The sequence below is a fragment of the Phocoena phocoena genome, chromosome 6 (genome assembly GCF_963924675.1).
Source record: "Phocoena phocoena chromosome 6, mPhoPho1.1, whole genome shotgun sequence".
In the NCBI taxonomy this organism is placed as follows: Eukaryota; Metazoa; Chordata; class Mammalia; order Artiodactyla; family Phocoenidae; genus Phocoena; species Phocoena phocoena.
The window spans coordinates 6306382-6450560 of NC_089224.1; the positions used below are offsets into that span (position 1 = coordinate 6306382).

Here is a 144179-nt window from a genome sequence, read left to right on the forward strand (position 1 = left end):
TGGAAGGAGAAGCTCCAGGTACGGAGGACCAGCAGTTGATATAGTCCTGGCGTTTCTTCTAAGTTTCATCTTCTGTTTATATTCTCAATCCAATTATTCATTATTTCACCAAAAAATATTTATTGAACCCTTTCTACAAACGGGATACAAGGATGAACTGGACAGACAGGGCTCCGTCCTCACATACCTTATGTAATTATCAGGGAGGGAGAGGTAGAGCACCCAGCAGGGTACTGGTCCCAGTGTGTTGGTGGGGAGGGCCCTGGGGGATGGGAGGGATTCGGGAGGAAGCATGGGAAAGCTTTTGTGTCACTTCAGGCAAAAAGAATCCCCCCCCCCACCCCACCGCCCGGAAGCAAAGGGAGTTCAAGACACACTTAGCAACTCAGACGTTCAGCTGGGCTGCACGATAAAGAAGGAAGGAAGGAGTGGTTAGACTCCCGGAGCGGGCATCTCACCTCTAAACAGCAGCCCCGGCAAGGGCGCAGCTCCTCATGGTGGGTTCCCCTCGGACAGAGCAGGCAGGGGAAGAATTTAAAAGCAACAAATCTTGAGGCCCTGACCTTTTGCATCCTAAGAACACATTTATATTCTGGGCCCAGAAGGCTAGCTCAGCTTGGCAAAGGAGTATGGACGCAGCCACACGAATTCTGAGACTAGAAATCTAATCTCTAAAAATCTGATTTCTCTAGAAATCTAGTCTGCTTTGAATCCCAGCTTGAGAACAATGGTGACGCCAGCCCCACTCAAGTGGCGTAAAGACTGAATGCAGTAACACATGTGAAGCATCCTGCAAACACCAGGCCTTCAAAAGAATTATCTTTCCCCCATTACTGTGGAGCCCCCAGCTGAAGACACCACGTCACCACCTGCCACATGAGCCACCATAACCTGACAGAGGACAAGGCTCTCTTGGCCGTCCCGTGTCCCACCAATTAAGTTCTGGTCTCAACCCTCTTTCCCAGCGAACGCCGGGTTAGACAAACCATAAGTATTCCCCTACAACAATCCCTGTCATATGGTAACTGTAGTATACATTAAGAAAAAACGAATTACACCCAGACACACTGAGACTTGCCCCATTATTCTATCTGTACTTTATATTTGCATATGTACATGACCTCCATTATTCCTTTTGATGATATTGTGAGGTGAGTATTGCAATCACTGTCCGGCAGACAAGAGCCCAAGGTTCAGAGAGGTTAAGTGACTTACCATGAACTAAGCTTTGGATGCGTGTAGCTCCTCATTTTCTAAAGAGTTGGGTCAACTCTGCTGAGGCTGCCTCCTTGCAAATGCTGCAACAGGCTTATATTTTATACTTTGAGTTTCTTTTAAACATTGCTAGGGGCTTCCCTGGTGGTTGAGAGTCCGCCTGCAGATGCAGGGGACACGGGTTCGTACCCCGGTCCGGGAAGATCCCACATGCCGCGGAGCGGCTGGGCCCATGAGCCATGGCCGCTGAGCCTGCGCGTCCGGAGCCTGTGCTCCGCAATGGGAGAGGCCACAGCAGTGAGAGGCCTGCGTACCGCAAAAAAAAAAAAAAAAAAAAAAAACACATTGCTAGGACTCAGAGGAGCCTGGACTTTTACAACCATATACCCACTGGTCAATTTCTTATTTGTGTCCTTTCACACGTATTTTAAGTTCTCTGTGCAAAACTTAAAGGGGGTGGCAGGGTCATCTCTGAATACCATTTCTGCCCAAGAATCCTTCCGATTGCTTTAGGGAGTGATAAGGACCACTTTCAATTTGCACACCTGCCCGACTATGCTCATAAGAGTAAAAATAAAGCTTCCTATTTTCTTAATAATCAAAAGCTGTCTCCTCTGACTGCGCAAATGAGAGCACGAACAGAAGGTTTCATTACTCCTGGAGGACTTCAGCTGCTGACTTCAAATGGAATTATCCCCTCATGTGATAGGAGTAAGATCCCTTGAAGGTCACCTCCTCCAAGCCCAGTCTCTAAGGACGTCTGCTTTGCAAAGGAGCCCTCCCCACTGTGAACAGCCCAAGTTGGGTCCACAGATGATCTTGTTCCTGCTTTCCACAGTTATCTAAATAAACCTTTCCCCAAGCACCCCTTCCTTTCACTGTTTCGCTGAAGGTGGTGCACAGATGAGCTGGGTCAGAATCACCTGGGTACAGGTGATGCCTGGGTCCCCACATAGACCTGAATTGACCCAGGAGTGGGGCAGTAGCTTTCTACATTACCCAGCCGGTTCATACTTTATCAATCAAATTAAAGTCCAGGTCTTTTTCATCAAAAAAAAAAAAAAGGTCTTCAGCAGTCTCCCTCGTCCTATATGAAAAGCAACTGGTTTTGATTCAAGTAGTTGATAAAAATGCTGAGTCAGACAGTGACTTGTATTCAACCCATGACAGCCCTCCAGGTGCTGTATGTATTGGGCTTACATGCATTACTCTGCACAATTATCCAGCCAAGAACAGACCTGACCATATCGTCAGCCATTCTACATTTCCCCCTATTGTTCACTGCAAATATTTCGTGGGAATTCTGAAATGATTGGCATCTACAGAAATCCCCAATATCCTAGGTAGTGTAACCCAAACCATTAAGCACATGGAGTTGGTCTGGTACAATTCTTTATCTATCCTGAATGAAATTCTCCATTAGATTCTAGAAATTTAAATAACCGGGTTTCACTTGTTTTAAAGTACCTGCAGATAGGAGACAATATTAAGGAAGAAGGATCAACTTTTACCATCCTAAAACTTAGGAGAAGATATTAAACATTCTGTTCAACTTGAATTAGATACGAGGTCACACTGATAACATAATCACGTGCATCTGGCAAGAGAGGCGACTGATATCTTTGTTGGGAGATACAGGCACAAAAATTATTTCCTCCGGCCGGGGCATGTGGCTAAACATTTGTCAATACCCTTTCCTGTGTAATGTAGGTCTCAGGCTTCTGAAAGGCTTTTGAAAAACAGAAATCAAGGAACCTCCATCAAGCGGCAAAAATCGGGTCTGAAGGAGACGACGAGGGTGGAGTATTTTTTTTTTTTTAGTATTGTTTTACAAACCCCGAAATCCTCGGTCCTAGGAATAGAAACTTAGCCCTTGAACAAGATTGGTATTGCTTATTCCCACTAGGTTGGCTTTCTTCTAATTAGCTCAAGAGACAGCGACGTACTACCCGCTTTCCAAGTAGAGCTCCTGGGGTCCGGTGATATTTGCACATCACACCTGGGCCTTTCTGATACAAATCCGGCTCCTTAAGGAGCCGTGTGAAGAAGCGAGCACAATCAATAAGGAAAAATCCTCCCAGCTATAAATCAGCCACGTGGAGCTGCGGCAACGGCCGCCGCGACTTCCTGGTTTCCTTCCCGCCCGCCCCGCGGCGGGGGCCGGGGGGCCGGCGTTAAGGCCGGAGTTACAGCCCGAAAGGACAATAAAAGTTGGGGACCCGGGCAGCTTTTAGGGCTGAGCGGTGGGGCCGAGGCTGAGGACAGACCTGGGGAGAGTGTAAGTTAGTCGCATGGTAGCAGGACCTGGGGGGGTCGGGTGGACAGCAGCGGTGAAGGGGCTGCGGACCGGCCGGGGGCCGCCCAGCGAGGGCGGGGGGGCGGGAGCGGCCGGGGGAGGGAGGGGAGAGCGGGGGTGGGGCGGCCCGCCAGGCGAGGGGAGTTCCGGATCGGAGGCGGGGAGGCGGCCGCCGGGCGGCGGGGGCGGGGGCGGGAGGAGGAGGCGGCGAGCGCGGAGGGGGAAGGAGGGAGGGGAGCGCGGTGGCGGCGGCTGCGCCCGGCTGTGCGCCTCTCGCCGCCGGAGGAAGATGAGGCTGAAGATCGGGCTCCTCTTACGCAGTTTGCTGGTGGTGGGCAGCTTCCTGGTGCTGGTGGTCCTCTGGTCCTCCCTATCCCCGCGGCCGGACGAGCCGAGCCCGCTGAGCAGGATGAGGGTGAGTGACCCGCCCGCCCCCTCCGGCGGCGGCGACCTGCAACTTGTTTTGTTCGCGCGCCTGGCGGGAGCGGGGTCGGCGGGTCGAGCGCGGGCTCCGCAGGTGGCGCGACGGGCGGGTGGGGGCCCCGAACCCCGCGTCCGGTCCCAGCCCCCACCGCATCTCCCCGCGCCACCCCGCCCCGCGCTGCGGGGGGGGGCTCGGCGGCCGCCCTCCGCACCTGGAACGCGGGCTGGAGGAGAGAAGGGCCGGGCCAGGACCGCCGCGGCAGCGGCCGGGGACGCGGGGCTGGTCCGGGCTGCGGCCTGTGGCGCGCGCATGCCTGACGGAGGCGAGGGGCCGCGGCCGCCGCCACCGCCAGTGCGGACCAGGCCCCTGGGTCCGGCCGCCCCCGCGCGTCCGGGGCGCCCCCCTCCCGGTCTCCGGCGCCCCCGGCTGCCAGCCCGGGTGGGAACGCGCGGCCCCGCCTCCGGCTCCGCGGAGAGCGCCGCCCCCTCGGCTTCGGCGCCGAGACTGGCGATGCGCGGCCGAGGCCTCGCCCAGGACCGGCCTCCCTCCGCCTCCCGCTCCCCCGCTCCCCCCCTCCCCTCCCGGCGGCCGCTCTCGCCCGCCTGCGGACCCCCGCCCCGGAGCCCCCTCCACCGGCCGCCCCGTCGGGCCGAAGCCCGCCTCTCCTCCCCTCTCCCCTCCCCCGGTTGCGGCCGGGCCGCGGGGCCGCCAAACTAACTTGTGCGGTTGCCGCCCGCGCCGAGGGCTCCTCCGGACGCGCTGTCCGCCGCCCGACTCTCCCGGTCTGTGGGGCTCCGTCGGCGCCCCGGGACGTGGGTGACCGGACCCCGGGCTGCGGCCCCGCTGACCCGGCCGCGCCCCCGGCCCGACCTGCCCGCCTTTACGGCCGCGCCCCTCCTTCCCCTGGGACGCGGGAGGCGGGAGCCGGGGGCTCGGGGGCTGGGCAGCTGTGCTGCTTCCAGCGCCTTGTGCAGACAGCGTCTGCATTGCATCCGAGGGGTCGCCTTTATTAACTTTGCTTTTGGAAAGTTAGCGTCTGGAAGTAGAGGGAGAAGGCGTCCTTTCAACACTAAGAATCGTAGGAAGAGATTTCCTTATCTGCTCCTGCCCCTGTGATAAGGGAAGGTTTACTCTTTGAGATTTACTCTTAAGTTTTAGTGTGTATTTGAAGACACAACGGCACTGGAATCGCTTTATAACGTCTGGGGTGGATTCCCTTCTAAGTCATCTAAGTTAATGGTAATAAAAAGTACCCAGTTTTCCTTTTGAATGTGTTTGTGGTTTTAAGTCCCTCAGCTCTCACGGAGTGATGGTGACCTCTTTATGATTTTGCTTCAAAGTGACTTATTGAGAAAGGACGACTGAATATTGCAGTTGTTTGAAAGCATTTGTGATCAAATGGCCTTTTACCGAGAGCTAATAAAGACGTAAAGATGCCATTTCCTGGGGGAAGAAATTGAGGAAAGAGTGACAGAACTAGCCATATTCAGAATGTTCTGCAGTTCAGATAACAAGTCTTCTAAAGGGGTGATGGAGCGTCAGCCCCAATGCCTATTTCCTCTGAAATATTATATTAGTGCTGGTACAAGTACTGAGCCATGAGCTCATTTACTAGCTGTAGGAGGTGGTTATAACTTGATTTTTGGTCCAATTTATTGGATAAAGTTTGTCGGTGGGTCCAGGGTAATTTCTGTCATTTGCCAAAGACTGAAGCTAGCTTTTTAAGACCTTCAGACAATTAACATTAAGAAGAATGCTTTATGTATGTGAAGAGCCAAACGCTTTTATTAAGTTTGCGGGTAAATATTAACTAAGCAAGTTAAGGTATAGCTTATAAATCATAAAAGCATAAATAAGGGACTATTGCCTCCCTTTAATAAAAGCTAACCTAAATGTTTCTGAAATACAACAGTAGAAGGACATCTCCTTTCGGGAAAATTCTGACTCTGATTATGATTACACATACTCCACTCACTGTGAAACACCTGCCTCTCCTTAACACTAATCCATGTATAGGGCTTTTTTGGATTCTGGTAAATGGCCTGAGATAGTCTAGGACAATCCCATTTACCAAATACAGGTTATGCTTCTATTCGAGCAAGCTGGTCCTGGTGGGTCCACCCTGTGCAGGTTTTTGCTTCATACTTTCAGTGTTCCAGGCACAAAAGTCTGCCGTAGCCTGGTGCTTTTTTTTTCCCCTGGACTACTTCCTCCTTTAGATCTGCCCAGCAAAATGCGTCACCTGTGGTCAAGACAAGAGGAACACATTTATTTTCGCTTTCCCAGCTCCAGGCCTCTTGCTGTTTCTCTGATGTGAATGATGTGAAAAGTGATCTTACCGTTCAAATTGTACTCTGTTGTATACGATTTGATTTATTCAACAAACATTTTTGAGTACCTCCCATGTCCTGGTGCTAGTTGTTAAGAAAGTACTCCTTGCTCCTAAACTCATGGATCTTGAAGGCTAGTGGGTCAAAAATCACATTAATCAAGATTTCACAAATCTGTAAATAAAAATTGTGCCACCACATGCTATGAAAAAAAAAAAAAACCCACAGGCGGTAAGAAAATGGAGGAACTTGGTCATATAAAACCTTACCTGAAGAAATGGCTTTTGAGTTGAAATCTGCAGATTTGAAGAAGAGTCATTGTTGATCTGGGTATGCGAGGGGGACACCCCTGAGAGGGAGAAGTATGTGCAAAGGTCCTGAGGTAGGAGGTAGCATGGTGAGCTGAGGAAATGGAAGAAGGCCAGCGTAATTACAAGATGGAGGGCGAAGGTTCAGAGAGACCATGCCAGGAATCAGGTCTTTAGAGCAGCCATTAACTCCAAGGATGGAGCTCGTCGAAGGATTTTTAAATAGGGGAGAGGTGGGCTGAGATTTGTGCTTTGAAAAGACCACTCTAGCTGAATTTGTTTAGAGCAGATAGGAATCCTGTTGGAGGTTATGAGAGCCCAGGTGAAACGTGATGTTGATGGCATTGGCAGGGTGACGGTGGAAGGAGAGAAAAGTCAGTTGATTCAAGAGCTATTAAACGAAGCTGAAGAGGCACCAGGACTAGGTGTCTGCATGTGGGAGTGAAGGAGAAGGAAGGTGTCCAGAGGCACCCGATAGGCGGTAGAAGGATGACAGATTGTTTATTACATGGATGGTTCTGAAGACAAAATCCATACGTTCTGATGTTTTGTTTTATGGTTATAATGGGAAGGCTTATCATCTTAGGCTTTGTCCTCTGAATATTTTAAGGTCAGCGTTTATTAAAACCATCTGTTTAGCACTTGCAAAGCGTAGACAGTACCTTTAATTAATAAATTATAGTATCTCCCAGACCATTTCTCCCGGGTTTCGGCGCTGAGTGTTTAACGTTGAGTCATTAGTCTCTGAAAATAAAGGTCTGGAATGGAGATGTTGAAAGACCTTCAGTGGCTCTTTAACAGCAAATTCAGTACTTGTGAGAAGCTGCATGTAAACCGGCAGCTCTCTGTATGTGCAAATGTTACTTGACTCAAACTATTAATGCCACGTAGGCACAGAGCATCCATAGTGGGACTAATTCAAGAACCATTGCTAGATGGAGAGGTTTTATGTGATAAGCTAAGACCAGTGGGAAGGAACATTGCTTAATGAGGCTGTGACTGAATTGATCACCCAGTCAGGTTGTACCTTAACAAAGCCTTTTATCTCAGCGATGATGATCCGTTGCAACCAGAAAAGCTCTGCCCTTGACCATGAGATTTCTGTTTCAAGTGGAAGCTTGCTTATTAGGGATAGAGCTATCACTTAGAAGAAATGTAGTGTCTTAAGAGGTCACTGTTGTTTCACTTCCCCAAGTGAAATGCCCTGGGATTAGTTTTCATTTCATTTTGCTGTCCTCCCCCACCCTTGCAGTTAAAAACTCCCTGATTACCAAGTCTAAGAAATTTAGGCTCCATAGGCCTCCTGAAATTAATGCTGAGTTTTGCATACACGTGCGTTCTTCTGGGCGGCTGAGAATCAGAAGCTTTCAGGTTTCTTAAAGGTACCTGCAAAGCACTGAGTCCTTGGGAGGCGGAATGCCTGTTTCCTGCCCATGGAATTTCTCCCTCATCTTCCACCGTGCTGAAGCACTCATTACACCCTGGAAATGCAAACATTCCTGAGAATTGCTGTATCTGCAGATTCTGTGGAAGTGTTTCCCATCCAGTGCTGGAAGGTCAGGCATCAATCCTGTTACTACCACCCCCCTTCCCCCACTGAGAATACCAAGACAGTCTCAAGGAAAAGCCCCTGTTCTAAAGGGATCATATCCTAGTTGAAAAAAAGGATGCAGCACCCACATGGCCTGGGCTCCTTCTCCATCCTTACTCTGGTAGCTGGGTAAGGAAACCTCGCTATGGGAACTGTCACAGGACGTTTCCTTAGCGGGTGGTGAAGGCTTAGAATAGCCATTCGGGGAGTGCACGGTTATTAGTAAAAAAAAAAAAGAATGGAAACTGTTGAGCTGCTGAATTTGGGTAACTATTTTGTGATGGGGCCGGCTGCATGGAATGGGAGATAAGGTGTGGGCTTCGATTTGTTAATAGTGAATTAGAGGCGGGGAGAAAGAAAGGAATGCGTCATGAACGAACATCACAATTCTGAGCTTGGGCCATTTGTAAACAGAATATTTGTAACTTCTAACTTGATTTGTTAAAAAGAGGTTGGTCAGGAAGACTTGAACAGCTGGTGAATATTGGAACATGGTTGTGATTATTCAGCTCCAACCTCGACTGTTGCCTTTGTTCATATTTTATTTTTATTTATTTTTTTTCATATTTTAGATTCTAATTTTCATCCCTGAAGAATGAATGTACAATCTGACAGAAGAAGAAAAGCAGTGAAATCAAGAATTTAAAATTTCTAGAGTAGAACGGACACAGCCTGAGGCTATGAAAGGAATGATTTTATGGTTGGAGTTTGTGTGGTGGAAGAGGGAAGGGTGAGAACGTAGAATATGTGTTAACAATGTGGACAGAATTCTTTGAGAATTGGGAGATGTGTTTGCACTGTAAACATGGCCGTCATTCGCTCAACAGACATTTGGAATATCCGTTGAGTGTTTACTAAGCACCATCCATGGCTCTAGGCCTCGGAGAGGCTATGCAATAGAGGAAGTAGAAAGCTTTGGCGTAAGGAAGATGCTACTCAGGTCATGACCTACTAACCACACAGAAGGTGTGGGTCCATAAGAACAGTCATTCTCTTTCCATTCAGGAATCAGGCCTTGTTACCACACCTCCCAGCCTCCAGCCTTCCACCTGCTCTAAACAGTGAATTGAGGAAACTGGAGGTACCGGGCTGGCGCCGGGGATGCAGGGGTGTTGAGGACACAGGCTCCGTCTCCTCTCACACGCGAGGGTGTCACCGCCACCCAGAGGTTCCTCCCCAGCTGCAGGAGGTGGATGCTCGGAGGCCAGAGCCCGACATTCAGCTCCACCTGGAGCGTCGGTAGGGTTCCGACAGGGTTCCAGGCGGTAGGAATATGGTGAGACCAGAGGGAAGGCCGACAAGTGGTGGAACTGGAGGTTGGAAAGGTAAGTTGAGGCCCTGTTTTGAAGGTATTGAATGGCAGGCTGAGGAACTGGGTTGGGGTTTTACTGATTCAGCAGTAAGAGCAGCTTTTGGGAAGCTTTTGAAATGGAGTTGGGGAGTGGCGACGTTCAGCTGCTGATTCCCTGAGTCAAGGATTCAAACACCTGTTGTCTATGCAGTACCATCTACTGCTCTAGACATTGGAGGTACTACAAAGTAGTAAAAAAACGCTGTCATAACAGATCACATCTGTGAGTCCTTTGTGCCAGGTCAGCATTCTGCGTGTGTGGTGTTAATTGTAGCAGTAACCCTCCCATGCAGTCTGACGTAATCCTCACTGAGTTACAGAGCCTTGAACCCTGCCCAAGGTCATTTACACAGTCAATCTCAGCACAGTCCTGACTTCTGCTGTGCCCTCTGACCTCCCGCAGATTTTAACAACACAGATGAGCTCCTGTGGACACCATTGAAGGGGCCCGCAGAGATGCTGTCGAGGTCATCTCCCACGGAGAGAAGCATGTGAGGCGCTCCGGGATGAGCGGAGGGGAAGGGCCCAGGACCCCGCGGGGGAGGCGGGGAAGGAGATGGCTGAGCTGAGTCCCGGATGTAGCTCTCCGGAAAGAGCCTCTCCAGCCGAGGGGACAGGCGGGGCTGCCCTGAGGGTGGAGGAGGCCGGAATGCAGGAGAAGTAGAAAGAAGGCCAGCGCAGCGGTGGGTGGTGGGAGCTGGGTGCTGGTGGGAGCTGGGTGCGTCGATGTTCTGGGCTGGGTGATGAATTACGTGGTCATCGCACCAGGCATTGTCCTAGATAAACAACACGAGTAATTACCTTTCTGCCACAGGTCTGTGGGCCAGACGCACGAATAACATTTGCAGGGGGTGAGAGGAGGGCTGTACTAGCTACTGGGTCCCCGGGTCACAGGGAAAGCAGCATCCGGCCACGGGGTGGGGTGCAGTCAGAGCGGTCCCCGGGAGGGCAGGTCGGACGGTGAGCGCGGGGACAGGGCCTGGGCACGCAGAAGCAGGAAAGATCGCGGCAGACCCTGGGGAATGGTGGCTAGAAGAGTGGGTCGGGGCCCGGAGGGATGGAAGAGAGCTTGGCGAGAGAAACGGAGTCTGAGCCCTGAAACACTGAGTACTGTGAATGGTTCCGGCTGGCTCCGAGGAGTGATCTGGGAGCAGTGCCTAGGCCAGATTTCCGTGAGGAGAGAAATGTCCCTGTAGCTCATGCTGAGCCTAAACCGGGAGGGGGACCAAGGAAATGAATATGTGGGGAGAGAGATGATGATGACGGTAGAGTTAGCGGTGTGGCTGGTGGGAGGAGGGCCTGTGCTGGCGGAACGGGCAGGGAGGATGCTGATGCCTCAGAAGGAACAGAACCGACTGAAGCGGCAGTTCTCAACCTTGAGCAGGAATCAGAGTCGCCCAGAGAGTGTCTTAAAACCCGGGTCATCTGGCGTCCTGCCCGCGCTTTCTGATTCAGGAGGTCTGGGGCGGGGCAGAGAATTTGCGCTGCTAACTGTTCCCAGGTGATGCTGCTGCTGGCCCAGGGACCAGACTTGGCGAAGTGCTGGTCTAGAGCACAAGTAGAGTTGGGGGTCCGTAAGACAGAACATTTGTGCGGTTTGGGCATAAAGTGCTTACAGGCCACAGGTCAGTGGTGTGGAAGTGTCTGCTGGGTAGATGGAGCCCAGAACGGGCATCAGAGCTGGATGCAAAGTGTGAGCTCCTGGGTAGGAGCTCAGCTCCAGTCTGGGGCCTGGGTACTGGAGTGGTAGCTTAGGGCGTGGACGGAGGAGAAAAACGTGGGCATGAAAGAGGAACGGGGGAAATGCCGGGAGCAGGAAAGATGCAAGAGGGCTCAGGCAGAAGTCAGATGACTTGGAGAGTCTTGCCCGACCACCAGCAATTCCAAGTGCCGCAGCATTTGACCAAGAACTGACGAGAACGAAGGATGTAGTGAGCGGCAGTGGAAGCAGGAACACCTGCCGCTGCGCCCCCCCCTCCCCCCGGCACCTGGGGTAGAGGAGGGCCTGCAGCGCATCTCGGTAAATGCGATGCCCAGGAACATTGGCTCAGGTAAAAAAAGAAGTTCAAGTGGTGAACACTCATCTTCCCTAGGGGAAAACTACAAATCGAGAAAGGGTTTTACTAGAGAGCCGTGGGTACCGAAGAGGACTTCCCCCACATTTGGGGTTATCTCTGTTCTGCCTTAATTAGGCCTCTCACCCCCACCTCGTGTGTGTATAGAGACACAGGTGTCCATATGTTTTAAGCTGAACCACAGTCACGTAATTTTGATAACGTAGACTATATATACACATTGTATTAAAATATGATAATACATAATAGGCATTTGGGGCATTCTTTTAGTCTGAAATCCAGGTAACTTGGAAAGCTGTGATTAGAACAACATTTTAATATTTGAAGTTGGGAAAGGAATTTTATCCTGAGAATATTAGGCAATTTTTAGTTTGTAATGATACATTAATTTGGCTGATGTGTAACTAAAGGAAGAAACAATAGCAAAACTGGAGGCTCAGCATTTCAGTGATGTTAGTTTTTTGAAATGAGGTCTACGGTTTAATTCTGGTTCAGTGCTATGATCCCAAAAGCAACCCTGAGACAAGTTGAACTGCATTTACCCAGGGCCTCGGTCTTCTTTGGAGAGGGGAGAAGTAACTTGCAGTTGCTTCATTTGGTAAAAATCCTGAATATTTTCAAAATGAGAAATGTTCTCATTTTTGCTCCATTATAAATTCCCTTCTGGGCTCCCCGGCCTTTGTAGTGTTTTAAAGTGTGGCTCCCGAGAAGCATTTAAACATGCCAGTAGGGATGCCTGATCCAGCTCACTGAGTGTAAGAACGGCTCCAGTGAAACTTGAGGAAAACCTTAACTTTGCATTATCTAATTAGGTTTGTAGAATTGCTGTAGAACAGCCTGGTTTCCGAAGTTTAGAAGGTACAGTTAGCTGCAGTATTATATCAATACCAACGAGCCTGCCAAGAGGCTTCCATGCCAAGCAATTGGAATATGTTATTACCAAGGATGTTTTAAACTGGGTGAATTAAATTTAAATCACATACTATTGGGAGCAGTTCTGTATGAGACTAGAATAGCTGCGATGACCTCATCTCTTTTTTCTTCCCAAACCCAGGACTTTTATTGAGTCCCTGGGTTTAAGAATACATTTGGGCCTCAGGAGAATGCTGGTCTCCTCAGTAGTAAACTACATGTTCAGTGATTATCCGGCTTAATTTTAGCATCTGTAGTTCTTATCTTTATAAACTATTTCATAAGGTGCTTTAAGATTGAGGTATTCACTGGTCATGTGTACACCTTATAAAAAGAGTTGGTATTTAAAGAGTAAGTATGTCTTAAAGAAACATTAAGTGAGACATTGCCAAAACTTTTTTGTCACTCTTATGAGAGGGTGGGTGTGCCAGCACTTTTATTTCTGAGATTGTCTGTAATTATCCTTTGACTCTTGATTTTCCCTTTTGATAAAAATACCAGAAGGAGGAGAAAACCCTGTGAAAAGATGCTTTGATGAGTGTGAGCAAGGCTTGCAGGTAGCTTCACAAGCGTGTGAATGTCTGACTCTTCCAGCTGGAACCCTTCATTGCGAACCAGCCCAGCTACTGAGTCCAGCTACTGAAGTGAAACAGTAGACTCAGGTTCTTAGTGCAGGATAAGATACGCTTCTGAACAGTTTTACAGAATTTTAAGAATTACACTTGTTGAGAAGTGATATCGTAACATGAACGCAATATCTTTATGCTTCTGTGAGAACTTTTTTGATAAATTCTTTAGAAAGGCTAAACAGAAAAAAAAAATAGAATAAGTTACAATAGTATGTTAACAGAGTCCCTGGTCATGCTATTTGAATGTGCTCTAGAGGTTCTTTACTTGTCAGCATTTACTATAGTACTTCAAATAATTTTATTCTGCTGAATTTAAAGTAAATATTTCATATACATACTATTAACGTCTCTTATAGGAAAAATAGTCCCCTTATAACCCCAGCAGAAACCAAAGTGATCCATATACTTCAGTGAGTCATGTGAGCCTCATTTTGCCAGAATATATCAAAGATACCTGGATAAAGATGTCCAGATACAGAAAATCAGAAGGGAGATTCTGCTGCTACTTAGATTTATAAATGGTTCATTAGGCACTTGTATAAACGTTTCAAAAATGACTTAGGAAAGTGGGGTTAAGTCAATTAAGATATTTTTGTTTGCTTGATTGTTTAATGCTGCTAAGAAAAATATGTTTGTGATGGGAAATATTTGCCTAGAAAAATTTACCCTGCAATATATTATACTGGACTGGAGTTGTTGGTCAGTAATGGCCCGTGTACCTGAGAAATCAAAGGTTGACTTTATACAGCCGTTTGAAAACTTGTCTTAGACATTTTCTACAATTCTTAGGTATAGGTTTTTTTTTTTTTTTTTGCAGTACGCGGGCCTCTCACCGCTATGGCCTCTCCCGTTGCGGAGCACAGGCTCCGGACGCGCAGGCTCAGCGGTCATGGCTCACAGGCCCAGCCGCTCCGCGGCACGTCGGATCCTCCCGGACCGGGGCACGAACCCGCGTCCCCTGCATCGGCAGGCGGCCTCCCAACCACTGCGCCACCAGGGAAGCCCCTGGGTATAGGTTTTAATTCTGCTTACTTGGGGTGATTTAAATCCAACCCCTTTCTCCCAGCATTTCATCATGCAATTTAATATTTTACCATGCAATTCTTATTAGACAATTTGATCATCACACTTCTTAATATTTAATCTGACAGAATTAGCCTTTTAGTCTCTAGTACAGCAAGGTGTCCCATGTAAGTCTTAGTATTTGTTACCTTGACAATGTGTAGGATTTTACATCCTTTCTTTTAAAAGAAAGTGTTTTAAACCCCCTATTCAAAAATCTGCTAACTCTTGCCAGGGTGTTTAAAATGAATTTAAAAATCCATTAGAGTTTTTGGCAAATAAGCTCTCAATTATATAGAACAAATGAGTACAAAGTGCTTTTCAGAGTAATGGAATGGAAATGACTGAAATCTCATTAAGTTACACATGCAGATTTTTCTACTCTGGTAGAGGGTTTAGTTTTTTAAGCTAAAAGATCACTGTCAAGATTGGAAGTTTTGATCACTTAAAATATATAATTACATTTTAGCATTTAAGCAAAGGATTGATAGAATGGGGAAATATAGGCATGCAGTTTCATTAACTTGCTCTGCGTGATGGACTCGGGGAAATTCGAAGTCCAGTATTTATAAAAGAATCCTGTGGGGGACTTCCCTGGTGGCGCAGTGGTTAAGAATCTGCCTGCTAATGCAGGGGACACAGGTTCGAGCCCTGGTCCGGGAAGATCCCACATGCTGCGGAGCAACTAAGCCCGTGTGCCACAACTACTGAGCCTGCGCTCTAGAGCCTGTGAGCCACAACAACTACTGAAACCCGCGTGCCGCAACTATTGAGCCCGCGTGCTGCAACTACTGAAGCCTACACACCTAGAGCCCGCAACGAGAGAAGCCACCGCAATGAAAAGCCCACGCACCGCAACGAAGAGTAGCCCCCGCTCGCCGCAACTAGAGAAAGCCTGCACACAGCAACGAAGACCCAGTGCATCCAAACAAAATAAAAGTTAAATTAAAAAAAAAAAAAAAGATTGCGGGAGAGCGTTTCCATTGTGGTGGCCAATTAAAATAAATTTGCTTATAGTCCAGGGAGATCTTAGTGGGTAGTCAAGAGAAAAATACTTTTAGCAAATAGTTTTCTAAAATTCTCTATTCTAAAAATGTGCTAAAAGAGGATGATTTCCAAGTACCTTGGTATTTTAAAGGAATACATTTTCTGTGTGAAATTGAGATAACTCTTACTCTTCTTTTTGTAATTAGCATTTAGACTCCAAACCATGGCACATATAACTTCTATTTTAAAATAAATGTAGAGCACACGTAAGCACAGTTGTTAACCTCGAAAACTTTGAAGAGCGACATCAAACCTGCAAAGATGATAGAGCCCCAAATGCCAGGCTTTCCCCAGGTTCTGCCTGCTTCCCAGCTTGAGTAAAGAGGCACTGGCGTGGCCTGAAGTATGTGTCAGAGGACGTGTGTTCTACATGGGTATTCTCAGATTCTCTCTCCAGCGTCCCCTTTGAAATCTGAGGAAGGCTTTAATGAACGTGGTTTCATTTTCCTTTCCATGAGTTACTGCCGCAGGAAGAGTGCCAGCCTGTACCTGTGACTGAATGGAAGAAAATTGCAGCCAGAGTCTAATAAATAGTTTCACAGTGTACAGTCCTGTTTCCTAAGAGGCAGTTGTCATCCTTGATCTCTGCTCAGTTAACTGGTAACACTAAGAGAAAAATAGACGCTAAAATCTTTGTTGTGTGTTGGCAAAAATCACTTCCTGAAGATAAAGTGAGTGGCTTGTAACCTGTGTTCTGATTTGCATCTCCTTTAACTTAAATAACAGGTACTTGTGTTTGAAAGCAAACATCTCTGTGTAGTGATTTATGGCTTAGAAGGATAGATACAATGCAGAAAGAGTAGCCCACAGGAAATTGTCGTGACAGTTAAGGAAGAGATGAGTTTTAATATTACAGAAAAGCAAACTTAAGGTAACAGCAAAGGTAATATATTTGTATTTGTTCAGCATTTTTGTTTCCTAGTGAAGTGCCATATCTTTTCTACAGTTTTTTCAGTTCTTCATGAAAACTGAAATCTGTTCAACTACTTTTTCCTCCCTTGGGACAGGGGATTTCCTTCTCTGGCTGTAAGACATTTACGGAGTGGTTGGTCCGTGTCTTTGGGTCCCAGTGGGTGCCAAATGTGAGAAGAATTCCTTCAGGGTTAAAAATGTCAGTCATATATTTTATTGACCACCGAGTAGCTAGAAAAATCCAGCCTGCCATTTGGGCACCCAGCATGTTGCCTCTGAATGGTGAGGCCAGCAGCTTACTCAGAATTTTTTTTTAACACACAGAGGTTGCATTTTCTGAAAATACCCAATTCTTTTAAATTAAAGATAACTGAACCTTCACGGTCATCTGTTCTACCCACAACTCTTGTGATGAGTCAGTGCTAATGATAAAATAAAATTTCATTTTTAAAATTACAGACAATGAAATGAACCTTTTCTCTCTTTTTTTTTAACCTTTTTGCTCTTTCTGTTATGGCTGTGCATCCTCTCCCCACAACTCTTACATGCCTCACTTTTTTTTTGTTTTTTTTTGCCTCACTTTTTTTAACAAGATGCTCTAAGAAGCTGTTTCATCTTGTGAACTATTGACTTGGAATGGAAGTAACATTAGAGATTTGCTTTTCTTGTAGGAGATTCCTTTCTGCCAAAGGACTGCAGATTTTCCTTGGTTGGCATGGGCTTAAATTTTTAAATTGCCTCATATATGCAGTGATGAAATTCGAATCAAATTTAAATTACTAAGTGGAGCATGCAACGTTACTTGATGACATTTTTGAAAAATTTTTAAACCATGCTATTGGTACTTTGACATGTTAATACCCTGCAAGTGGAAGTTTCAATCGACTTCTCTCCATTTCCACCATCTCTCATCAGGTGACAAAGTATCCACTTGTCAGAGTCTTTAGGTGGTAAAAAAAAAAAAAAAAAAAAAATCAGAAAATGTGCAGTGCCATATTAAGTCGGGTCCCTGATTTATTTCTCGTGCCTTCCATTTAGATGTATATTTGATTCACTTGCTTCCTAAATCCATGGGCCAGTGCTGCTACTCATAGCTGTTTTTATTTAGGATATCACAGGTGTACGTTTAAAAACATATTTGTAGGGCTTCCCTGGTGGCGCAGTGGTTGAGAGTCCGCCTGCCGATGCAGGGGACGCGGGTTCGTGCCCTGGTCCGGGAGGATCCCACGTGCCGCGGAGCGGCTGGGCCCGTGAGCCATGGCCGCTGAGCCTGCGTTGACTGGTTTGTGGTGAAGCAGAAAGCCAGAGAAATCTGCATTCCGATCTGCTCACCACCACTCGGAATCCCTTTTGCCTGCCCAGAGAATGTCCAGTGTGTTCGGGGAGTGGATGGCGGGTCCATTGGGGGCCCCTGGGGTATTGAAAGGACCCATCTCCTAGATGCCAGACCTACTGCTGCAGTGAAGGTTAGTGAGTCTCAGAAAGAAAGGTGGAAAAACTCAGTTTGGGGAGGGAAAGCTAGCGTCATTTGGGATTTATACGACTACAGTTACTTCTCTGAGAGACTTAACTGAGGTTCTAAGGATACTGGGCCTACATCTGTATGATTTATAAGGCTGCGTAAATGCTTCCTGTCCCGGGCGTTGTAAGGAATTAAAATGTATTGGATATTTGGCCCAAGCGGAAGAGACCTGAAGCCCAGGAATACTCGGCTTAGAATTTCGCCCTGTAGGCCAGTCACCAGGAGGTGGTGGAGGTCACGTCTGTGCTGCGGGGAAGTTTATTTCCTGGTGCAGCCTCAGAGCCTACCCGACTCCTGATCGTAACGTTTCTGTCGTGTAAACTGTGTGCCAGGCAAGTAAGAACAAGCCCTGTTTAGGGTCCAGACATTCGGCAGCCTCGTGGTTTTGAAATAATCTGATACTTCACTGGTGGTTTCTTCTGACTCTCTCACTGAGATTATGAAAAACCCAAATCAGTGCAGAATTAATGAGAAAAGATTCCTAGGGAAGGCGTACTGAAGTGGATTACAGCATTCCTTCCAGGGCTTGGGGCAGGGCAGAGAGGGTGAACCAGGAGAGGTGGGAAGACGCGCCACGGAAAGGGCTCGTTCTGTTGTGGCTCAGGGTCCTGGGGGGAGGGGAAGGATGGGGCCCTCACCCTACGACCGTGTTGATAACTATGGCTGTTAATCTCCGTGAATACTGAGTATCCTGGGGGAATTCTGCTGATGATTAATTTACCTCCTGGCTCGTAGAGCAGGAAGCTCCGCCAGACAAGCAGGAGATTAAAAGCGAAAGCTGACATCAGGCCGTCAATCACATGGTAAAAGTGGCACGTGGACCCTGGGTTGAAGGTGGTCTTGGCCTGGGGACGGCTTCTCCCAGCCTCCTTACCCTCGTCCGGGAAGTAGACCCAGGATCTGCCCCAGCGCTGCCCTTGGGCTTCCGTCAGGCCTCCCGTGTCGGAGCCCCCGGGGCCGGGTTAACCTGCAGTGTCGCACATTTCGTTTTCTCTTTCTACCGTCCCTTCCTCCTCCTCGGAAGAGCATAATAATTCCTGTGTCGTTGCGAGAGTGCTTAAAAGAATGATAACACTTACATTATGCATATTTGTTATGAATTCCTTATTTTGAATTATCAGTGAAAAGGGGATGAGTATCCTAGACTTTAGACTTCGCCTTAAAAGTTATGCCCTTTGGTGAACTCATATTCTAAAATGGGGAGAGAGGAAAACGCTCTCATTTATTTACTTCTGAGTCACACTTTTCTCCTGAAGTAAATGTATGTTCACATGCCCACATTTTCACCGTAAGCAGCTTCGCTGTAGGCTTCTTTGACACGTAACAAGTGGCCGTCAGGCAGTTTTACCGTGAATGATAAAATAACTGGTTGGCAGTTTTTGGTTTGACGGTTTGGTTTCAACTGGTCGAAATGTGGTAGCAGTTCTTCCCGTTAGGACCACGTTGGTGGCCTTAAGCCGACGATTTGCCCTGAGAGATGGTTTCTTAGTTTGATGCACACCACGGTTGACATGAGATACAACCAGTTATTTGAGCAGTATTGCCATGGTCTACACACATTTTTAATATACTCAAATATTTTGTATTTCACAATAAAGTCTTTTTAATTTAGTTATTCATTTGTCACGTTTCACTGTCTTTTTTCATGCCCCTCTTGGTTTTTTTTTGCTATTCTTGTTTTTTGTTATTTTATGTTCTACTGCAAAATGGCCAATTAGTTATGAGACAAAAATGTTTGCGGCAAAAGTACCTAGAACCATGCGTTCACTGTAGAAAATATAAAAATGTGAAAGAAAATAGGAAACTAAAAATCCCCTGTAATCCATCTTACTCAAAGCTAATTATTATGATCTGTCTGGTGTATTCCTTGCTCAAATTTAAGCATTTATAGACAAAGACCTTATATGTACTACTTTGTGGATTGCCTTTTTTATTTTACTGTAGAAATATTTTAATTTGTGTATTGTTTTTAGGATATATACTGTTTTGTAAGGTAATCTTTTAGCACTTGGTCATTTTAGTGTGGAGGTGATTTAAGGAAAGAGGACATGAGGGAAATATGCTGGAAATTGCAGACCCTACACTGTCGTGTGCATCACATTTGCAAAGTTGTTTTTCCACCTGCCCCTTCCAAAAAAAAAAAAAAGGCATCGATATGATTCTGAGTTGTGTTGGGTGGTTTATAAAAGTTGCTGTTTAAACTCATTTTGGGTGCGTCTTGGCTAAGCCAGCGGTTAAATGGAGCTGGACGAGCAGCTGGTCTGTGCAGGACGCTTATCCCAGTGTCTCTCATACTCTTCCCCAGCACCATCCACACTAGTTTTGAGTTATGGCTGCTAAACACTCTGAGCTTTCAAACCTCTACTTAGTGAATGAGTAGTAAGAAATCTAAGTCACTGCCCTGGGGTTAATTATGAGGCTTAGTAAAGACGTTGTTAGCTTTACTAACCCTGATCCTATTGTCTCTGAGCTGTGAAGACTAATTTTTCTTTTTACTGATTCAGCTCTGCCATTTCTGGATTTTTCTCAGATACTCTTCTCTATATTAGGAACATTTAAAAATGAGAATTATGCTCTTTTAATCCTTGCATAGTTGGACTACGCCTTTCACTGTGCAGTGATAAGGCTTTTCTTTCCTATGACCTTGAATCTTATTTTAAGCACACACATACATTTTGTTTATTTATTTGTGTGTGTGTGTGTGTGTGTGTGTGTGTGTGTGTACATATATATAAAATAATAGGTCAGCACTGTCTCTCCTCACCCAGAATTCTAGTCTGAAAATGGATTGGTGAGCATCAAATACTAATCAGGAACTTTTATTGAATTCTTACTATGCCCCCCTCTAGGCTTGTCCACATTCTCAATTTAATCTTCTGACATTTTACAGATGAGGAAAGTTGTGGCTTAGAGAAATTAAACGCCTTGCCCGAGGTCACTGGCCTCGTAAGTAGTGGAACCAGAGTTGAAACCCAGCCCACCCTCTCCGGTGGGATCCAGTACCACCCAGTGGCACTTCCTGAACTGTGTACTGTGAACCAAGATGTACTAGCAGGAGTTACTTCCAAGATTTCTTGGGCCAATAAGGCTGAGAACTGTTTCATGTTATATCAGCCCCTTAGAGGCTCACAGTGTACATTGGATTGTTAAAAGCTCTGAAGAGTCCCATAGGAAGTAAACTTAGAGATTTCATCTCGTCTTTCACAAAGGGACCTGGTCACTGACTCAGTCTCTAGAGAATGCTGGCATCCGGAGAGTACAGGCTGCTGGAGCTGGATCAAAGTGACAGAGCTCCCGGGGGACCAGAGGGCCAGTGCCCTTCCTCCAGGGAGGACCCTTCCTCCAGGGAGGACCCCTCCTCCAGGGGGCACTCGGCACCCGGGCTTGCCCCTGTGTTGCTTTCCAGCGGGACGCAACTCCCTGGTCTTGCTGCATTATTCATCCAACATGACTTCAGTTCTGTTGTAAATTCTCATACACAGCACGTATTTCACAATTACAGAAAAATCCTACCGATCAGTTCAAAGAGGTTTCTTAGAACAGCCATGCTTGGCCGTCACCGACGTCTTGCCCCATTGCCTGAGCAGCCCAATGAGTCTAAGTATTTATATTTAAGAATTTCTTTTATCCTGGGAATCCCAGCATAAGTGGTTCTTTGACTTGGGTTGTGAGACAAATGGTTTTAAGTATAACCCATATTAGATTGCTATTCATGTGGAATTAGATGTCCAGTGTATAAATTATGTTTCAGCTACTGGAAACTCATTTCATATCATGAAAATATCAAACCACGTCCCCTAAACCAAATAAACTGCTTTTACAGACATTTTACAGGCACAGAAAATCAAAGATGCATCATATTTGTTTTGTGGATAAATTTTTCTGCACAGGCAAGGTTGAGTGAAGCTTCTGATTTTAAAATATGAGTCTAATAAGGTTCACACTGAAAGTACTACCTTTTCTTTTGGAAACTGCCTGCAGTAATCATGGATAGTCTTCCTTTGCTCCAGGGAACTTCTGTGTACAAAATTACCATCATCTGTCTTGAGCGTTTTCACTGCGTATTCAGTGTGCGTAATGCCTCTGGATGTCTTTGAGACAGAGGATTCCTGCCACCATCTCAGCCTTCCCTGGGGAAATGGGGGAGGCAGATCAGAGGTTCAGGTGTCAGTGGGCCCCCCTGGTTCCACGTGAATGTGAAGGCATGGCGATTAGATATTTGGGGTCTGTATCAAAATACAGATTTGACTACTGTAACAGAAATCTAAAAATTTAGGGGTTCTCCTCCTACATAAATACCCAGACTGACCGGCCATCCTCCGCGGTCCTGTGTGACATCATCGGGATCTATGCCCCTTCTGCCTCGTCGCTCTGTCATTCCCTCGTGTCTAGAATGCATCCCTGCGGTGGGAAGGATGGAAGCAGAAAGGGGTTGCTGCTCCATCTGTAGTATCACCTTCAGCTACATTCCACTGGCCTAATATCCTCACTCTGAGGGATGTTGGAAATGTATCTTTATTCTGGGTGGCCACATGCATGGATAGAGCTCCGAGGTTAGGAGGTGGTTAATTCTGAGAGGGAAGAGGAGAAAGGAAATTGGAAATAGTGGTCTTTGCCACAGAGTAATAGCATGTAAGTTTTTTAAGGATAAAGTTGTAAATCGGGGGTCAAAAGCCCCTTGTCACTCAACCTTTGGCTTCTACCTAACTTCCCCTTCCCTGGAAAGATCACCTTGGTTTTGGTATCTGGTGTATGTTTGATCTTCTTACCCAAACTTAAAATCTGTGACTTTTTGTATCACTTGATTAACGGTTGGTTCTGAGACCCTCAGGCTTGTCTGCTAAGCTCACAGCAATAGGAGAAAGTTTTAAGTTCCTCTTATACACCTGTAACCACCAAGCAGCACTTTTAGCATAGTGTTATCACATTGAATTACTGTGGTAATTAATTTTATCACATTAAAATCCTGTTCTTTTGTTTGTTAGATTGTTAATACATTAAATGGTTTCTTGGTCTTTTTTTTCTGCTAACTGGATCAGTCCCTCCTCCCTGCATCGGGAGGGACACTTTATCCACTGTCAGAAACGTGGGGAGGATGAAAGGGAGAGGTGGGAGTATCAGAATTTAGCAGCTCACAGGAGGGGAGGGCCCAGCTAGTTGGGGTTCAGATCTCAGGGGTGGCCTGGTGAGGACCCTGGCCTGTTGTATCTCTAGAACGTCATGAGGCTGTTTTGGGGGTCAGGGCTGGGTGGGATAAATGCTGGAATCTGGAACCACAGCAGCTGCTGTGGTGAAGGGCTTTTACTTGGAGAGCAAGCAAAGTAGGGATCTCTTGTGCCAGCCTTCCTGCCGCCCTCGAGCGCTTCCTGTTGCCAAGGCCTAAAGGGAGAAGAGTTTGTAGAGGTCCTGATGCCAGGGTGGAATAGAGAAGGGAGGGTTGGGGCCGAGAAGACAGTGGTTTAATGACCAGCACGGTACTTCCTGAATATAAAGTCTTCCTTTGGGACCTTCCTCCTGGAAGGGTTTGGGCCAAACAGCACCGAGAGAGAAATCAGGGAGTAGGTCTGGACTGGCCCCGAGGTGGATCTGACTTCCCAGTGAGACAAGAATAGGCTTTCTTTTCCAGGTGCCCTACCTGCATGCACAGGTCTCGCGCTGTCTCACACCTGGACCCCGGTGTGTTCACGCAAGAGAGCTCACCTCCATCCTCACAGCCTCCGAGTTAAGGACGCAGCTTGGATTTTCCTTTTTTTCCTTTCGAAACCTGTTATGAAGCTACTATTTATACATCTCCTTGAGTCTTTCTTGAGTTTATTTCCAGGGTCTGTGGCTCATTTAAAAACGACTTAAACTTTGTCGGTGTCTTGCATTTTTTTTTTTTTTTTTTTTTTTTTTTTTTTTTTTTTTTTATGCGTTACGCGGGCCTCTCACTGTTGTGGCCTCTCCCGTTGCGGAGGACAGGCTCCGGACGCGCAGGCTCAGCGGCCATGGCCCACGGGCCCAGCCGCTCCGCGGCATGTGGGATCCTCCCAGACCGGGGCACGAACCCGCGTCCCCTGCATCGGCAGGCGGACTCTCAACCACTGCGCCACCAGGGAAGCCCGGTGTCTTGCGTTTTGATGGGCCTTGAAACAAAGATGGTGAGGCTGCACGCTCCGTCCCCGGGGAGGTAACAGCCTAGTTTGTGGACCAAGGTGAATGTGCAGAAACGAATATTACACATTCAGTATTAAAATAGAATGAACTGTGCCTGGAAAGTGGAAACGAGAGGCTCGTGGAGGAGAGTTGACTTTGGGGCTCATCCGCAGAGGTGGGACTTGGGTGGGGGTGGGGGGGGTGGGGAGGGGGGAAGGGCAGCAGGCAGAGACTCGGACTTGGGAGGAGAAGGAAGTAGTTACGAAGGTGGTGTGTGCCCTGTACGTACTTTATGTTACGGAGAAGCGTTACTCAGTTGTCCTAAAAACATCCTCATTTCGGCTTTAAGGGGATCTTCGTGTTTCAGAATTTTGAATTTGACGGGCCTCCTTCCCTCCCACCCTGTCCATTAAGATTTTCTGTCCTTCAGCCACATTCTTGCTGAGATGTTCACTTTTATAAGCAAAAGAGTCCTATTATTTTTTCCTTATCTTCAAGCTGAAGCTGTCTCATCCCTTTTTCATATTAGTTTCCCGCCCCTCCCCCAGAACAGTTTCTAGTTTCTGTATGTGGGACCTGTCTTGAGGGGTATCAGAATCGCCAGACACTGAAAGCTGCCCCAGCTGCCGTGCCTCGGGGGGAGGGGGCACTTCTGTAGGTGCAGGTGAGCTCCTGTGTTGTCGTCATTGCCTTGAAAGGCAACAGAATTAAATTGTGTGTGGGGGGGGAATCAAAGGGCATCTGCCTAAACCTTTCTCCCTCCGTGTTCCTCTTTGTGACGGTGTTGAATGTTATACTCTGCATAACATTCTGTTTCTAAGGGACCTGAAACCACATCCTGGTCTCTGTCCCTGTCCACGGTTTGGAAGGCGTAGCCCTGTCCCACGGACACAGCTGATAGGAACAGAGGTATCTAAGCTAGATCACTTACAGTCTTGGTCCTGGGACCTTTGAGTCACGTGGCATTGTCCACAAGAGGTGGTCTGTAGACACAGCACCACGGTCAGCTCCTTAAACATCAAACATACAGGGCAGAGTTTGGGGAGGAAAACCTGGAAGTCTTTCTGAGGAAACCAGTCATCAGAGAAAGGAATGGGGTGGACTTTCTCCCCAGAAGCAGAGGTGAAAGATGTTACAGAGAAGGACAAGCACAGGAGACAATTCTACTTCTGCCTGAGAACCTTCTGATTTCCCCGAGACCTACCTGTTCTTCCTGCAGATTCGGTTCTGTGACATTTGCCTGCATCCTTATAATAAATGCCGTCTTGCTTAAACTAACTTAAATGGGCTTCTGTGACTTATACACAAATTATACACAAAGAGTAACATGGCGCCCCGTACAGAAATAATCTTCTGCCTGAAGCCAAATGAATTACTGTCATGGCAATTATATATATAAAGCAGAGAAGGTTTCTGGGCAGGGCTCTCAAATCCCAGGCAGGAAGTTGCTTCTCAGCCCCCATGTCTTCTGTCGCTGCCTCTGACTTTTTCTCTCCCCAGACCTGACCTTTGGGTCTGAGGTGTGGCCATCAAGGAAGATGAAGCGTGTTTTTGTACAAGAGTATAATCTGTTTTTCTGTCATTTTTAAAAAGGCCTGTCTGGCTTTCTGTTGATATTTTTTCACAAAGAATCATTAATGGTATATAGTTTGACTGTATATAATATGAAATTTGTAGAGATTTCTATTTACGTGAGTGATAACCCAGAAGCCAACAAAGTAGAAAAAAGGAATTACCTCCCAAATTGTTGGCAGTTAGTTAATAGTGCTAATGAGTAGTGCATTTGCTTTAACTATAATCTCAAAAATTAAATTTTTTTTTCTGGTTAAGAAAAAGTGTCATATTTATTTGGTTTCTAAAGAATATGCACTTAATGAATTGGGAATAAATCTGTCATTTACTGGGGAGGTGTCCGAGTGGCTTATAAAATCAGATGATTGTACCAAAGCTGTAGACTATTAAGTTTTAAAGACAAGGCTAAACACGTTCAGTTGTTAACAGTATTCATCATTTATTGCTGTATTTACTCTGAGTTTTTGGCTAATGCATAAGTTTTGTTCACAGGCTATGTAGTTACGGAATTTTATAGTGAAAGCAGTTAGACTTAGTTTTCAGCTTTCTTATTCGTAAATGGATTTAAGGTCTTTTTGATAGTCTAGGAACCAATTAAATATTTTTTTTAACGGTTCAACTAATTGCTTCATGACTTTATTATTTATTTTACTGTATTTGTTTAGGGTACAGAGTATTAAAAGCCTTAAGAGCTAATAGAAGGTTAAGGAAGCTAATGATGTAAGCTAATTGGAGTCCTTATTGTCAGATTTAATATTATAACTTTCTTTTTTTTTTAGAAGACGTTGGGGGTAGGAGTTTATTAATTAATTAATTTATTTTTGCTGTGTTGGGTCTTCGTTTCTGTGCGGGGGCTTTCTCTAGTTGTGGCAAGCAGGGACACTCTTCATCGCGGTGCGCGGGCCTCTCACTATCGTGACCTGTCTTGTTGCGGAGCACAGGCTCCAGACGCGCAGACTCAGTAGTTGTGGCTCACCGGCCTAGTTGCTCCGCGGCATGTGGATCTTCCCAGACCAGGGCTCAAACCCGTGTCCCCTGCATTGGCAGGCAGATTCTTAATCACTGCGCCACCAGGGAAGCCCCTAATATAACTTTTTAATACACAGTATGTATAGAGACATGTTTTGTACGTGCCTTGAGTTTAGTTCACTTATCAAGTTGGAAAGTCTGTCTTACTACCCAGGGTTGGTAAATACCATACTGCAAGTTTTAGAAAATATTTGCAAAGTTTGGGGAACTTTTTGTTCTCAGTACTTTCATAATCACCGTAATCGTCTGTGGCTTTGAGTGTAAATTTAAGGATTCGTTATGGTTAGAAACAAGGGAGAGATGATGTTTGCTGACAATAAAATGAAACTAATACTAGGTTTTGAATCTAAGCACTTTTTTGGAGGTAGTTTCATGTGAGCCTTAGATTAGGATTTTATCTTATAAAAGATACATGTAATCTGGCTTTTAGCCATGGGTGCGTCCAGACCCAATCTTGACAATGTCCTCTCTATCTTTTGTTGCTGCTGACGAGACCAGTGAAAGGTTGTGTGAAACCGAGAACTTCCGACTTAGATTTCCTCGGCTAAATTTCAGCCCAGAATCGGTGGTTAAGGTGCAGGTGCGAATTTTCAGTGCCCATTTAATACTAAAAACTCAATTCATTCATAAGATTCAGTTTCACATACACATGAAGCATTTATAAAGCCCTTTCTTTAATTGCAAGACCAAAATACAAAGTGTGCCTCTGGGATTTGGCATTATGTGTTGGGCTTGATGAAGTGTCATTAAACAAGTCTGCCATACCTCTTATACTTTATTTTTACTTGTTCAGCCTCTTCCCTAAGTATTTGTGACCAACTTTAGTTATTTCTTAAAGGGCATTTAAAACCGTCTGTCAGACGGGCAAGCAGAACAGTCTTCCACGGATTGAAGGGGGTCTGAGTGACCGGCTCAAGTTCTGGGCTAACCTTGCAGTGAGTTTTGTATTTGGACCAGTTCTCTGGATCTAATGCAATTCCACTCACTGCAGAGTTTAAATTTACACGCTTGAGTCGGTTCTCCTTCTTAGGATCATTCTACAGAGGAACAGAAGTAGCGTAGAGTACCCCTCACTTCCCAGGGCCTCCAGCATCTATGAGTGTAAGCCAGAAACATATTTTCTTCTCTAGGGACACTGGGTCTGAAGGTAAATGATTTCTCAGTGTAGAAGCAGAGCTGTCCTTACCCCGATTAATCTCTGGACAGTCTGATCACCATTACCAAGTTTGTTCCATTCCGTGCCTACTATGAGTGTGGTTAGTGAGGTAGGGAAGGGGACTTGGGCTTGACGTACTCAGATGTATCTTAGACAGTAGACAGACACGAGATCTGGTGTGGAGTTCAAAGAAGCTTTCAGAAATGTCATGTGGTATTTAAGAATGTCATATGGAAAAAATACATATCACCATGTGGCTTCTATTGACATTTTAATTTAAACCTGAAAACTAAAATGTGCCTCTTATTGATGTTATACATTCAAAAGTGTAGCTGCCTTCAAGTTATATGGAAATGAGTAATCACCCTAACTGCTCACTTTACTTGCTTTCAGATATGAATGAATACTTACAGTTATTTGATAGTTCCCTAATTAATAAGAAAAAAATTAACCTTTGCACAATGCATGACATTAAGTTATATATAATTACATTGCAGTTTCCTAGTTCATATTTTAATAATGGAGGGAGCCTGGAGTTGGAATGTATTTAACTAAGGCATTTGAAGTATTCCACAAGATCTAAAAAGAGCTTGGAGTTTGGAGCAGGCCTAGACACTATTAGTTGATAATACGAGGATTGTTGTTTGGTTGTCATGAAAACAAATTAATTTAGCAGTTAGGGTGCTGTAGTGTAATAAACCTAACCTCAGAGCTGTTTCCATATTTGGACTTTGCTTTTTGAACATTATCTTCATTTCTATTGTTTAAATATCAGATTGGTGCATATCCAAGTTGGGTTCTTTGCCCAGCATCCAGAGGTAGAGGTAAATTTGAGAGGTATGCGTATTTCAGAGAAAGTGAAATTTTTAGATTCTCTTTTATTTATTTTTTGCAGGGAAACAGAAGGAACTATATCATTTGAGATTGTCAAGATATGGGTAGTAGGGATCTGATTCCACGACTTCCTTCTTTTTACAAGTTCTGTAAAGTAACCCCAGAGTCTCAGATTCTTATCACTGAAATCATATTCCTGTCTTAAACACAACAATTCTGCTATGCAGGATTTCTGTAACCTGAGCTTTTATAAATTTATACTGCCTCTGGAGCCTATCATAACATGCTGTCTTAGAACAGGAAAGAAATTTCATGCATATAGCAAGAGAAGGCGTTGGGATGGCTTTGATAAACCCTGGACCAGCTTCTATGAAAAAAGCAATTCATTTCCTAATCAACTTAATTCCAGAATGTGAAAAAGACCTTTCTCTTCTTTCTGAAATCTTATCCTTTCAAGGGATAGAAAATGGTACTACTTGTCAGCAGAGATATTCCTATTTTGTTTCAAGCTTAGATGCCATAGTACCTAATGTGATCTAATATTAAAAAAAAAAGAGTCTCGCCACCGTTCCTTTTCGTCCGGGGATTAATTGTGCCATCACAGTGTCCGCACACATGGGGGTGGTGGGAGCTGGGCTGTCCTCCCCCTCTGGGGCATCCTGGCCACCACACCTCACCAGGCACCCTGTGCCCAGACCCAGGAGCGCGGGGACGTGCAGTCGGAGTGGAGGGAGGACAGGAGACAGAGGGAGGGGCAGGGCTTTGGAGCCGCAGGTTCTGCCTGGGAGCCCTCAGCCACCCTCCCGGTTGCCAGGTAATTGGGGCAAATTACATAACCTTTCAGAGCCTCACCCTCCTGATCTGTGAGATGGGGATCCTACCACCCTCAGCAGGCTGCCCAGAGGGTTAACTGTCGCTTGATGCACGGTTACCCCTTACGATTCCTGCTTGGGGGAAGGAAGCCCAGGACTCTGTATGGGAGGGAGGAAAGGGGCACAGTAAGGCGTGGTCTCCAGGAATAAACCCTAATTTCCATACCAACAGGGGCCAGGTGACAAGTCCTGTGATGGAAGTAGCATGTTGTAGTGGTTGAGGCCAGAGCCAGGCTGCCTGGGTTCAAATGCCAGCTCTGCCGCTTACTTGCTTTAGAACTTCGGGCAAGTTGTTGGACCTCAGTGACTGAATATTCGGGACCCCGGTAGTGCCTCTTTCTGGGAATTGTTAGTATACGCAAGGTTCTTAGGACACTGCCTGGAACGTAGGGATCACCTGCTAAAATAGATGCTGCTGCTGACGATGGTGTGATATTCCTATCCCGTTCATCAGCACGGCCATTGTCCCCGCCATCAGAAGGTGATGGTGGCACCATGGTCATCTTCATCATAGACTCCACCTGGTGCCTTGCACAGCCCAGGTGCCCGATGCCCTTCAGCCCTGGTCGCCCACCACGTAGGCACTGTCGTACACAGGAGATTAAAACCTGCTTCATCTGTTTTCTACCCACGTTTACTTCTAACGAAAAAAAGAAGTTCTTGAGGATGTGTAAGTCTTAAGTTTGGTTGTCTTCCTTCTATTTTGGGCAAGTGGGGAGGTGGTGATAGGGTGGAGGGTAGGATGGAACAGATCAGAATCTGCAATGAGCCACTTGCTGAAAGGGGATGAGAATCATGGCTCTGTAATAATAGCGAATGATCATAAGTGACAGTAAGGCACTAAAAGAGGCATCATGTTGCTTCTGAATCAACAGAAGTTAAAATTTATCTGGAATAGTTTTGGCATTTTATCAAATTCTTGGAAGATTTAACAGTCCAGGTAGAGAATACAAACTGCATTGTATTCAGTTGCTGCAAACATTCATAACCCAAAGAACTCTTTCCCTAACAATTTAGATAAATGAGGGGTTTTTATGAAGCTAAGGAAATTATTCAAATTCTATTTGTACATGGAGGAAGTCATTAGCTAACCAGTTATATTTCTAACTTCTGTCGCAGCCCTTTGGAATTAATCATATCACGTTCCATTGAAAGGCACTCACCTTTTGCAACATGACAATTTTATGGCAAGGGAAAGAAAGTCTGGCCTTTCCCTTACAGAGAGCCACATTTCTCCTTGATTATTTAAGGCAGAAAGAAAGCCACTCAGATTAATTGTTTTCAAACCATTCTCAGTTATCTGCATGTGTCACCCGTGCTGCCCTGTTCTAAACCGCTTTGTTCTTGGATGCGCTTTCTAAAATCTATAGGTTTCTACACTTTAAGAAAGGGAAAATACGAGTATCTCACTTGACATACCATTGTTTTTTCCTGGGGAATCTTAATTACTACACTAATATCAGAGAGCTGACAACCTCCTACATGTTTTAAGATTCCAAGTGCAAGACCTAGTTATCTGAATAGCATTTATTCTCTTCTGCTCACTAACAGCAGTTTTAGTTCTTTTTAAATTAATGCTGTCTGGTCTGTAGAGGATGCTAACGGGTGAGAGGTGCATGTGTCCTCATTAAGGATCTTGCAGCAAATTTATTTTGTAGGATATAGTTATTTCCATGTTTTTAGTACAGAGATTCTATAATTCTGAAATTCTATATTATAGAGTGTGTTGAATGTTGCTCTTTATTTCAGTGAGACAAAAGTAATGTTCTCAATGAGAGAGGGATTAGAATAGCATTTCTCAAATATCGCTTTTGAACCTCAGCTTAAAATAGAGAGATGTATCACAAAAGCTTAAGAGGAAGAGAGAATATTTATGGGAACAGCAACTGTGTGCTAGGATTACACTAGGTGTTTCCATAGAGCATTTAATTCTCACGATAAACCTTCAAGATCTGTGATATTATCCATCTCAAATAAATTTGTTCAGATTAAGTATGTTGCCTAATGGCTTTGTAAATTATTGTTTTGACTTTGTTTTAATGTCTTTAAAGTTCAGAGCCAAATTATTTTACTTACGTTTAGCAACTGTATAATACCTTTTAGAATGAAGTTTGCGCTTTACCTTTTTCCCCCTTGATTTTACTGCCTTCATTTCTCTTTTCTGCCTGATATTTTAAGGCTTTTTATTTTATTTATTTTTAATTTGGCCGCACTGCACGGCACGTGGGATCTTAGTTCCCCAACCAAGGATCGAACCCAGGCCCTGGCAGTGAAAGCACCGAGTCCTAACCACTGGACTGCCAGGGGACCCCCGCTGCCTGATATTTTAAAAATTGTATTTTTCTGATATGTCTTTAGGTAGACCGCCTCATACCCTTTTCAGTAAAAAGTAGGATTATTAAATTAACTTATTCACTAATTACAAATTTGGCCAAAGTCACATAGGTAGGATATGGAAGAGCCTGGTATTAATATGATTAATTGCAAAATACTTGCTATTCTCGATGCACTTTGCTGCCTTGTGGAATCCAAAGAAAAATCCTTAAGTGCTTTGAATGCATTCACTGCTATTGTAGGACTAGGATACAATCTATTTTGAGCAAAGAGAACTGGGTTAAATTCTATCTCTGTATTGAGCCAAGCTGGGAAGTCATTTTCAGTCTATGGGATTCAGTTCAACATTGCACTAAGTTAATGGAAATGCTTGCTCCCATTCAGAGCAGACGACCAACCGATGGTATCAGAGAGGAAATCTTAGGAAGAGCACCCTTTTCCTTGGTAACTGCAGACTGTGTGCTACAGCCTTCCATGTGAATTGTCCTGCAGGGCCTAGGAATGCTCCAGCCAGGCTGTCGAGACCCCGCAAACATCTTTTCATCAACTCCCACTCTGATGCCGTTTTGCTACTTTACCTAACAGGAAGGCAGAGAACTGCCAGATCTCTCTTAGCGTTTTTTTTTTTTTTCTTTATTGAAGTATTTTATTTCCAAGTTGTTGTTGTTTGATGTTTTGTTTTGTTTTTAATTTTTATTGGAGCATAGCTGCTTTACAATGTTGTGTTAGTTCTACTGTACAGCAAAGTGAATCAGCTATATGTATACATATATCCGCTCTTTTTTTGAGTTTTGAGAAGAGTGACAGTCTGCCTGAGTTTATACTTCTGCAGAGAGAAAGAGAGGAGAGAGTCTAAGAGGAGACAGAGCAGATCCTATCGCGGTGAATTGTTAGGAAGTCTGTTTCTCAAGTTCATAATATCCATTGATTTTTCTTCTTTCTGACGATTATCGCTGTTCCGTAGCAACCTTGGTAATTGTATGATACCAGTTGTCTTTATTTTGCCAAAGGGCAACAACTCTTCCTTGTTTCTGAGAACCTGAGAAGCAGACTCTCTTTAAGGCTTTTTCCTGGTCTGTCCCCAGTGTGAGGCGTGGGGCTGGCGCTGAGCGGGCCTTGCAGACGTTCTCCAAAAGGCAAGCACAGGTGGGTGGGTGCAGCCCTGTGCCAGACGTTACACAAGGCACACCCACCGCACCTACTTCTCCCGGAGCTTGGTGGGATGCCGAGGAAGGAGAGCCTAGTGTGGGCCTGCACTTCCCGAGGGGCTGGGCCGCCCGCTTTGTGTCCCCCTCCTTCCTGCCCTTCTGCCCCTGGGGACTGAGCCTCCTCTCCTCTGTGGTCTGCACGGACTGGCGTCCATCTCCCCCACGGCCCTTGCAGGCCTCTCGCATCGGCCCCCTGCCTTCCAGAGAGATGCCCTGCCCTCTGCCTTTCTCTTCCCGGTTACGGTTTCCTCCTGGTACCTTGTCTTTGGTTTAAGTGGGTCCTCAGGAGGTGGAAAGGCGAATGTGTCCAGCCTTGCCATCTCAAGCCAAACCTTACTGTGGCTTTGGATGGATAGGATTTCACATTTTTTTCTGTAATCAGACCTACAGATGATTCCTTTTGACTGCTACCCCTCTGGTACCACGTTTAGAAACTTCTTCCGTTTAAGATCATGTTTTCTTTCAGTGCTTCCATGAATTCTTTCTTACATTTAAATCTTAGTTATTAATTTCCTTATTTATTAACTTATTAAAAATAAGTTATTAAGAACTTATTTTTGTGGGTGGAATAGTTTAGAGATCTACTCTTTGCCCAAATGGTTCACCAGTTGCTCCAGTATCATTTATTAAATACTCCAAAGTTTTGACATACCACCTTTATTAAGTACGAAATTCTTACATACATTTGAGTCTATGTCTGAACTTCGTTTCATTGATCTGTCTCTTGTCTACGCTGGTGCCAAACCTTTAGTTGTTGTGATTTCAGAGTTCATCTTAATATCTACGGGGCAAGCCTCTCCCCACCCAGCAGCATCATTGTTCTTCACAAACACTCTGAGCTGGGGCTGCCTTCCCTCTTCTCTGCTGTAGAATAAACGTTTGCGGCGTCGCACCTTTTGAGCGGGGTTGCCACAGGTCAGCCCATCTCTCAGCTCTTCTGGGTACCTTCCCAGGGGCAGGAGGGAGAGTGGGACTTCTGTGTCACACGCATCCCCTGTCCACCCAGGTTTTGTTCTCACTCACTCCCAGGACTAGGATTGAAAAACCCGAATCCTTTCCGATTCTGTGAACGTTTTTGCGTAGTTACTCGGAGCCAAAAGGAAAATGGTCCCTTAGGCGGACTCGGCACTGCAGGCCTTCCCACCCCCGGCCCGGCGGTCCTTCGTCGCATCCCACCGCCGTCCCATCTCTGGCAGCCTCGCCCTCCTTCACCACTGTGCCCCCCGGGAGGGTGCAGGCGGCCTGAGGCCGCTCGGGTTGGGTGCCTTTCCCACCCCAACCCAACCGCCCATCCTTGGCTTCCCTCCCGGGACGCAGCACAGAGAGTTCCTGACCGTGTGTGCCTCTGTGCTCAGGCAGGGTCAGGCACCTAGTGAGTCAAGAAGTACTTATTTAATTACACTTGTACAGAAACACCACAGCGTAAACATGCCTCATTCCAGCCAGAGGAATGAGTGCTTGCTTCCCGGCAGGAAGGATGCCAGGAAACCTCTGCTTTGGCGTCTCAGTGGGTTTAGCACCTGTGTACGAGGAGGTGGAATTTCAGCATCCAGAGAGCATCACGTTCATTGACGGTTTCGTGAACACACTTAGAGCAAAGTGAAACGTGGTCACCCCTGCACAAGTCTCTGTCAGGAGACAAGGAGAGCAGAAAATCACTTTTACTTTCTTTTTCCTCTTACGTCTGCTGTCTTAGTCCCATCCTTCTTTTTGATTCTTCAAAAAGCTAAAATGTTAAAGATGAACCGGTTTCTATGGAAGATACTTGACCGAAACTCTATTCTGGTACTGTCCACCAGAAAAATACATGCAGGTCTCATATATAATGTAGAATTTCTAGCAGCCACAGGAAAAAGTTTTAACCCAGGTGAAATTAATGTTAACGTAATTAACTCAGTATATCCAAAGTTATGTCTCAGCATGTAGTCAACATAAAAAAAATATTGAGCTTCTTTACTTTCTTCATTGCCTTTGAAATCTGGTGTGTAATTTATACTTAGAGCACGTCTCACTTTGGCCCAGCTGCGTTTCATGTGCTCAGTTGCCACGTGTGAGGTCATCGTCTAAATTTTGAATTATCTTACTTTGTCCTTCGTTTGAAAGTAACTGTTTCTAGGAGTTCTTAACTAGGGGTGCCTCTAGAACCACCTGGAAACTTTCTCAAAATGCGCCTTCCTGTCTGTACTCTCCTTAGGATCTGGTATGGTAAAAAACTGTGTGTGAGCCTGGGCATGTGTGTTTTGAAAAAAGGTACATAGGCGATTCTGACAAGCACCTTTAATTAAAAACCACTGAGCTAGCCCAGTTTCTTCATTTTACCTATGACTAAACACATCCAGCATGACCAGCTTTCCCAGAGAGAGTAAGGGTACACACCTGAGTCTTCCAGTAACAAACCTGGCATCCTTGCTGTACCATGCTTCTTGCTATTGCCAACATACATGTAAGGAAGGGTACTAATACTGTACGTAGATCTTTAGTAACAACAGAGGGACTGGCAGCAAAGGGGACCTTCAGATTATTCTTTCGGTTGCCAGGAAATTAAACGTACAATACCATAGTGGTATGTGTTCCAGTGCGCGCACACACACGCACACACACACACACACACACACACACACATACTGTCTTTGTGCTCTTGTTAATGGAAGTTTCATTGTGATGGACATGACTGGGTGGATTTTATATGAACTTCCATTCTCTTGATGTCTTTTAGACATTAGCATTAGTCTAGAGCATCGTGGCTTGCTGTTTTGAAACTGCTTTTAAAAATCTGTATCAAAATCGCCGTCAGTCTATCGAAATTATTTTAATGCATTTCTAGTCAGCGTGACCTAATATAAAAGTTCTTCAGCCTCTCCGTTTTCAAAGTGTGGAAAACGCTTTCAGCTCGAGTTTTCCAGGCTAAATTTCCGTGTCTTGAAACGAGTGACAGAACCGCCAGCTACCAGCAGAGACCGTATGGCCGCTGCCTGCTCTGTGATTTCATGGAATTCTCTACCAGGTGTGAGTCGCTGGCTTTCTTCTCTTTCTTTCACACACAACTGACAAGGGCAGCCCATGTACTCCACGGATAGATAATAAATCTCACGTCATCCAAAGGTAACGCCAGGATTATTTTAGATGAGTTGAAGATGAGGGAGCAAACTGTTTGCTAAAAAGCAAAATCAGTGTTAAAATAGCACTAGTTCTGTATGACATAACTAAACTTAAAGGATTATCCGACAGTTTTATTTAAGGCAAGTGAGTTTAAAAATTAACTATTTTCCTAGTTCTTTAATCGACATCCTTATTAAAAATCAGTATAAGTCAGTCTGCAGAAATTGCAAGTAATTAACAAGGCCTATGAAATAAAATAATGGTATTCTTGGTGCCCTGCAAGTTCCAGAGTGTTTAAGCAGCCTTTTAACAGTAATCAGGATGGTTCTATGGCTCCCAGCTGAAAGAGTCTTGAGTCTAGATTATCCAGACTATCTTTGTAAAAAAAGACTTTTTAAAGAGAGCTTTTGGGTTCACGGTAAAATTGAGAGGAAGGCACAGAGTTTTCTAGTAGACCCCCAGCACCCCTCACCCCACGCACAGCCGCCCCTGCCATCAGCATCCCCACCAGGCGGTACCTCTGCTGTATCCGATGAACCTACCCCGACAGGTCATCACCCCCCCGAGTCCGTAGTTCCCCTTGGGGTTCACTCTTGGTGTCGTACGTTCTGCAGGTTTGCACAAATGCATAATGAATGTCTCCATTGTTACGGTATCATGGGGTTGTTTTCACCGCCCTGAGAGTCCTCTCTGCTCCACTTGTTCAGTCCCTCAGCCTCCTGCCTGGCAACCACTGATCGTTTTACTGTCTCCATAGTTTTGCCTGTAACTTTTTTTTTTTAATTAATTTATTTTATTTTTGGCTGCGTTGGGTCTTTGTTGCTGCGCGCGGAGTTTCTCTAGTTGCGGCGAGCGGGGGCTGCTCTTCGTTGCGGTGCACGGGCTTCTCATTGCAGTGGCTTCTCTTGTTGTGGAGCACAGGCTCCAGGTGCACGGGCTTCAGTAGTTGTAGCACATGGGCTCACTAGCTGTGGCTCGCGGGCTCTAGAGCACAGGCTCAGTAGTTGTGGCGCACGGGCTTAGTTGCTCCGGGGCATGTGGGATCTTCCCAGACCGGGGATCAAACCCCTGTCTCCTGCATTGGCAGGCGGGTTCTTAATCACTGCGCCACCACGAGGGAAGCCCCGCCTGTAACTCTTTACAAGTGAAAAATTCAGACTGAGTCCTGAAGACATCAAGGGATTAACTCCATGTCGCCCAGGGACTCCTCGTCTGCCCCCGTCTTCTGACTCACCTCCCTTTTTCATGGGCTATGGTGGCCTTCTGTTGTTGGAATGCCGTAGTGATGAAGATGTGCTGATTCGCTCTAACGAAATGATTAAAAAAATTGTGAGATCTGACTACTGGACTCAACACACAATAGAGTAAAGATGAGCAGTGTGGCTTCAGTGTTTCAGAGTGCTGTCTGTATGTCCTCCTGTCTGCCTGTCTTTCTGTCTGTCTACTACTGGGCATTAGAGAGTGATTATTTCTTCTTATGACTGAGTACAATAACCAAATTTTAAAAATACCTTTTATGTAAAATACTAAGACCTGGGACCACAACCCTGTTTTCCCTTTTAACATACTTGGTCACTTCAGGAAAAATTCCACTTTGGCAAGTGAATGTAATATAATAAATAATGCACTGGGTTATATATGGGTAGAGTATGGGTTGCTCTTAATTGGCTTCTAATATATTAAATATCTGAGAAAAATGTACATGTTTGTTAATACTTTTAAGTTGACCAAACGATAACCAGAAGACTCCTTATTTGGAATGCTCTGATGTGTTTTTAGTATTCAAGATGTTTAAGTAAGAAGAAATATGATTTCTCTTTTTACATTCTCCACCTGTCTGGCGGCATTTTTCTTTTTATGCTGGGCAGTGTTTTTATTGCACAATTAAAACTACTACACCCGATCCTAAACTCCGTGTGCTGTTCGGGTGCCCCGAGTGAGGGACTGCTCCCCGTAAACTAGGGGTTTGTTAACCAGTGCCATTTAAGAATGTTAAGGAGAAGCGGGCTGAAAGCCAGCAAGAAAAAGCTACGGCGATGTTTGCAAAACTGATCAGATGGTGTTACAATTGAGCTGTGATGGACAAATAGGAATAATCACCATTGTCTGAGAAGTATCTCGGCTTGATATTTTTATTACACACTATACTTTGCCATCAAATAAAGGAGTCTGTTTGCACACATCCTTAAAACTATAATCTGATAGCGGTATGGCGATTATTTCTTAGTAATTTTTGAAGGTCCGCCAACCAAAAAACTTGTAATAAAACTCAGTCTTATGATATTAAAGATTAAATTAAAAAATACAACTGTCCCGATAAATATTACAGCACTGACGTGCATGCAGCACACCAAATCTAGTTGTTTTTATCAACTTTAGTTTTAAAAAGTCTTTCGTCTCCTTGAATGAATTACATGAACAGCCTTTCCTATTATTATTAAGAAGAATTCTTCATAATTCTTTATAGCAAGTTTGATTTTAGACTAAGGTTTTTAGATAAGCTTAAATGGATTCTTCCACTACGCATTTCTGAGATGTTGACCCCTGTGCTTTGCTAATGTTCTGTATTTCACTTCATAAAGTTAATACAGGGGCTTTTCTACCGCTCCAGGCAGATTTGGTAAACCTCAAACAATCTCTGGTTCGCAGAAACGATCAGGATGCCTCTGAAAATAACACACAACCCAACGTTGTTTATATTTTTTTGCAAGACACAGCTAAGATGCAATCATTAGACTGTCTCCTTTAACCTTGATGTTTTAAAAGAAGTTCAAGTGTTGTTCCTTTAAACAATAAAGTTCAGTTCACAAGACAGGATAAATACAAAGCTCTTGAAAACTCCGGAAGAGTCCACATCATGATAAGTATCACAGCCTTTGGATTTTGATAAGCTGAGATGCTTTATGCTGAGAAGTCATTAACTTGTGTTTTGACCCAGATCACTGTGTAAAGGGGGCAGTGGCTTCAGTCTTCTTATCTCTAAGCATCTTGCCCCTGGGACACAGAGTGTACTCCAGGGGAGAGAGCAGGATATCAGCTTGAGGGAGAGGAGTCTGCAGGGGACTGAGGGCCCTGAGAAAACAACCAGATTGTAAGAAACCTTCAAAGGGAAAAGGAACAGGCAGACACTGACCTCCCTAAGGCAGAGGAAAACGCCGGTTACTGCACACGTTTTGTGTGCTCTCCATAGAGTGTTTCCTTGCTCCCAAACTCGCAGCTCTGTGGACTTTTTTCATTCTGTTCTTCCAGCCCCGGTAGTTGTCCAGCATTTTACAGAATGCTACTCCACACCTCTGCCATACCAGAGGCCACACCGGCACATCCTGGCCCTCAGCCTGAGGCCGTACGTCGGCAACACTCACTGCCTCAGTCGTGGCCACGTGCCAGTGCCCGGAGCCAAGCTGTAGTTTGGACACTGCACCTGTTCCCTCTGTAACCAAATCGTCACTGCCTGCTGGCTTCTCCTCACCCCCAGACTCAGCTCCTTGAAGGCAGATGCTGTGACCCTGGTCTCTGTTCTCTGCTGGGAACACAGTGGACCCACAAAGAAAGTTAGTTGAAGTTGCAAATCCAGCTGTCCAAGAGGTTCTGAGTTAGCCCCCTCAAATTTCTGTTTCTCTCTTTTTAATCCACTTCAGTCCTAGGGGGACTGGTTAGGTAAGGATCAGAGCTGCTAGCTGGGCAGGGGCCCATCGCTCACCCCAACACCTGAGGACCTCCTGGGCATGGGGCGTCCCTTCCAGGAGCATTCTAACAGTCCCTGGGGCACTCGACCCCTGGACTCCTAGTGAAAGTTCTAGAGTTGGTCCAAGGGCTGGGATTACAGCTCCAGCAGCAGTGATATTGGTGTTTTTCTCTAGCTGTAAAAACTAATTTTATATTTAAAACGACAAGCAAAACAAACAAACCCCCCAAAATAAAATAAAATAAAGCCCGTGTGTGAATCTGTTTCTCTGGATGATCTTACAAAGGCATAAAATTAAAACATGCCAGAGTCTTCGTTGTATGAGAAGGATAAAAGTACGTGAAAATGAAGTTGATACGAAAAATTCAGTAAGTAAGGTCCTTTAATTATAGAAAATTTAATGGTCCTTTAGGTTTAGCTATTGTTGATAGGGTCTCAAGACTTCTCCAGGCATGAGATACTGTAAAACTACCTTTTTGAATTAACTAAGGAGCTCATTTCTGGTAAATGAAATGTTAGAATTATAGAACCATATAAAAACCACAATTCTCTTTGTCAGTTATTTTTGAAACTGTTATTTCGACTGCATCTTCACAAACATTCAGATCCTTGAAACTGGCTTTAATGATTACTGAGAATGATGTCCGTATGTTGTTTCCATGTCAGATGGTTCAGTAGGTTAACTCTTCCCTCCATTAATATTTTTTCAGCCACTGATTTACGTTAGCAAACACTTTCTTCATACAAAGTGCCAGGGTAAACTTAAATCTTGTAGCTGATCAACAATTCCAAGTCAGTACAATCTAAATGCACGAAATGTTTTATACCTCCTCCTTTCGTCAAAATATATTGTCTTTATTTCATGTGGCAATAGTCCATTAATTTGCCCTACTTAGAACTAGTAAATATCTGACATCTTTAAGAATGTAAGGTTGAAGTGAAAAGCATGTTTTACTTTGTGCATTTTAAAACAGTTTTCCACAAAAGAAAAAGCAAATCAAAATTTCTCTGTGCAGCCTTCTTATTTGAATTGGATTTAATATCTGCTTCACCCAGGGCTTCCCTGGTGGCGCAGTGATTGAGAATCTGACTGCTAATGCAGGGGACACAGGTTCGAGCCCCCTGGTCTGCGAGGATCCCACATGCCGAGGAGCAACTAGACCCGTGAGCCACAACTACTGAGCCTGCGCGTCTGGAGCCTGTGCTCCGCAACAAGAGAGGCCGCGATAGTGAGAGGCCCGCGCACCGCGATGAAGAGTGGCCCCCACTTGCCACAACTAGAGATAGCCCTCGCACAGAAACAAAGACCCAACACAGCAAAAATAACTAAATTAATTAATATCTGCTTCACCCAGAGACTTGAGTGTCAGAGTTATCTACATTTCTTCGCCCTAAGTGATAGGAGGTGGTGGTTTAGCTGTTTGTATTTTTCCTTAAACCTTCATACCCATATTTATCCATATGTTGTACTTAATGACACACAGTGAGGGTGGAATTTAATATGCCTCGTACTTCTGTGTAGATCTGGGGAGGCACGGGTATTCTGCAGCCTGACTTCACTCAGACACTCTTTAAGGACTGGGCTGATCAACTTGCCACCTTGCTTATGGAAGACAGTCCCTACTAATAGGTGCTCCATCTTAAGGGAAAAAAATACTAAGGGTGCCAACAGTTGTTTATAAAATACCATCGTAAAGCCATCAGACTCCAGAGAGCTGGCTGATAAAATTTCATAATAACCTTAATTTCTCTGACTGAGTCAATTCATTAAATTTTCTCCTGGCTTCTGGAGACATGTTAGGAAAACATTAAATTCCTATCCCTTATGCTATCCGTTGAGCTTGGCAGAGTTTCTTAAAAAGTTTCAATGCTAGTAAAGATAGATGGTTTATCCTCAAATCTTAGCATAGATGTTTTCTGTAGATTAGAAGTCATTTCATTTGTGAATGAAAAATGGCTTCTGATACTTTTTAAAGAATGAATCTTATTCAGCTGCTGCAGGCTTAGAAGAGATTGTTGGAATTCGGGGTTGGGTGAGTAGTTTTATTCCAAGTACTTTTCTAATTGAATAAATATGAGAAGTTTTTCTGAAAGCTAAAAAGCTTTATCTTAAAGTAAATTTGAGAGGATTTTTTAAATTATGGAGAACTATAATTACAGAATTATAGTATCACATTTACCTAAAATGCTCTGTGAATATTTTGTTTCCTTTGCTATAGAAACAGCACCCAGCAATAGCCGTTGTGAAGGGTGTGTGTGCGTGCGTGCGTGCGTGCGTGCGTGCACACACACGCATGCATGTTTTTTTAGTGGAGGGCTGTTTGAAGGAAATGCTGTAAGGTACTCTAAAGAGCAATTCTGGTCATTTTCTCAGCCACTTAGATGTCCTGTTTCCTTTCATTTTGAGCATTACTCTTCACATTGTGTTGGTTGTAGGATGGATAATGTACAGTGCAAATAGTAGTAAAATTTATGCTGAGAGTCAATTGTAAATATTAAAATGGTTTTAGTAGAGAGTGAAAAGCGTATGTGTTCTAAATTGTTCTAAGTTGCCCAATGCCCTGATCCCTCCATCCCTCCGTCCCTCCATCCCTCCATCCCTCCATCCCTCCACTCATTCATTCATTTAATTCGTGAGTTCATATTGATACTTCCAATTTAAATTTAACAAACTTTTTGAACATTTTTATGTCTTATTTTGAAAATCTTGCTTCTTACTAATATACTTGCTTCCTTCCTTCACATATACATGTTTAAAATTACAATGCCAATATTACTACTAAGAAATCAACCCCGAGGTTGAAGATTTCTTTGCAGTTCTCTCTGTACCTGAGGAGTTTTAGAAAATACAAGTTTCTATAGCCCCAGATTTTTTGAATCAGAGTCTTGGGGGGATATTAGTGTTAGCTGGTAGGTTTGTATTTTACAAGTAAATCCGTGCTCTCCTGCCCTGGTCAGTCTTGGGATTTCTGGAATGTGGGAGATCTGTTTGCTTTGGGTAATATTTTCCCCCCTTTTTATTCCTCCTGAGCCATTTTTATAATTGGATTACTGTATAATGTAATTGCTGGATAATTGGCACAGAGAGAGAAATGTAAAGACATGGGAAAGGGATTGCCTGGGAAACATAAGAAAGGTCAGGAATTTGGTGGGAGTTGTGTAGGGAGCTCAGGAGCAACTGCCTTGAACAGTAACTTTCCATATTTTTCAGAACCTGTTCTCTACAGCCTCTTCCCTACAGTTCTTTAGAGGTCTTTAAGCAGTAATCCATCTTGAGGAACATTTTAATATCTACTTAATAACAGCCTAACGTTTATTGCATATGCGGTGTTGCCCGGCCCTCGGTGTTTCTGTGCATTACCTCACGCCCCCCTTGCAGTGACCCTGTAGTTGCTTGTTATTATTCCAACTTTATAGGGGAGGAAACTGACTTAAATGCTGTGGTCTCTGCTTACTGAATGGCTTCTTCAGGAAAATAACCAGGTTTATCTTCTTGGAGGTTGGGTTCTTCAGGAAGCAGGCTCTGAGCTGGGAATCGGTGCAGGGCTCTGTTACCAGGGCTCTGGGGGCAGCCGCTTTGGGAGGGAGGGGCTGGCCCAGCTGCACCAGGGGGTTCTAGCAGTCCTGGCCCTCACACACACGGAGCCCCGGATCACAGGTGTCCATGCCATGGACAGAGGGAGGCTGGGCCTGGGACCTCTGCCTGGATGGTCACTCTGGGCCGCCTCGTCCCGCAAGGAGCCTTGGCCTTGGGTGAGGCAGTCTTGTGGTCGCCGCGGCAGCAGGGGTCCCCAAGGAGGTCTGGCTGCCTGGACCATCCTGCGCCCAGCCACCCGCAGCTGGGGTCAGGGGTCCTGGGGGTTCTCACAGCGCCTACCACATCGCTAGTAAATTTGCTGTGGTTTCTCCAAAACAAACCATTCTGGACAAAGACTTTGTTTTTTCTGTGACTATCCGTTTCTTATTTTTCCTACTGAAGATGTATGTTAAAAGAAGTCAAAAAAGATTGCTCTTGTGTCACTCATCATAACCCTAAAGGCTTTCTTTTAACCCAATTTTATCAGCCTTGAACCCTTGCCTTGTAGGATACTGACGGGGCCAAGTGTTTACATGCAGACAGCCTGTTACTGTTGTTTGCAAACCTCAGGTGTTTAGCTTCTCTAATCCAGTCCGCAAAAGTTTGTTCCCTCTATAACCATGCTTGAAAGTTTCTCGAAGAAGTCAGTGCCAGAGACAGCCTTATGCTGACGCAAGCTAGGGACCCTGGAATTCCGGACCCCTCTCTCATCCTTCATCCTGTGTCTTCCGATGAAGAAAGTGACTCGCTTTCGCTTCACAGAGACCCCCTTCCGGCTTTTTGCTTGGGCTGAAATAGGGTGTCACTGACCCTCTGGTGTTTCTCTCCCTGGTTTGGGGGACTCAGTGCTCTCAGCAAAGGACGGGCCTGATGGTTTCCTTTGAATTAGGTCAGGCTGCAGTGTTGTAAGTTCACTTGCTTTGAGGCTCTGTCTGTCTTTGTTTTTATTGGAGGATCTTCTTTTTTGAATTTTTTTAACATCTTTATTGGAGTATAATTGCTTTACAATGGTGTGTTAGTTTCTGCTTTATAACAAAGTGAATCAGCTATACATATACATATGTCCCCATATCCCTTCCCTCTTGTGTCTCCCTCCCACCCTCCCTATCCCACCCCTCTAGGTGGTCACAAAGCACCGAGCTGATCTCCCTGTGCTATGCGGCTGCTTCCCCTTAGCTATCTATTTTACGTTTAGTAGTATATATATGTCCATGCCACTCTCTCACTTCGTCCCAGCTTACCCTTCCCCCTCCCCATGTCCTCAAGTCCATTCTCTACATCTGCATCTTTATTCCTGCCCTGCCCCTAGGTTCATCAGTACCAGTTTTTTAGATTCCATATATATGTGTTAGCATACGGTATTTGTTTTTCTCTCTCCAACTTACTTCACTTTGTATGACAGACTCTAGATCCATCCACCTCACTACAAATAACTCAGTTTCGTTCCTTTTTATGGCCGAGTAATATTCCATTGTATAAATGTGCCACATTTTCTTTATCCATTCATCTGTCGATGGACACTTAGGTTGCTTCCATGTCCTGACTATTGTAAAAAGTGCTGCAGTGAACATTATGGTACATGACTCTTTCCGAATTACGGTTTTCTCAGGGTATATGCCCAGTAGTGGGATTGCTGGGTCATATGGTAGTTCTGTTCTTACTTTTTTAAGGAACCTCCATACTGTTCTCCATAGTGGCTGTATCAATTTACATTCCCACCAACAGTGCAGGAGGGCTCCCTTTATCTATTGGAGGATCTTGAAATACATACTTAGAGTATGTTTGTTCTAGAGTTTTAAAAACTTAATCTTATTTCTCAGTACACAAAATTTTGACACCCAGCAACATAATTTCTTTGCTTTATAATATTCTCTAAACTAGAAATGAAGTGTCTTAAAATTATATGTATGTCATATACTTCAGTATGCGGTTAAAAGACAATATAATAAAAAATGACATCAAAATTAATGTAAAATCCAACTACTTTTAATTCCTTATTTCTAATTTATCATGTGTGTCTACTGCTTTGGAGAGAAAGTAAGATAAAGACTCTTAACTTCTTTAATTTTTTTAATTTAAAATTTTAAATTTAACTCCCCTTTAAAGAAGTATCTTAAGATGATGTAACTGGGAGCAGGTATAAGTAGGAGAGATCAGTAGAGAACAAAGTGTAGTGAAGTATTTATTTGTTTTTATTTTTAAAAAAAGCATCTTCACATTAAGTGCTGTGCAGGACAGGACATGGGCTGCTACCTCATGACTGTCTCATTTTAGAAGGTATGACGTAATTCTCTCCTTTACTTTTAAGTGATTGATAATTGATGACTGACCGATTAATAACTGAGTTCACCACATTCTGGTTTTTGTGCTTTTTTAAAACATTTGCTAAAGCTGGGTTTTTTGTTTTTGTATTAATGCTGCCTAAAGTCTGGTCGTGTCCTCAGATGAAGAATATTCCTAGCTATGCCCTGTGTGTGAACTTTGAGCTTAATCCTTCTGTGGTTGTAGGTATTATTTCTCTGAGCCTTCTCTCAGCTCTGCTTGTTGTGTATTCTCTCTCAGTTTTATCACTAAATCATGTATGGCAACCTCTTTGGCAATCAACAAACTTTAGAGCTTACTGTGATATACAGCCTCCTTATAGAAAAGAAGTCTCAAGTTATTATATGAACTGTTTTCTAATGAGGCAGTTTTTGTCAGTAAATAATTTTTAAAACAAGTTTGAGGGCTTCCCTGGTGGCACAGTGGTTGAGAGTCCGCCTGCCGATGCAGGGGACACGGGTTCATGCCCCAGTCTGGGAAGATCCCACGTGCCGTGGAGCGGCTGGGCCCGTGAGCCATGGGCGCTGAGCCTGTGCGTCCGGAGCCTGTGCTCCGCAACGGGAGAGGCCACAGCAGGGAGAGGCCCACGTACCGCAAAAAAAAAAAAAAAAAAAAAAAAAACAAGTTTGAAAGGAAGCTTAACAATTTTTAAAAACTTTATACTAACATATGTTCAATATAGGAACTAAGGAAAACCAAGATATAAGAAGTATATCATCTACAATCTCACCACCAGAGGCAACTACTACTTTTAACTTTCTTTCCTTCTAGTCATTTCTGTGCTTTTCTTTTTGTAAAAAGAGATCATATGGTGTAAGCAGTATGCATAATCAATGTATGTCTCCTACTTTTAAAAAACTAACATTATATCATAAGGATTTTCCACAAGAATTATTTTTCTTAAACATTTTTATAGTTAAGTCCTATTCAGTTGTGTAAGTCCAGCATTAATTTTCTTGACTAGTCTTCATTATAGACATTCTGTTTGTTTCTAGTATATTTGCTGGTATATGTTGCACTGAACATTTATGCATAATATCCTTTCTGTAATTAGAGTTATGCCCCTAGAATACATCCCACTTCTGAAATTTTGTAGTCAGAAGGAGGGAATGTTTTTAAGGATTTTGATACATACAGCTTAGATGATTCTACACAAAGGTCTACCAAAGTCACACTGTTTGTACTTTTTTTTTTTTTTTTTTTTTTTTGCGGTATGTGGGCCTCTCACTGTTGTGGCCTCTCCCATTGCGGAGCACAGGCTCCGGACGCGCAGGCTCAGCGCCCATGGCTCACGGGCCCAGCCGCTCCGCGGCATGTGGGATCTTCCCGGACCGGGGCACGAACCCGTGCCCCCTGCATCGGCAGGCGGACTCCCAACCACTGCGCCACCAGGGAAGCCCCTGTTCGTACTTCTTTTTTTTTTTTCTCTCCTGAGGAGAGGGTGCGAGATCTTTGTGACCCTAAAAAGTTTAAGAACCACTGATGTATGTTTATAAAAAGAGATTTTATGTTTCTCAGGTTCATCACTGCCTTTTAGCTTTCTAGAAGGCTAGCAACACACATTGCCCAAAGTAGATGTGCAAGAAATTTGGTGAAAATAGGGTCTTGGTGAGACCTCCATGTGATCGAAACCGAGGCTCTGTTTCAGGAAAACAGGAGTAAGGTGACTCGGGCAGTGGAGATGCTGTAACTCTTTCTCAGTGTCAATTTGAAAACCTTATTGTATTGACTTCGCATTTGTCAGTGGCAGACAAATAGAAGATTTCTGAAAACCATTCTGTGTTTCTGTGAAATCAGAATAGGTCCTGTGTGCCACAGTGACCAGCTGACAATAATTTATATTTTTCTCTGTAGAAATAAAGTCACGTGAGATGAGTATATATTCCATTTGCTTACAGCCTGATAGTCACCTAGGCTAGTGGGCCCCATCACAAGTTACTACTACTTTTTGAAGTATTAATTGGATTTCTAGAAGATTACTTCTATGAAAACAGCCCTGTCTGAACTATTTATTAGTAATTCTAGTTAATAGCATTGTATTGGTTTGAAACTAAAGGAAATATTTTTTGTGTGGCCGTGCTGCGCGGCCCGCGGGATCTTAGTTCCCCGACCAGGAATGGAACTCGCACCCTTAGCAGTGAAAGCCTGGAGGCCTGACCCCTGGACTGCTGGGCAAGTCTGGACATTTTTGCTGAAATGAATTTACTGAAATTGACAGTGATTCTAAGGGCTGTATTTTACTTTTTGCATTTCAAAAATCTTGATATTTATCAATTTATATAGTTAAAAGGTATGAAAAACTTGTGGCTGCCTCCCTCCTGGGAGAGAGTAAGGTGGTCCAGAACGTGGGCTCTGGCGTCAGAGACCCTGGGTCTGTGTCCCACCCCTGCCACCCCCAGAGTGTGTGGCTTTCAGCAAGCCCCTCAGACCCTGTGCCTTGGTTTTCTCATCTGCAGAATGGGACAGTGGTGTTACCCAGCTCCAAGGGTGATGGCGAGGATGGCAGGAGACGGGCTCGTTACGTCACAGGGTCCTGCCCCCTCCTCACCCTGTGGTCAGCTTTGTGGTCATCACCTTGGAAATCAGCTTTCAATAAAGCACTTGGGTGAGAAATTGGTTTACCACTGTGGGTTCTTTTTAATTCCTTTTTTCACTCTAAGCCTCTGGAGGCTCTGTGTGAACTTTGCTGCCTTGGGCTGTGCTTTGTCTGACACTTGGCTGCTGTCTTCCTCTGGTACCTGCTTTCCTTCATTCGTAGATACCAAGATAAATGTCTTGCTCACCTTCGAAGTACCAAGTAAAGGAAGGAAACTTCCTTCTTTTAACCTGAATGACTTAGGGCCATCAGAAGATTTTGGCAAATAAAACCAAAGTATCTGGGGAGACTTGACTGTCCCAAGTACCACGCAGATTAATTTGCCAGCATTCTTCCGTTCCGTTCGTCGCGAAGGGCTGTCAGACTTGGTGGCGCTCGCGTGTGACCGGCCGAGGCTGGCTGGGGTGTGGCAGAGCAGCGTCCCTGACGGACCGGCTTCTCCCCGTGGTGACGAGGTGCTTCCCCTTCCTCACCAGCAGCTGTGGCCCTGCTTCCCACAGAGCTGAGAAGTCGCTCAAATGGCTTGTGCGGTGTTCTAGAAAGATGCACTGCGTACCTACCGTCTGCACACAGATAACCATCCCCCCCCCCGCTCTTTGTGCTGGAGCCACGTGAGTCTCTGGGGGGCTCTGCAGGACTCTCCCCTCCTCTCTCGACTTCTTGTCCTGCATAAGCCCTCCTTCGCAGGGAGCCTTCCCTAACTTCCCAGGCTGGACCAGCCCTCACATGGCACCTCACCTGTGTGATGACTTGATTGCCTGTCGCCCCCTGGACGGAGGGCTCCCCAGTAGCAGGGGTGCGTTTGCACCGCTGTGTCCCCGAGGCCGGGAGAGTAGGGGCTCAGCACGTACTCGACAGCCCGTCAGCCAGACGCTTCAGAGGAATGTGTAGGGCAGAACACGAGGACCACAGGGTAACCCTAGCACTGGGATGACGAAACAGTGGGCTCTCTGCATCTGCGTGTGGGGAGGAGATACCATGGGAGCCCCGAGGCCTCGGGACCCAGGCTCCTGGGCCTCGGCCGGTGTCACCGTGTGTCCTGAAGCCAGTGAGTGGGTCCTGCTGCAGAGCTGAGCCACCCCTCAGGCCTTGGGGTTCTCGTTAGTTTAACAACACGCCTAGTTTTGGGCCCTGTTGATGACTCCTTTCTTGAAATTCTCTCCTGCATAGCTTTTCCCAGCATTTTATTTCTAAACTGGTTTCTTACTACTCTGAAAACATCTGGGCCCCTCTCCGCGTTCATCTGCTCCATCAGAGTCCTCGCTCCAGATTTCAGCTCTGCGCCGGCCTGCTCCTCGCAAGGCGCCCGCGCTCCACAGGGTGCCGTCAGAACCTCTTGGCCTTTAAGAGGCACCGCCAGCATCTCTTCTCCTGCCACCTCCCCACTGGTCCTCTCCACTCCTTACACCAGGCCATTTGCATTCACTGAAGAGTCCCTGCGGGTTTTTTTTTGTTTGTTTGTTTGTTTTTTATTTATTTTTTTGTTGTACGCGGGCCTCTAACTGTTGTGGCCTCTCCCATTGCGGAGCACAGGCTCCAGACGCGCAGGCTCAGCGGCCATGGCTCACGGGCCCAGCCGCTCCGCGGCGTGTGGGATCTTCCCAGACCGGGGCACGAACCCGTGTGCCCTGCATCAGCAGGTGGACTCGCAACCACTGCGCCACCAGGGAAGCCCTCCCTGCGTTTTTTATGCTTTGGTGCCTTTGCCTCGGTCTAGAAAGGCTGCCAGGCCCCACTCTTCCTCCCATCTCGCAATCCTTCCCACCGCTTCTGGGATGGGGAGTGTTTGCAAACCCAGGTCATGCCGCTTCCGGCTTCCCTTCCCCTGCGAAGAAGCCTGGGCCACCTTCTAACATGTCAGAGAGCGCCTGGCGGGTAGCAGACCTATAATAAATATTTGAATAACTAGAAGGACAGTTCTTTTACCTTTCTTTTTTTTTAGTTCTTTTACCTTTTAATGACGTATATAAATATTAACCTGAATGCCAAATACCGCTCATGATAAACTAGAGGATCCCTGGATAAGCATTCCCTCTTGAGACCAGGCCTGTTGTAGATGAAAAGTAAAAGGTCAGAAAGTTTATTACATGAATAACCCTGATCTACTCTGAGGGTATTTTTCTTTCTCACATAGTTACAGTTCCTTGTCACCCCTCCCAAAATGGATTTCTTGTCCACAGGGCAGTAAATGTTACATGGTAGTAAATGTTACTCCACGCTTTAAAATGATACATCTGCCCTGAAAATCTTGAGGTATTTTCTTTCCTGAGGTGATTTTATTTTCATATTTGCAAGAGAAGATTATTTTATACCAATCACAGTGTATGTGTGGGTAAAGCCCCACATTGCCGTGCTGTTTTATGAGCTGTTTTATACGCTTTTATGCTGTTTTTATGTTCGGGGCAAAGCAAGGAAGCCCTGGAGGAGAGGCTGTTTGATGCATTTCCCTCTGCAAAGTAGCAGCACTTCACGTGGGAGTGCTGTGTTCATTCTAGAACTTCTCCCCTGGAGAGGTAATAGGACATTGCTTTCTCAGCTTTCAAAAGGGTTTTACAGTAGTTCTCTCTTGACACAGATACCACGTTTGACCTCGTTCTGCTCTCCCCTAGTAAAATGTTTTCCTTAACGTCCTAAGAATTATTGATGATCCTCGTGGTGACATAATTTCCAGGAAAGTTTTCAGGAAGATTTGGAAATCATTAGTGCTTTCACTGGGATCACCAGATGCGAAGGAGAATTAAGAGTTAAACTGTTTGGCGTTGACTGGTATTAGATTATGAAGTGTATTGTTATATTGGAAACAGGAATCAAAGGATAGGATTAAATAAGCATGTGCCTGGATTTAAAAAAGAAAAAAGAAGTTTTAACAGCATGGTCCCCAGGGACGGATGTAGGGCTCGCTCTTTTAAAATACTTTAAAGGTGATCTGGAAAAGAGAGTGGAGCACGTGTCAGCTCTTCTAGGTAAGAAAGTGGAGTTGATTGGCCCAGGCTGAGAGAAGGTCCCAAAGTATGTGGGTGGGCAGGTGGGCAGAGGAGGGCCAGGTGGGGCCTCATCTTCTGCCAGTTCAGCTCTCAGTGGGTCCTCCGGTCTCCACCTGACAGAATGCTGTGATGGTTCCTGCAAAGGGTCTGTTCAGCAGGGTTAATTTCTTGCATCTTATCCTCCTAAGCTGTTTGGCTTTTAAATGTGTATTACCACTCTCCATCATCACATACATAATATATATGCATACATAAATTATTCATGTGTTTAAAAATCTTCACAGATTTTAATTTACCATCTTTCTCTCTTTGCTTTACTTTCATCTTTTTCTCCTCACTCTTTCCCCAATACTTTTCTTATTTTTAGACAGGTCATTTTGTAGGAATAATGTGGTAGGATATTTATTATGAAATGTTGACAATTTAAAAAAAAATTTTAGAATGAAAATACCACTTAGGAACTTTCTTTTTAAAGTTCAGTAATTGCTTAGCTCCCAAACACAGAGAGTTACCCACTATATCCTTTTATGATTTCTAAGAGGTATTATAATCCACCTTTCATTACCTGTGGGAGATGGGGCTTTTAAGTGACATTGGTGTGCCTTGTTCTTACAGCCCTGTTTCGACATCTGTGCTGTTACCACTGAAATGATGGCAAATATAGCTTCCTCACCTTTTGAAATCTACTACAAAATGATTTATTGATTTTGGTTTTTTGTTTGTTTTGGCCGCGCCGTGCGGGATCTTAGTTCCCCAACCAGTGATCAAACCCATGCCCCCTGCATTGGGAGCACAGAGTCTTAACCACTGGACCACGTAGGAAGTCCCGATTTATTGATCAATTGTTTAGTATCTATGTTTGATTCTTAAAATTCAGTTCGAATCAGCTAGAGATTTAATACTAAATATTCACAATAATAAATATTGTTTTAAACCTGTGAAGTATATATATGACTCCGTTAATGAGCTAAGGCATGAAAAATAAAAGTTATCTGGATTTCGTCAAGGTGTTCACATTGTATGTTTCATAGACCTCTTGGTTAGTTGTCTATGATAATAACTTTGATCTGGGCCATTAAACAGTCTCAGAAATAAAAGTTTTGTTTTTTTTTTCGGTGCGTGGACCTCTCACTGTTGTGGCCTCTCCCGCTGCGGAGCACAGGCTCCAGACGCGCAGGCTCAGCGGCCATGGCTCACGGGCCCAGCGGCTCCGCGGCATGTGGGACCCTCCCAGACCGGGGCACGAACCCGTGTCCCCTACAACGGCAGGCGGACTCTCAACCGCTGCGCCACCAGGGAAGCCCGAAATAAAAGTTTTTTGTAAAAGGATAACCAGTTTGTTATTTTCCTATTTGTAGACATTAACCTATATTTTGGTCTTTTATCTGCCCATCTCTTCTTTTAATGTATTCCCTCTTGAGTACTATCTGGTCGTTTTCTGACCTGATTTAGAATCTCTAGCTTATTTCAGTTTTAAAAACAAGGACCAAATTTAGCAGGAGACCATTGGCAAGATAAATTGGACTAGAGGCTCAGACTAACACCAGCAGGTTTACTTTCTTGTGTTTAAATGAAGTACTCATTTTCCATGAAATAACAAATTTCACTTGCAGACATGATTTATTCAGATCTGAAGAAGAGAAACTAAAAAAAGGATTATTCAAATTTTAGATTTGTAGGGAAAGTAATGTTTTCAGTTATCTCATTTGGATTCTCAAAATGCTAACTTAAACCAGGTCCGGCAGTGGCATAAGGCAGTGGATTCAAAGCCAGTTTATATTCCAGCAGATAAATAGGTGATGTGACCCCCCCCCCCAGCTACATGTTCCCCATTTGCTCAGTCCATGAAGAAGCACGCATTGAGTACCTACTGTCTACACACAGATAACCGTCCTCCGAGAGCCCTCGTTTGACTGGGGAGAAACATGTGAACAGATCCTAAGGCAATTTGGGAAGAACAGTGTTAGAAATATTCGGGACCTGGGAGAATGGGGGTCCGGGGGGCATTCAAACCTGCTGGCTTGAACAGCTGGTGCTTAATGATAATTTCACATTTACAAAATAGAACATTAGAGATTATAGTGTTAATGCAGAGAAGGATCTTGTGTGAAATCTCCCTTTTTCCAGTTGTAATTTGAATTTATATGTTGAAAATGGAAAGTTTTTATTACTAAGGAATTTGCAGTTTACCCTGATACCTTTTTAAAAATGCTGTGCATTGACGTGGTTATTAAAAAGTAAATTTTATCATAATTTTAACCAATTTGATCACTTATTTTAGTTTGGTTAAACTAAGTTTTGTTTTAAAGTGTACCATATGCTTCTGAGGAAACGTGATGGATTTTATTACCCACGCTTACTAATATCACTGTCAACCGCTTTTAAACTATACCTAATCACTGGAGTTAATCTAGAGTTGAAAGAGATCAAACTTAAAAATTAGAATTTTTTTAATATTTCAGAAGTCTTTCTTTTTAGTATTGCTTCTCATCTGTGAAACAGTTTAAATAAATATATGTCCTATAATGAAATTCTTACTTGTCCATTAAGTTTGGGTTCTGGTGAGATAAAGGTAATATTTCTTGCCAGTTAAAGAGTGATGTTCCTAAACCCTGAATGAAGAGGTGCGCCCACAAACACAAGAAGAAAAGTGTACCCACATACAGTGTCCAATGGTATGAGTGATGTTAAATATTGGAAATGTACTGAAGTATTTACTCGAACCAGAGAAAGCATGGAAATTGGACACTGGCTAATTTATAACTTGGGATACCGTCAGTGCATAATTATTATCCAAAGGTGGAACATAATGAAACTGACGTGGCCATGTTTTTATACATAGTGGTGGGGAGAAAGCTGCTAAACTCTTGTTTTGTTTCTTGGATAATGTTAAAGGCTGGAAGGGGTCAGTGTTTCCCACTCTCAGCATCCAGATTTCATCATTGACCTGGAGGAAAAGCCTTGAGTGGATTAGAAACAGCTGGGATGAAGTGCTTGCCTTTGCCTTCTGCTTAAAAAGGGAACTTGCAGCCTCCAGAGGGAGTGGACTAAAGGATGCTAGACAGCATCAACTGACAGCCGGCTCCAGGCATCAGAAAATGTAGCTAATTTTAGATAACCTTCAGGAGGCTGTCTTCAATAACTCACATAGTTGGTTGCCCCAAAATAGTTGATACTTTTCTACTGACTATGTAGTATTTTACATACAACCTGAAAGTTTCTCATTATGTAAGTCAGGCAGATCGCAAATTTATCTTCAGAAAATCATGGTGCCGGTGCAGATGGACACTTCTTTTAAGAATACCATGTGATATGCACAAAAATACAAATCTACAAATCTCAACTAGCCGCACAACTATGAAATTTATCAGGAGGCTCTTTTACAATGGAAATCTCCCTTTATTAACATGAGTAAATGTTCAAAAATGTGATATAGCCACTTTTTAGGAGGACACCTATATTTTTAAGTATTTGTTTATTATTATTTTTGGCTGCATGGGGTCTTAGTTATGACAGGCGGGGCGGCTGTCTTCGTTGCAGCATGCAGGATCTTTAATTGCAGCATGCGGGCTCTTCATTGAGGTGCGTGGGCTTCTTTCCAGTTGCGGCCTGCGGGTTCTCTCTCTGTAGTTGTGTCACGCGGGCTCCAGGGCACGTGAGCTCTTCGCTGCGGCACCACGCGGGCTCTCTAGTTTTGGTGCGCAGGCTCGGTATTTGTGGTGCGCGGGCTTAGTTGCCCTGTGGCATGTGGGATCTTAGTTCCCCGACCAGGGATCCAACCCACGTCCCCCTGCATTGGAAGGTGAATTCTTCACCGCTGGACCACCAGGAAGTCCAGAGGACACCTATTAACTTCAGTCTTACAAACTACAGGACAGATCTGTATTATATACTGCATATCATATACCGCTCATTTGACTAAGGGGGAGGGACATTTAATTGACTCTGAACCTGGTAGGTGGTTAAAGTGCGGCACTGCCTTTCCCGTTGGTGACTGGCTGCCAATGTCAGCAGCTCTGATGTAACAGGAGCTCCAGACAGTCCAGGGATGCATTGTCCCTAGGGTAAGTCTCGGTCCCCCTGGCTTACTGTGTAGTGGCCTGTGACTGGTGGTTACTTGCCCAGGTCTAGCCTGTGCTGTTAGGGCTGCTGACCTGAGTTCCTCTTGGTGGAGCAGTTACTGTGATGTCAGCTGTGCTGCCTTCTCCATGCTGTTCCCTTTTGGTTTATATCCTGGCCTGGTGCTTGGCATCCCTGCTGAGTCAGTCCGTTTCTTAGGGCAGATAGTCATTCTGTCGGAATGTAATGCTTTTTCTCACTGATAAGCCAGACCCTCCTCCATTTCCAGTTCTGCCGTAACTGCTAACAGAGGCATTGCCATTGGTCTTCAAATGTACTTGAATAGGGTCCTTTTCCATAAGGGAGGACACCCTACGTATTCAAGGGTTGGTGACTCCTCTGTTTCATCTTGAGTGTATCCATTTCAAGCCCTGATGAAGCAGACAGATTACTTGACACTGCCCTCCCCCCACCCATCATGCCCCAGAAGGGCCACCGACACCCAGGGCAGTGCCGTCAACTCTCAGGCCTCTGAAAGGAGCCAGAGTGGGTGGTCTTCCTGAGCACAGGATGTCAGCAGGGGCTGGGCCAGCTCAGAATCCAGCTGTAGTAACCAGAGAGAAACCGGGTGCTGAGGCTGGAGCACCCCACCCATGCCTACATCCTGCCACACGCTGGGGAGAGTCTGGGGACACCCCGCCCACAGGCTCGCTCCGTTTCTTCTGAACTTCGTTGACTATTCTCATCCCTCCCTCCCTGCTGTCTTCTGCTCCTCCTAGGTGAGTGAGTGATTGAGTGCAGCTGGAGAAGGGATGCAGATCGGATTTTTCTAATTTATCAAGAGGGCTTTAAACTGTAGAATTAAATTTGACCTGTTATGTTGTAAACTGTGTGGCTCAGGCAGAATGACGGCCAAATCGTGAGCGGTTGTTAGTGGCGGCCACGTCCCAAAGCAAAGCTGATTTCTCAAGAGATCTGGTGGCTGCAGAAGCTCTTCATTATGAGCTTAGCTTTCTAGGCTCACCTCGAATTTCAGATCCAAGTCTGTATTACTTTCCTTTGCTCTAAATTCCCTTGTATTCATCATTTCTACCGAGGCATGACCATCTTGGAAAGATACCGTGCGTAAGGGTGATTCGGGGTCAAGGGGGAGCTTGGTGAATTGTAAGATGGAAAGTGAGTAGTCAGACCTGATTCCTGTTAACCCCGTATTTCCATCTGGTGATTAGTGATTCTGTTTTTCAGTACATTTCCACCTTTACAAACATACTGATCTTAGAAGATTATCTCCCGATTCTGTTTTCCATTTCCAATCGTCAATAGTGATCCATTGATTTTGACTGTTAAGGAAATCAGCTCGTGCTTATGAAGGTGTCTTAACACCAGCAAGTCACAAAGGCAACTGCTGACTCTCATTCCCTCCCAGGAAGAAGGAGCCTGTAGTTCTCCCTCTCCGGGGAGTTGAGTGTTGTACTACTTTACAGTCATCCTTTGAATCATATAACATGACGATTTGACGTGATTATTCTTAATTGACTTGGGGTTAGGCAGACAATTCTCGTATTTGGTTTTGCCTTCAGATTTAATGACATGGAGGCTTTGAGAAGTGAGCAAATTCAATTTTTCTGGTGTCTGTTATACAGCGTTATTAAGAATACAGCACTGTGCACAGAATATAAAGTTAGGTCCTCCTCTCTTCAGAGAATATAAAGTATCGCTAGGAAGCTTCTGTCTGATCAAGCCCCTCTTTCCCTGTCCGTGTTCTCCCTTTCCCTCTCAGACTCTCTCTCATAAGTCAGGCAGATATTGTAGGATTCATGCATTTATTCAGTAAATACTTAGGATTGCGTGCATGGGGGTGCAGTGGTGCATCCCATGGACGTGGTCCCTCCCCTTCCACGGAACTTCAAGTCTAGTGCAGGGATTGGGGGCAAATCCATCCCCATTAGCCTGTCTTTGTAAACAAGGTTTTGTGGGAACACAGCTGTACCCATTCGGTTACGTACTGTCTGGCTGCTCTGGGCACTATAATGGCATCTTGAGTAACTGCGGCAGAGACCCTGAGGTCTAAAAAGCCTGGAGTGTTTCCTGCTCCTGCCCCAGGGGGTGAGGTGGAGAGATGAGTGCAGGCTGGAGCCGGAAAAGCTCTGGGAAGAGTGCCTGCTCTCCTGAGGGAAGAGGGCCGGCGTGGAGCCTGGAAGCAGGGGAAGGGACGTGTTCATACTTGAATTTCAGGGAAGTCACACCGGCTGCTGTGCAGAACGGTAATGACGAGAGACAGGGAGTGCACGCGTTGGAAGGAGAAGCACTAATGCCCGGGGTTCGGGCGCACGGGCTCTGCCCGGAGGCACGTTCCAGCCTTGCCTTGTACTGATCCCGACATTAGGTCACTTCTCTGTTGGCTCTTCTGTCTGTGCAATGGGGGTGGTAATCACAGAACCTAACTCTTGGCGTTGAATAGGTTAATATGCGTGAAGCACTTAGAACACAGTGTTTGCAGTCGTCACTGTTCTTCCTGTTCTAGTCATCCTGTTAAGAGGGCAGAGTGGCCTTGGCAGTGTTGGCAAAAAATTAAGCTAAGAAAGAAACAGAAAAAAATTTTTGAGCCAAATTTGAGGATTATAACCCAGGAAGAGCATCTCAGAAAGCTCTGAGAACTGTTCTGCCTGTTAGGAGTCCAGGTACAGGTATTTAAGTTTTTTGAGACAGAGGGTGCTACATCCAATGCCGTATCATTGACAGTTTACATGATCCAGATCTAAGTGGCATCGTGGTGGGTCACGTGAGCCCTTCCAAGCTCAAGACGGAATGTTGTCTTTTAAGCAGTTGTCTTGTTGATGCCGGGAGAATGTTGCTCTTGGTGGCCTAGCAGGTATTTCTGCCGATGGGGGGTTGGGTTGATGTATAATGCAGACACACAGTGCACAGTGGGGGAGAGAGGAGGCCAAGGGGCAGAGAAGAACTTCTGTGTTGAAATTTTTCTTGTCTTGCCGTTAGAATACGAATCTTATTTCACGGCAGCGAGGGTATGGAGAAAGTGACCGGGCTCAGGAGCTACACAAGGCAGTAGGGTTGACAGGGGTCAGGGACTGATAGATAGGCTGTCAGAGCAAGTGGCTGGGGAGGCAACGTAGGACTGGTGTTTGATCGGTTGATTGGGCAGTGGCTCCCGTCCCCGAGGTGGGGAGGACAGTAAGGGAAACGGGTGTGTGACATAAATGGGAAGTTCATTCTGGGGTCTTTTCAGTTTAGGTGCCAGGTTGATTCAGGCAGAAATGTTGAGGAAGCAGTTGACTGTGGGCCCAGAGATGAGAAGTGAGATGTGGGCTGAGGAAACGGGGGTAGGAGAGATCAACTGAACCTGCCCCTCGCTCGGGAGAGGAGGACGCCAGAGTGAGTAGGAGTGACAGGCACGCCCCTAACAGATCTACAGAGAACACCAAGAAGCAAAGGTTAGGGGACTTCCGGGGTGGTCCAGTGGTTAGGACTCTGAGCTCTCACTGCTTGAGGGCCTGGGTTCGGTCCCTGGTCTGGAAACAAGATCGCACGAGCCTGGCGGCCCAAAAAGAGTCAAAGGTTAGACAAAGGGAAGATCAGAACAATTTTTGGAGGAAGATGAGCACGAAGTTCGAATCCATTAAACATTCTCTTGTTGAGGTGGGGGAGCTTGAGAAACGTTTAGGTTTGCGAGTCTCACATCAGACCCCATGCAAGTAAACCACAGCACGTCTCTCACAATTCAGGTCCCTGATTTCACGTGCTCTCGTGTTGCGCGTTCTTCCAGTAAGCCGTTTTCCCCCAGTGGAATATTAGGCCCTACAGAGGATGCTCTGTTGACCTTCGGTGACCTGTTCCGTGTACTCTTCTGTCCCTTTTCCCCTCCCCTCATTCTTTACCTACCCCGTTACTGGATCACTGGAGCCTTGATGTGGAAAGTTGAAGTGGGGGGACCACGTCTTCCTCCTTTCTTGTGGGGTACTTTGTTCAACATCAACAACTTGAGTCCAGTATCTGAGAGTTTTATAATGACCTCTCTATTTTAATTTGTTTATTACAACCCTGCGGTTGTGTAGTATAATTTTGGAAAGAGCCAGGAGATAAGTGGAGAAAAGGACACTTTCCCATCACCGGAATCACCCCCCAGCTTCTGCGCCTACCTCTTGGTGACAGAGGCGTGCTTGGCTTCCTCTCCTCAGGACGGGTTAATTCCCATCAGAGCCCTCAGTGCTTCGGGACACGGATCTCAGGCAAGGCTGCTTCCTGCCTCCAGACTAGCCCTACTCTGACCCTTAGAGCTCACAGGTTAGGCTTCAGCTACGTCCCTACTACTCGACTCAGGTGTGCGGTGGTCAGAAACCTGATCCAGAAGGCTTATCCACCTGTACCTGGACAGGCATCCCATTAGATGGTTAGGTGAAGTGCTGCATCTTATGTTGTTTCGTGCTACAGGAGGAAAATTGTGGAGAAACTTTGAAATGGACCAAAAAGATTATGGGGTGCATTACCTAACTCGGCTTTCTGTGTTATCTCACCCTTTCATTATCTCTGAGCTGTTTACCATCCTGTAAATGATAGAAAACTGCTAGTAATGGACAGGCATCTCGTCCGTTGAAATGGCAGTCACGTACTGTGGAATGCAGCCTGGATGTTGACCAGTTTTACCAGTTTTGCCGCTATTTGTAAATTCTTTGCAGTATTCTTGGTATTTACATATTTGTCTGTTCTTTGGATTCACCTTTGAACTGGTTGTAACGTCTTAGGGTTCCTTTTAAAATTAATTGGTCAATTAAAATCTGTGTCCCACGTTCAGAAAAAAATTCTTGTCATACATACACATGTATGTTCATATCTGCATGTCATATCTCTAGGAAGATTCACAAGGAAGTGCTGGCTGTGAGCACCTCTGCGGAAGGGAAGGTAGGAAAACTTGCCTTTCACTGTATGCCCTTTGCGATCCTTTGAATTTTGTATCACATGCTTATAGTGTTACCTAAACAAAGAGATAAACTTGTTAAATTCCTTTTTGAACTCTCTCAAGTCAGTCCTTAGCTAGCCGTTACCAAAACTTCATCATCGACTAAATTCACATTTGAGTTAGCTGGCTTTCCAAAGAGACCTTTGTCTCTAGATAAACTACTGGTAGACGGCAGCCTGCATATCAGCATCACAGCTGGAGCCTTACTTCTGTACTCTTTGAAGTTTTTAACTTCATTTTTGAAGACAGCTCTAACACTGTAGAAACATGTCAGTGGGAGGGGGGTACTAATTCTTTCATGAATCTCTTAAGGAACCAGGGAATCTTGGCGTGAGGGGGGGGTGGCAGACCAGCCGGCCGTCTGCGGTTCTGGTTCTGACCTCTTCACCTCGCTCCAGCCCAGCTGCACCCATTCTCTATCGACCTCTGCTGGTTATAGCTGGAGGTGCTCCCTTTAAAGCCAGAGGAGCTCAAGCCTGATGCATATTGAAATCACCTGGGGAGCTTTTAAAATTCTGATGCCCCAACCAATTAAATCACAGTGTCTGAGGGGTGGGACGCAGACATCAGTATACTTAAAGCCACGGAGGTGATGCTGACGTTGAGACACAAGGCTCTGTGCATGGATTCAGGAAAAACTTCTCATGTGACACCCCAGAAGCAAAAGCACTCAGGATTTCTTTTTTTTTTCTAATGTTTGTTTGTTTATTTATTTATTTATTTTTGGCTGCGTTGGGTCTTCGTTGCTGTGCGTGGGCTTTCTCTAGTTTCAGCGAGCGGGGGGCCGCTCTTTGTTGCCCTGCACAGGCTTCTCATTGCGGTGGCTTCTGTTGTTGCGGAGCACGGGCTCTAGGCGCGCGGGCTTCAGTAGTTGTGGCTCGCAGGCTCTGGAGTGCAGGCTCAGTAGTTGTGGCCCGCGGGCTCAGTAGTTGTGGCACACGGGCTTCAGTAGTTGTGGCTCGCAGGCTCTGGAGCGCAGGCTCAGTAGTCATGGCATGCGGGCTCAGTAGTTGTGGCGCACAGGCTTCGTGGCTCCCCGGCATGTGGGATCTTCCCGGGCCAGGGCTGGGACCCGTGTCCCCTGCATTGGCAGGCGGACTCTCAACCACTGCGCCACCAGGGACACCCTGCACTCAGGACTTCTGACGGGAAGATATGTGCAGGGGGTGAGGAAAGGGAGACACCCCTCCCAGAATACCTGTACACACAGCGTCTGTGTTTCCTTGGGTTGCTTCTGGAACATGGCCAACTTAGGTACTGGGTGTGGTTTAAAAGCCCCAGCTGACTCGGTTACAGTCACTAGAGCTTTTTTTTTTTTTTTTTTTTTTTTTAATAGTTTGGAACTCAGCTAAACTTTCACTGAGCAGGGAATACCTAATGGGGGCTGTTGAGTGCAAATCCCAGCCCTGTTCCTCTGGCATTTGGAGCACGAAGCCAGCCTCGGGGTGGGTGATGCCTAACAGTGCTGCCACCGCGTGGCTGTGTGACCCACAAAATATCATATTCCTCGCACACCAGATAACTGGGAAAACCACACTGTGCAACGGGACCTGTTAAGTGCCTCCTTTAGTCACAGGTCCTAGAACCTCATTGCTCTGACCTGTGACAGTGTGCTTTGGGACTTCCCTGGCGGTCCAGTGGTTAAGACTCCATGGTTCCAACTGCAAGGGCCACGGGTTCGATCCCTGCTGGGGGAACTAAGATCCAACATGTTGTACAGCGCAGCCAAAAAAATAGGGGAAAAGAAAGAAAACAGCAATATGCTTTATTAAGGGGTCTTTGATAGAGTCGTGTTTATAAGGGGAGAAGTAAAAAAATGTATCCACCCCTTTGTTTTGGAACGGTTAGGCAAGGAAATAGTCTCTTCTTGGTTCCCCCTGGGAAAGGTACCTTCTGTTGGGGGCCCTGATTCATGGCCTACTTCTGTTTCATATTTCAGACCATTTGTTGCCTCAGCTATTTTGAAAACATGAAAATTGGTGTCATAAACTCTGTTGTGGTTGCCTTCATGTACTCACTGTATATCCCCCTCCCTTTTGTGTAGGAAGACAGAGCTGTTAATAACCCCATGCCTGACCGAGGGGGCAATGGACTAGCTCCTGGGGATGACAGATTCAAACCCGTGGTGCCCTGGCCTCATGTTGAAGGAGTAGAAGTGGACTTAGAGTCTATTAGAAGAAAAAACAAGGCCAAACATGAACAAGAGCGCCATGCTGGAGGAGATAACCAGAAAGACATAATGCAGAGGCAGTATCTCACATTTAAGCCTCAGACTTTCACGTACCGTGATCCTGTGCTCCGCCCAGGGGTCCTCGGTAACTTTGAACCCAAAGAGCCCGAGCCTCACGGAGTGTTTGGTGGCCCTGGAGAGAAAGCCAAGCCGTTGGTTTTGGGACCAGAATTCAAACATGCAGTTCAAGCCAGCATTAAAGAGTTTGGATTTAACATGGTGGCGAGTGACATGATCTCCCTGGACCGCAGCGTCAGTGACTTACGACAAGAAGAGTAAGCACAACCCCTCCCCTTTCTGACCTGGGCGCGCGTTTCCATAGATACCTAGACTTACTTAGATGGTTAGAGTGCAAAACATATTTTGTGCCTTCACTGAAAGGGAATAAGAGGGTCTTTGGTCCACGAAGTGGCCAGAAGGGGGAGATCTCCCCATTTGTGTTATTTTACTGAGGGTGTGGCGTATAAAATTCTGGGGTCTCCTCTACCACTGCTGCTCAAAGTGTTGTCCCCGGACGGGCACCGGTCTGAACGTTCTGTTCCCAGTCCACAGAGAGAAAACGAGCTTGTACCAGGCTGTAAAGTAACTCTTGATAGGAGGTGCTTTAAGTTCACCTGACAATGTGTGAATAACAGAGCTGTCTCTCTTGGTGCGTTGTTTCTCCTTCTGGACAAAGCTCCTTGTCTTGCTGTGGGACGGTAAACAGGAATGCTGCTCGGGTTGCCTCTGGAACTAACTGGTTGTTTGCCTTCTTCCCTTCTTACCCTCAGCACTGAAACTGGGAACGGAAGCTCCCGAGTATGTACTGTATAAAAGGCGCCTTCAGACAGATGAAACCGTAGCCCTCACGTTCAAGTGCTTTTCATGTAGTGTGACTTAAAACAAAGGGTTTCCAACTCTTGACTTTTGATAATGGTGATTATTGAATGAACTCAAAGCTTTTTCTCCTTCAGTTTATTCACTAACTGATTCTACTCAGAGGGTCTAAGCAGCTTCCATTAGCTTCCACGGTGTGGATGCAAGTTTAATTCACTGCTACTACAAAACTTTCCAGATGTATTCCCTGTGATGCGTGATTAACACAGTCCTCGTTTTAAGAAGTGAACACAGCAGGCGCACGCACACACACACGGTCCCCACAGCAGCATCCTTTATGACCCTGCAGTCAAATTCTGGACCTACCAGAGGGCTACTCCAGAGACTTTGGACCTTCCTATATTGATATGATAGGAGTGAGAGGGGGGTGCATGAAATATGCAGAGAAGAAAGAAAGAGAAGCAGTAGAGAACCAGGGTGGTGAGGGACATAACCTCTAGTACAGAGAAGAATTGGAGCATCTCGGGGGACTGTGAAGGGAGAGTGTGGGAGCAGTTATTCCTGACCAATGCAGAGATTTGCCTGGTCGCAGATTTGCCATATTTAGAAAGAAAAAAAAAAAAATAGCAGATGCTCAGTCAAATTTACTTTCAGTTAAACAATGGAAAATGTTTAGTATAAGTATGTCCCAAATAGTGTTTGGAATATACTTATACATTAAAAATACTTGTGGTTTATCTGAACTCCAAATTTAACTGTGCATCCTGTATTTTATCTGGCAGCCCCCCTAGGCAGGGGCTGAGGTTGTTGTTACAGAGCGAGAATTGCCGTGCGTGGACACTTCAGGCCCCCAAACAGGATCTGCGGTCCTCCCTGGAGTGCATCCCAGTTACCCGAGACAGTCTCAGACCGTGCGTCTGTCACAGGGGGGGGGTTCTCGGAGGACCTCTTGATGGCCTTCTCCTCACCATGATGGGGAAGGAAAGGAAGGGGAGAGTCTAACACTGACTTCCTGCTACAGGCCAGGACTTCCTGCAAGTGATCTTATTTGATTCTCACAAGCAAACTGTGAGAGAGTTGCCACGTGTGAATGTGAAGTCTGAGGCTTAGCGCAGTGACTTCTCTGTATCTGCCCAGAGAAATGGCAGAGCTGTGGTCCTACCCCAGATGGCCCGGTTAGAAAGGCCTTCTCCCTGCTCTGCCCCATCCCTTCCTGGACAGTGTGGACCAGGGCAGGGTGGCCATCCCAGGGTGAGCTCAGTGTGGAAACGGAGATTTTAGCACATGAATTACTTATAAAAGGTACACATGTAAAACACCAGTTTGAAAATCAGTTTAAAATAATCTAGCTCACTCTTCGGTGTAAGAAATGTGCTAAGATGTAGAATATCAATAGAAAACCAACAAGGACCTACTGTAGAGCACAGGGAACTATACTCAGTATCTTGAAATAACCTATAATGGAAGAGAATCTGAAAAAGAATAGGTATATTCATATGTATATATATATGTACATATGTGAGTGAATCACTTTGCTGTACACCTGAAACATTGTAAATCAACTATAATTTTAAAAAAGGAAGAAAGAAACATGCCAAGAAGATCAAAGGCATACATGCATACACGGCAGGGCAGCGCCCAGGACTAGTGTGGTCCTCGGTGGCTCCCCCTCCTGCGCCCCTCACATCCCTTCTGTCCCCCAGGCCTCTTCTTCCTGCCACCACGCTCCGTCTCCAGTCCACCCTTCCACCTCCCCTGTCACCAGCCACGGCCACGCCACTGTCATCTCTCCTAGAATCCCGCCAGCGCCTCCTGCCTGTTGACACCTAGCCCGGGTAACATCATTCTTTGCCTTCCCAGAGCACGTAGAATAAAACGTTCCGGGCCTGCCCACCTCGCTCTGGCCGGACATCTTCTCCCGCGGGGGGGGGGCGTTTGCACGTCCCCCCCCCCCCCCCACCAGCTCCCTCACCTCTGTGGGCTTTTTCCTTCCTCTGTGGCCCCTTCCCAACCCTCAGGCTCCGTCAGACTCTCTGGCCTGCTTTATTTTCCATTACTCCTCTCTGGCCGTTTCATTCCTAGTATCTCTCAAATTTTATGATTAGACATTGGTTAACTTAGCTATTGACTGTCTTTCTTACTAGATGATAAGGTCCCGAGAGCAAGGAATTTGTCTCTTTTTTTCACCAGCTACTTCCAGTAAGTGACACCCAGGAGCTTGGCCGTGTCCCGTGGTGAACATCTGTTAAGAGAGTGAATGAATGAGTGAATGAAGGAGTGAATGAAGGAGTCCGCTAGGATCAGACCTTGGCTCCATTACCAGACACGAGATCTCAGACCAGCTCCTTACCCTCCCTATCAGTTACCTGATCCATCACGTGGGTCTACCAATGCCTACCCCCTGGATTGGCATTGGGATTAAAGGACATAATAGACTAAAAGTCGTACCACACGCCTGGGGGTTAGAAACTTAAGTATTAGTGGCTGTTTCTTTTTTAATTGCTGTGGCACTTTCTTCAGGTCACAGTTTGTCTAAACTTGAATGTTTCTGTAACTATGCAGCTTTGAGGTCCTCTGTTGCTTTTTGGAAAATGTGGATTCCCCCCACACCGCCGTGTCTGCATCATCTTGCATCTCCTCGCACCTCCCTTGATGGCAAAGCCTTCGTCCCCTTTGATGATTTCAGACACGCCAGGCGCCTCTGAAGCTCCCATCTCTCTGGGTCTTGCTCTCCTGCAGTCGTCTTTCTTCCTGCCTTTTGCTGTCTTTCCTAACTGCGTTCCCCCCCAACCCGTCACCTTCCTTCTTTTCTTCTTTCCTCTAATCTTCCTTCCTTCCTCCTGCCGTGCCTTTCCATAGGCTGATCATTTCTTTGTTAGTTTCTCTGGCATAACTGGAGCAGCGCTTAGAAATAAGATTATTGCATGTTCCTGCAAGGATCGTGTCCCCAGTCAGATAAAAGGACCAAGGCTATCTTAGCAATTGATCCTAAACCCCTTTCTAAAATTCTGTTAGTGAGAAAACTCTTGTTTATACTCAAAATATGCAAACATACTCCCAGAAGATTTTTTAACTGAGTCCAGATTATTTTTTAAATCTGATTCTTTCTCACCTTTTTTAAAAAAATGGGATAGGCTTCTTTCCTGTTTGAACACTGTAAAATTCAGTGTAGACTCGTAAATAATTTCTAAGTTGAGTTATTCATAATTTAGAACGTGGTCAATTTTAAGAGTTTTCGCCAAAATAAAAAGGTCAACAGCAAATAAAGCACTGCTAATTTTCACGTAGTATCTGATGTGCATATTAGCACTTTTCTGCTCTACCAGCAAAGTGAAAGCATCCCACGGGCCCACCTCACACACACGCCCTCCCTCACACTTGGTCCCCCCGGAGAGCGTACTGCACAGGGCTGGAATCTCCGCAGCTGTGGGATCTAGGCCTGATTAGCCTGCTCTCTTGCCTCTGTCACGCATAATGAGCCACCTGCCACGCTTGGGAACCCAGCTTCGAGCTGTTTGTCCAGTTACAACATCTGCCCCTGGTTCACTCGCTCGTTCTTGTGGCCGTTCCCTCCGGCTTTTCGGATGAAAAGCAGGACAGAACTGCCCAGCTGCCAGTGTGACTCAGGCTCACGTCTGTTGCAGCTTTGAATCACATCCCCTGGCTGAGTCATTTACTGGCTGTTGATCGCTCATTAGGAGGGTGAGTAACAGTGTTTGGAGGGAACGGGAGGCCTCCTTCTTTTCTAAAGGCTTGAGCCAAGAATGACCTCACCTGCCTTCACGCTTGTTTTCTATAAAAAAATATACATGATTTTCTGCACAGTTCAGCGGAGATGGAGTCTCTCCAATAAACGAGGCACTGTGCTAGCCCGTCAGGGATGCAGCAATAAGAAAGTACAGTCCCTGCCTTCAAGGGGCTCGCCATCTACCCCTGGGGAGAAGGGAAAGGTTGCCGCGATGTAAAGAGCCTGAGGGAAGGAGAGGGGGGCCGCGCTGAGTTACAGGGAAGTCAGGAAAGGATTTACGGGGCGAGCACTAGGGACGGGCCCGTCGATGAGGAGGTTTCCCAGGAGGAGGTTACAGGTGTAGAGGGCAGGACGGTAAGTGTGGACCGGGAGGAAGTCCGGTGCCGTGGCTTACGTGGATGGGTCAGTGAGTGCAGAGACATAGAGACACAGCTGGTAGGACAGAGAGGGTGGCGTTTGCAGGCCCCCAGTGCCGCTCTTCATAGTCTGCACTGAATGCCGTGCAGGGAAGACCCACTGAAGGGGTACCGAGAGAACTTGAGGAGTGTCAGGCTGCTGGGGTGTCCGGAGCGGGTGGGGGCCTGACCTGGTAAAGGGTCCATAGTATCACAGTAGGACCCTGAGTGAAGGCCCCAGAACCAGACTAAGGAGACTCAGGGGGAGAACAAGAGTTAGAACAGGAGGTGCTGGCAGCTGACGGAGGGGAAGGAGGAATCAGACATCGGTACAAGGCTTTGAAGCTCAGAAACGGGGAGAAGGCCACCACTGACCAAGGAGGGGGCAGGATCAGAACAAGCTGCTCTGCCCAGAGCACCTGTGCCCCAGACCTGGGCCTCGGGCGAGTGCCCCTCCCCCGTGCTGAGCCCCGCAGGGGGCCGAGCCCATTTGTGGGAAGTGCTGTTTGCGGTTACGTTAGGTTTTCTTCTAATAAAGCATAGGATTTTATTTCCTTTACTGTGAACTAACGGCGGATGCAAATATGTGGAAATTATTCTTGCCCTTTCTCTGCCCAAGAAGGCAGACAAGCAGGGGTATATAATCCAAGCTATTTTGTTTCAAACAAATGAATTAATAAGTATCTTGACTTGTTGAACAAATTCATCTGCTTCTACTGTTTAACCTTTCCTCCTGCGTACACTCCTGTTGCATTTCTATTTTGTAGAAAGCTATCTCAGTTGCATTGAAAGAGCGAAATAATAGATGTTAAAGTGCTTCAAAAACTCTAAGAGCCATGCAAATGTTAATAACTTTGTTAAGCTTGTCTGTGAGAAACTGAGGTGGTTTTTTAAAGATACTATACACTGACATTCCTGCCTTATACACTAGGTAATTCTCTTCTTACCTGATACCAGAATACTGATATTTAATTTTATTTAAGGTAGTTATGGTCGTGAGCTTTTTTCATTCTCCATCTGTGCTAAGGGCTGTCTTTGATACCTTTGTGTAGAATATAGTAATATAATTTATCAGATAGTTGGTATTTTCAAAATAGGCTATAGGGTTCTTTTCTAATTTCAGTTCCTATACACTGTGACCCATGGGTTTCAATTAACACTGACTAAATGTAAGGAGCCGCTCATAAGAGGGTAAAACAAATGATTAGAATTGTCTATACATCATGGACACACATGTGTATGTGAATCACGTATGTGCACATGAACTTCAGTGCTGCGTCCTAGTTTCCTTTGGCACAATGAGCACTGGTTCTGTACGACGCCATCCAAACGGCACGGGTCCCGACCGTTGACATGCACTCCTTTCCTCTCTTGGATTACCCAAAGCACGTCTCATTTTTCAGACTGCAGTCTGGCAGCAGTAGAGCTAACCTGCAGGAAGCACATTTGAAATTGGTTTCAGGTGACCCACAGTGGACATGGCTGCTGCTTTTACATCCAAAAAGTGTTGCTTTCTAACTGGCCTGAAAGTCGTTACTCTTGGGAGCCACTTTTTGTGAGTTCAGGGGTTTTCCAAATGAACTTTAAGCATAAATTGTGTTCTGATACTTAGTTTCTTTTCTTCTTTCTCTTCTAAACATACACATCTGAAAACACACACACCACACCACACGCGCACACACACACACACACACACACACTGCACTTTGGGATTTTCTCAATGATGGGGGCACAGCCGATTTTTGTTCAAGGTCCTGGCTGACCACAGGAGACGTATTTAGCCAAATGGGAGTTACTGGAGCTATTGGGGTAACTTAGGTCACCCCAGTTCGCACAGCAGTTTAGAGGGGTGCCTCCAGAAACTGGACATGGAGGTCATCTGCTGCTCCGGGCCACCGTTAGCAGGGTACCAGCAGCCTCGAACCCCCCTCCTCAGCAGCCTGCAGGGGTGGCTCCCGTCCCCAGGGGGGACGTTTCTGTACTGCCGAGACCCCGTGTGGTCACCGAGGTCCCTCCCACGAACATAGCTTCATCTCCCCACACACCCCACCCACCATGTTACAAAAGGACAGGGTTTGCCTGGTAAAAAAGTATAACCCCAGGTGCTTGACTTGTTTTCGCACAGCTTTCCACCCCCAACCGGGAGTTTACAGTAAGTCCCTGGAGGCTAGCTGTGTGCATGGAGGCACCGCGAGGTACCTCGTTACATCCCACCCCAGTGACAGTGTCAGGGAGACCTTGACTCTTTCTTTCTCTCCAGGGTGAGTTTCCCACCCATCCAGAGCTCTGACATGGAGATGAAGGGGGGGGTTTGGTACCCTTTCCTACTAGAGCATCTGAGATTTGGAGCTGACGTCATTTCAGAGTGTTTGGTCATTATCCTCTGCTAAAAAGTCATCAGTCGCTCAGCAGGGAGCGTCTGAACTGCCACAGTGCCCGGTGGACGTCAGGCATGGGCCCTTCCACCCGGAGGCTGGCACGACCCCTGGTGCTTCGGCCACCAGACCGTCAGATTCAGCCTGGTCCCTCGCTGTGTCTCCTGTGCGTAGGGCCCTCAGGTGTTTGGTAAACAGGGAAGTGGTCCTGGGGGTCCTCCATTTCCTCCTGCATGGTGATGTTTGGAGGTGGGCCGGCAGGGTGTCCCAAAGTTAAAGTGACCGCCAGGACAGTGTATTTATGAAGATCCGGAGAAGAAAGTCTTTCTCTCTAGCGCCAGGAACGGGGTGAGGGCCTCAGGACACCGGTGCTGCACTGTGCTGGGCGGCGTGGACCCTAGGGGTCCCCGAGAAGCCAAGCAGAACATGATGGAGGAGAAAGGCTGCCCTGGACCACCTTTTAGTTCTGGTATCGCTGCCCTGCGCTAGAAGATAATATCTCCCAGGACCTGCACAAGGAGAAGATGAGCCCCCGGGCTTCAAGGCTGCGCGGATGCCAGGGATGGGCTGTGATGAAACTGCATGTTGGTAGCGACTTTAACTGATTGACTTTGGTTTCTTTAGGGCCCTGGTCCCCATGCACCCTGGGTTTCCAGTGGCCTGGTCCTAGCCCTGTTGTTCCTTTAAGTCCTCTTTCTTCCTTCCTTCCTCCATTCCTTCCTTCCTCCCTTCCTTTCTTGTTTTCTTCTTTTTTCTTTCTCTTTCTTTCTGCATGATTTTACAAAACAGAAGGCCTTCCAGGGGAAAAAATGTGTATGGCATTGGAGCAGGAGTGCCCCTATTGCAGTGAGTCAAAGCCAAACACCCAGCGAGGTGCTGCCCACACTTAAGAGGCATCATCTACCTGAAGCTGGCTATTTTTAGGCCACGCATAAACCAACCATTTGTTCTGGAAGCACAGTACCAGCAACCACCAGCTGGGCCCGGGGCGAGTACGTAGGCATTTTTACTGATCAGGCTCCAGGAGAGAAGGCCAGCCATGCGAGTGGGTGTAGGTGAGGTGGAACCAGTCAGGCAGGGGCTGTCCAGAGAGCAAGAGAACAGCTGTCGTGGGGGCCTGCGGTGCAGGGGGTCAGTTCTGACAGCTCCCCCTCCGGGCGGGGAAGATTCCTGGGGAGAGCTGTGAGGCGGGTCAGCAGCGCTGTTTCCTCTCAAGCAGGGCCTGGGGGAGGAGCAACAGGAATAACTTGTATGACTCCCTGGGTACACTTGTCAGTAAGTCCATCACCTTTGCTCACTTGAAGCCAAATATGTTAAAAATGCACTTAGTATCACAAATAGAATTGCTCTTTTGTCATCCTTGGAACATATAAGAGGAACAAGTTATTACATGAGTTAAAATGATATAAAAACACAGTTCACATTCAGTAATATCTTTTAGTTCATCACTGGGAAATGGCCACGGTTTTGCGTTCCTCTTCATGGAATCCCAGGGGAAAGTCCACTGTCCCAAACGTAGCCAATGTGGAGGAGACTTATTTTTTAATAACCCAGTAACTCGCTGTAGAATGAGCACTGCCGTTTCAATCAGAAGCAAAACACTCGCACCTACTGCAGAAAGGCAAGTCCCAGAGAGCAAACCAGAGCCGGGAAAAAGGGCTCCGGAGACAGATCTGAGCACCTGAGCTCCAGGTTCCTAAGACCCTGGGGATGCGCCACGGTCCCCGCAGACGCAGGAGGTGGGGGTGGGGGGTGTCTCCCGCGAAAGACGGGACCGCCCTGCGCTTGCGTCGCGTCTTGCGGGGCAGGCGCTCCCCCCAGCGGCGGACGCGCTTGGTGCAGGCCTGCTGGGGCTTCTCCTGGGAGAGCGGGGAGCAGCAGGACGGGGCTCCGGGAAGCCTGCAAACTCCTTCCTGCCGGCTGTCCTTCCCCACGCCGGCCGAGTGGGGAAGTAGCATCGGGTGCTCTTATTCAAGGCACACCGCGAAGGGTCTGTCCTGAGCAGAGAATGAAGCCACCTCGGTTGGGGTCTGGCTGCCTGTGGCACCGTGGCGCAGCCTCGGCTGGGGCCGAGCGCGGGCTGGGACGGTGCCGTGACCGCAGGACTCCAGGCTCCAGCCCCGAGGCGCTCATTTACACTTGTTCAAGCGGTGGGGATGTTTCTCGGTCGCCTTACCTGAGGTCCAAGCCTCTCTTTTACTCCCAGATGACAAGCTGTCGCCGCGATGCCGCTTCTTCGTTCCGTACTTCTCCGTTGCAGTGGCTGGTGGAGAAAGGGGTGCTCAGCTAGTGCCCGTGGGGGTCAACAGCACCCTTGTGCACTTGTGGAGCGCCTGCTGTATGTCTGGCAGTGAGTTCCGTTCTCTGACACACTGTCTCCCATCCTCATAACTGTGCGGAAACAGCGTTATTATTATTTTTTTTTTCTCTGTATTTGTAGAGGATGGAACTGAGCCTCAGAAGTAGATAACTTGAAGGTCACATTAACTAGAAGATTGGGGTGGCGGGATCCCAGTTCGAGCTTCCACACCACCTTGCCTTGTTAGTGACGCTAAACCAGTGGCTCAGGGCGGCAGGGTCGGGGGTGGAGGTGGGTATTACAGTATATACATCACATTAACTGTTTGAAAGAGGAGAACAGAAAGTTAGAAAAAGGTAAAAGGCAGAGGCCTTATATGTCATTACTGCAGGATCCTTTCCTGCTTCTAAGCCTGGTTTTCTCCGTCTCGGCAGTACTGACGGTCTCTGTCAGGCGGACTGTCCTGTGCCTTGTAGGATGTTCAGCCTGATCTCTGGACTGTGCCCACCCAACCGATGCCTGTGGCACACACCGCCCCTCCCTGTCTTTAACTGTGACAGCCCAGAGTGTCTCCAGACTGTGCCACATGGCCCTGTAGGGCAGAATCCCCCCTGGTTAATAATCCCCACTGCTCTAAGGGGCCAGTCAAGGTAACGTTGGCCAGAGGTGCCAAGCAGGGGTGGAGGGTGTGTAACACAGTGGAAAGAACAGAGATGGGACTTAGAGCATTGTGGGGACAGCAGGCACAGGTCGGTTGAACCGCCAGATAAATGAAGGTAAAACGAAGTTAGGTATTAGCAGTGAGGGTTTTGTGATGGGTCTCAGGCTACATCATGGCAGAACATCTGAACATTATCAGGGGTGTTTCAGTAATCATTCCTGGATACATGGGTCTCTCTCTCTCTCTCTCTCTCTCTCAATATGACAAACACTGGGGGTGGAATGGAGATAGCCGCCCGTCATCCCACTGTAAAAAGGCTCTATCCTGCCCTTTACCTCGTCCACCTTTCAGTCAGTGGGGGCCACTGATGACACTTTCAGAATTTGGTGCGTATTTCTCTGAGCTTTATTGTAAGTTATTCAGCCCATTCCCTTGAATTATCCCTTATTTCCATTCCCTTTCCTTCTAATCGGGAGAATTACTAATACTTGCGAGTGAAATTATTCTAAGTAACAAGAAAAATATTGGTAATGCTTATATTCTTGACCTCTGAAGATAATTTTGTACCGTACTTATCTGGGTCATTGTAGGAATTGATATTCTAGTTATATATCAGCAAGTATCGCAACGAATTATGTGAAAGTAGAACATGTAACAGTCCACCTGTTTTAACAGCTTGGCTTGTTCCTAGCCTATAGACCAGCAATTCTTCACCTTCTTGGTCAGGCCCCCTTTACCTGCTTAAAAATTATCGATAGCCCCAAATTATTAAGGTTTTTTTATATGGGCTATCTCTATCACCATTTACCATCCTGAAATTAAAACAGAAGTTTTAAATTCAAATAATAATAATAAGAAAAAGCTATTACATGTTAACATATTTTATGAAAAATAACTAAATTTTCCCCAAAAAAAGTCTGATAATAGTAGAATTGCCCTGGATTTTTTCCAGTGCCTTGAATGTCTGGTTTGTAGAAGACTGCTGAATTCTGCGTTCAGTCTGTGCCCATACGCTGTCTTGGATGAAGAAAATCTGGCCTTGCACAGACTTGTAATTGGAAAAAGGAGTGCTTTCAATCTAATCTCCTTTTCAGATAGCTGTAGATGTTCTTCGTTGATACTACACCAAAACACAAGTGGTAGTTTTTTTAAAGTAATTGCCACGTAGAATCTGAATCCCTCCGAAGACCCTTCCCTACCCTGTTGTTAGTCGGTCTCGCCCTTAGACGGGCCTTCTGCTCTTACGTGACGCTGTAGCATCATGTGTTGGCCATCTGGAAAGTACTGGTTTCCCGAGCAATGCAGATCTTCCAAATACTGACAGTTTCATTGTACTGTAAGCACAATAAAGCCCCACGTGTTAATGTCATCGTCGATCTCATCAGAAAAGTCTTCAACTCCTGGGACGCTGTCATAATTCCAAGAGTCTAAGTTTTGCTTGAGTGTTCAAGTTTTATCATCGGCAACGAATGACGTCAGTTGTTTTCCTTGAAGTGACAGGCTCCCTTCATCTGTGTTTGAGGAAATGCCAGATCCCCAAGCCTGACTGGCCTCGGTTTGTCTGCAGGTCCCTTCAAGTGCAGCGGCGTTCTGTGAGGGACTCGGTGGGTTCGGGAGCTCGGGCGCATGGTGTTCATCCTCGAGATGACCGCCGTCCTCGGTGGGAACAGAAACCCTTTCTGCACGCCTCCCACCTGTCTGACAGGATGCTGAAGCATGTGCTCAGGGCTGAGATTGACTAAAAATTATAAACCCTCCCCAAGGAAGACTCACTCCTCCATCCGGGACACGCAGTGTAAGCAGCATTGGCTTTACGCTGGCTGTGGCAGGGTGAGGGGCGTCACCATCACAGGAACCTGCTGGTGCCATTACCTTGCTTTGCCCTAAGGCACCAGCGATTTTACCCACCTTTGCGTTTGTGCCATCAGATTAAAGATCAACATAGTAAAAAGGTACTACGGTCTTAATATTATCATGAAAATATCTTGACCTAACCGAAAAGTGTCTTGGGGGCCCCAGGGATCTGTGGACCGTACTTTGTGAACCACTGTTACAGATTTTTAGAATCAACTAGATGAATAATAAAAATAATGAGACTTCAAAAAAAATTGTCGGGCTTCCCTGGTGGCGCAGTGGTTGAGAGTCCTCCTGCCGACGCAGGAGACACGGGTTCGTGCCCCGGTCCGGGAGGATCCCACATGCCGCGGAGCGGCTGGGCCCGTGAGCCATGGCTGCTGAGCCTGCGCGTCCGGAGCCTGTGCTCCGCAATGGGAGAGGCCACAACAGTGAGAGGCCCGCGTACCGCAAAAAAAAAAAAAAAAATTGTCGTCTTCCGTCTTCTAGTTTTATCATTGACAAATACAGTGACATTTTATAAAGTTCAAGGAGATCTTTTCTACCTGATTCGTTGGTAATTTCACCAGATTCTAGGGTTACCAATGATTTAGATAATTAAATCCTTAATCCAAAATTTAATTGAACTCTATTTTAATTAACTGATAAATAAGAACTTGATTTTATGTTACAAAAGTGCTAGAACATCTACAAAAGGGTAGGTGGCCTGATAGTATGAATGAGATCCTATCTCTAATTACATAGGACTAAGGGATAAAGTAATAGCCAAAAAAAAAAAAAGAAAGAAAAAAGACCAGCTTTACTATTCTTGGGACAGCAGTGTTTTCAAATGGTATGATGCGATCAGCCCCCAAATTTGGAGTAGTTTACCGTCATCGTAATAATTTAAATGATTCAGAAAAGGAACTCATGGGAGAAAACAGGGATTCAGACCCCAAGGTTCAAAGTTCAACAGTTTATCAGTTGGATACTTTATTAAATCAATATTTTGTATTGATCACAATTTCAGGAATTCATAGCACAGTGCACACGAGTTGTCTATATTTTCTAAATTCTACAGATAATATATAAATTATCATATAAATGTATCATAAAATGAGGTCAGTAGTATTAACATGATGAAAACGTTTGGTCAGACATGATTCAGGTGACCTAAGTTAGCTTCCAAACTGCTCACTCGTCGGTTGGGGACATCTATAAAGCTAGTCCATGCAACACCTTCCCCCTCAGCAAATTACCAGACAAAAAATGGTGCTTTATCATCTGCAGTTTTTATATAGACCAAAAAAATTAAGTTTAGGAGTTAAAATTAGTCTTGGGACCAAGTTTTTAACGAGGGAACTATAGCAACCTGAGGACTTGCCATGCATTGATTATTTTCACCCCCTCTTCCATTAAAAAAAAGTCTTCTATATAATACCTGAGTAGTCAGAAAGCACTTATTATTTCTATTCTAATGATTGCAAAACTTTGAGCAGGTATACAATGGAATCAGAAGAATGCACTCAAAGCCATAGTAACTAAGACTAAGACGTGAGTGGTTATGATATAGGACAAAATGTCATCGATAAGGCAAAGCCGACCCTGCGGGATGACCGAGTTGTCTTCTTTGTCCCATCAGCATCCACTATAAAGTGTAACACGCGGATGACACAGCTCTGTCCTGACAGGGCAGGAGTTCTCTGAGGACACACTGCCCCACAGTCCTCTCTGAGTCTCGTTTCCTCATCTGTAAAGAGAGGGGGTGGTCAGTGTTTTTAGTTCATCTCCTGCACAGAATCGGCAGAATCCTCTCTGCCGACGGCTTCCTAGGGAGCACCTGTGTGTTCTGGTTCTCACATCTCCTTGAAAACACCCCCCGGCTCCTCCGTCTGGTTTGGAAACCACTGAACTAGGCGTCCACCAAGGTCTTTTCCGTTTTCAAAGTACTTTTTTCTATGTTTCTACATCCTCCCCTGGGTCTTCCTCACGTTCCTCTAGACGCAGAGCCAAGTAGAACCAGCCAGCAAGCAGCTGGTGTGCAGCTGTTACCACTCCAGCTGAGCCGAGTGTGGGTCCCGCCTCTTTCTGCCCCTGGGGGCCCTGAGGCCCTACCAGGTGTGACAGCTCTTCTTGGAAAGTCACAATAGATGCAGAATCCTGGCAGAGGCACGTGCTGCATCGATTCCAGCCCTGCAGCAACATGACACTGTCCTGCCCTGGCGGGGAGACCTCAGGCCGTCCGGCAGGTGAGGTCCTCAGGTGAGCCAGGACCCCAGGCTCACCCTTCTTTGGTTTCCACGGAAGGAGGAAGGGGACCAGGACGGATGAACTAGGAGACAGTCAGCCACTCTGTGTCACCAAGACCAACCCTGCCAGCATCTCCAGGACAGGATCCTGTTGGGAGAGCTGCCCCTGTTACCCGCCCTGCGTGCCAGCCCCGGGGGTGGAGGAAGCCCATTTTGCCGCATCGACCAAGAAAGGGGTCCTGACCTCTTTCCCCTTCCAGAGGCAGCTACTGTTTGGTGAATATTTGTCACGTTCTTTCTGCACACAAAGTGCATACATATATTCATGGTTTTTAGAGCATGAAAGACTTGCTTTATGTTCTGAAAGCTCATCACTCCCTGCCCTTCCTCGTGTGGCTTATGCTTGAGCCTCACCAGCCTCTTCCCCGTGATGTGACACGGTTAGCAGACCACCAGTCACAGTGGATGGGAACCAGGGCCCGAGATCCCACTTCCGCGATCACCTGGCAGCTTTCACAGGGAATGGCGTGGGCACCTCAGGAACCGTGCTCGTCGTCTGTTGAATATTCCATTGACTCAGAATTCTAGCGCCAAAAGGGGCCGGAGAGGTCACTGTTCCTTCATTTCGTGGACAGGGAACCGGAAATCCAGAGCAGGCACGCCTCCAGGATGACCCAGCCACAGGAGGCGTGCTGTCTCCCCGGGCCTCTCTCCACACGTGTAGAAGGCCAGGGAGGTCTGCTCATCAGAGTCGTGTAAGCATGTTATCTGTGCTCTGTATGAAGCGTCTTGGCAGTAATAAAATGTTCTACTTAGGAACAAAAGGGGAGTATCTTTTTATTTATTTATTTCACATCCTTATTGGAGTATAATTGCTTTACGATGGTGTGTTAGTTTCTGCTGTACAACGGAGTGAATCAACTACACACGTACATACATCCCCATATCCCCTCCCTCTTGCGTCTCCCTCCCTTCCACCCTCCCTATCCCACCCCTCTAGGTGGACACAAAGCACCGAGCTGATCTCCCTGTGCTATGCGCCTGCTTCCCACTAGCTATCCATCTTACGTTTGGTAGTGTATATATGTCATTGCCACTCTCTCACTTCGTCCCAGCTTCCCCTTCCCCGCCCCGTGTCAAGTCCATTCTCTACGTCAGCGTAAAAGGGGAGTATCTTATCAATTGCAAAGTGACTCTCTTTAACTGTAGGCACTGAAAATCCTGACTCATTGTAGCAAGGGCCTCTGCTTGTATCTAAGTTGGAAGAAGCCGTTCTAGGGAGAGCAGAGGGCCAGGTGGGTGTGGTCCCCGAGTAGAGGGTCAGTGTTAAGGGATCCGGCAGACCCACCAATGTCGTGCAACCCTGTCACCTGAGTGCTTTTCCCTAAATTGTCTGTAGACCTCCTGGATGGCACATCTCCACGGCCGAGGGGTGTCGGAGCTGGCAGCCCCCCACCCAGTGGGTTCTGCAGTGGCCCTGCCCTGGAGTGGCTGGGGCAGTGGGCTGGGCCTGAGCCCAAGGAGAAGGGGCCGCGGGTGCCTGGGAGCCCCAGGCCCACGGATGCGGAGAGGCGGGGACCTCACACAGAGCTGAGAGGGGTCAGAAGAGCCTCTTCTGGCAAATGTGGGTGATAGCACTTGGCTCATAAAATTATTTTGAGCATTAAATGTGATAAAGAACGTCAAAGGCATGTGACACAGTCGGTAACGTGAGCCCCACTTGTCGGAGGTCACCCCCGCCTGGTGTGGCAGAGACCCTACAAAAGCTCTTGCTCTGCGAGGGTCTCGCATCGCACGAGGTGTGTGTTCCGCCTCATCCTTAGGGCGCGTCACCCTCACCGTCACATGAGAGGTATATCTGTTTTCCAAGTTAACCCTGTATTTCTTCTGGCTCTAAGCTTCTTTGGAGCCTATACTGTCATCTAAGCAAGAGACCACGTTGTCCTTTAAAAGGGTAGGTTTGCCAGTGAAACAGGCTCATTTCTTTGTTCCTACCGCTGCTAAGTGCTAAAAATCTCTTTCTCTCTCTCTCTCTCTCTCTCTCTCTCTCTCTCTTCTTGATCTCTCAATCTCTTTCTCTCTTCTTTTGGCAGCTTCTTGCAGTTTTCAGGGCACATTTTTATACAAAGCATACCTGAATATCTTACAGAATGTTCCCACCTTACTATGACTTTTTATGACCCTACTGGTTAAAGTTTTCTTCTCTGGTCTAATAAATGTTTTCGAAGCATGCATTTAATTTTAATGGAGAGAATGTAATTCAGCCTGTACCTCTAACACCCTGCAGGTTGTTTTGAGAGCCAGAAGCGTTTGCCCGTAAATAGAAATCCACCCCTCCCCCCACGCTTCCCCTTTGTAGTGGGCAGTCCAGACTGACAGGCTTAATAGCTGGCCGCTGACATGTAGCTTCTGTGCGTGTGCATTTTGATGGGCAGTCAGTTCTCATCATTCATGGTGGTGATGCTCATAAAGCCCCTGTGGACACAGGGTCAGGGATACAGAAGCATCACGGCCGGAGGAGACACAGGGATAGGTGCTCACACGCCTCTAGCACCTTTGCATCCCTGATCTGTGCATCCCCTTGTTTTATGTGTGTTTCTATTTAAAGGCACCTTATTTAGTGTGCTGTTGCATCGTAACATTGGACCCAAGGCCAGCAGCCCTAGGACTCATGCCTGCAGGAAGCCTATCTGACACACATGCTTTCTCTATCAGGCTCAGCACAACCTCACACACATAGGAGCCCCACACAGCACTGCAGCCCAACCTCGGGGGCCACGTTAAACAGCGAAATCAGCAACCAAAAGCACAAAATAAGAAATAAGTAGACTAGGGCTTCCCTGGTGGCGCAGTGGTTGAGAATCTGCCTGCCAATGCAGGGGACACGGGTTCGAGCCCTGGTCTGGGAAGATCCCACGTGCCGCGGAGCAACTAGGCCCGTGAGCCACAGCTGCTGAGCCCGCGCCTCTGGAGCCTGTGCTCCGCAACAAGAGAGGCCGCGACAGTGAGAGGCCCGCGTACCGCGATGAAGAGTGGCCCCTGCTCGCCGCAACTAGAGAAAGCCCTCGCACAGAAACGAAGACCCAGCACAGCCAAAAATAAATTAATTTTTTAAAGAAAGAAAGAAAGAAGGAGACTAAACAGGCGCTGTAAAGGACATGTTCACAGTACCAGAGTAAGAGCGTCATCTTGTGCCCACCTGTTCGCATTTCCCTGCCCTGCACGTGTTGTCAAATGACCACAGAAATGTCCCAAGTACTGATTCTGAGTTACAAGTACATTTTAGAGAGTAAGCAAATTAACAGACAGAACCCACGAATACTAAGGAGCCCCTGTGTTTTTGTATATTTGAGTATAGAGTGCAGGTTAATCACAGAAATACTTAGTATAGAGTTAATGGACAAAGCGCCCAATATCCCATTAGAGTAAATGCAAATCTTTGTAACACTGAAAAATAGTAAATCTAATAGACCAAATATTTTTACTTGTTAATTTACACCGGAAGGAAAATCTGACAGTGGCTTTTAGAAATGTCAAGACCAAAGAGCATAGACTATTAAGATTTTCCATTCAAAGAACAGAAATAAACTGGCCTGGTTGCGATTCAGTGTACCCCACCCCCCATTCATCTTTCTTTTCTGCCTCCCACCCCTCCTTTCCGCCCCTCCCCCCATACCTCCTTTACTGTCTTCTTGCTAAAGAGGCTTAGGAAGGAGCTGGAATCATGCCAGGATGGGCTCACAGAGGCTGCTGCAGTCAGCGCAGGGGCCATGAACCAGGAGGTATTGCTGCACTGTTCAGAATATTTATTAGATGTAGTGCTGAAATAGTCTCTGTTGATAAGCAGACCTAACCTGAGTTTCTCAGGTACCGGTGACCGTGTAAAAGTGGTAGTATCTTACTCTCAGGCCCCAATGCATCACTCACCCACGTGGTTAGATGCTGTATTGAGTCTGTTTAATTTCCTAGTACCTAGCCTAGACTTTTTATCAGGAACATTTATTAATTTCAAGATTTTATCTCCCCTCTTCCTCGAGAGAAGTGATTGAAATTCTTTCCAGTAGCACATGAGCAAAGACCATCCCACCTGACTCTTACTTCAGCCTTCATTTCGGAGGAGCACAACACGGTCTAATGGGCCATGGCCATGAAGTCAGCTGTCATAACGCCGGAAAAGGGATGGACAGCTTTTGAGAAGGGAAAGTTGCAGGCTTGGTGCTGGGAAGGTTTCACATACCAGCAGGATCCAATAAAACCGCAGATATCGCCCCCAGCTGATTGTGGACAAGTTATTTTTTTTTCAAATAATTTTTTAAAACATTTATTTATTTATTCACTTTGGCTACGCCGGGGCTTAGTTGCGGCATGCGGGATCTAGTTCCCCAACCAGGGATCGAACCCGGGCACCCTGCATTGGGAGTGAGGACTCTTAACCCACTGGACCACCAGGGAAGTCCCGTGGGCAAATTATTTACAAAAGTCCTGTGCAGAAAAGAGCAAGATAACGTACATGTGTGCATATTTCTAGAACCGGAAAATACAAAATGTTAATGAAATGTACTTTGAAGTATAGCCACTAGTTTTTTGTTTGTTTGTTGTTGTTTTTTTGCGGTACGCGGGCCTTTCACTGTTGTGGCCTTTCCCGTTGCAGAGCACAGGCTCCGGACGCGCAGGCTCAGCGGCCATGGCTCACGGGCCCAGCCGCTCTGCGGCATGTGGGATCTTCCCGGACCGGGGCACGAACCCGTGTCCCCTGCATCGGCAGGTGGACTCTCAACCACTGAGCCACCAGGGAAGCCCTAGCCACTAGTTTTTAACAATTCTGCAGGGGTACAGGAAAGTACTGCTATTGGCACTATGTAAGGCTATGGATCCTTTCATTGAGAAATCTTTAAAATTAAAGTGGGAATACTTAGGAGGCAAATACAGTCAAACTTGTTTCCTTTCAACTGTGACGGTAACCCTTATGGTAGTCTGTGCTCGCCAGAAGAAAGACTTAACAGACTGGCATCAGCTTCAGAAAACAAGACTTTACATAGCCACAGGGTTCAATTAAATTGCTCCTCTGAGGTCTTGAGTTTAGCAGCTTAGGGGGAAAAAATGCCCTTTTTTAAAATGACAGTGTTTTGTGAATAGAAATTGCAGGGGGAAAATGGCTTCTGCATCCTACTGTCTTAGGAAATGAGGAAGCTGCAGAAACAGCTTCCTCGCTCACGAAGGCCTTAGTATATAAGAGGTCATTGTGGGGTTCGGTGCTATGAAGCTCATCTCCGGTCAGCAGACACCAGGCAAGCACGGTGGGCACATGGCCAGGCCTGTCAGAGGGGCTCAGAGTGCGGGAACTGGGGGTGGGCGTATGTGTTAATAAACCAGTGATGTCCATTTAGGTATTGAGAGGAATTTAAAAGGCAACCCTTTTTACCCCTGAGCAACATAATTGAACATATCTCAATTGCTGCAAAATGTATACAGTTTTTAAAAACTGCTTCAGAATATTTAGGATTGATTTCTGAGACTTTGGGTGGATTTTGAAGAAGTATAATTTTTCTTCCACATGGAATACTTCACGTCTAAAATGCTGATAATTAAACATACTTATTCAGGGATGCTGGAAACACTATCCTGGCACTTTGAAGGAGCTGACTTTCCTGTTCCGATTTATAAACCTCCACGAGCTGGCAGCCGGCCCCCACATAAGATGTCTTCCCCCGCGAGCTCTCACGTCTCTGTGTGTACGTCCCGTTCCCCTCCTGGGCAGGGTGTCTGCTCTCGGGACAGCCATCCTCCTGCACCCCGTTCTGTGTCGCCCCCCTGCTCTACCAGTGTAGCAGGGTGATGGGATTCGACGGCATAATTAACCAGCTGGTATCAGGAGGGAAAAATGGCAGCAGTGAAACACAGGCACCTGCAGTCTGATTTGCAATTCTGTCCAATAGCCTACTATTGAATCAAAATGCAAATGGATATAAATAGTAGTGTTTCTATAAAATGTGCCCCCCGCTGCTTAGAAAAGATGCAGTGGGGCAAAGCCGCCCACTGGGTGAATGCCGGGGAAAACGGGGAACTCCAGCTCTGGGAAGCCTTCATGGGATGGTTTTAGTTAGAAAAGAGGTACCAGGATGGACCTCTTGCCCAGGGGTTAGATGCTTGTGAAGCTTTCGAAGCTACTAAGTGATGTTCTGTTCACTTGTAGTTGTCTTAAGTAGCAATTTTATTCCTAAATATTCTGAAAGAGGGAAGTATATATATTGAACAGAAAACTTAGAAGAGGAGAATAAAAATCATCTGGCAGCCAGGCAGGAGTTTTTACAAAGATGCGCCATGCAGGGAGGGCCACATTCCTTCACTGGTCCCCTGCTTGCTGTGACATTGCTGTGATGACCGAGCTACTGGCTCGGTGTTTGTGCCGCACAAGGATTATTCAGCAGGACGGATCCCCGTGGACCAGCCAGAACAAAGGATTAGTAACCCTTTCCTCGTGCCTGGTGGTGCTTCCTTGATTCTTCTCACCGTGCAACACACCCCTGGTCCCCGCTGCTCTGTCAGCTGCCACCCCACACAGATGAGATTCGTGTTGCCGTTTTCCTTTTTCCTTTCTTTTTGGGTCATCGTCTCCCTTGTGTGTGGCCCATCTGTACACCTATTAGAAACCCAGGGCCTCTGAGGAGAAAAGTTAACAAATTGATGAGTCACCTCACTTGTGATCTCACAGCTGTTCAGTCCTTGAGTTCCTTTGGCAGTGTTTAATGAGCTACAGTGTTTTCCAAAGTGGTGGTTTGAGACTTCCTGGCATCTGTCTGCCTTCTTCGGGGTGAGAATGAACATTCCCTGTCACTCACTTACCTTCACAGTAGCATCCCATCTCTGAGCATAACCCTTTTGATAACTAACTTCAGCTTACTTTTGGCTATGCATTAAGTTCCGGAAAATTACAATGAAGCAAAGATGTAAGAGAGAAGATCATTCAATTAATATAGGAAAAGAAGGATACTGCTTTAATGATTTCTAGAAACAGTATTACCCACTTCCTCTTCCACAATATTTATTAAACATCACATATGTATCCATTATACGACGTGCTAAACCGGCAACATGTCTTTTTCATACCTTTATGAAGGTAAATCGCTAAACATACTGCATATATTCTTAGAGCCCCAGAAATTGCCTGTTCTGCTAACTGTTGTACATTATGTACTCTTTTCCACATCTGTATTCAGAGTTTTGTAGTTGAGTCTTCAAAACATCATCTAGTGTATTTATATCCTCATTTTGCTGTAGGAACATTAGTATCAGTGTTTAAGACCTTCCATAAATAAATGTTCTTTGGCCTATATTGATAACTCCTTTAATACCTAACCATGCTCTGGTGGGGAAATTATTTGCTCAGTCCAGCCTAAAGTCACCATGCTGCCCTGTAAGTTTACATCTTTTTTCCCGTCATTACCAGGGTCAGAATCTGCCTTTGGAAATACGGGTCCCGCACGTGGTCAAGGTGACTTCCTTGTTGAAATCAGAGCACATGGAGAAGGCATGTAATCACTCACTGAGGGATGAAACACGGAATAGGAGATGATTCAGTAAACATTTTTTTCCACATCTTTATTGGAGTATAATTGCTTTACAATAGTGTGTTAGTTTCTGCTTTATAACAAAGTGAATCAGCTATACGTATACATATATCCCCATATCCCCTCCCTCTTGAGCCTCCCTTCCACCCTCCCTATCCCACCCCTCTAGGTGGTCACAAAGCCCTGAGCTGATCTCCCTGGGCTATGCGGCTGCTTCCCACTAGCCATCTATTTTACGTTTGGTAGTGTATATATGTCAGTGCCACTCTCTCACTTCGCCCCAGCTTCCCCTTCCCCCTCCCCGTGTCCTCAAGTCCATTCTCTATGTCTATGTCTTAATTCCTGTCCTGCCCCTTGGTTCATCAGTACTGCTTTTTTAGATTCCATGTATATGTGTTAGCATATGGTATTTGTTTTTATCTTTCTGACTTACTTCACTCTGCATGACAGATTCTAGGTCCATCCACCTCACTACAAGTACTCAGTAAACATTTTAAGGAATGTTTGCAAAGTGTGATCTTCAAATCAGTGTTGAACTTAAATTCCCAACTTGGTCTCCACGCAACTGTTACACTGACTTGTGTTTTGGTGCAGTGCCGTTGGTCTCCACTGACAGCCTCTAGGAAGACAGCCCAGGGAGGCTCATCACTGCGTTTACCATAACGAGGCCCCCTGGAAAAAACATCCCAGCTGGTCTTTGCGCCAAGAATATCGCACTCTTTCCGAACAACTGGTTTGTTTAACACAGTCCTGACCAGGTTTCCCTGCTAGAAAATTCATGCCAAATTGTGGCCCATCCATTCGAAGTATGGGGCGGGGGTGGGGTGCAAGGCCACCTTGCTGCCCAGCTCAGGGGGTGCCGCCTGAGTGTCTTCTCTGTGAAGGGTGTCCCAGGACTGTACACGCAGGACCCCTTGGCCCTCACATATGCACTTTTAAAATCTTGTTTTTGCTTCCTCTTTTTTCTTCTTGTTCTTTCTTTATCCATCTTTTCCCCCTCCTGTTTTAAAGTTTTGTAATATTGTTGTATTCTGTGTGTCTTTGTAAACTGCTTGAAGTCCTTTGTGGAATAAGGTGTAGCATAAATTAACGTCAGAAAGAGAAAAACAAATACCATATGCCAACACATATATATGGAATCTAAAAAAAACAATGGTACTGACGAACCTAGTTGCAGGGCAGGAATAAAGAGGTAGACATAGAGAATGGACTTGAGGACATGGGGTGGAAGGGTGCAGCTGGGGAGAAGTAAGAGTAGCATCGATATATATACACTACCGAATGTAAAATAGATGGCTAGTGGGAAGCAGCCGCATAGCACAGGGAGACCAGCTTGGGGCTTTCTGACCACCTAGAGGGGTGGGATAGGGCGGGTGGGAGGGGGGCTCAAGAGGGAGGGGATCTGGGGACATGTGTATATATATGGCTGATTCACTTTGTTGTGCAACGGAAACTACCAGGGTATTGTGAAGCAATTACACTCCAATAGGAAGTTCTATTAAAAAAAATAATAAAATAAAAATAAGTTACAGATGCAAACCTGTATGGGTTCATGCCCCTAGCATCGTTTACATCCATGCCATAGCACCCAGACCCTTATTCCTGGTAGTGGTGGTTGTCTCAGCTTAGATATATTGGTGTTTAAGCTGGTGTTTCTGTAAAATCAGAATATGGCATGAAAGTGCGTGTGTGAAATGAGAGTCCAATATAGCTAGAAGCATTCAGCTTCCACTGTGAAATATTCTTTTTCTTTTCCCAGGGAGTTTTGGAGAAATGTACAAGAACATATGTCCAGTACTAGGATTCTCTGCCAGATTTTTTCCCTAAATTGTGGCTTGACATTTCAGATCATTAAGTGGACACATCTGTCCGAATTTGTTTTCCTTTTCAAAAGAAAAAAGATCATTTGAAGACAGCTACCCAGCAACAGAGTCAGCATTCTTAGTTTGCCCTGATGCAGTTGGCATTCTCAGCCCTGGAATCGGGCACAAATCACTCCACAGAGCTGAGTGCAGCCGTCTGTTCATGGCTATATATCCCCTGGGTGTTGAGCAAAAATAAGGAATTCATTTTCCTGTTCGTTTGGGTTTTTTTTTTTTTCGGTACGCGGGCCTCTCACTGCTGTGGCCTCTCCCGTTACGGAGCACAGGCTCCAGACGCGCAGGCTCAGTGGCCGTGGCTCATGGGCCCAGCCGCTCCGCGGCATGTGGGATCTTCCCGGACCAGGGCACGAACCCGTGTCCCCTGCATCGGCAGGCGGACTCTCAACCATTGCGCCACCAGGGAAACCCTCCTGTTTGTTTTTAAGTATATATTGGTGAGTAATTCTTGGTAAATCTGTGGTTTAGGGGAAAGAATCTTAAAGGCTTTGTTTCTAAATCTTGCTTCTGTCACTAGCTGTGACTTTGAGCAAATCATGTGGTCTAGCGGGGCCCCCGCAGGACTATTCAGGTATGATCGTGTATGTACCATACAAGCCAGTAGAACTGCATTTCTTCAGCCCGGGATGAAATGGGATCACAGTAACTAATACGAAAAATACCACTTATTTGGCTCAAACATTATCCGCTGTGCTAGAATTTTAGGTCCCTCAAATTCTTCCCAGCCAGCTCTGGAGTCAGCTGTTGAACACCCTGGGAACGAATCTTCCCTGACTCCTTCACGCAGGGGGGCTTCCTGTTGCTGCCTACCAGCCAGTGCTCCCCAAACCCTTGGCCCGAGGTCCCTGGTGCCACTCTCATCCCCACCACAGGGACAGAGTCTGCCCGTGGAGCCACTCTGGCACCTGCCATCTGTGAAGTACCCATCTTCGTGGAGAGCATGCCCTTCACACTTGCTTGGCTTGTCAGGACACTAAATAAGCCAGAGCATCGGTGGGGCGGCAGAGATGGAGCTATTCTCGAAGCCATCGTCCAAGGCTCCCGCCCCAGGGTTTTTGTACACGATCCACGGTTGCTGCAGAGGCCAACAACCGTGTAACCTTAGGAAGCCGCTGGCTGTTTGGAGCTGTGAATTCCAACTGCGCTGTGACTGTCTGATGGTCACTGACAGCTGAGCTGTCATGGGTAAGGACGGGACGGCTGTCCCCCACTACTTGTGGGGATGCCAGGAAACTGCCTACCAGAGGAGGCTAGAGGAAATGGAAATAGGACAGATACAAGCTTTTCAGAGAGCCCGGGGCCACAGGAGGCCACCAGCGATCTGGGCAGATAACGGTCCTGCTGCTTGTTCTGTGAATTACGCAAAGCAGTGGTTTTTGCAGCTTCCTGCCTTAGGAGTCAGCCTTGATGAGCTAGAGAATTTCTGGTCTAAGTCATTCTGCTCTGCTAAGAATTTCTCCTTTTTCTCCAACACATTGGTCACTTGGACATGAAATAAACCTGAGCCCCTCACCTCTCTGCCCCAGAAGATGAAGTTGAGATGCAGCTACCCGGTTGGAACCAGGGCACTTGCTTAAAAGCTTGCACACGTGGCCAGCATGTGGTTCTTAGTTTAGATTGAGCTGATTGGGAGTGTGGACCTGATGGAGATTACAGGCGTGATGAGCTAAAGCCACCCATCATCCCTGCCTTCATACCGTTCGGGTTTCTTGCCTCCCAACTGTGGCACCATATGGAACATGCCAGAGGAAGCATGGCAGACACCGTGCTTCCTCAGTTACTGAGTTTCATCCTGAAAAGCTTTTGCATTAATCCTGTGTTCATTGATTTTGACTTTCAACCCCAATGGAGCACAAGTTAAAGATTTATTTTTCTCCTTTTCATTAATATCTAATTCATTAATGAAGAAAATATGTGGTATTCTATGATATAGTACAACATTGTGAAGAGTATTCCTAGAAAAATTTTTGAAATCAAATCAACCAATATGTATGGAATATTAACATAATATATGAAAACACTGTTCCAGCTATGAGCAGAACTTGTGGTGATGAACTGACATTTTCATCTTGGAGGAAGACTGGGTTCTGTTAGTACAGACTTAATTTTGACCCTCAAGGGAAGACTGACTGATAAGAAGGATTGATAAGAACATTGGGGAAAAATAACTAGACCATCCTAGAGTTTCTAATAATCAAGGAAAGGGATACACGCTCTTCAAGGCATAGAGGTAGAGTTTTGAGAAAATGATTAAATACAGAATAATATTTCCTGCTTCAATTTTATGTGCCCAGTCAAAAGAAAGAATATATTATCAAGAAGGGAATAGTCTACCTGGGGGTGAGAACAGGGAACCCAAAGAAGAGACGTGATCATTGTACCCACAGCTGTCCATGGGACAGGTGGCCTGAGTCTGAATTTAGTCTGTTCAGCAATCCCTATTGTGGAAGAGCACGCATGGAGATTTCAAAGCCAGCAAGATGGGGCTTCCCTAGTGGCGCAGTGGTTGAGAGTCCGCCTGCCGATGCAGGGGACGCGGGTTCGAGCCCTGGTCTGGGAAGATCCCACGTGCCACGGAGCAACTGGGCCCGTGAGCCACAACTGCTGAGCCTGCGCGTCTGGAGCCTGTGCTCCGCAACAGGAGAGGCCGAGACTGAGAGGCCCGTGCACCGCAATGAAGAGTGGACCCCGCTCGCCGCAACTAGAGAAAGCCCTCGCACAGAAACGAAGACCCAACACAGTCAAAAATAAATAAATTAAAAAAAAAAAAAAAAAAAAACCCAGCAAGATGATCAGATCTCAGGCTTGCCGAGCAACCTTCCGACTGTAACCAGTTTTTCATAGTCTGCTGAATTAGATATTATTTATTGATAAAGCTTAAATACATAAAGGCTTTATATCAAACTAAAGATGTTGAAAAAACCTAGCTGGGACAGAGAAAATGGAAGGAAATTGTTAATAGGCATGTCATTTTTGGTTATGAAATCTATTTTTGACTTTTTAAGTTATAGAAAAGTCACTATGAAAATTTGTCATTCCTGTCTTCTGATACAAGCACCTGGCACCACATAGGTACCATGAAAATATTGTGTAAAAAATACTTTTAAGAAAAACTCTGCAGGATAAACAAGGTCCCACTGTATAGCACAGGGAACCATAGTCAATATCCTGTGATAAACCGTAATGGAAAAGAATATGAAAAAGAACGTGTATATATATGTATAACTGAATCACTTTGCTGTACACCTGAAACTAACACAACATTGTGATCAGCTATAAGTATGTGCGGCCAGAGAGTTCTGCAATAACTAGCACGGAGCGCGATGCCCTTGGTGCCGAGGGTCTTTAAGCTTTCTTGGAAAATGAAGTGCCAGAAAGGAGAAACTACTCAAAAGTCTGTAACAGAACTCATCCATTTCAAGGTGGCATCGTGTTTCCGTTGGCCCTCCTTCTTCTTGGAGCTTATTACAGATTTTATGCCAGTAAAGTGAGAGAAATGCTGCAGAATGGGGGTCTGACCTCAACACAGGGTGCTTCTCTCAGGACTGAGTCTTCTGGTCCAGGCTCTAAATTGTCATCGGCACTTGCTTGCGCGCTCTCCCAGCGCAAATGCCTGCCTGCAGTGCACGTATCCCTCCGGCTGCTCCCGTGCCCAGGGGCGACAGGAGGGTGGCGCCCTCGAGGTGTTGGCAGCAGTTTGGCCGGTACCCGCCATCCCTGCCACCCACTCCTGGCTCCCAGGTGTACTGACCTTGCTCACCTGCTGCACCCCAGCCTGTGGGCCCCTCCCCACGCCTGCCCCGCTGTGGGCGCTCATCTCCCCTCCGGCTCTCATGGGCATCCTCTGAGCCCGCGGGCCAGGCTCCGGCTTAAGCCGTCCACCCCGTCGCTTCCCTGCACGTCGCCTTACTCCTTACGTGGTGGCTCCTGGCAGCCCTGGTTCTTAACTCTGTTGCTGACAGCAGGTGGAAACGTCTACGCTCTCCGGCTCCATCGAGAGCCAAGGAGACTGCACAGAAGAGGTGGGAAGGGACTGCTTAGCTCCCCCTGCCCGCATACCCACAACATCATCTCTACCCCATGCTGCAGCCTCCCCGATGGGCCCCTCCCCTAAAGTTCAGAAAGGGAGGCCGGGCTTGAGCCCCTCCTTCCATCTGCTTTTATTCTGGTCTATCGACTATCTGCTCTATTTTGGTCTTCCTCCGGATTTTCCCCCTCTCCTGCTAGAAGAGCATCTGTCTCCACCTGCCATACGGACTGACTGATTCTTGACAGTACCTCAAAATAGTTGGACCGTAGGGTGGAGAGTGGACATTACGCAGAGGAGAAAACACATCTAGAGGCATTTCAAAGATACCCTTAGAGCAATTCAATAATATTTATCGAGCAACTGCTCTGTGTTAGATGGTGGTGAGCAAAGCAGATGAGGTTCCTGTCCTTAATGCGCGTACAGTCTTGAGCCTTTTGTAGGAAGGATTCCAGGCAAGGGCGGGTGTAGAGATTTATGCATAAGGATGATCATTGTCACAGCATGGAGCCAACGGAAATGTCCATAAGGAAAAGGTCACATGAATTATGGAACAGCCAGGAGTTCCCTGGTGGCCTAGTGGTTAGGATTCTGGGCTTTCACTGCCAAGGCCCAGGTTCAGCCCCTGGTTGGGGGACTGAGATCCCGCAAGCCACGTGGTGCAGCCAAAAACATTTTTTAATTTAAAAAAATGATGGAACAGCCATACTTTGCAATGTTGTGCAATAGTTACAAAGAATTAGATAACAGGATAAAGCTATACATACATGAAAGAAGAATCTATACATACTTATCAATATACATATCTACAGACATACATTTAATATGTCTGCATGAGCATAAAATGTCTAAACACAACAACTAGTGACAATGATTTCCTCTAGGAGGTGAGATTTGTTGGGGAGAGGGAAGGGGGCAGCTTTTACCTTTACTTTATATACTTCTATATTGTTTGGATTTTGTACAACAAAGTGTGTATTGCTTTTGTAATTTTTTTCAATTTAAAAAAATTTTTTATACAAATTTTAAAGGTAACTTCATTTGTGGTAATTACAAAATATTGGCTATATTCCCCATGTTGTACAATACATTCTTGAGCCTATTTATCTTATACCCAACAATTTGTACCTCCCTGCCCCCAATATTGCCCCTCACCCGCACTGGTACCCACTAGTTTGTTCTCTATGAGTGTTCTTCTTTTTGTTATATACACATAGTTTGTTGTATTTTGTGGATTCCACATGTAAGTCATATCATATGGTATTTGTCTTTCTCTGACTTATTTCACTTAGCATAATGCTTTCCAAGTCCATCCATGTTGCTGCAAATGGCAAAATTTCATTCTTTTTTATGGCTCAGTAGTATTCCATTGTATGTATGTATGTGTCTGGTGTGTGTGTGTGTGTGTGTATATATATATATATATATATACACACACTGCTTCTTCTTTAATCATTCACCTGTTGATGGACACTTAGGTTTCTTCCATATGTTGGCAATTGTAAGTAATGCTGCTATGAACTTAGGGGTGCACGTATCTTTTCAAATTAGTGTTTTTGGTTTTTTCAGATATATACCCAGGAGTGGAATTGCTGGGTTGTATGGTAGTTCTATTTTCAGTTTTTTGAGAAATCTCCATACAGTTTTCCGCAGTGGCTGCACCAATTTACATTCCCACCGACAGGGTACAGGGGTTTCCCTTTTGTCCACATCCTCGCCAACATTTGTTATTTATGTTCTTTTTGATGATAGCCATCCTGACAGGTGTGAGGTGACATCTCATCATGGTTTTGATTTGCATTTTCCTCATGATTAGTGATGTTGAGCATCTTTTCATGTGCCTGTTGGCCATCTGCATTTCCTCTTTGGAAGAATGTCTCTATTCAGTTCTTCTGCCCATTTTTTAATTGGGTTGTTTGTTTTTCTTGATGTTGAGTTATATGAACTGTTTATATATGTTGGATATTCACCCCTTATCAGTCATATCATTTGCAAATAGTTTCTCTCGTTCAGTAGGTTGTCTTTTCATTTTGTCAATGGTTTCCTTTGCTGTGTAAAAGCTTTTAAGTTTAATTAGGTCTCATTTGTTTATTTTTGCTTTTATTTCCCTTACTTTAAGAGATGGACTCGAAAAAAAATATTGCTTTTGTTTGGTAATTTTTAAGACAAAGAAAACAGGAAAAATATATACCAAGAGTTGTAGTTACTGGCACATAACCTAGTTTACATATTTGGAGTTATTTCCAAACCGTACAGAGGTGAGGGAAGATGGAGAAATTGGGAACACACTCTCTTCCAGCTCTTGTCCCCTTGTCCTGTAGGAATGCAAGGTAGCACGTCCAGACCTTCCGATGGATGGTCTGCCCAAGCAGTCCCTGGGACAGGAAGGTGTCTGCTGTGGGCCCCCTCTCGTCTTCACTTTCCCCCTTCCTCCCCTCCTTCATTCCCTCTGTTTCCAACAGTCCTCATCTGGCTCATTTCCCCAAGCTGTCATCTTTTGCCTTAGAAATCAGCAAGTTCCAAATCTCCTTCCATGACTTAAATATCTTCACCAATTCTGGTGTCTGTTGTAAACCAAAATCTGTGTCTTTCCCATCCAGTTCTGCTTCTTTAGGCCCAGTGGTTAGACTCAGGGAAGAAAATTATTGCCTGAATCTCCATCACAGCGTTTGCTTGTTTTTGCAGTTTTGGGGAGGGAGATCATTTGTCCCTACTCTTCCAAAATTAGACATACCTGCCCAGGTTAGTTTCTCTCCAGAAACACTCATCACATCTTCTTTCAAAATCTGCATCCCTCCACTACTGTATTTTTTAACTTGGTACTCTGAAAGAACACGTGGCCCCTCCCAACCTTGAAAAGCCCTCTTTGTTGCCGAAGGCTACCATGCCCCCACCCCCTTCCCCATTCCTGGGGTATCTCCAGGCCACAAAGGGCAGGGAAGAGGGGGAGGGGAGAGAGCTCCCATCACATAATAATAAGCTCGATGTGTGCCTTGTATTGACATTATATTCAATGTCAGTATCAGTTCTTAGACCTTAGATCAATTCTTAGCCATTCATAGATAGGTATAGCTAGTGTTTTTTCTTTTTCTTTCATTTTACTTTTAACAAGATTTCTTATAAACCCAGGATAGCCTAGGTTTATGTCCTGGCTTCATTACTCTCTAGCTGAGTGATCTTAGGCAGTCATTTATCCCTGACCTCAGTCCCCTCATCTGTAAAATGGGGACATTAATAGTACTAACCTCATTGTGATGTTGGGAGGTTAGATAAGTTAATAAAAGTAAAGCACAGAGAATAGTGCCTGACACATAATAAGTATGCTGGTATTTGTAATTATACTGCAAATGCCCTTTTGTAACTTTTCCTCTTCAGTTTTTTTCATATTTTAATTCTACCTTCCAAAGATTTAGATCTTCCGTCTATTCATTTTTTATCTGAATCACATGCACACAATTCATTGTGTGCTATTATCTTTTCCTCCTCACTTCTTTGGTGTCAGTACTTTTTAAATCATCCTTCTCGTCTCACTCTCACCTCATGGCTCCAGGACGCCTTCCTGCCCACCTGTCTTGAGGTTGAATGAGGGCCACCTGTCAAAGCACCATGGTTTCCCCACTGTCACACGCAGAGGAAGTGCAGACATTTGCTCCGTGTCTCACGGTGGGCTTCATAAGGGCAGAGACTGTGTCTGCTCCTTGATGCTGAGCTAGTGCCTAGCTCAGAACGTAGCGGGTACTTACTACTCCTTTAACAAGAAAATGCAGATGTAAGAAATAAGATTTAATGGATTCCAGACTCAGTCTGTATTTCTATAAAAGCAACCTCTAAGAACACAGACAATTGAGAACTACGTTGAAATGGAAATAAATACCCAGAGAAAACATTGTTTGCATCTCTGTTGGGCCAGGTCCTGTTTTAGATAATGGTGGTATAGGTTATCAAGCTGATAATGTTACTTGCTGCTTTAATGGTTTTAAATTTAATCTTGGGAACAAGCTTTTTACTCCTCCATGAAAAGCTTTGGGATTAAAAAAAAAAAAATCTTTCCTTTCCACTTACCAAGGAGAAGGTAATAGGCACCAGATGCTAGTTCGAAAGCTAACTCCTGCAGAAAGAACACGGGTCTCAGATTGTTCTCATTCGTCTGTCGTGTTCTTACTGTCTTGTTCTTCTCCCATCACCAAACAGAAAAAAGTGGGTGTGTGTGTGTACATACACACATATATGTGTATACACATATGCTTGTATATGTATAATATACACACAACTGTACCTCGTTATCCACCGGGAGATAGGTTCCAGGACCCCTTCGGATACCAAAATCTATCCGTGGATACTCAAGTCCCTTATATAAAATGGCATGGTATTTGCATATAACCTATACACACCACCCTCCTGTATACTTTCAATCGATTATTTATAATACCTAATACAAGGTAGGCACTATGTAAATAGTCGCCATGGAAAATTCAAATTTTACTTTTTGGAACTTTCTGGAATTTTTTCCCAATATTTTTGATCCACAGTTGGTTGAATCTTAAGATGCAGAACCAGCAGATATGGAGGGCCGACCGTGTGGGGGGGGGCAGGGGGGTTCTTTCCAACTAGAAAAAGGTTTCTGGCAACTTTATCCCTGCTACAGTTATTTGAAGTAATTTTGCGTAAAACACTTAAAGACCCTTCTTTAGTCAATCTAATAACTCTAAACACTATTAGAACTTTGTTTATTCATCCAACAGTTAATTTTGGAATGTCTCTCGTATGCTGCCCATTTCATGTTTATCTGAATGTTTTAGCCATATTAGAACAGGACAGCTTTCAAACACAGTTATACAGTGGTTTATTCACGGCAAGAGAAATAAATCCCTTGCACCAGAAGCTCAAGTTTTAAAGTAGAAAAGAAACTGAGGTTGAAGTCATGGAAAACAAACCTTAATACCATCCCCAGCTGAGAAGCATAAATTCACAAATTAGTTCTCTTTGTCGCAATAAGTGCTGGTTGGTGAAGAAGTAGCTTGAATATGAGTAACTTCATCTCATACCAGCTTCCCTCTTCTACCTTGGGTTTCTGTTAAAATATAAGATGTATTTCATTCACTTACCTTAGTTAAGTCCATAATATTTAATCCAATCAGAAGACGTAGTCATAGTAAGTTTGGAACCAAACATTGCAGATTACCTCTGAATAAATATGATGAAATGTTCCTTTTGTAGATGCAAGTATTGGCATTATGATGAAAACCTGCTCACGGCCAGCATTGTCATCGTGTTCCATAACGAAGGGTGGTCCACCCTCATGAGAACAGTTCACAGCGTAATTAAAAGGACTCCAAGGAAATACTTAGCAGAAATCGTGTTAATTGACGATTTCAGTAACAAAGGTAATGGCTATGGAATCGGCATTTTTCTATAAAATAATTATAAGCAATTGCAAAAAGGTGATCTCAAAATAGTCTTCAGAAATTAATAATTAGCATCTATTATCAACAAGTTGGCGCTATGCTAAGCATTGTATGTGAATTATTTTGTTTAGTTCTGACAGTAAGCCTTGTGATACATTGTTCATCTTCATTTTGCACTTGAGGCTCAGAGATGTTAAGTAACTTGCCAGCAGTGACAGAGATAGTAATTAACAGCTGCATCCAAATCTATAGGCTCATAAGTCTGTGTATTTAACTACGGTCTTATACTATACCAATTCTTTGGGCATTGGGTTTTATAAAAATTTAATCGTAGAGGTAATTTATTGAATGACTGAAAAAATGCAATGGCATGTATATTGCGATGCCATCCAAAGCTCCGTCCAAATCTATATACTGAAACCTATATACCTGTTTAATAGCTTGTATTTTGCATTTCAGTGTATTTTGAATTTGACCAGAAACCATGGACTATTTTCATTTATAAAAGAAAGTACCTACTAAAGCTTATTTTGTTCTAGATTTGATTTAAGATAATTGAATAGAAGGAAAGTGTGTTTTATTTTTTTTACTCTCTTTATGGAGCAAGCTCTAACACATTTAGGGAGACATCGGTTAGTTTTGGTTCAACTTGATTAGAGAGAGATGGAGCAGTGATTTTCCAGATAAGTGGGGTTTTTTAAGTTAAAAGTTTTTTCTTCAAATAGATCCATTATTGTAAGCTGAATATATCTTCTTAATGATGTAAATATCAAAAGATAGATAATGCTATAGCTCAGACCCCAAAGCAGCATGTAATTATGCTGCTAAAACCCAAGTCTGGGCAGTTATTTATTCTTCTTTGCTTGCCATAAAGCTGAGTTGAAACCTTTGAAAACTTTGAAAACCAAAGAGCACAGACAAGTCAATGACAACAGGATATCTGCATTTTGGCAAATGAGTTTTGCAGAGAGGTTTTGTGTATAAGTAGTGATACCACTGGATATAATGTTAGAAAAGAAGTCAGAACATAGGCAGCATGAAAATACCATTCAAAATGGCTTTACAAAAGCTTCCTCCAAAACTTAATTTAGAACTCTTGCAGTCTGGATAAACCTCTGCTGTTTTTGCAAGGACACAAGCAGAATCTTGATCTTGTATACATATATTAGCATGGAGAGAAACAGAAATATGACCTACCACTTTCTTCAACTAATCATTTTTAATTACAGCAGGGAATGTATAACTTTAAATTTTCAGTCATCAAATGCCTTTAGCTTAGACATCTTGGTTGCAATTTTCTACAACGGGATCATTTTCATTAAGAATACTATCCCTGTCTCAAATAAATATTTGAAAATATGTTTTTAAGTGATATTGTTGGTGCCAACAATGTTTTAGATTTAGCAAAACTTAAGCCTACAAAAACAGCTTGGAGAAATCCCATGTCTATGATTGTACTGATTTTAAGAACCACTATGTTATTAATACAAGTTAGAAAGCTCAGAATAGTCTTTAAAAAAAAAAAAAAAAAGTGAAGATACACCAAAAGGTGTTTCCCATTCTAAAATCTTGCTTTCTTGCTTGGCCCAAGGAAAGAACAAAATTGGGGGCTTAAGTGTTTTGTCCAGTTTACTTTAATTTTTTTGTGATCAGTGCTTCTGTTGTTACAAATCTCTAACAGCCTCTTGTAACACATTTTAAAAGCAATTACATATAGGGTCTCCTTAGCTTAACAGCTTGGGGAGGGTCATTGATTGGGGCTACTCTTGGACAGAAGTACAGAAGGTCTTTAATTACTCTCCCCAATTTCAAAACACCCTTGAACATCTGTCAGTCCTATCCTCAGTAAAACTATACAGCATTTGGTAAATCTGACTTAGGTGAAAACTTGGATTGTTTTCTTTCCCCAATATATTCAGTAATTAAAACTCTGAGTTATAATTTTTCTTTTAAAGACAAAACACTTAACTAATTTATATAAAACCTCACAAAAGAGCTGGCTGCTCAGAACCCTCGGGTTTCTGGAAGTGACAATGTCCTCAAAACGTAAGGGTCTGGGGCCTTTGAACAGAGAACACTCCTCTCCACCTGTGCACTGGGCAAAGGGCTACACGGACCACGTGTCCTCCTCGCAGCACTCAGGGAAGGAAGCTGCGGGAGCACTTCAGCTCACAAGTGCACATCATTTCCGCCTGCTTCTCATTGGCCACAGCGAGTCAGGTGGCCCAGCGTGCAGGCCGGGCTGGGGCTGGGGAGGATTGATCATCCCCCAGAAGGGGCCGTGCTCCTTCGGGGCACTGATCTGTCCGCTGTAGTGAGACCCAAGCGCAGCCAAAGTCACCTTAACTAGAATCTAAATTTAAAGAGCACACCAATCAACTCGTTTCTGGCCGTAACAATTTATTTTAGATATATTTAGATCACATATCCAAAAAAGTACCTAATGCAAGTCAGAAGTGGCTTTAGAAAAAAAAAAACACTTAGGACTGTACAGAACTAAAAAAAAATAGGAAGGTAAGAGCTTTTTTAAAAAAAAAAACAGAAACAACAAAAACTTATACTGAAAGGAAAATTACCAGCACTTTCTGGGGAAACATTGTAATTCAGCATGAGAATTTTATTTATAATTCTCATTAAAACTGGACACCAAAGTAGAGAATGGAAAATTTTTTCTTCTCAATTTTGAATACCCATGTGTGAGTATCTTGCTAATTATAAGCTCCTTAAAAACGAATAAAGTATTAAATGTACAGCCTGATTTGCCCATTTAACCACGGGCTCATCACTAAATACAGCTGTTTTAGGGGTTGTTTTTGTATTCATGGGCCAAAATTTTGAACAACTTAAAAATAATTTTTGTGTCTTCAGGAAACATCTTTAAGGATCCAGGAATTAGTTGTGGCTGTGATGAGTCAGTTTCATTGGCTCATAGTAATACAAACAAAAACTGTTCTCTTGCAACTAGGAAGCCAAGATGGAAAGTTTGGCAAATGTATCTTGTTTTTATAACACAAAAATTTCTCTACCAAACTGCAAACATATATGTGTGTGTGTGTGTGTGTGTGTGTGTGTACATATAATACACGCATATGTGTGGAAATGATATATGTATTTATTATATAAATATGTAAAGATTTATTTATAAATATATACATACACACACATATATATACAGACACTTGATGCTTAAACTACAGAGAAAATGGGATCTTTTATTGTTACTTGCCAGCTGGATGGGAACTATATTCGTCACCACACCAAGACTACTCCCTTCAACACTGATTGTAGTAGAAAGATGGCTCAGAAACAAACATTAACCTATACCCTGTGTGGATCCCGAAGGCCATGTCATGTTATTTATAGGCAGTACATCTTCAGAAATCCTGAACCACTGCTTCTTCCAAAAGCAAAAATACTATTGTGCCTGAAAGCTTCTAGCTATGATATTAACATCTGATTTTTTCCAGTTTTCATGTCAGTTGGCATAGTCATCATTTATTTAACGTTTAGCGAGAGGTTTGATAATTCTCAGGCTAGCTAGTTCTCCGTAGGTATATTAAACTCAAAATTTAACTCAAGTAATACACTTCACCTTACCTCCCTATACATTTAACATTCAGTATGGTCTGTGTAAAATTACTGAGTACTCAAAGGTCCTGTTTGCCTATCCTCATTTCTTGAGAAAACTAATAGTTTAAGTGGGGACTTCCCTGGTGGCGCAGCGGTTAAGAATCCACCTGCCAATGCAGGGGACATGGGTTCAAGCCCTGGTCCAGGAAGATCCCACATGCCGCAGAGCAACTAAGCCCATGTGCCACAACTACTGAGCCTGTGTTCCAGAGCCCACGAACCACAACTGCTGAGCCTGTGCACCGCAACTACTGAAGCCCTCGCGCCTATAGCCCATGCTCCGCAACAAGAGAAGCCACCGCAATGAGAAGCCCGCGCACCACAATGAAGAGTAGCCCCCGCTCAACACAACTAGAGAAAGCCCGCGCACATCAATGAAGACCCAACACAGCCAAAAATAAATTAATTAGTTAATTTTAAAAAATAGCTTAAGTGGTTTATTAGCCATAACTATAATTTATAATGTTGACTGAATTTTTTATTCATAGAGCACTTAAAAGAAAAACTGGATGACTATATTAAGCTGTGGAATGGCCTAGTCAAGGTATTTCGAAATGAGAGAAGAGAAGGTTTAATTCAGGCACGAAGTATCGGTGCCCAGAAGGCTAAACTTGGACAGGTAGGACACATTTGATATCTATTATGTCAACATTTTGGATTCGGTAACTAAAAGATCATCTACATTTTTAAGTACCCATTTAATTTTTAATTTTTTAAAATTGAAAATGCTACCTTAAACACATAACTTATATATCAAAATTGACTCTAATGCCAGTTTATATTAGTATCTAATTTTAAATAGGTGATATACGTCATGCTGTATATGAGTTTTCTTTCACCCTGCCTCTTTTTTTTTTTCCAGGTTTTGATATACCTCGATGCCCACTGCGAGGTGGCGGTTAACTGGTATGCACCACTCGTAGCTCCCATATCAAAGGACAGGTAACATTGCCTTGCTTCTTTTCTTTCCTGGTTGAAAAGTAAACCTCATCCTAGGACAAATAATGTTCCCATTCTTCTGATTCCAGTTCCATTCAGTGCATCAAGTTGTACGTTGAGTTTTCTTTTTTAGCTAGTTGTTTCCCTGGGTGGATCTAGGTGGCTACTTGGGGTTGATTCACATGCGGGCAGTTAGACGTTTGGGATAAGCCTGGGGCATCTCACTCAGAATCATCTTCCTCTGGGTACAAAAGCTTTGCTCTAAGAGCAATATTAATTGTTCCCACACGCTGTGGTAACATTCTAAAGGCTTGAAGGAGCATGCTTTGGAATTCTGCCTATGGGTGGTTTTATGCCCTTTGAAGTGATTATTTTACACAGTAAGGGCCAGCTCTTACCTGTGGCAAGGCCTTGGGTTCCCATAGGACCTTTCACGTTTAGAAGTAGACAGCTATCCTGTGGAAATGTGGTAATCACCAATTTACAGAAGGTCTGAAACAGTAGATGGGCAGCAGCAGTTTTCGAGTTCCCAAAGCCTTCCTTGCTTTTAGTCCAGAATCCTGACTATTTCAGAATCTAGAAGAAATAAGACATGTCCCTGTGGCAATGGCCTGAGACAGAGGAAGAACTTTTGGAGGATTTTATCATCAGAGCATCTATCAGACACGATTTTCACGTGCTGTCTGATTTAATCCTCACAGCAGCCCTGCAAGATAGATATTACTACCTCCTTTGTACTAAAGAGGATGCTGAGGCTAAGAGAAATTAATTAGTTTGCCCCAGACCAGACAGCTTATAAACTACCCAACTGAGATCTCTCTGGGACACCTTCCACCACATACTTAGAAATCCGAGAATCATAAGGAGAGATAACCAGCCTTCACCTCTCCTGGTGAAAGCTGGCTGTCCTCGGGGTGGTGAGGGGAGGCCATACCACAGGGACCCTCCACTCGCCCATGGGAGTCCAGTGTCTGGAGGGAATAAAGTACCTTTCCCCTGTATCGAAATTCTAAGCCCCATTAATTTTCCCCTTCTCATTGGTTTCTAAACATCTAAAAAGCACCATAAGGTGGCTGTCAAAAACTATAATCTCCATTTTAAGATATGCATTTTAAAATTCTTTCTGATAAAATGAACGTTGGAACAAGCAGGATACCGATTATCTTTGTAGAGCTGGCTCTACACCTGATTGGTCATATAGTTCTAGCATTTTCATGAAGCCCACATAAAAGGTATAATATTTTTTTGCTCCAAATTCTCAGGCCACTATTTATGTTCTTCAGCAGGTTTTGAGGGATTTTTTTTCCTTGTTTTTTTAAAAAGCAGGAATACAATACAGTACATTTTTTTTTTTTTTTGCAATAAAAGAAAAGTTGTCTTTTCCCAATAAAAGAAGTAGGAAAAGAAGATCAAGTAAATGTACAAAAACAGATTTTCACAGTCACTGCTTCCAAAGAAGTAGGAAGCAGCAAGGAGTTGGGAGGACTGCTGAACGTGTCACAGGTATTATCTTTCTACACACACACTCATGTTTAATGGAGGGGTAAGGAGGGAAAATAACAGGCAGGGAAATCTGGTAAATAATGGGAAGTTACCAAGAGGGTGTTGCCTGTAGGACCACAGTGAAAATGAGGAAATCCTATTTAAGTTCAAGTTCATGGCTCTTCGTCCGTGACATGTGTCTGTGAGCCCAGGGACATCTCCTCTCTCCTTCCCTTAAGAAAACAGCCTCCTTGACTTTTCAAAGCATTCATTCACTTCCCATTAGATATGAAAATCCCCTAGTCGGGGAGAAAAAAAAGCAAACCCACAGTAACAAGAGATAATCTAGTTAGGCATGCTCAACTAGTCAGTTTTGGGTTCTTAAATGCTTTTTCATTTTCTGTAAATGTTTCAGAACCACATGCACTGTGCCTCTGATAGATTACATAGATGGGAATGATTATTCCATTGAGCCACAGCAAGGTGGGGATGAAGATGGTTTTGCCAGAGGGGCCTGGGACTGGAGTTTGCTATGGAAGCGTATTCCTCTAAGCCACAAGGAAAAGGCCAAAAGAAAACATAAAACTGAACCTTATCGGTAAAGATTACTACTTCCTTTTCTTACGTGGAACGTTTACCTAAGTACTTTTCTTTTTTTCCTTCCCCATGTACTCGTGTAAACATGTGGGTCCCTACACGCCCTTGCATTTCATCTTCGCTGCCATCATCAACACAATACAGAACCACTTGCACTGTGCCGATTATAGATGTCATAAATGGCAACACTTATGAAATTGTACCCCAAGGGGGTGGTGACGAAGATGGGTATGCCCGAGGAGCATGGGATTGGAGTATGCTCTGGAAACGGGTGCCTCTGACCCCTCAAGAGAAGAGAATGAGAAAGACAAAAACTGAACCATATCGGTAATCACTAAATCACTTACCTGTTTCTCTTTTCTCCAGTTGCTGCTAACCTATTAACCTCTTGCCAGGCTAAAAAAAAAAAAAAAGAAACTTGTTATTAAAACTGTAGATGCTGTCTCAGATTCTGAAAGGCTTTCTTTCTTTGTGCTGTTTCAGAGGTTTAAACTCACACTTGCTTCTTTGTGGTTGCTTTTTCCTTAAAAGCAAACTCCGTTTGGGGGTGAGCACACCTTATGGCATTAGTTCCAAATACAGGTGAAAAAAAGAAAATCTTTGCCATCATGTCCTAGTAGACTAGACATGAAATTTTGTTCTTTTGATGATTATGTCATTCTGTAAGTTTAAGATGCTCACGTTGCTTACGATCCAAGTTTTATATCCACTTTGATGCTTTGCGGGTAGTGTTGACAATGAAAGACGGTAACAAGAGTTTTTTTTTCTTCCCTTTGTTTTATATGCTAACTCTTAAATACTAATTTCATCCCAGTTAAATCTGATGAATAAAAATACATGACTTTGGGAAATGTTACATAGAATCCTTTATTACTTCATTTTCAGAAGAGCACTTGATTTAAAAGGAAACTTCATTCCAAAATCTTCCTTTTTCTCCCTTCTTGTGGCTCTTCAAATAGAACAACTTGTGCTACTCGCTCTTTGGTCTTTTCACTGGAACATTTTACCATCTTTCAAAAGAGTGGCCCCAAATTAAACGTTTGCATAAATGCTAATGTAGGCTTCTAAATGTGTCTGATTTTATTTTTCTGATCTTATGGTTCTGCTTTTGGTCTCTCTCTTACTGTTACGCTACTGATGATGTTCAAACTCAATTTGGGGAAGGTGTCTCCAATGTCATGCAAAAAGCTGGTGGGATTTGGGCATGTCATGATACCAGGATACTGAAATGGCAAACATAAGGAAATTATACAACTTTCAGCTTTATTTGACATTTTCCAAATTTCTCTTTGAAGTTCTTTTTCAAAAATTGTCCAGGAATCTACTGCTTACCCACTTACCCTGAGTCACAAATAATTCTGGGAGAAAAAACCTAAGGGCTAATAACTACAGTTCTATTTCTACCAATCCCATGGGCTAGGAAAGAAAATTTTTTAAATGTGGTAGAGAAATTTAAGGAAGGTTTCTCTTTAAGTTACTCACTGGTTTTCATGTTAAGATACATTTTCAAATATGTACTGAGATAAGTGGGAATATATTTAAAGATCAAAAGGGCATAGTTATAATAGAGTAATGTTAAATAAATTTGGCATGAAAGTATAACTGAAAACGCAATAGGGCTGTTTCTCCTTTAAGAAGAAAAGCCTTATGAAAGAATGACTTACCCCTGATGTGACTTCCCTTTAATATTGAAAATATTTCTTGCTTCATTATCTTTTTAATTAATATATTTATTTATTTATTTTTGGCTTTGCTGGGTCTCCGTTGCTGTGCGTGGGCTTTCTCTAGTTGTGGCGAGCAGGGGCTACTCCTTGTTGCGGTGCGCGGGCTTCTCATTGCAGTGGCTTCTCTTGTTGCGGAGCACGGGCTCCAGGTGCACGGGCTTCAGTAGTTGTGGCACGTGGGCTCAGTCGTTGTGGTGCACGGGCTTAGTTGCTCCACGGCATGTGGGATCTTCCTGGACCCAGGGCTCAAACCCGTGTCCCCTGCACTGGCAGGTGGATTCTCAACCACTGCGCCACCAGGGAAGTCCCTTGCTTCATTATTTATTTAATATTTAATGAATGCTTACTATGTGTCAGGCGCTATTTTCTGGGGATAAATTTTAAAGAGATGTGTTCCCTTGTGGCACTTAACGTGTAGTGGGTGAGACAGAAATTAAACAGTTAACTGCACGAATAACTGGAGCAGCAAGTGTGACGAGTGGTGAGAAGAAAAGCTCACGGAAAGTGTCTCGAAAGCGACGCTGAGGCCGAGCCCTGAGGGATGAGTCTACCCTGTGGAGGAGGAGGGAGGACCGTTCAGGAGACTGCGGCATAGCCAGGGCCGTGGGACAGGAGGGGGTCGGGCAGAGCACAGAGGCATTGCCTGCTGCCTGCTGGGGCTTGGGTGGGGCAGAAGAGAGCGGAGGACACAGTCGGGGTTCCTGTGCCTGGTCTAGGATGGCAGCAGTGACGCTGGAAAGAAGTGGCATCAAGATGTGTGTTGATGGTAGAATCAGTAGGAATTGGTGATAGACTGAATATAAGGTGTGCTGATGAAGAGGCTCTAATGGAGGGGTCTACCTAAGAATCGAATGCAGTGATAATTCATTGTTGCCAGGGGAAGGGGGAACAGGGTGAAAATTATTCCTAACGGTATGGGGTGAAAATTATTCCCAACGGTGGGAGTGGCTTGCCCTAAAAAGCTATCAAGTCTTTTTTTCTCTTGTCCCTAAAAAGAACCCAATTCAAGGTCCCACTCAAGAAGGAGCACAGATCACTCTTTGGCAGCCCTGCCTCCTGACACAGTAAATAGCTGTGCCTAATGGTCCTGTGTCATTTCTGTGCTATATTTGCAAACTCTGAATGAACCGTGGCTGTTCTACCATGATTTACACCCTTATTTGGCAAACCACTGAGCTATAAAATTAAAAAATGAGAGACTACTTCCATGGTGTATGGTTTCACTCATCCCAGAATGACTCATAAATCATTTCAGGAACATTTAGCAGACCACGGCTGTATGGCTCAGTATTTTTAGGAGTGAAAGAGAAAATTCTATTTTAACTAACTCTCAAGGCTTAATTTTTAAATAAACAAAGGAACCAAGGCGCCCTCTAATGGCGAAATGATATAATACTCTAATTTGTAACGAACTATAACAGGATTTCAGTTAGAAATTATAGTAAATTCATAAGGAATTATGAACAGATTGTTTCATGAAGGCTTTATAATTTCTTAATGTTTGGCCATCAGTTTTGTCTCTTCTATGCACTACTTATACTGTATTCCATAAAGGCTTATTATCTGTTGTTGAAGGGGTATTGGGGGTTTGTCTTTAAAAGTTATTTCAGCGTTTCTTTTTCTTAGGTCCCCAGCCATGGCTGGAGGATTATTCGCCATTGAACGAGACTTCTTCTTCGAGCTGGGTCTCTACGACCCAGGCCTCCAGATTTGGGGTGGTGAAAACTTTGAGATCTCATACAAGGTAACATTTCATTGAAACAAATGCAGTTTTCTAAGCAGTTATGGATTCTTGTGACTTTCAGATAAGGCTGGTTTCTTTGGGGAAAAAAAGAACAAAAACCTGTTTAATGCATTTCTCTAAATTATAAGGAAAGACTAACAAAAATATTTGCCTTTGGGGAAAAATAAGGCAAAAATGCAAGCTCCAAACTTACTACATACGTACTTGGTTCAGCTAAAAATGGAAGCCAGCGAGCTTCAGAAGTAAAAATACCTCCTCTCCTTCCCCTCCCGCCCCACCCCCAAAGGCTTTTCTGTACCTCGGAGCCTTTTGTGATAGGAGCCCTTGCGGGAATCAGCAGGTGTGGGGTTCCGTTTGACCATCCACTGCTGAAGCTCAGGACAGAGGTAGACCCCAACAGTGATCGTGTGTCCTCACACTGACCCTGGAGCTGCCTTCCTGCAGTACCCACCCACCCGTGCCCCCCGCCACTTCCCGAAAGAAAGAAGTATTTTCCAGTGTGAGCTGAACACATAGGCGTTACCGCTTGTCTTAAATGTCCGGTGCTCAGCACTTTGAGGGACAGAAGAGGAGGAGCTCGGTCCTCGCTGTCAAGGAGCTTACAGCCGATGAGAGATGAGAGTTACGCTTAAATCCGTGGTACGATCAGAAGGTAGACCGACATTCAGGTGGTGTGATTCAGAGGCAGCATCATGCTGGAGGATGTTTTCGAGGCAGAACGAGGAAGACGGGCCGAGCTAAGGTGGGGGTGGAACGGGGAAAGGCGCAGGGCGGGCATGGGGCCCACCGTCCGGCAGAAGCTGACAGTGTGAATCCGACGGGCGTCCAGGAAGATGGCGTGGGCGGGGGCGCCAGGTCCACAGTGAGGAGAGCCTTCAGTGCTGAGCTGAGAGACTGTGGCTTAATCTGACAGGCAGTGGAGACCCATGGGAGAGACTAAGCCGGAGAGAGCACGACCCAGAGCTGCCCTTCAGCAGCCTAATCTCCTGCTATAAATAAGGGAGCCCGAGTAGAGGCAAGCGGAGGCGAAGGAGCCGCCGGTTAGGCGGTTATGATAACAGTCCCCCAGGTGGGAGGAGGCGTGTTAGCACCGGGAGAGATGAAGTGCGCGTTAGGACGCAGGAGTCTGCGTGGCTCTGCAGGGGCTCAGGACGGGCCCCTGGGTGCCCTGTGCGCCTGCGTTCCCCAGCGGCCTCTTTGTTAGTATGTGAGCTTGAGAAACAAGAAGTTATCGTAGGATCTGTTTAGCTGGTGAATTCCCCGTAGACCCTGTGTCTAATTTAGATTTTAGGTTTACGTTTACAGGACAGATTGGGCGTTTGAGATAGCTGCCACGTGTGTCTTTCCTGACAGATCTGGCAGTGCGGTGGCAAGTTACTGTTTGTCCCTTGTTCCCGTGTCGGGCACATCTACCGTCTTGAGGGCTGGCAGGGGAACCCTCCGCCTGTCTATGTCGGGTCTTCTCCTACCCTAAAGGTGAGTCTTTCGGTTAAAACTGGGAAGGCTAGGGAGCTAACACGTATGTGCCACGTGGCCACGTAATGTCAGCTCGCTGGCCAGGCGACATCTTTGAAGCAGTCACGCTGTTTCTCACTTTTCACTTAGACTAGGCTTATTCATGAAACTTATTATTGTTTTCTAGGATTATTCCTTGTATCCCACTCTGATTAGAATTCCATTACTGAATGGTGTTGAATGTTCTCCGTCAAGATATCTCAGATTTTGGAACACCACTCAATATTCTGTAATGACCTATATGGGAAAAGAATCTAAAAGAAAGAGTGGAAATATATGTATAACTGATTAACTTTGCTGTACACCTGAAAGTAGCACAACATTGTAAACCAACTATGCTTCAGTAAAAATTTTTTTTTTAAAAATGATAACTCAGGGCTTCCCTGGTGGCGCAGTGGTTGAGGGTCCGCCTGCCAATGCAGGGGACACGGGTTCGTGCCCTGGTCCGGGAAGATCCCACATGCCGTGGAGTGGCTGGGCCCATGAGCCGTGGCCACTGAGCCTGCGCGTCCGGAGCCTGTGCTCCGCAACGGGAGAGGCCACAGCAGTGAGAGGCCCACGTTCCGCAAAAAAAAAAATGATAACTCAAATTTTTAAAACCTGACACCGTGTAGGAAAGTCGTTGAAAGGGAAATACCAACGTCTCTTAGTCACACGTGAGTGAAACACTATTTTTGTTTGGTTTTGGAAAAGTAAAGTAATTATAATAGAAGTTTGTGTAGTAAACAAAATCACATTTTTCAACAGTGCTTGCAAAAGGTGAATGAATAACTTTTGTCCCTCAAACCAGGGACAGACCAGGAGAGCTTCACACAGAGGCCACAGCCCCAATGCTGGCAGGACGATTGCCTCTCTCTTTGATGGAACAACTTAGAAGCCCTTTGTTTGGGCGGCTTTCATAGACTCTAAGAGCGTATGACTGTGGTGTCTTTCATTTTCTGGAGCCCTTAACCAAGTCAAAAGCAGAAGGAAGTCTATTTTTGGCTACGGATGCAACTCAGGACCGTTCCCCAAAGCGAATAGATAACAGAAGCAGAGACTAGACTTTAAGAACCAACACAGCCCTCTAACCGACCAAAGTTTTTTAGAAGTGGCCAAACGGAGCCCCACTAGGACAGTGGACAAGATTTAAATCTCCACAGTAAGACAGAGATAGCAGCCAGTTAACACTGGGCCCGACGGCGTTGCAGGAAGACAGCCGCCCTTGGAACCCACCCCACAACCACGAAGAACTGATGGAAAGTCAGGTCAGTTCAGGAAGGCCGGTGCTACAAGGAAATGGAAAAGAGACGAGAGGGAAACACTCAACACTGTCAGATTAACCAGCAAACGCAGCCTTCACCAGCAGCTTCTGTCCTCTGCTTCTGCGTGTCCCCTCCACCCTCCAGGGCTGTTTCTCCAGCCGGTGGTCTTCTCTGAGCTGCAGACCTTTACGGTCAGCTGTCTTAGAGAACACCTCTCTCTCTCTCTCTCTCTCTCTCTCTCTCTCTCTTTTTTGGTGGCAACGCGTGGCATGCAGGATCTTAGTTCCCTGACCAGGGATCGAACCCGAGCCCTTGGCAGCGAAAGTGCGGAGTCCTAACCACTGGACCTCCAGGGAAGTCCCTAGAACCCTCCTCTTAGATGGCCCTCAGATGTTTCAGACTTGGCCTCTTCAGAGCGGAGCTTTTAACTTTCCCTCAGAGGCGGCTCTCTACCCTCTGTCCCACCCCTCGGGCCACCTCCACTCCCTGCCCCGGTTATTCCCCTCAAATCTGAATCTGATGTCTGCTGCCTGCGAGGACCCTTCGGATGGCCGTCAGCTAATGGGTGACGTGCAAAGCCCTTGGGAACGATCAGTAGTATCACTAATAGCTCACACTTCGTGAGTGCTTAGTGTGTACAAATCTAAACACTTCGCAACGATTACCTTCTTAATTATCCTCATCTTAAAAGGAGGAAACCGAGGCAGCTTTTCTCTCAGTGAATCCTGCATTCCAGCTGTGGCGATAGACCTCTTTCAGGACGCCACATGCACCATGATCTGTCATATATTTGCACTGCTCTTTGCCCCAGGTCCCAGTCCCTCCTGGCTGACCGCTCCTTCAGGACTGAGCCGTCCCCGCCTCTGCATCCCAAACAATTAAATGCTCCTGCTTTTTGTTGCCGTAACCTTATGCGTGTGCACTTAATTCTTCATGTTCACAACTACCTGGAAGACACGGACTGTGTCTAACTTTGGGTGGATTTGCAAGAATTCAAAATATTTAGCAATAATGTTGTGTTCTTTTAGGAGGCTGCCACTTAAAACTTTCTGAGCCCACGGGCTTTTGCAGAAACATGCCCACGGCCAGGCGTGCACCCTTTTGATAGTTATCTTGTAGCCAAGAGAAAATTTAATCAGAACACTAGATGTTCCTGCTCTGCGGCCAGCGGGCCAAACCCAGCCTTTTTTTTTTTTTTTTTTCTTTGAGGTACGCGGGCCTCTCGCTATCATGGCCTCTCCCGTTGCGGAGCACAGGCTCCGGACGCGCAGGCTCAGCGGCCATGGCTCACGGGCCCAGCTGCTCCGCGGCATGTGGGATCTTCCCGGTCCGGGGCACGAACCCGTGTCCCCTGCATCGGCAGGCGGACTCTCAACCACTGCGCCACCAGGGAAGCCCCAATCCCAGCCTTTTTCAGTAAATAAAGTTGTGTCGGAACCCAGCTCTGCGTTCGTTCGCATGTTCCCTGTGCTGCTTTCTCACTGTAGCAGCAGAGGTGAGTAGTTGCAACAGAAACTGGACGGCCACCCAGCTGAAAAGACTGACTCCCGGGCCCTTTATAAAGTTTGCTGCCCCGTGATGTCCAAGCGCAAGGGCCTCGCTGGGTCTGTGCCGCGTCCATCACATCGATTCACGCCTACGAGTGCTCGTTCAGTGAAACAGTAGAAGTTAGATCCTTGTGAGTTCTCACACGTCAACTTACATGATTGTTCTTTAGTTGCTTTTCAAAATGCACCCCATGGGGAAAATATCCACTTAATTCTGGGCTACCGTGCAGTGGTTCAGATACAGCTGTTACGAGATGGGCAGAGCCACTTTCAGAAATGTGTTTGTTGTTTGTCCCAGTGGTTTCTGATGGGAGACCCCTCCCCCCGCACGTGCCAGCAGCATGGTCCTCAGAGAGGAGATTGTTCAGGGGACGGGGGGTGCCCGGTGCCAGCCAGCCTCTCTCACCAACCCTCTGCGCTCAGCTCCATCAGCAGGGAAGAATGTATTATCTTAGGGCTTCCCTGGTGGCGCAGTGGTTGAGAGTCCGCCTGCCGATGCAGGGGACATGGGTTCGTGCCCCGGTCCGGGAGGATCCCACATGCCGCGGAGCGGCTGGGCCTTAGCCATGGCCACTGAGCCTGCGCGTCCAGAGCCTCTGCTCCGCAGTGGGAGAGGCCACAACAGTGAGAGGCCCGTGTACCGCAAAAAAAAAAAAAAAAAAAAAAAAGAATGTATCATCTTAGAGTATGGGACCTTCGGCACAGTGACACCAGATTCTGTGTCCGTCACTCTGGTTGAACACGCGTGACAGTGACATGTCAGAGTCACGAGCTCGCTTGCATTTGTAATTAAGTATCGGGTCCTATTGAAACGAATTTGTCGTATGTTGGTCATATTTCATATGTCGAAGAGAGGCTGTTTATGACAGTACAAATATTTTTGGTTTTTATAATGACGTTAATTTTCTTTTTCCCAGAATTACGTCAGAGTTGTAGAGGTCTGGTGGGATGAGTATAAAGACTACTTCTATGCCAGTCGCCCTGAATCAAAGGCATTACCATATGGGGATATATCAGAGCTGAAGAAATTTCGAGAGGATCACAACTGCAAAAGTTTCAAATGGTTCATGGAAGAAATAGCTTATGATATCACCTCACATTACCCTCTGCCGCCCAAAAATGTCGACTGGGGAGAAGTGAGTATCCGCCGGGGGTCAGATCTCAAAGTGTGTGTGTATGGAGACTGAGCTTGGGAGACGGGAATGTTGGAGGAGACAGAAGAATTCTTGGGGGAAACTTTGGTGAAAAGCTGTTAACATCCCAGCCTTTCCACCGGATAGTTCCCCTGCACTGACCTCCCGCCCCAAGTCCCTCCTGTCTGCTCCGCTCAGGACGCTGTCCGCTCCCTTCAGCTCCTGCCTTTCCCCACCCCTCGCCCGACTCCCTTCCAGGGCGAACTCCTACCCACCCTACACTGCCCATGTGGAGATTGCCCACAGTGAAAAGCCTTTCTATGCTTCCCCACTCCATCCCGAGACTCAGGCCTGCCAACCTCTCCTAACTCGGAATCACCGTCTGTTAGGGCCCCGGGGCCCTGCTCACCGCCGTGTTCCAGTGACCTACGCGGAGGCCCCATGTGCAATAGGCACTCAGACAGTGAGGGTAACTGAAAACAGTGAAAACCAAAGGCCTTGATCTGTGTTGCTTTGTCTTTGTTTCTTCAAACTTGCCTCTATAGCCTCCTTTCTGAATGCACCCACTCTTGTACCTTATCTGCTGCCCTGTAGGTGCATTAAACACCCCATGAACTTTCAAGCCCACGAGACCTTGCTTAGTTATGTTTTCAGCAAATAGCGGTTGAGCGCCGCTAGACAGAAAATGTGACAAGCAAGGACCTCCTCCTCAGGGAGTGTGCATGCCAGTGGGGCAGAGAGAGAAACAGAAAACAGAGTGTAGTGACAGGTGGTGGAAGAGGCTATGAAGGAAATAGACAGCTGCTGTTTGAGGGGACTCAGGGACCCGGTAAGGGAGGCTTCTCGGAGGAGGTGATGGTGGGTCTGAGATCTGAACGATGAGCAGCCAGCAAATCCGAGAGCCGGGAAAGGGTGCTCCGAGGAGGGATGCCGGTGTGCCTGCCGGCTGTGAGCCGGGAAGCCTCCGCGTGTTTGATAAGCAGAACAGAGGAGGTGAAATGAGACGCAGGGGCGGATGGGGAGGGCAGCCGTCCTCCTGAGAGTGGGAGGCCACAGGAGGGCTTTAAACAGAAAGGTGATGGGATTCCATTTATGCTGTGTTTTCAGTCACCCTACAGTGGGGCCTAAGAGTGGAAGCAAGGATGCAGGTTAGGAAGCAGTGGGTTAGTTCCAGGGAGAAGTGATGGTGGCTGGGACTGGGTGGTGACAGTGAAGGTGGCGGGATGCAGGCCCCGTCAGGGTGCTTAGTTCATCTGGAGGCAGTGCCCTGACCGGCCGGGCAGTGGAGGGTGTGGGCCAGCAGGACAGCTGGTTTGGTTTTATTTGAGTATCGGGTTGGGTGGCCACCAGGGTGGGGAGGTGAGCAGAGGGGGCAGCTGGGGAGGGGCCCAGAGGGACCAGGGGGGGCACGAAGAGCCCAGCAGGCACCCTGCTGGGCCGTCCAGATCTCAGGCCCAGAAAGGAGGCCACATGTGCATCTAAAGCCGTTTATTTGGATCCAACAGCAGGTAGATTGTTTCATGGGACAGAATGAGAAAAATACAGAGGAAAGAGGCCGGATCTGTCCCTAAGGGGCCCCAGCACTTAGCGCTCGCACTTGCGCTCTCTCTCTCCCCCTCTCTCTCTCTCTCCCCCTCTCTCTCTCTCTCCCCCCTCCCCCCGCCTCGCTCTCTCTCTCCCTCTCCCTCCCCTCCCCCCACCCTCTCTCGCTTGCTCTCACTCTCTCTGCACCTCTGTCTTAACTCCCAAGTAGACCGAAGCCCCTGAGAGTCGGGACTGCGTTGTGCTTCTCCTTTGCTCTGGAGAACACCTTATTAGCACACTGCCTTCTCCGTGGAAGGGATGAATTCTCTCCGTGAGCTTGCCCAGTAGAGGCTTCAGAGTCCACCCTGCACATGCTGAGGGCTCTCAAATGCCCCCCCCACTTCAACCCAAATCTCTGTCCCAAAGCCCAGACTAGGGTGTGTGAGGCTGGACGCCCCCCCACCCCCGCCCCGTGCTGATGCCTCAGGCCCCAAACTCCGGCGCCTTCTTTGACTGCTCTCCTCTCACACTCCACACCCAGTTCCAGAAACCGACCTTCCTCCCTCTGCTCTCAGCCACCACGTCTCCCACTGAGACGAACCCTGCCTGCCCCCGCTTTGCTGTCAACACGGCCGCCGGGCCACGTCACTCCTCCAAGCCCCGCGAGGCGGCCCCGGGCACTCCTTGGTTGGGGGCAGAGCCCTTTCTGGGGGCCCCGCTGCCCCCCGGCCTCCCCCGCTGCTACTCCCCGCCGCACTGCAGCCCGGCCAGCCTCCCCGCTCGTCCTCCTCCCGCAGTCCTGCACCCACCTGCTCTTCCCTCCCCCTGTATGCTTTCCCTGGGGAAGCAGAGGGAGCGTCTGCAGGCACGGCCAGGCCTTCTGTGCACCTCCTGCCCCCCGAGACACTCCCACCCGCCAACTTGCTCATCTGTCTCTTCTCGGCTCTCACTTGTCACTTTCTAATGTGTCTGTTACGGTTTTGCTTATATTCGGCCTTCCCTCCTAGAGCGTAAGCTCCCTGGGGCGAGGATCCGATCCGTTCCGTGCACTGGCGCATCAGAGCCCTCAGCATGCCTGACACAGCACTCACATAATAGTTGGTGAATAAATAAAAGCGTGAGCCAATGAACAGATGGAATGTTCCATCCTCCCTTTACAGTCTCACCCTGAACACACGTTCGGTTTAACCCTCCCCACGCTGGCCCCTGCACCTCACAAGGCACTTCTGCACCCTCCCTGCAGCTTCCAGGGTGAACCCCTGCCCTCCCCTGTCCTGTCCTGGGCCGCCTCCAGCTCCGCCCACATCCTCTCTACAGACAGCAGAGCCTCCGACCCCGACTTGCTTCTCCCCTGAAGCTCTTACCTTCCTGGGTGCTCAGTCAGTGTTTGCCAACTGAAGGAATGAGTAAAGCATTTTATCCAAGTACAGTAGTAATTTATAATTGAGATATAAATCTGTAATATTTCCAATAAGGAAAAAGTTGTGGGGTTTTTTGTTTTTTTACAAAGTGTGCATTTCAAACATGGAAACGCGTGTTTGCTGCCCACCTGCGACATCCGTAGTCAGAGAGGAGCCTCACTGCCCAGGCCCTGGAGGCTGCTGCCGGCGGTGGGAGCCTTACCTCCCAAGTTCACTCTGGCCTAGACACAGGGGCCAGTGTCTGTGACCGCCATGGTCCGCTCCCTTTGCTCTATTTCCTTCTCATTCACGTGAATGATCATGAATCTGAAATGGTACTAATGGTATCTTTGTATTTTTTTCTTCTGTGGTATTTTATCAAAATCTGGAGGCCAAGACCCTCAGTTGGAATGAGCTCATTCATGTTGACTTCAAGACTTAAGTGATTTCAGAGATGACTGTAGCTCCGAGCTCCTCAAGGCTTGACAGGACAGTAGGGACCCGGTTAACTCGAAGCTCTCTGAAGCCACATGAGAGCTTATCAGAGTCTAAACTGTCGCCTTCCCTGTGGTTCTTTGTTCATTTTTTTTAGATCAGAGGCTTTGAAACTGTGTACTGCATTGACAGCATGGGGAAGACAAACGGAGGCTTTGTTGAGCTGGGCCCCTGCCACAGGATGGGCGGGAACCAGGTAAACAGCCGGGCTTTGCGATTCATTCCGTCTGCACTGGAAGCAGCTGGGCTGACTGAGCCAGAGTTTAGCCTGGTTTTCCATTTGGTGATTGTGATTGTTCGGTAAAGTAGAACATTCTGTGAGAAACTGACAGTGCTAAAACGCTTACTTAAATGAGGGGATAAGAGCAGTACTGGTTTTCATGTAAGCAACCTGAATCTAGAATTTATGTCTGATGTAGGAGATTAGAATATATTCTTGCATGAGTGTGTAACTATGTAAGCCTAGCTCCCTAACAGTATCCACATCTTCCCCCCAGTAGGCTGGGATGCTATTGCCACTCATGTATATTTCACTAGCATATTCTCTTACTTCCTTATGTGAGTATTTTTCTTGTCTCTGATTTACATTGTGAAACATTATCAGGTCTGTTTCCACATTTTCATTTTCTTACATCGTTGGTACGAAATTCCTATGTTAGTGACCCATTCTGTATCTAAGAGGCTAAAGAACGTAATCCTTTAAGAGTTAGAAGGGGTCTTTACTACCATCAAAATGAATAATTCCTGTGTTTGGACTTACTGTTCTGAACACACAGAAACATGGTAGAGAAATAGCATAGTCATTGAGTTTAATTATAGGAGTTGAGTTTCTTTCTCTCTTTCTTTTTCTTTAATAGCTTTTCCGAATCAACGAAGCCAACCAACTCATGCAGTATGACCAGTGTTTGACGAAGGGTCCTGATGGATCCAAAATTATGATTACACACTGTAATCTGAATGAATTTAAGGAATGGCAGTACTTCAAGGTATTCTGTGTTTCCGTTCTGAAATACATGCAATTTCATTTTAATAACACCTACTGTGTGGAATTTAGACGTGCAAACCTTAAAACCTGCATTCACACTGACTTGCATGTCCGTCTCACTCACTCATTTGTTTTCCTGAGCACTAGTGACTCATTGTTCCATACTGAAGCATCACTTTTATCCTCTGGTGTAGTATTGTCATGGAAGGAGGCCACCTGGAGTCCATGCAGACCCACTGCTAACTTATCAACACAGGAAAACCAGTGTTCCCTGAGGCAGTCATCACCATTGTTCTAATATCAAAGTCGATCTTTTTAATCCAAAAGAGTCATTCATTAAAATTACCTATATAATGTGTAAGTATACCTATGTATGACACATAGAAAATGTTGCATTTATTTTTGCATTTTATTTTATTAACTTTTAAAGTATTGCTGCCTGTTGTCCAGCAGGTGGGGATAGAGACGAACAAATAACATGTTGGACGCAAGGCCTTCAAAGCTTCTCATCATGGCTGCTTGCTAAATGCAACAGGATACGTGTTGCCTGTTGCTTGTTTTAAAGGTCATGTTTAGTTTTGTGTGTGTGTGTGTGTTTTGCGGTATGCGGGCCTCTCACTGCTGCGGCCTCTCCCGTTGCGGAGCACAGGCTCCGGATGCGCAGGCTCAGCGGCCATGGCTCACGGGCCCAGCCGCTCCACGGCATGTGGGATCTTCCCGGACCGGGGCACGAACCCGTGTCCTCTGCATCGGCAGGCGGACTCTCAACCACTGCGCCACCAGGGAAGCCCCGTGCTTAGTTTTTCACTTGAGTCTGTGAGAGCAGTTTTTCTGTTTCAGCTGTGAATATTCAGAGTTCTGTGCCAGGTTGAGGATTCCAACATAATAATGGTTTTCTGAATAATTTTCAAAGTCTAGACGTGGCTAAAATAAATCAATTTATTATGAAACAAAAAGTTGGGGAGGCTGCCCCAGATTGAAGAAACTGGCAGCCCTGAACTTTCTTTACGCATCTTGTATTCGTTGTCACGTCCTCCCTGTCAGCAAACGCTTGTTTGCCACATGATATGACCCAGCTGAATATTCCCCGTTATCATTGTGCATAGATAATTACTATGAAGTGGTAAGTATGTGTCAGTTGCTGATACTTTTCTTATAACAAGTTAGGAAGGAGAAGATGAACATAAACCCCAGAGAAGAGAGCATTTATTTACACAAAGAAAGATGAATAATAGCAATGAAGGCTAGGGGTGAGTAAGGACAATATTAGTAAACTAGTAAAAGAAGGTTATAGCAGATGCAAAACGACACAAGAAGTGGATAAGAATGGAATGTACATATATTAGATATTTTAAAGGGCAAAGCACTGAATATCCGTTTGTGCATCAGACATTACTAAATATTCACTGGGGCCCTTCAAAAAATATCTAAAGCCCATCATACTATAATGGCAGAGAAGGAAAAAAATGCAGAAGTAAAAATAAGCAAAATGCCATAGGACAGCAAAAGAGAGATTAATAGGAGGAGTTATTTCTGATGAGTTTCATGTAGGAAGTATCACCGCACCAGGTCTTGAGGTATAAAAAGGCTTTTCATGGAGAATAAATGAGAAAACGGGTGAGCAGAGGCGTGGCATCAAAGTGTAGAGAATTCTAGGAACTGCGTTTGCTCTGGTTCCCTAAGTTCTCCATGGGAAAGAGCGTGGAACTTTGTTTTGTGGACTTTAGGGAGTGACTGACGTTAGTTAAGGATCACAGTGATAGGAAACAGTGGATACTTTAAGGAAAATAATTCTGGAAATATTGTCAAGTATGGACTGGTGAACAGGAGGCCAGCTCGGTCAGTGGTTCCCACTCTGCCCCGTCTCTGGACCCCCCTTTACATCCTTACAAACCACTGACAGACGCTCCCCAGACGGATTTGTTATAGAGGTTACAGCTAACGGTATTTCCTAAGTTGGGAATTAAACCTGAGAATTGTTGTATTTATGTATGTATTCACGTAAATGTAACGATCATAACCATACTACACGTTAATATAAGTAACACTTTTATGACCCCCCCAAAAGTGAGAAGAGTGGCATTGCTTTATAGTTTCACAAATGCCTTTAATGTCTGGTTTAATAGATTCTTATTCTGCTTCTGCGTTTAGTTTGATGCGATATGTTGTTTTAGTTGCGTACTTGAGGAAAATCCAGCCTCACATAGACGTGCAGTTGGAAAACGAGGGGTAATTTAATAGCCTTTTCAGATAATTGAGGCTGTTCTTCTTCAGTGCTACACAAGTGTGTAAGTGGTAGTTTCTTAAAAGCTTTGCAATGTAGAATCTGAAATCCTATCAGTGAACATTTTGTTCTTTGTTGCGTTAAACCCACTGGTCTGTCTTACACTGGAGTGGATCTTTTGTAACATCACATATTTGCTGCTCATTTGGGAAACAGTGGCTCACTAAGTCATGTAAATCTTCCAAATGATGGCACATTTCATCATACAATGCCAAATAAATCACAAATATAACCACCGATTCCATCAGAAAAGTCTTTAAATCTTGTGCAGCTGTCAAGTTCATGGTAATGGATACAAGTTTCCTACAACTCGAATTTTTGCTTGAAAACTCAAATTTTATCAATGGCAACAGATACTGTCAGCTTTATATTTTTTCCTTGAAGTGATGGGCTCACTTTATTTTCTGGAAAATGGCTACCCAGTCCCAAGTTTGCATAATTGTAATCTGCCTGCAGGTTGTCCTTTCAAGTCAGAATGACATCCCACGAGAGAAGGAGCTCGTTCAACCCTCGGGTCCCGACAACTGCTCATGTGCTGTCCACTCTTCCCATACTATCTCATAGGGTCAAGATTTAATAAAACTAATACGTGGACACCAGGGGGCTAAGGGTGGGGGGTGAACTGGGAGATTAGGATTGACATATATACACCGCTGAGTATGGAGTAGATATCTAGTGAGAGCCTGCCGTATAGCGCAGGGAACTCTACTCAGTGCTCTGTGGTGACCTGGATGGATGGGAGGGAGGTCCAGAAGGGAGGGGATATGTGTATACATATGTCTGATTCACTTCTCTGCAGTAGGAGCTAGCACAACACTGTGAAGCGCAATTATACCCCAATTTAAAAAATAATATTTTAAAAATTAATTAATTAAAAAAATTAAAAATAGGAGACGATCTACATCCCAGGGCCATTCATTATGAGGATTAAATGAATTAATACACGTAGAGCGTCTGGTATGCGTCTACCCGGCATAGAGCAAGTGCTCAATAAATGTTAAACATTATTATCATTAAAAAAAAAAACTAATACGTTTTTACTGCTTTGTCAAGGGCGTTCTCAAGTGAAACTGGCTTTTTTTTCTTTTTTAATTGTGAGTGTTCGTCCATGGAGAACATGACTGTGTGATTGATGCTACGGCCCCAGCATGTTCACCCAGCATGGCTTTTGCGCCATCAGTATAAATGTCCATACGATGAAGAAGGCAGATGGGGCTCTGTGTATTATTATGAAATCGTTTCGACCTTACAGACCCAATCTTAGCTAGTCTGACGACCACACCCTGAACAGCCCTGAGCTGTACTGAAGGAACCTCCAGCAGGTGACCAGGGCTCGACCAAGGCAAGGGCGGTGGGGAGGGGAAAGGATGCAAGCCCAAGCCACTGCAGATGTCCGTCCTCAGCCAGCGACTTGGAGGAAAGAAGGAGGGAAATGCAGCCTGAGCTGTGCTGTCCTGAGCACGGGAAAGCTGGTATCGTCATTAGTAGGATAGGAGCTAGAGGAGCAGGTTTGGAGGGGAAGATGATGAATTTAAGTTTGTATGTATTGAATTGGAGGTACCAGCAGTACATCATGACTGAACAATAACAGGATGTGGAAGACTGACGATCAAGAGAAACACAGACTCTGGGCTGTGCCTGGTTCATGCCTGCCCAACTTGCTTGAATAGTCTTCTTACGAAAGCCAGGCTGTGACTTTGTCTAATGTCAGTGATATCACACAGTGCAAATGTAACACTGTGTTTCCCTGTGTCTTCCAGAACCTGCACAGACTGACTCACATTCCTTCCAGAAAGTGCTTGGATCGCTCGGAGGTCCTCCATCAAGTGTTCATCTCCGACTGCGACTCCAGCAAAATGACTCAAAAGTGGGAAATAAATAACATCCATAGTGTTTAGAAGGAATGAAAGAAACCAGTAACCTACCTACTGAGACGTACATTTATACAGGACTGAAAACCTCCTGAAACCTGCTGCAACTACAGCTCCAAACCCAGAGGCTCTTGAGGAGTCTGAGGACATTGATAAACTGTGATTTTACGATAACATTATCATCTGCAGTTACTGTTTACAAAACTGCTTTTACCTTAAACTTTGTAGATGTTTACATCTTTTTTTTGTTTTGTTTTAAGATGATGTTGGTAATCTGTGCATTTAGCTCTGTTTTATTTAGAACAGAGTAAAAAGCATTGTTGTCTTCTTTGGGATTACACTCAGGGGTCTGAAAGGCAGTTTGATTGTTTTTTGTTTTTTTTTTAACACACTTGAAAAAAGGTTGGAGTAACCAGATCGTCATATGTAACTTGGTGATTATCAACCTGTTGTATCTTTATTTAATTTTACATCTTTTTGAAGCACTGCCACAGGTTATTAGCCAAGGTGGCCTTCCTTCACAGTCATGCTGCTTTTTTGAAAGGTGAATTCCAACACATTTAGTGCCTCTTTTCATTTCTTGGTATATTTCAAGAGCTTTTGATGCAATTTGTAGGATGTTAATGATGGAATTGTCACCTGTCGGAGGAATACTTTTACCACTCAGAACTGAATGAATGTGCTACCATTTGCTCTGAAATGGAACGTTGTATTGCTTGAAAAAAGAAATGACAAGATGGAACATCCAGAGCTATTCCCTAGGGTTTGAAGATTGTACGGCATTAACTCCCCTATTTGCTGGCATTCCCAGTGTCCTCTATCAGTACCAACTCCTAAGGCAGCAGGGGGTCTGCTAACTAGAGAAAAATGTCCCCTGACATTGGGGATTGACTTTTCCCCATTCCCTGTCACCGTAGAAAATTATAAATCACTCTCAGTTTTGAAACCTTGAAGAGGGGGTAACAAAAACAACAAAACACCACTGTAAACACATCAAAGGTTTGTTCTGACCGAGGTGAGACCTTCCAAACCCTTGTTGGATTAAGCCTTACAAGACTACTGTGTGTTACAGCGTAAGCTGTGCAGTTTATGAAGCCAAGGGTGAGTAGACGTTTCATTTATATCTTCATGAAATTCCCTGCGTAGTTTTTAAATTTTAAAAAAGCCTATTTAAAAATATAGTTCAGGGCTTCCCTGGTGGCGCAGTGGTTGAGAGTCCGCCTGCCAATGCAGGGGACGCCGGTTCCTGCCCCGGTCCAGGAAGATCCCACATGCCGCGGAGCGGATGGGCCCGTGAGCCATGGCCGCTGAGCCTGCGCGTCCGGAGCCTGTGCTCCGCAACGGGAGAGGCCACAACAGTGAGAGGCCCGCGTACCGCAAAAAAAAAAAAAAAAAAAAAAAAAAAAAAAATATATAGTTCATTAACAAATATGAATTCTGTTAGATTATCTGTTAGTTCCCTAGTGTTTCCTAATTTTTTTTTGAAAGCATATTTCTATTAGTACTTTTCCAGTGAAAGGAAGACTTGTTTGAATTTACACATTTATTAAGCTAGTACCTACTAGGAGAAAACCAAATACTGCAAGTGGTCAATTGATTTTAATTGCTAAATAATCTTTTATTACCTACAAGGTTAAAATGCTATGTCGAATGCAAAACAAATTTTTTTAAAAGTGATGAGGTAGGGAATGGCAAGTAAACTAAGAGTTTTGATCCTGTAACCATATCAATGAAAGGAATTCACAAACTACTACGAGAGGGAAATATATTTAATTAAAGCCTAAAAAAGAAAAGGGAAAAAACCCTACATTTGTTTAAAAGAAAAGCCTACAGATTTGTTTCTTCCAAGCTTAGCTCTTAAATTCGTAGAGTCAAAGTTCAACATCCCAAACAGAGTTTTATTTATAATTTTTGAATTGCCAATTTGTATTTTGCTACCGATCTCTGATCAACCATTTGAACTTTCATTCATCTCTAGGGATGTTTAAAAAGGAATACATTTATATGATTATATAACTGCAAAATAAATCAACTCTAAATAAGGAACTAAGAGAATTGGTACTTTAATTACTTGTGTGTTTGCAAAAAGGCTGCATTTTCTTTGTTGAATAGATTATAACCTTGTTAACTATGCATAGGCCTAAGAAAGGTGGCACATAAACTGTGCGTGTAAATTTTAAATGGGTATTTTGTGCAATTCGTTAAGATACTCTATAAAGAATGATTCTATATATTGAAATCAGAAACCTTACCAAACACGAAAACACATCAGAAGCTGCTGCCATAATGACTTTTCTACTGTGGGCTGCTTTGGAAATAATTCCCGTATCCTTGCTTTGTAAGTTGATAATATCACTATGCATTTCTACACATTTTATAAATTTGATTTATGCAGATTTTGATACACTGTATGTTTCTGTAGAAATTGTATAAATATTCAAAATTTTATTAGGGATAAATTTGAGAAGTTTATGTATATCTTAATTCTGGGTTGCTTGTTTTTTAGGTGAGAAAAAAATAAAATACTGTATTTTAATCCATGGGTTTTTTAGTACTTGCAATCATTTCTGTATCTAAACACCACATGTTTGAAATAATTACTTGATTTTATTGTTTACAAGATACACTAATAGTTAAAATATCATAGACCACAGTTATATGTTGAGTATGTGCTCGAGTGTTGGTTAGAGTTCTGCTTAGAGCGTGTTTAGAATACTCAGAGCTTACTTATCTAAGAAGGAAACATAAAGGCTTATTTTTGCCCCTGGTTGCCTATGTATAGAAAAGCACTTACCAGGGCTTCCCTGGTGGCGCAGTGGTTGAGAGTCCGCCTGCCGAGGCAGGGCACACGGGTTCGTGCCCCGGTCCGGGAGGATCCCACATGCCGCGGAGCGGCTGGGCCCGTGAGCCATGGCCGCTGAGCCTGCGCGTCCGGAGCCTGTGCTCCGCAACGGGAGAGGCCACAACAGTGAGAGGCCTGCGTACCGCAAAAACAAAAAAACAAACAAAAAATCACCAATTACGAAAAACAACCCAGCAACGTATATTTTCCTTGGCAGTGTATTCTACTATATCATTGCCCTTTGAAAGCAAAAATTTAAGTCAAAATTCTTTACAACCTGATAGATCAAGTGAGTAGAAAGAAGGGAAGCCTACCAACATGAAGTGAGAACCGGGCTGTAGGACCTTGTAGCACAACCCACGACATCTCAGGAGAAGGTACTATGGCTGCCAGCTTTCCAGAGAGGGGCCATGTTGGTCTGGGAAGCTCGGCTGTTGTCATGGTTTCGTTTCTCAGCTGCTGTGCCTGAGAAACGTGGAGAAGTGACAGAACACCAGCCTGAAGTGAATGGGGCTCATTTATCTCCTAAGGGATAGCCTTTCACAGGGATCTGGGAATATGTTTCATCATTTCTGGACAGACTGTAGTTGGGGGGAAAAAGCCACTTAAGATTCAGTGGAGGACGTGACAAGTACCTGACCTGAGCCAGAGGGCTAATAGGCCAGTAATTGGGTATGTGAATACTAATCCACGAGAAAGCACTTTTAGAAGTACCGAGCACTATGAGAATGCATATTATTCATTAGAATCTGTTGCCAAAAAATGGACAAAAGTCAGAATGATTTTGGGGGGACCACTGTCCCTGGGAGTAGAGATTAACAGAAGGGCTGTTTCTAAACTAAATTCGATAATTCCTTTGCCAATCTCCTTTTTAAGATTTTGAGGACTTCCCCAGCGGTCCAGTGGTTAAGGCTCTGCGCTTCCAATGCAGGGGGTGTGGGTTCGATCCCTTGTTGGGGAACTAAGATCCCACATGCTGTGCGGTGCGGCCCAAAAAAAAAAACCAGTTTTTTAAAAAAAAAGTTATTTTACTTTTGGCTGTGTTGGGTCTTCGTTTCTGTGCGAGGGCTTTCTCTAGTTGTGGCAAGCGGGGGCCACTCTTCATCGCGGTGTGCGGGCCTCACTATTGTGGCCTCTCTTGCGGAGCACAGGCTCCAGACGCACAGGCTCAGTAGTTGTGGCTCACGGACCTAGTTGCTCCACGGCATGTGGGATCCTCCCAGACCAGGGCACGAACCCGTGTCCCCTGCATTAGCAGGCAGATTCTCAACCACTGTGCCACCAGGGAAGCCACCCCGCAAAAAAAAACTTATTAAAAAAAAAAAAAAGTTTGAAATGCCCATAACTGTGGTTGGTGGGTTTTGGTTTTGTAAGTGGATCAGGCCTTGGGCCCGCGTCTGAGCAGAGGTGGCATAAGGGTGCCTTAATTTTCATAACAGAATGATATTACAATCTGCTCATCTGAATAGTATAGTATGGTGCACTTGTCTGCATTCGAATCCCTATTCGATTACAAATTACCTGTGTGACCCTGGCAAGTTATTGATGCTTCTCTATGCCTCAGTTTCCCCATTTGTAAAAGGGGGAGAAATAATAGTCCTGTTTTATAGGATTTTTATTAGGCTTGTATGGGTTAACATACATGCAGTGCTTAGAATAGTTTCCAGCATATAATTAGGGTAATATAAATGGTAGCTATTGTTACCTGGTTTCAAAGTCTTAAAGTCGGTCTTTAATCAGAACTAAGACAGCTACACTGCAGACCCTCTATAAAGGCTATGTGTGTGTGTACCTGTTTCATATGTGAGATATCATTACCTCCACTTTCCAAGTGAAGAATTTAAGCTCATAAGTTAAGCTTATACACTGGGGGTGAAATGGTTATCCATAAGAGAGTAAGTTGTTATCTCTACCTCACACCGTTCAATGTGTAGAACGTAGTTTTCAGTGGTCGAATTTATAATTTAACCCTTGGATAGAACTAAGTGCATCTGGAAGAATGTCTAAGATAGAACATTCTTTATGTTTAAACGAAATTTCTCTTGGGCTTTTGATATGAGCAAATAAAACTCCAGCTGTCTTAATGATTAAATGCCCAAAACAAAACTAAAACTTTCAGTAGAAAATAGAGATGAATAGACTTCCTCATCTGGCCATAGCATAGTAATTGTTACTGTCCTAAACAGAATGCTGCTGTCCTAAACAGCTATAAAACAGGACAAAATATATGCAGCAGCTGTTTTCAGGAATTGGGTGACAGGCAAAGCAGACTGTGATAACTTGAGAGAAAGGAAGCACACAGGGTGAGCCCCGGTTCAGCATGTCTGCCTGCCTGGAGAACTTTTCCCTCCACGGTACAGGAAAGTGGAGCTCAAACCCTGGTGATTCGGCCGAGCTGAAGAGGCTGCAGAGACAGCTGGAACTGACAGGGCAGGTCACTGGAGGGGGCTGCACTTGAACACCAGGAGACGTGTACAGCAATTTTTATAGCACTATCATTTATAACAGCAAAAGCTCCAGGAACAACCTAATGACCCATCAACAGGAGAGTGAATCATTTGTGGTATTATCACATGACGGAATGTTACAAGGCAGTGAATGTGAATGAACCAGTTAAAAACAAGCCAGTAGGGTAGTGTTGAGTGAAAAGGGCAATTCCCAGAAGACTTCATTCAACAAATACGTTTTGTAAAATCAAAAGCAACTAAAACATACAGTAAGTCACACATTTATATGTGATCAAATATACGTGGATAAAATGTGATTGAATAAGAGGTTAACTTATAGTTACCAGACAAGAAAGGGAAGAGGGGAGAGGAGACAAATTAGGGGTATGGGATTAACAAACTCCTAGACGTAAAAATAGATAAGCAACAAGGATTTACTGTATAGCACATATTATACCCAATTTCTTGTAATAACCTATAATGGAGTATGATCTGCAAAAAAACTGAATCACTCTGCTACACACCTGAAATTAACACAATACTGTGAATCAACTATACTTCAATTAAAAAAAGGTTAAATAACTTGTCCAAATTCCCAAATTTAGTATTGGAGTCAAGGACATAACTCCAGTACTCAGTATCCCCAGAGCCCTGTGGGAGGAATGTCTATTGTACTTTCCACATAACTAGTTTTCCTCTCCACCTAAACTGTTAAGAGCAAGTATATTATTAACACATACATATTGTTATGCATACTTTTAGCTAATATTTATTATTCACTATTTCTTGCCACTAGGATGTCTTAGATGTATTGTCTCATTTAATGCTCAAAAAAAAATTCTGATTTTAACACCTGAGGAAACTGAAAGGTTACACATGAGGTCTGACGTTACCAAACTGGTAAGAAACAGCCCTATTCAAACTGATCTGATTCCCAGTGTAAACTCATCAGCTCACTCTTAATTTCTTTCATAACTTCGTTTTTCCTTTTGTATGTATTTTGTATAGTTTGTTCTTTGTATAAGCCATCTCACCTTTATTGCAAAAACGTAGAGAATCAAAGAGTAACACATGAATCTATGAATTACAATTTTGCTTTCTCTTTACTTACTGCCCTAGGGCACTGTCCTCGTTGACTGCTATGTCTTCCTGAAGAAAGGAGACTGGACCAGTTCTGAAATTTGATACTACATACTGCTTAAAAGTTTTGGTTTTTTCCTTTTAATATGACACTAATCGTGCTCCTGAGCCACTATTCTATAGACATGTTAACTCCCAGGATGAGGCTAAGAGAGGTCTGCGCTAAGTCCTGAAGAACAAAGGTCTTCCATTAAGACCTCAGAGACAGTGTCTATATTTACCTTTACAACAGGTTAAGAAGTTAGATGAGTTTCCAATCAGGGCGAGAAGCGTTTCTAGACAACTAGGAAAATAATGCTTAGCGGGGAGGCCTGTACTTAAACTTTTACCAACAGCCCTAACTCAAGTAAATGTTATTAATAATCCTACATTTACCTACACTAATTTATAGAAGTGGCAAACTGGTGACCCCTGACAGAATCTTACCTACAGACAAGTTTTCTTTGAGCCTGACATTTGAATTCATTGCCAATATTTACAATTCAGATTTCACATTTTTTAAATATCTAGAATTCTGGTTCCACTTGAAAATTTGGGAGATTTGGGAATCCCAGACCCACATTTCCATCCAGCAACAGGACTGAGCTAAACAATGGCTGCCCTCTATCCTGGGCATTTATGTTTACAAATGTTTATAGAATAGTTACTCTTTCTGGCACGAGGTGTACAAAAATGGCTTATTTCTAGAGAGAGATGTTTTATTTTTAAAAGGACTGGATCTTATGCATCGGCAAAACAGGCCCTTTAGCTTTCTTCTTGCTATTCCCCAAGAAATAAAATCATTACTGCTTTGTAAACATTTTTAGTGGCATACATAGTAATAGAAAGTCAGCTTTAAGATAAGGCTGTGTTTGGCTAAGACAAACTTATGGTTTAGTACTTACAGTAAATGATGCTGTTAAAGAGCAAAACACAAAAAGGCATACTGTCCCATACTGAGCAAGTTTGCAAGTTACATAAGGGAACCTCAGGATCTTCTAACACAGCTTTTATAGATTAAACGACCAAAAGTAGTGGCTACCATCTGGAAAGAAACTTGAGACCCTACTTCAGTTCTTGCACCAAAATAAATTCCAGAAGGATCAAAGATTTAATTAAGTAGTAAGAAAGCAAAGACAATTTTTATCATCTTTGAGTGGGAAAGGCCTCCCAAGGCCACTAGGGAATAAATTTGCCTCCATAAAAACAAATCTTTGCATGAAGACAAGCATCCTAAAGTCAAAAGACAACATAGAAAAAAATATTTACAATGTAGGTCACAAAGGGTCATTTTCCTTATTTCCCACAAATTACTAATAAGACCAATCAGAAGACCACGGGAAACACTAATGGCTCTTTAACATAAAAATATGCTGAATTCATAATAGGAGAAACCATTTTTTATGTCAGAATAGCAAAGATTATGAAGTTTGAGAATGATAATGATGCTGAGATGAGGAAACAGACATTCATTGCTCTGCAGCACACATCAGTAAAACTTCTGAGAGCAAGCAGGTTCTGCCATATACCAAGTACAGGTTTTAACTATTATAATTAGCACCATTTTAAATGCACAAACTTTTGAATTTTTTGAAATCATACAAGGATATTCATGGCAATGTTGTTCTTAAAGCAAAAAACCCACAACCGTAAGTATCTTTAAGGAACTGGTTACACTGTGATCTATTCAATGGGCTACTATGCAGATGGCTATTTAAGTGAAATGTGGCAGCTCTGTTGTGCTAAGAATCTAAAATGATGAGAATTAAGGGGCAGAACAACATATATAATAAGCTTCCTTTTGTGCAACATTGATACATATGCACATATGACTGTTGTGCTTCAGTCTCTCTTGAAGGGTGAATTATTACATTACTGGAGTTGCCTCCTGGGAGAACCTGGTAGTTGGAAATCAAGGTTGTAAACTACCCACTATGTAGCCCTTTTACATTTTATGCCATCAAGATATGACTTATTTTTAAAAAGAAAAGGGGGGGCAGGCGGTTTTCATAAACACATCCCCAAGTACTGGCTGGCCTGGGATAGAACCTGATTCTTACGCCTGTTTCAGAGCTTTCCAACATAACCACTCCTTGAGGTCATTTAGTCCTGAAAACAAGGGTATTTTAAATTTTGATCCACACTTAGAGAAAATATCAAATATGAGGACTCATCTCAAATGCTGAGATTATGGAACAACTCTTGATTTTAAAAGAATGAGTCACTCTTAGACATTTAAACTATATTTCATTTAAAGAACAGAATGAAAGCAAACACAAAAACTCCCAAAAAGGTGACAAGGAACCAGATAGGTCTGCTTCATGGGTCTAATTTATAGATATAGAAATCCTTAAGAAACAGACTCTATTTCAATTTTTAAAACTCCTATTTAGTATCTTTCCTATGCATTAAGTACTGTTGTAAATACTTAACATTCTCATTTAATCATTAAAACACTGTGAAGTAGGTACTGACACCCTACACAGATAGAGAAATAAGCCCAGAGGTAAAGTCCATACAGCTAGCATTTGGTAGAGCTGGGGAACTGGGATCCAGACCTAGGCGTGTCTCTAAAACACCTTACCCCCAATTTTTTAGCATTAAGTCACCTAACACCAGGAAATATTTTTTAAATACATAAAACTAGTTTTCATTTTAACGATCAGCAAAAGCCCCAAAACAACAACTGTGATATTAATGGAGGGCAATCTCTAAGAGGTCTGAAGATTCTACTTCAGTCCATCTGCTCTGGGAATTATGCTAATACCTTACCTTCCATTTAACAAGTTTGGTTAGTATTTCCTGTGTCAGAAATAATTCCAAATATGGCATAAGATGGACAACCAAGGCTCCCATGGTTGGGTAATAAGAATTTTGGCTCCTATTTTTAATACTTGATAGGTAACCAAGATTGTCAGGTTTAACTATGAAACTCTCAACAAATAGGTTTCTTCTATAATCTCTCAGACAACAGATGGCTAACTTTCACTAATAACTTGATAACTATTTACAATAGTTATCTAAATTCCAATGCAAGCAACTGCTTCCTCAAATGAGCATTTCCTAGTAACTGCTTTCACCTGTAAATAAATATCCTAGTAAAATCTCGCCTAACTACAGTCATGCAAAATCACAACCACCATCTCAAAAGCTTTCTTGGGTTAGTTACTGAGAATTCTAGGCTTAAGACCACAATGATTTTTAAGATTTAACTCAAAATTCACTCTGGTATTCTACCCCAAACTAGATCATTATCAACCCTGTTCCTATTGTTTTTAAAAGTTTATGTGTTTTTAGGTATGGATTCACTGTATGAGCTCCTCTGCCTCGTACTAAAAAAGAAAGTTTCTCTCAAAATAAAATGTCAGCTAAAAAAAAATGGGACAAGTTAGCTAACAAATGAACATAAATGTCGAGAACAAACCTTGCTCATTTTATAAAACTGCATAAATTTTTAAAGTTCATTAAATTCCACTGCTGGTTTTTAAAGAACACTTTGTAAATATGAATAATATGGGCATGTTTGACTTTTAAACAAACATTATACTAAATCAACCATGTCTGAGAACTATTAGGCAGAAAAACAAAAAAAAGTTGACATGGTTCCAGACCATGACTTTGAAAGCAAAAGCTAATTGAGCATATACGACAAAGACAAATGAAATAATATACATAATTTTATTACAAAAACTTTTTTAAAAAAAACAATGCAACATTCTCATTCTAGAAAACCCAAAATTCACTATTGAGACTAATTTCTATGAGTTTGCTGTGCTACCATACACAAGTCAAAAAGTTAAAGAAACCATTAAATATTCAGAAACATTCATCAGAAGCTTTAAATTCTAACTGTATGTAGTAGCCCCTCAAAAAGCTACAACCTGCATTTTTAAAAAAGTATTTTCTCTACAAAGAATCTTATCAGCTATACAAACAACTGTACAGTTTTTATACTGAAGCTAATATTGAGCTGCTCTTGAATTCACATTCTTAGCAAAACCACTGCCTGAGCACACACGCACACTGCACACGCATCGTTACAGGATGGCCATTCATTCCTCATCTTCCTCCTCTTCCTCCTCATCTTCATCCTCTTCCTCCTCTTCCTCTTCCTCCTCATCTTCTGGCTCATTCTTCTTCTTGGAGCCTGTTGGCCTGCCAGGGCCCTTCTTTCCCGCTTCACTCTTGCCCTTGGCACGGTATGCGGCAATATCCTGAGATATTGTCAAAAAAATAAAATCGTCATCCGGTGTCATTACTCAACCATGAAAACCACTAAGTTGTAAACAATCTAAGATTATTGGCCAATAACCCCGATGACCGTCTAAAAACTTGGTTTTGAGATCATTTGTTCCCTCCAGGCCTTCGAAAGCTAATGATGTAAAATAATGGGGGTGTATCAGATTGATGTCTGTCAGTACTTTCACTCCCGTCATCTGTTAGCGGCACATAGCCTGTCCCCCGACCTCACATTTTAGATACACCTACATGAAACATTTAACCCTCCATTCTCAACTAAGAGATGCATTTTACCACAAATACATTTGAATGCAGCAACCTCCCAGGGCTACAAACACCGGTTGCAGTCCAAAGAAAGGAGGTTCCAATTAGCTTATACTCCTTAAGTGTACAACTCTCATTAGACCTTTTCAAAGCAAAGCTGACAACCATTAACACTGACCTACGGAAGGTTCCCCACTTGCTAGTCAGGGAAAACTGACTACAGCTTATACCTATTAACATACAGCTTACACCTACTTCTAACACGCTCATTTAGAAACTGGCTACCAGATTTCAACCTTGCCACCCAAAAATGCAGACAACACACCTTTTCATACTTCTCCTTTAGCTTAGCTGCTTTCTGTTCATAGGGTTGTTTGTCTTTGGCTGACTGCTCAGACCACATTTCCCCCAATTTTTTGGCAGTATCGCCAATGGATAAGCCAGGGTGCTCGCTCTTGATCTTTGGGCGATGTTCGGAGCAAAACAGGAAGAAGGCAGATCTGAAAGGAAGGAACAGAGCTGTAATGACCTGAATGAAAAATCATGGGGGCCATTCAGCTGACTGAAAAGAAAACAAAAAAAACTTACGGAGGCCTTTTAGGCGCATTGGGATCTTTTTTCTTTCCCTTCTTGTCACCCTTGGGAGGAACGTAATTCTTCATCTCCCTGTCATAGCGAGCTTTGTCACTTTTTGCCATATCTTCAAACTTGGATTTTTCCTTGGCAGACATGGTCTGTGGGCATGAAAGCATCAGTGAAAACGCAATACTGTAAACCGACATCCGTCCCCGAAAAGGCAGGGTTCTCTTCAGGGCCACATTTGCCTCCGTCGTCTTAAAATACACCAGCACCCCGAAGTCCTGTGCCTCTGACTCTGAATAGAACACTGGGGCCAGTCGGCGGCGGAGACAAGTTCAATGTCACGGCCACCTGCCCGCGTGAGGACCCTCGCTCTCACCTTCCATCTCTCGGAACATTTCTTGGAGAACTCGGCGAAGTTGACCGAGGAGTCGGGGTGTTTCTTCTTGTGCTCCTCCCGGCAGGTCTGCACGAAGAAGGCGTACGAGGACATCTTGCCCCGCGGCTTGTTGGGGTCGCCCTTCCCCATGATGCTGCTGCGGCGGCGCGTCCACCTGGCGGGAGAGCGCGGCGGGCGCTAGCGGGCGAGGCGCCTTCCCGCCCAAACGCCGCCGCCCCCCACCCCCCGGGCCCGCCACCCCCGCCCGGCCCTTCCTGACAGGAAAGCCCCCGGCTTCCACGCCGCGAGCCCTGCTCCGAGCTGCCGCCTCGCGCCCCGCGTCCAAAACACTCCAGAGACGGGCCCGGACGAGCTTCCCGCCTCCGCAGTCCGGCCTGCCCGGCCAGCACCCGGATCTCGCCCGCGGGGCGAGCCCCGAGAGCCGCAGGCGCCCGGGCCGGCCGTGAGGCAAGGGGGCCGGCCGGCCACGCACCCCAGGCCCGGGTCCGGCTCTTGCCTGGCGGTAGCTTTTCCTCAGAGTACCGCGCAGCGGCCGAGTCCGACCGCGACGCTCCTACCCGCGGCTCCGGCGTGAAGTGGTATGTCGCTAACGCAATCCTCCGTCTCTTGTTTTGCAGACTTCTCCGCGCCACGGCAACTTGACGAGCCGGGACACAGGCCACACCCCCCGCCGCTCCTATTGGCCCTAGGGATTATTCAAACTCGGAGAGGCCCCGCCCCCTCGCCACGGCGGCTTCCGAATGGCCGGTGTGTCGCCAGGCTCGTCCCCCCGGCCGCAGCCTAGCAGGTTCGGTGGGTCGCCCGGGTAGTTAACTCCTAGACCCGTTAGAACCGGTCAGGAGAGGAATGTGCTGCTCGATCCTGATTGGCGGCCGGAAGAGGGTTTGAAAAATGGCGGGCCTGGCGCTGACTGGCTGGGGCGGGCGGCGGGGGGCGCGGTTGGCCCGTGGAGAAGCCCCGCCAGATTTAAAAATACCGTGTCGCGAGTCCGCGGGCTGCTCTCCGGGGTCGACGGCGCTCGGTTTGCGGGCGCTGAGGGGGCAGAAGCGGCTCGCCCCACCGACCCCGACGGCGGCCCAGGTCCTGTTTGTCCCCCGCCCCAGCGCGGCCCAGAGCCCCGGCTCCCGGAGCGGTGGTCGCCGCCCCGTCTGGAGAATAACAAATACGGAGGCTGAGGAGCCTGCGCTGCGGCCGACGGCCGGCGCCGCCGGGTGTCGCTGAGGCTGGGGTAGGACCCGAGGAAGACAGGTGGCGGGGACCGGGGAGGGGCGGAGGGAGCCATTCCCGTCCCCATGGGGGTACTGCACGCCCGCGAAGCAAGGCGCCTTCCGCCCACGGAGTCCGCGAGGGGCCACTCCTCCCTCCCCATCAGTCCTCGGCGTCAAATCCCGGGGTAAACAGGGCCGCCCGCGGGCGGCGGGGCGGGGCGGGGCGGGCGGCATCTTCCCGGTCCCGCCCCTGCATCCGGGCTCCGATCCGGGGGCCGGGCCCACACCCCTCCCTCCACCCCTCAGCCCCTCCACCTGAGCGCTGCGACTCCCCTCCCTCCTTCCCGAGGCCTGCCCGCTGTCACCGCAGTGGTCACTGTCTGGTCCCCGCAACGCGATCGTTTTTAAAACCTTTTCCCTATCAAAGATTCCCTTCGAGACTCGCGTGAAAGCTCCGCACCCCCCGTTGCATTTATGCGCCAAACCGCGCCGCGGCGTTTCCAGGCTCCTCAGAGCCCAGGTTAAGAATCTTCGCTTTAGTGTCTGGTGAGAGCGCAGCCGAGCGACCTTAGCTTAATGCTTCCAGGCGTCACCAGCCGCCTTTCCCGGGGTAGGAGGACGTTGACTGACATCTTATGCTATTTCTGTGTTGTGTTTAGTTTTGAGGGTTATTTTTTCCTCTTGGCCCATATGTTAACAGTGACAGTTGGTTTCAACAGATTTTAAATATTCTTTCCTTTCTCAGTAAGTTCGCTGGCATTTGTTAGACTGTGTGCTCCTATTTGGTTTGGACACGGTGATCATACTCGCTAGAACCTCAGTTCCAGCAGCTAATTTTCTAGATTTACTGATTAAAAACTAGGTTTTTGCAAACGGAAATGGATGTTAGTTGCACAACATTGTGCATGTCCTCAATACCACTGAATTTTAAAATAAACTTGAAAAGTAAGGCATCGGTGATCTGTTCATTGCTATTTGAATAATGTATGATTGGTTTTTTCCATTTGGATTTTTGTGTGCTTTTATAGCGCGATTGTAACTGTGATCTTATTTGAGAATAGGGTCATTGCAGATGTAATTAGTTAAGATGAGGTCATACTGGAGCTGGGTAGGCCCCTAATCTAATATGATCGGTGTCCTTGTTAAAAGGGTTTGATTGGCCATAGAGACAGGCATGGAGGTAAGATGATGTGAAAAGACAGAGGGAGAAGATGGCCATCTACAAGCTAAGGAGAAGGGCCTGGAATAGATTTTTCCCGTACAACCAAAAGGAGAAGCCAACCCCACTGACACCAATTTCCATTCTTTATTCCATCACAGCAGAGAACAGGAAAACATTTCTATATTTAATCTGCATTTACCCTCCATGCCAAGACTTCACTCTGCTGTACTTCCTGACCTAAAAGTAACATTGAGATGCATAGTGAAGTGCATAAATGAAATAAGGCTTAAGTGAGATCTAGACAGTGGTTGGTTATAGAACAACTTTTTTTTTTTAATGGCAACTATATACAGAATCTGGTAGCACACACACAAAAATCTAATCCCAAAGGTTGTTCAGAAAAAATGGATTAAATATACAAGAGGCCTAGTTCACTATTATGAATTACTTGGTATATTCATTATGTCATGACTAATCATGACTAATAGGACTTTATCAGAAAACTGAAATGTCCTGTGAAGAGGTAGTACTAAAGGTGTTTCTCATTGTGCCACTAATTGTGCCACTAATCCTGTTATGGTTCTAAGTGGGAAAATAAGATTGTATTTCTAAAGAGAAGAAAAAGGTTGTACTCAACTTTAAAGGCATTTCTTTTCAGAAACATATCAATTTCATATATTCTAAAACTAATTTTCCAAATTTATTTTTATTAGAATACTACATCTTCCTAAAAGATGATAAAGGGGAAAGTGTTTATGTTTCTCATAAAAAATGTATAAATTAAAATCCAACAAGGGCTGTGATTTTGAACAGTACACTTAACATTTCTAGACTTTTGATTGACAAACTGTAAAATGACATTTGGGGGATAATCTCTAAGTTTTATGATGCTATAATTCTGCGAATATGTGATCATAATGTGAGGAAATATTTTAATTTTAGCAGTTGTTAGGTGGTCAAGAGATTATAAATAAAATTTAAAAGATAAATAATTTGTTTCCAGGAAATCCTTTGGTTATAAGTACCAATAAGTGTGAGCCCAGTTACTTCAAAACAGTATTTAATGAAGTAAGAGTTTTATAGCTACTCAAATGTAATAAACTACATAGAACAAACTTTAGATTACACACTATTGCTCAGTTATCTTCATCTTCTAGTAAAATGATCTTACCAGGGTTTTTCCCCCTAGGCGATACGAATATATCACTTTATTTGCCAAACTTTGCCTGAGTTCAGCATCTCACAAACTGTAACAGCATAGATATTTAGCAATAAATTAATTATGAGCTAAGATCGAAGCTGTTTCCAAAGTAGGTCCCCTATCCTCTAATATAAATAGCTGTTCTGTAGATAACCTGGAGTTTATCTACAACAATGTCAACCTGACAGGATTGTGTAGAAATAATCTGGGTTGTGCTACCTATTGAAATTCATATCATTTATTCAGTCAGTTTTCCTAAAAACCTGTACTTTTCATAATCATCAAATCATACTGGAAAACCATGAGGGGAAGAAAATATATACATTTTTTGTAACCTCCCCTCATACACACAAAGCAGTAAATGATAAGTTCTCAATAATTATTATTATTATTGATTAATTAACTCATGTAGTTAGTCCAAATTAAGTATACTTTCCGTAAGGTAAGTTGCATATAAAATTATTATTGTTCTCTCAAGTTGCAAAGTTAGTGTAAAAAACGGAAAGCCGTTACTTGCTCTGCATACATATTACTTTCTGAAAGATGAATCTTACATTGGAGTTTAATATTTTCAAGTTGTTTGAAAGGCAGAGGAGAAGAAAAAGCGTACTCAAGTGTTATCACATGGGCACAGCCATTTGTGAGTAGACCACTAGTTCTGAGGCCTAACTGTTAAGAGTCACATTAGTGATGCAGCTCAACAGTAAATTTTTGAAGAAATGAAAATGCAGGTAAAGATAAAACAAAAGCCACTCGTTCTGCTGCTGGCATTTTCAACAAAAAATGATAAGAAAATGAAGGTATTTTGTTTTTCTTCAAAATAATAAAGCAACTATTATTTTTGTGAATCAGTGTGAACTAAATGTCCCCCGAAAGAGCAGAAATGAATCTTTGATAGTCTTTCAGAGCTAAGGAGACAGAGACCACCAAGACCTAAAGCAAAAGGCATGTGACAATGTCTAAGGATCAGGAATGAGCCAGATGTGAACTGGGTCTTACAACACAGCCTGGATACGTACAGCTCAGTCCCATATTGGATTGAGATAATCAGTCCCTTATCCTTCTACCTATTAGAGGGGTTCGTTTTGCCCTACAGAGGAAAGGTCTAATCCTCTCTAGTAGAAGAGGTCATCTGAAGCAAATCATAATAAAAAATGTGAAAACTAAAGACAGAAAACATCTTAGGAATCAGAGGAAAAAGACAGTAAATTTTAGAAAGCAACAATAAGCCTGAATGCTGACTCTTCAACAGAACTATGAAATCCAGAAGATCATAGAAGGACATCCTTAAATTACTAAAGAAAAAAACCAAACTGCTAACCTAAAGTTCTATATCCAGGGTAAAAGCTTTCAAGAATTAAGGCAAAATAAAGATGTTTTCAGACAAGAAAAAGCTGAGAATTCATTCCCTCAGTCCTGCTTAAGGAAAATGATCCTAAATCCTCAGGAGGAGAAAAAGAACACAGGCAAGGGTAATTACGTAAATTATTTATTTAAAACAGAATAATAATGTCTTGTGCATTTTTATAACATGTAGAAGTAGATTCTAAGAAGAGATAGGAGGAATAAATGCAGTTAAATTGTAAGCATCTTTTTGTTGTTCAGAAAATGATAAAAGTAATCATTTGTATTAAGCTGTAATATGCCTAGCATGATGTACGTACTTTGGGGTCCTAGTTACACAGGTATGTGTATATATACACTTATATACATACACATGTAGGTCTGTGCATGTGCAAAATTTCATCCTCCTGTATGTAGGATACCAGGTCTTTTTTTTTTTTGCGGTACGTGGGCCTCTCACTGTTGTGGCCTCTCCCATTGTAGAGCACAGGCTTCGGACGCGCAGGCTCAGCGGCCATGGCTCACGGGCCCAGCTGCTCCACGGCATGTGGGATCTTCCCGGACTGGGGCACGAACCTGTGTCCCCTACATCGGCAGGCGGACTCTCAACCACTGCGCCACCAGGGAAGCCCAGATACCAGGTCTTGAATAAGTCTATGCTTCAAAAGCTAATGACTAATGGCTAGTAAGCATATGAAAATATGTTTAACATCATTAATCATTAGAAAAATGCAAATTAAACCCACAGTAAGATATCATCTCACACCCACTGGGATGGCTATAATTTAAAAGAAAATAGCAAGTGTTGGTGAAGATGTGGAAAAATTGGAACACTCATGCATCACTGATGGGAATATAAAATAGTACAGTCACTGTGGAAAACAGTTTGGCAGTTTCTCAGGATTTAAACATATTTACCCAGCAATTCCACTCCTAAGATCTACCCAAGAGGAAGGAAAACCTATGTCCACAAAAATAACTTGTATATGAATGTTTATAGCAGCCTTACTTGTAATAGCCCAAAGCTAGAAACAATCCCAATGTCCACTAACTGATGAATAAATAAACAAAAATGTGGTGTATCCATACACTGGAATACTATTCATCAGTAAAAAAAAGAATCAAGGGGGAAAAGGGACAAACACTGATAAAAGCTATAACATAGATGAACCCTTAAAAACATTATGCTAAGTCAAGCAAGACACAAAAGACAACCTATTGTATGATTCCATCTGTATGAAATTTCTAGAAAAGGCAAATACATGTATAGACACAGAAAGCTAAAGAGTGATGCCCTAGGGCTGGAGGTGGGAGCCCGGCTGACAGCACAGAGGCACAACAGAACTTTTTTCAGATGATGGAAATGTTCTGGAACTGGCTTGTGGTGATGGTTGCACAACTGTTTAGATTAACTGAAAATCACTGAACTGTACACTTATAATGGGAAAGTTTGTGATATGTAAAATATGCCTCAGTGAAGACTTTTTTTTTTTTAAGGCCAATGACTTATTTTTCCACTTGCAGAGTACTGAATCCAAAATAGTCAAGAACAATTTAAACTTTAACAGTAAGAGCTGCAGAATACAGTATGAAAATAGAGGCATCATTTGGGAGGGAGTGAATACTATTCTATTTTAGGAAACAGTAGTTAAGAGAGTCAGCAGCTATTGAATTGTATAATAACATTGTTAATTTAGCCCATATTTAGCTGAGTATCTATGGCTTTCATACAGGAGGAAGATAATTATGTTGTAATTTTTTTTGAAAATAATTTTTTGTCTACTGTTTTGTAGGTGTTTCCAGTTAAAGTAAATCTGTGATATATTAATACTGTGCTGATCTTATATCTAGCCAATGACAGTTTTAAGTTTGGTAATGACTAAAACTTGTAAATTCTGGTGTAAATACTCATAAGGGTGAAATATTTACAACTTTGCCCCCTAAATAATTTTGATTCTATGCTTAGTAGTTTGATGGTATTTAAAAATTGTTTGCAAACAATATGAGATTTTTCAGATGTACTTTAAAAAATATCCATCAAAATTCAAAGTCTAGAATTCTAATTAGACTAAAACAATGCACTTAGGCAGAGTTGAAGATTGGACTAATTAGCAAAGAAGAAAGAGTATTTACTCTGTCTAGTAGGACAAGCTGAAAGTTAAAAGGACAATAAAAATTGAACTGATCGGGCTTCCCTGGTGGTGCAGTGGTTAAGAGTCCGCCTGCCGATGCCGGGGACACGGGTTCGTGCCCCGGTCTGGGAAGATCCCACATGCTGCGGAGCGGCTGGGCCCGTGAGCCATGGCCGCTGAGCCTGCGCGTCCGGAGCCTGTGCTCCGCAACGGGAGAGGCCACAACAGTGAGAGGCCCGCGTACCGCAAAAAAAAAAAAAAAAAAAAGAAGAAATTGAACTGAACTTACTTTGTGGAAAACTGTCATTCTAGGAATTTCTGTAACCAGGTCTGTGGACAATGACCCCACCTTTGTACAGACACAGCAGTGCTCTGTCTATTCAGTAACCTCTGAGCCTGTCTCATTCCCACATTTTTTTGTGTTGTTTTTTGAGAGGGGGGTGGCAAGGTGAGGGTTGGTCTGAAGGATCTTGGGAATGGAGTGAATGTAACATAGAATCTGAGTCTGCTCTCCCTGGTGAGTAGGAAATCAAAAGAAAGTCTATTCTCAAAAATCAAAAACAGAAATCAGTGAGGTAACTCCACACAAATGTGAAATACTCTTAATGTGGATAAGATTTAACCAAAAGAATCTGTATTTCTCAATCTTTTCTCCTGCACAAGATTCCTGGCATCCTACTTTCATGAGTCTGGATTCATTTTCAGGTTCCAATGCAAATCTTCCAGTGCCAATGCTGCTTCCCAACCTGCACACCCCTCTTGCCACTGCAGCTTCCTAAAATACAGTCGCTTCATAAAAACCTTAAACCTGCGTCCCTCCAAAATGTCTGTATTATGTCTAAAGCAAGTGAGAGAAAAAGACACTGTAAAACCACACGTGCTGATTTATGACACAAGAGATGAGCCAAGGAGAAGACAGAAGATGTAGGGAGGTGATTGTGACAAGCAGTAATGATAAGGGCGGGTCGTGGGCCAGGTTGCACAAAGTGGTAGCTGTATACAGAGGGACATTAGGTTTTATAAAATTTATGGCTAATGCCATATGTATTTAACAACAGAATGTGATACACGGTACCATTTATTTAACAAACATAGTGTCTGCTGTGTGCCAGCCACTGTTCTAAGTGCTCTAAAAATATCTAATCCTCCTAAAGCCAATGAGATAGAAATACTAGTGTTATCTTCACTCTTACAGAGGAAGTCACTGAGGCAAAGAGAATTAGTTACTTGCCTGAGGTCACAGTATCAGCCAGTACCCAGTCAGGAAAAGAAAAACCACTTTGGGTATTTCAGAAGGAATGTTATTACCTCTATTTTTGACGGAATCCCTACAGAAGGACTGGAGGAGCAAAAGGGAGAGAGAGTGTCGCTATCCACAGGGTGCTTCGATAAAAGCCAGCATCCCTGCTCTCGGGACACAAAACAGAAAACAGTGTCATCCAAAACCCACAAATGTGTGCTTCTGAGGTTTTTGGAACGTAACTGTTGGCGTTACTAGAACTATCTCTGCTGGCTGCTTTGCAGGAAGCCAGCAGCCTTTGGGCACCCCTGTTCCTGGAGTCATCATAGAGGAGCACGGTGCTGCCGAGGCTGCTGGAGCCCGAAGAAAGGAGGAGTGCCTTCCACCCTCCTCCTGCCCACTGATCTCCTGTCAGCAGAACCGAACTGGAGACCTCCTGGCAAGTGAGTCTGGGGCATGTCCTTTACGGTTCCAGAACCCTTTAGGGTTCCAGAATCCAGAGGAGAGAGTAGAGAGAGAAAGGAACTGAGAGACAATTGACAACCTGCACAGTCAAACAACTGGCAAGTGGCCAAGCTTGAATCTCAAGCAGTCTGGTTCCCGAGTCCATGCTCTCAACTACTACGCTGTGCTATGGCACTAGGATGTACTGTAACAAGAGTATTTCATACATTTTAAATTAACATCTGATCATAAATGTCAATCAGCAGCAAAGAAATTGTAGGACTTGTATACATTAAATATTCCAGAAATATTTAGCAAGTTCCTACTTTGTGCCAGGTGCTGTTCTACTAGAAATACATTGAAAGGGAGGGGAAAAAAAGAACAGAAAAGAGGGAAGAGAGCTCCTTTCTCCCTATTTCAGATTGAACAAAATTCTCTGGGAAAGATTCCAGCTGGCTTGGCTTGAATCATGGGCCCACCCACTGGACCAAGCACTTTAGCTGCTGTGTGAGTATTGGGGAAATAACCTAGTGGAAATGCCCTTTATAATCCTGAGACAAGGATTTGAGTGCAGGTAGTTTATCTGGAGGATTCAGGAAACACCAGTAGGAGGTGGGGAAGTGAGACAAAGAAAGGAAGGCAGTAAATAAAGGGCGCCTTATTAAGCCAGCTACCACTGGTAATGCCTGGAGCATAATCCCATGGGAAAATTCGGAAATGGTATGAAACACATGCCTCAAAGTTACCTACCTGAGGAGCGAGAGAGCTGGGGTATCTGTACCAGAGACCCTGTCAGTCATTAGGTGAGAGCTGCTGAGATGAGAGCCTGATAATTCCCTGCACTTCCGAATTGCCCTGACCCCAGGGACAGGGCTGCCTTCCATTCTTGGGAGAAAGCCCTCGGGCAAAGATACAGACACCAGTAACAGGAAAGCAGCCTGAGGAATTGAAGTGGTGAAGGCCAGAGAGTTACCAGCAAGGATCTGAAGGGTCTACTGCACTTAATTTCTTCATCAGATAAAAATTTCCTCTACACAGAGTTGTTATGATTTCAAAGGAAATAATGCCTGGAAAGAGTTTTATGAAGTAGAAAGTCTAATACAAACAATTATTGTTTGGAAGTTTCTTGAAGGTAAGGAATGTGTATCATGTTTTATATCTCTCCTAGGACCTTGCACAGTGCTGTATATATGTCATAGGCTCAAATATTCACCGAGTGAATTTGTCAATTTAATTAATAACTGAACATATTCCTTTTAGGTTTACAAAAGGTGGACTTATTTTTAAACTGTCATTAAGATCAATAACTCACTTCTGCTAACTTCTGAAAGAATTTTTCATGTTTCAAGAGTTTTAAGTAACGTGGTCTTGTTCTAGTCCTTCTATTATTCGTCTTAAATCTAGACAGTGGTTGATAACTCTATTAATCACCTACCCAATAACCATTCTCCTGTTCCTTCTTATATTAAGAAATACCTTGATTATAATAAATAGGGTATTCATAGATTGTTGCTGGTTCAAGTCAGTCATGAGAATGCTACTCTAAACAGCATGGGGGAAAGTCAGGAAAATCACAGGTACCGACCCTGACACTGATGAACTCCCGAGGCATCACCAGTCTTCTATTACTTCAGAAAAATAAACGCCCAACAATACTGTTAAGCAGGTATTCTGTTTTATGCAGCCAGTGATTCATAACTTTTTAAATAACTTTTTTCCCCTCTTTTTGCATAGCAATCCCAGGACAAGTCATTTTATTTCTGGAGTAAATTATTTAAGATAGTAACTTATCAGGACACACAAATGAGCAGTAAGCGGTTAGACACACTAGTCGTAATCCTGCATTCCCCTCTGACTAAGGCAAGCTCACAGGATTCCCCACAGCTCTCTTCCTGTGCTCTCCCTGCAGCATTCACTTTGATATTTTAAAACTTACGTCTCAAGAAGCTCAGCAGGGCTCTGTCACAGAAAGTGGTAGTGAGGTGATGACCTTTCAGATATCAGTTAATGTAGCATAATTAGTCACCATGGTCTCCTCTGCCCAGCTTCTTGGCTTGGCTCCGCCACATTCAAAACATATGTTCTCTGTTCTCCCTCCAGAATATATTTTGAATCTCTAATTATCTCCATCTCTGCAATAATCACACAAGTTCAAGCTGCAATAATTTCTTACCCAGAATACAGCAATAGACTCTGGTCTCCCTAATTCCAGGAACTCTTGGCCTTAACAATCCTTCTTCCACAGAATAGCGAGAATGATCTTCTCAAAACATAAGTCAGATCAATTGCTTCCCAGCATAAAACTTTTCGGTGGCCTGCTGTTTCACACAAAATAAAATCCAACACCTTGGACTTCCCTGGTGGTGCTGTGGTTAAGAAACCACCTGCCAATGCAGGGGACGTGGGTTTGAGCCCTGGTCTGGGAAGATCCCCCATACCACGGAGCAACTAAGCCCGTGAGCCACAACTACTGAGCCCGTGTGCCACAACTACTGAAGCCTGCATGCCTAGAGCCCGTGCTCTGCAATAAGAGAAGCCACTGCAATGAGAAGCCCATGCACTGCAACGAAGAGTAGCCCCCACTCACCGCATCTAGAGAAAGCCCATGTGCCACAACGAAGACCCAACACAGCCAGAAATAAATAAATAAATAATCTTAAAAAAAAAAAAAAAAATCCAACACCTTACCATTGCACACAATGCCCTGCATCATCCTGTCTCTAACATCAGCCCCCATGGCTCCCTGTCCGTCACGCCGTAGTCATATAGACTTATCTTTCAGCTCCTTAAACGCCAAATCTTGTGCCTCAAGGCCTTTGCACAAGCTATTCCTTCTGCCTAGAAAACTTTTACCTTCTTTCTCATCATAGCTGGCTCCTTCACTTCAGGTTTAAGCTTAAATATAAAGTTGCTGCCCAGATTTCTCTCATAACAGTTATCACACTCATCACTAACTGTAATAATATGTGTATCTGTTTGCTTATTAGTTTAGGGGGTCTATCCTCAGCTAGACCCCAATTGGGCAGAGATGGTTTCTTTTCTTCTCCTTTAACACAGCACTTGGTACATGAGTGCTTGTAAATTTCAATTAAATGAATTAATCAATGAAGTAACAGTACTGATTTGACTTGAAAGCAATCCCCAGAATCCAAACTGGATTTTTTTTTTTTTTTGTCCTTCCATGTAAAAGAGGGATGTGTGATTGCAGCTTTCAGCATTATGATAAACTAAGTACTTGGGTATTTTTGTGTTCTTCTAAGAATTATTTCCTGAGTAAATTATTCTTTTTAATGCATTACTAGGATGGCAGAAAATGGGGGAAATATCTAAGGAATTCCCCTCTGCCAAAATAAGGGCCAGGGTAGGGGGAGACCCCAACCGTGAGCTAAACTCAGGAGTGGTAGCTTTGAGGGCTACGTGAACCTGAGGCCCAGGTCAGCCCTGAGAACAAATGCCCAGGGCAGCAGTTGTGTGACCCTAACCTGGAGGCCCACAACAAGGAAGGGAAACTAACTGGAGCCAACATTAACTCAGGCCTTTTGAAGAAACTAAAAAGCATATTGGTAGCACACTTTGTTTCTTCACAGAAACGTATGAGAATCCTCAGTTGGGAGAACATCCCAATTTAATGTTGCGGGAAAATCACAGATCAAATTAAGTACAAAATCAAAGATGACCAAGCAAATGAAGAAGCAAGCCACTGTTGAACAAACCCAAGGAATTCAGATATTGCAGTCATTAGATTTGGAATATAAAAATCCTTAATAGGAAAAAAAAAAAAAGAAGAAAAAAAAATCCTTAATAGGAAAAAGGACAAAATTATAAAGATGAGGAAGTAACAGGTGTC

The 144179-nt window shown here is 44.8% G+C and overlaps 2 protein-coding genes across 6 annotated transcripts; one reads left to right on the forward strand and one right to left on the reverse strand.

The window, feature by feature from the left end:
* The first annotated feature begins 3800 nt into the window (after window positions 1-3800).
* GALNT7 (polypeptide N-acetylgalactosaminyltransferase 7) lies at window positions 3801-119738 on the forward strand. Of its 4 annotated transcripts, none has more exons than XM_065879151.1 (12): window positions 3801-3926; window positions 62156-62616; window positions 95410-95576; window positions 99716-99846; window positions 100090-100169; window positions 102064-102246; window positions 105596-105713; window positions 107067-107189; window positions 110937-111155; window positions 114669-114767; window positions 115429-115557; window positions 119601-119738. In XM_065879151.1, the coding sequence occupies exons 1-12, from the start codon at window positions 3801-3803 to the stop codon at window positions 119736-119738; spliced, it is 1974 nt and encodes a 657-aa protein (XP_065735223.1). The 4 variants fall into 4 exon arrangements, with proteins under 4 accessions (XP_065735223.1, XP_065735222.1, XP_065735225.1 ...); XM_065879150.1 differs by lacking the exon at window positions 102064-102246 and adding an exon at window positions 102390-102572; XM_065879153.1 differs by lacking the exons at window positions 102064-102246; window positions 114669-114767 and adding an exon at window positions 102390-102572.
* Window positions 119739-129783: 10045 nt separating this feature from the next.
* On the reverse strand, window positions 129784-132251 carry HMGB2 (high mobility group box 2). 2 transcript variants are annotated; one of them, XM_065878556.1, is made up of 5 exons: window positions 132081-132251; window positions 131581-131755; window positions 131211-131356; window positions 130948-131122; window positions 129784-130333 (listed from the first exon to the last, which is right to left on the reverse strand). In XM_065878556.1, the coding sequence occupies exons 2-5, from the start codon at window positions 131728-131730 to the stop codon at window positions 130172-130174; spliced, it is 633 nt and encodes a 210-aa protein (XP_065734628.1). In that variant the 5' UTR covers window positions 131731-131755; window positions 132081-132251; the 3' UTR covers window positions 129784-130171. The 2 variants fall into 2 exon arrangements, with proteins under 2 accessions (XP_065734628.1, XP_065734629.1); XM_065878557.1 differs by having other exon boundaries at window positions 132098-132210.
* Between the last annotated feature and the right edge of the window lie 11928 nt (window positions 132252-144179).

What these genes read in the sequence shown, in the direction of transcription:
- GALNT7 (XM_065879151.1), top strand. Translation starts at nt 3,801, where the DNA reads ATGAGGCTGAAGATCGGGCTCCTCTTACGCAGTTTGCTGGTGGTGGGC. An exon ending in AAAATGTCGACTGGGGAGAA is followed by an intron (nt 111,156 to 114,668) that starts GTGAGTATCCGC and finishes CATTTTTTTTAG; the next exon opens with ATCAGAGGCTTTGAAACTGT. An exon ending in ACAGGATGGGCGGGAACCAG is followed by an intron (nt 114,768 to 115,428) that starts GTAAACAGCCGG and finishes TTTCTTTAATAG; the next exon opens with CTTTTCCGAATCAACGAAGC.
- HMGB2 (XM_065878556.1), bottom strand. Translation starts at nt 131,730, where the DNA reads ATGGGGAAGGGCGACCCCAACAAGCCGCGGGGCAAGATGTCCTCGTAC. An exon ending in AATGTTCCGAGAGATGGAAG is followed by an intron (nt 131,357 to 131,580) that starts GTGAGAGCGAGG and finishes TCATGCCCACAG; the next exon opens with ACCATGTCTGCCAAGGAAAA. An exon ending in TAAAGGAGAAGTATGAAAAG is followed by an intron (nt 130,334 to 130,947) that starts GTGTGTTGTCTG and finishes ACAATATCTCAG; the next exon opens with GATATTGCCGCATACCGTGC.